Source organism: Malania oleifera, chromosome 2 (genome assembly GCF_029873635.1).
Source record: "Malania oleifera isolate guangnan ecotype guangnan chromosome 2, ASM2987363v1, whole genome shotgun sequence".
Taxonomy (NCBI): domain Eukaryota; kingdom Viridiplantae; phylum Streptophyta; class Magnoliopsida; order Santalales; family Ximeniaceae; genus Malania; species Malania oleifera.
In genome coordinates this window covers 3,676,084-3,820,262 of record NC_080418.1, presented here as the reverse complement: position 1 = coordinate 3,820,262, position 144,179 = coordinate 3,676,084, and the positions used below count along the sequence as shown (strand labels likewise).

The 144,179-nt window shown below is 37.0% G+C and overlaps 4 protein-coding genes across 8 annotated transcripts; 3 read left to right on the top strand and 1 right to left on the bottom strand.

The window, feature by feature from the left end:
* Nucleotides 1-87: 87 nt before the first annotated feature.
* Nucleotides 88-6,800, top strand: LOC131148536 (transcription initiation factor TFIID subunit 15b). 2 transcript variants are annotated; one of them, XR_009135002.1, is made up of 7 exons: nucleotides 88-612; nucleotides 717-840; nucleotides 1,003-1,678; nucleotides 2,156-2,306; nucleotides 2,389-2,467; nucleotides 6,262-6,488; nucleotides 6,613-6,800. XR_009135002.1 is itself a non-coding variant. In XM_058098289.1 (6 exons), the coding sequence occupies exons 1-6, from the start codon at nucleotides 177-179 to the stop codon at nucleotides 6,380-6,382; spliced, it is 1,587 nt and encodes a 528-aa protein (XP_057954272.1). In that variant the 5' UTR covers nucleotides 88-176; the 3' UTR covers nucleotides 6,383-6,800. The 2 variants fall into 2 exon arrangements, 1 of the variants encoding a protein (XP_057954272.1); XM_058098289.1 differs by having other exon boundaries at nucleotides 6,262-6,800.
* Nucleotides 6,801-9,442: 2,642 nt separating this feature from the next.
* On the bottom strand, nucleotides 9,443-42,309 carry LOC131148535 (protein FLX-like 1). Its single transcript, XM_058098288.1, has 4 exons — nucleotides 41,576-42,309; nucleotides 13,379-13,548; nucleotides 13,175-13,257; nucleotides 9,443-9,925 (listed from the first exon to the last, which is right to left on the bottom strand). Exons 1-4 carry the CDS (start codon nucleotides 42,130-42,132, stop codon nucleotides 9,824-9,826), a joined length of 912 nt encoding a protein of 303 aa, XP_057954271.1. The 5' UTR covers nucleotides 42,133-42,309; the 3' UTR covers nucleotides 9,443-9,823.
* Nucleotides 42,310-49,803: 7,494 nt separating this feature from the next.
* On the top strand, nucleotides 49,804-80,112 carry LOC131148533 (protein DOUBLE-STRAND BREAK FORMATION). 4 transcript variants are annotated; one of them, XR_009135001.1, is made up of 6 exons: nucleotides 49,807-49,873; nucleotides 49,968-50,175; nucleotides 50,820-50,963; nucleotides 72,881-73,022; nucleotides 76,433-76,605; nucleotides 79,985-80,112. XR_009135001.1 is itself a non-coding variant. In XM_058098285.1 (5 exons), the coding sequence occupies exons 1-5, from the start codon at nucleotides 49,815-49,817 to the stop codon at nucleotides 76,607-76,609; spliced, it is 735 nt and encodes a 244-aa protein (XP_057954268.1). In that variant the 5' UTR covers nucleotides 49,804-49,814; the 3' UTR covers nucleotides 76,610-76,803. The 4 variants fall into 4 exon arrangements, 3 of the variants coding, with proteins under 3 accessions (XP_057954268.1, XP_057954269.1, XP_057954270.1); XM_058098285.1 differs by lacking the exon at nucleotides 79,985-80,112 and having other exon boundaries at nucleotides 49,804-49,873; nucleotides 76,428-76,803; XM_058098286.1 differs by lacking the exon at nucleotides 79,985-80,112 and having other exon boundaries at nucleotides 76,433-76,609.
* Nucleotides 80,113-103,600: 23,488 nt separating this feature from the next.
* Nucleotides 103,601-104,815, top strand: LOC131148532 (LOB domain-containing protein 12-like). The gene is made up of 2 exons (XM_058098284.1): nucleotides 103,601-103,917; nucleotides 104,166-104,815. The coding sequence occupies exons 1-2, from the start codon at nucleotides 103,762-103,764 to the stop codon at nucleotides 104,595-104,597; spliced, it is 588 nt and encodes a 195-aa protein (XP_057954267.1). The 5' UTR covers nucleotides 103,601-103,761; the 3' UTR covers nucleotides 104,598-104,815.
* The last annotated feature ends 39,364 nt before the right edge of the window (nucleotides 104,816-144,179 follow it).

The following is a 144,179-nucleotide window of genomic DNA, read 5'->3' as shown; positions in this document are numbered from 1 at the left end:
ATAATAAGAATTCAAATCAGCGAGGCCCAGTGGGCCTTCGAACCAGCCCAAAAAGAAAAAGAGGAGAAAATAAAGAACAAGTCCCCTCGCTCCTCGGCCAATATAAATCAGAGCACACTCTCAGCCATTCGCTCTCTCACTATCTTTCGTCGCGAAGACTTCAGAAAACCCTAAGGATGTCTGGGGCGTACGGTCACGAGGGCGAAGAACCTGCCGCTCCTCCTAACGGCGGAGCCTATGGATCTAGCGCTGGTGGCGGAGGTTATGCCGGCGGTGGGGCGTATGGATCTGGTGGAGGCGGAGGCTATGGTGGAACAGGTGGCGGAGGATATGGAGGTGGGGCTGGCAGGGGTTTTGGGGATGGCGCTTCCGGAGGGTACGGAGGCTCAGGTTACGGAGATAGCGGCGGCGGAGGATACGGTGGTAGCGGCGGCGTAGGCGGAGGATACGGTGGTGGTAGCGGTGGAGGCGGAGGATACGGTGGTGGTACAGGCGGCGGAGGGTACGGCGGTCGCGGCGGCGGCGGTCGAGGTGGAGGCTACGGTGGCGGTGGCGGTGGCGGTGGCGGTGGCGGTAGAGGAGGAGGATACGGTGGCAATTCACAGAATAGAGGTGCTTAGTTTCATCTATATTTGCCCCTCGACAACCTATATTTATTCCAGTCTTGGGGTTATTTCTTCCCTTTCTTTTATTTTATTTATTTCACTTTGATGCAGGTGGGGGTGGTGGTGGATATCAAGGAGATCGCGGTGGGCGAGGCGGAGGTGGTGGAGGCGGCGGCAGAGGAGGTGGCCGTGGTGGCAGTGGCAGAGAAGGTGATTGGCGTTGCCCTAACCCAAGGTGCTTCCTTTATTTCCGTTCTGCGCCTCAATTATCTCTATTCTGTAGTTCATAAATTTTCTATGCATCTCTTTACTAGACCTAGACTTCAATTTATGCTGATTGATTATTTGTTGTAAATGCGTGGATCTATTTAATTGAAATTGGTATATGTGGGTGTAGCTGTGGGAATTTGAACTTTGCAAGAAGAGTTGAGTGTAACAAATGTGGTACACCCTCTCCTGCGGGTGCTGGCGACCGTGGCGGAAACAGTGGTGGCAGTGGATATAACAGAGGAGGGGGTGGTGGGGAGTACGGTGGTAATCGTGGGGGTAGAAGTGGAAATTATGATAGTGGAAGTGGTGGAGGCAGTAGAGGGGGTGGTTCTTATGGTAGTCAGGGCAGAGATGACTCAGCTTATGGTCAGGTTCCTCCATCTGGCCCTCCATCTTATGGTGGTTCTGGTGGAAATTATCCACCACCGCCAAGCTCATATGGTGGGAACCCAAATTACGGAATAGATGCGGTTCCTCCTCCGGCAAGCTATACTGGTGGCCCCACATCATATCCTCCTTCATATGGGGGACCTGCTAGTGCTTATGGTGGTGATGGTCTAGGGGATGCACGCAGTGGTGGTCGAGGTGCCCCATCGGTTGGATATGATGGTGGATACGGTGGTGGTGGTCCTCCTCGGCATTCAGGTGGTTACAGTGGTGCTCCTGTTGAGGCAGCTGTTAAGGTGAAGCAATGCGATGATAATTGTGGGGATTCATGTGACAACTCGAGAATTTACATATCAAATTTGCCACCAGATGTGACTACTGACGAACTGAGGGAGCTTTTTGGAGGCATTGGACAAGTAATGCTTAAATTCCCTTTTTTGGATGCTACATGTGTGATTTGATTCTATTTGAAGTTTGAAAATTGGAGTTCATTTTGCTTCTCTGCCATGTGGTAATAAATATAATTATTTTCTTGTGCAATGTACGTTTCAAGTGCAGCAGTTTATTTTAGACTATGTCTTTCCTCCGTGTGTATGTGGGTGGGTTCTACCAGTTTACTGAGATTGGTACTTTGACAAAAGATAGGGCAAATTGCCTCTGCCAGTGGATGTCATGCAATCTCCAGTTGTTAATAGAAGCCAGCCTGCTCTGTTACGATTTTGTAGATTTTTTAAATTTATTAAGCAAGAAGGATTTTGCTTAACTTCCTTCTGTTGGTCTATTTTGAGGGGAAGCAATGAACAAGTCATTTATTTGATAAGGGAAAAATTTTATTATTTTAATATTTGATAGCTGTGTTTCATTGATATGCTTATGCTATACATACTGTTTAGGTTGGAAGAATCAAGCAGAAGAGGGGATATAAGGATCAATGGCCCTGGAATATAAAATTATACACAGATGAATCTGGAAACAACAAAGGGGATGCTGTTCTGTCCTATGAAGATCCATCTGCTGCACATTCAGCCGGCGGTTTTTACAACAGTAATTGTCCTCCTAATGGCTTTATTTGGAACAATCTATTTTTTATGTGATTCTTTGCTTACACTATAAATTTTATTATCAGATTATGATCTGAGGGGATATAGAATCAATGTAGCTATGGCCGAGAAGTCTGCACCAAAGCCACCTGCTTATGGGCATGGGTATGCTCCTTACCCCCATATTATTTCTTTCAATAGGCACCTGCTTGCTCTATCTTCATTGTTTTTAGTAATTGTCTCCCTGATTCAAGGAGCTTTGTGCAATATGTTTTTTTCGTAAATGTTTGTGTGATTTTTTTTTTTCTAAAAAAAATTTGTAACAACCGTTGATTATTTTTCTTTTTTTTGGGTGGGGGGTGTTTGCGCTTAAATGTTATTAAGATAGGTGTTCACTTTAACATTGTTAAGAAATCATAAAAATTAAAATTTTGCAAAGCAATGCTTCTTTGATAGCACATTCATCAAATTGAAGATCGCTCATCTTAATGAATTGCTCCCATTTATGTCTTTCAAAAAAGCACAAAAACGAATGCTAGGGGTAATACATTTGGCAACCTAAGCATAACCCAAAGAACTACCAATAATGTAAAGATTCGAGGCCCCACGGCCTATTTCCAAACCAATGTGCTATGTAGTCACCTTGTTATGCATGACATATCCTTTAGGAGTCTCCTATCATTTTGGAACCAGGTGGGTTGGTCTCAAGCTTTGAATGTTGGGTATTGCAATAATATATTTGACTATGAAGCTTGCTTGCACTAATCCATTCCACAGATGTTGCATTTCTATTTGTGGGTTTCCTTCACTTATTGATGGGCTCGAGAAAATTGTTGCCGCTCAAATATGCTAAATATATAACTATCACCAGCATAAAGTTTGTTAAGATATTGCAGGTTGCACTGATGTCTTAGTTTTATTTTTGGGATGTGAGAAGCCTCTTGTTTGTGGGATTGTGTCTGAAAATGTGGACTCCTGTTGATATATATGCAACCGCTTCTAACTTGTTCATATTCGTTCTTGTGGACCTCTTGCATTCATCTAGTTTATTCATTAACGTGACCTGTTCACAATAATATGCTGTTTCAGTGAATACACCCAATTTTCTTACTTGTTTTTATAATGTGATCTTGGAAAGGTTTTAACATGGTTAGTCATAGGAAATTTTAGACTCGAGGGTTGAATCTGTCTTTATAATGTGTTTTAATGTATTAGCAGGGTTAGTTCTAATGTCTGATTAGTGATGAGAAAATTGAAATGCCAGGCTTGAATCGGTGAAAAATTTGTGGAGTCTACTTCTCTCTTAATTTAGCCAGTTCATGTACCAAAGCGATTTTCATTGCTTTAAGCTTGAAGTTCAAAGTTATATCAATTCTAGATCTCATACTGTTACAGTTTCTGAGAATTGTTAATGTTTGTTCTGCGGTGATTGTCAATAGATTGAGTAGTTGTTGATTGGATGGTTTCAGTGTCTAGGGGATATTGCGTGGGTGAGGCTGACTTTGGATCAATTGTTCTGGTTAGTTAATGTGTTGACAGAGGTTTAGGTGATTCCATTGGCTCATCAAGCCAATGAAGTGCTTAGAATAGATTTGAAAAATATTGGATTATTTTGGTGGGGAGTATTATATTTTGTTTGGGAAGAAGGAATAATGGTAAGCATCATCAATCAATTCATCATTATTGGGCAGTTGGACTTGGGTGCTGGCAAAACTGAAGCTCAAAAAATGCCATGACCAGTGTAATGTTCGTAGTAAATTACTTGGCCTGGTTCTTTTGCGAGTCAAGAGTTAATTAATTCCTTTGGACATTGAGCTAGGAATTTTCTGTCATGTCCAGTGTAAGATATGTGGGTTTGAACATCTTATCAAACCATTATTTTTAGTTGCAGGGGAAATTGATTATACTTTTCCATTATTACTGGTAACTCATTTGAGTTGTAAAATGGAAGTATTATGGACAGTCTGTTTACCAAAGTTTACGAACAAGCTGTGAAAGCTTGTGTCCAGATGGCTAATGCGGCAGTTTGGCGTCTGTTTATTTTGCTTTTATGGTGCTGAATGTTAGTAGTCAGGTAATTTCTGTTCACTAGGCTACAATCTTGGTTACTTCTTATCCCACAAGCCAATGGACAACTGCTATAAGTTTTTTACTAACCCATGGCAGTCTCCTTAGCCTGGAAATCAATACCTTCCCCATATACGCAGCAACCTCCTCAACCTGCCTTTGTCACACATCCTTTCCCTGTAACCTTAAACCTCTCCCGTCCTCCTCGCACATAAAGTCTGCAAAGATGAGGTGTTTGTATTCTTATTTCTCTGTTGGCTGCTTCCAAATATAGCCCTTGAACCCTGAGCTGTATACTCTTTCTCCTTACCAAACTTATTCACATGCCCAACACTCTTCTTTAACAAACTAGAGCTCGGGCCTTATTAGAGTGTTTGTCAATTTCTTGGGCTCGTTCTTTTAAAGCCCCAGAATGTGGCATTGCTCTATTACTTTCTGGGCTTATCCCTCCCTTCATATTTGTTCTGAGGCTTGCCACAAAAATGGGTCAGAAGGAGTCTGCCTTTCAGTCAAAATCCATTGGGCATGAGCTTGGGCCTGATCATGGCCTGAGGCATCTAAAAATTGGGCCTGTTCTTTTCTCTCGGCTGGCCTACCTCAATGCCTTTACTGTCTAATATTTCGGGCCAAGCCAACATAATCATCAAACATCCCAGCCTGCTCCATTATCGGTATTGAATACCCTAGCCAATGTGCATAATTCCTTCATGAACTCTCTACACGCATTCCCTTTTAGTCCTCCAGGAACAAACACAGAAAAGCATTTCCTTTTCATCCCAGTAACTCCAAGAATTTCCCACTTATTGTCCGCCAATATCTCACACTCCCAACTCTTAGCACTTTGAAAACCCCTTCCCAACTTGCCAAAACCCAATGTCAATCTTTGTAAACCACTTTGCCACCACTAATGAAAACCTCATACACCATCTGCATTTTGGATTACTTTCGAGAACAAACAAGAATCACCCTTTTATTTAGTCTCAGATTGAACATTTTCCTTTCAATCTGGATGGATCAAAATCGACCCCTTTCCTCTCTTTGCCTGTGGCATCCATAATGCCTGTGACAGTTTATGAGAAGAGAAAGGAGAGAGCTGCATGACAGATAAGGAGAGAGGAAGCTGCACTAGTCAGTGTTACCAAATATGGGCGGTTGGGTTCTTAGCACTCAAACCTGGGCACTGATAGGTGGTTGAACCACCTGAACTGCTAACCAATGCTTTTAGTCATAGATTGTTGCAGTTATCTTGTAAGATAGCTTGAATTCTACAAGGCCTTCCCGTTGGATAGGGTGTTTGAACCATTTGACCATTGACTTAGAAGCTGAAACTGTACTGGTTGCCTTCTGTCTGACTTTGAATGCATTGATTTTTAGAATATGTTGCGATTAGGAAGTGAGTGAACTTGCTTGTTTGCCTTTTCATGCACATTATTCTCCAAAGATTTAGGATTCCTGAGTACTCTTGCTGTCTAAAACAACATTTGTCAGCATTTTGGCATCTTAATATAGGGCATATAATTATTATGGTTTTGGGGAAATTGTAATTTCTATAATTAAATATTGTGAATTTTGTGACTTTGGACTATTCTAAATTTTCTTAGACATATTTTTGAGGAATCAATTCAATTTCGTGAAATTTTTGAAATTACTAGTCACGAAGGGGAAAAAAAAGGTGACTTACGATTGTGACATGTATTCGATCTTCTCTACAGCATTGTCCTTGATTCACCTTCCATTTGTTGGTTTTGCATATGTATGCATTTTTATGGTGTTCATCCACAGAACTAAATGATAGGCAACATCATTGTTCAAAACATTTCAGTATGGTTGATTAGTTTCCTTTGAAAATTTTGAGCATTTTTTCATGTGTCAATTCTGTGTGTGATCAACAGGGGCGGTGGAAGAGGTGGCTATGGGGGCGGTGGGGACAGGCGCAGAGACAATTACAGAGATGGGGGAGGATCTGGTCCAGATAGACATTATCATGGTGGAAACCGTTCGCGTCCGTATTGAGATTACTTCAGCACTGAGGACATTTTATGTACTAAGAATGTAGGGGTCGGAGGGGTTTAATTATAAATTCCATTCGCTGGTTTGGTTCTTGAACTCGGAGGCAGAGGTAGGTTGTTCGCTTAATCTGAGCAAGGACCCCTTTCCTCTATTTTACTTTGGTAGAAACTAGAGGGCTTTTTTAAAATCTTGAGCATGGGATTGATTTTGAAACCGTGTGAATGTTTTTATAGAGGCAAGTGGATATTCTCCAAATTGCTGCTAAGGTAGGTTGATAATTTCAGGTGAGTGCTGCTCTTTCAAGAACATGCATTTATCCTTTTTTTTTTTTTTTTGGTTATAATAGGGGTTGTTACATATCTGCTTTGTGCTTGATACTTTCACCTTGCAATGATGAGAATAATAAATGTATTTGAGGTCACTAGTTGCACTGATAAAAAATATTCTTTCCTTATTTTGCCATTGTTTTTAAAGCCAACCACAACTCTAAACCGGAATACTAGGCTAAAAGCTGCAGTATTGTTCATTTATAGGTTCAATCAAGTAAGTTATTTTGGTGTTGTGGTGGATGTGCAGAGATTTAGCTGTTTTGCTAGGTTAAAAAATAGTGGGTGGTTGCAAATTGCAAGAACTAATGTTTTATGTGTCGGGGCAGATGGGTGCTTGGGATTTTTTTTTCCTTGATTTTTTTTTTTGTTTTTGTTTTTTTCCCTCTTGGTTGATGCAATGCTAGACCTTAGCCTAGCATGTGAATGCTTTACTACCGATTAATTAGAGAATTTTCTATAAATGTTAATTTACTACCGAAGAAGTTCTTGTTCCAGCGAGGGTTTCTTAGGAGAAAATGTGCCAAGTGATTCAATGGAGAAAATCCTCCTCCTGTGTGTGGTAATTTGGCTCTGCTGCTTATAATGCTCTCGATGTCTTAGTTGGATTTGTAGCCTACGGCCTCTTCGACCTTTTCAATCGAAACCCATTTTTTGTCAATGCTCAAGGGTTTCATGAGATGGGAAGGGTGTCGATTCTCTTTCTTTGGGTATCTTTCAGCTTTCATTATGCATTTTTTTTTTGAAGATGGACGTTGATTTTTTATTTCCTGTTTTCTTTAAACCAAAGGTGGGCTCCATTTGAGGAGGGGGAGGGGTGGTGGTGGTAATTTTTTTAAAAATATTTATTTGTTTATATATATATATATTTAATTGGTGGTAATTTTTTAAAAATTATTTATTTGTTTATATATATTTAATGTGTTGAGGTTGTACAATTAACTGAAATGTTTTGAAGGAATAATAAGTTCTGGATGTGAATATATGCTTTAAGGCTGCACAATTCAACTTCAAATGGATGGATGGCGTGTTGTTGAAGCAGTGTCCTTGCATTGATTCATTGAAGCTGACAGAGCATCTGTTTGAATTTGAGTGGCTCTTTTATTTTTAATAAATTTTAAGTTCAAAACATGGTTTCTATTCTGTTCCTTCTCATTATTGTTGTATTAAAACTCTTTTTTGATTGCAAAATTCTAGAGTTGAAGCTCTATTGGTGCAAAACGAAGTGCTTGTTGGAGTGTTTTAAAAGGCGAAGATGTAAGGCGAGATGTTTTACCATATGCGTGAGGCGAGGTGTTTTACCCTATGTGGGGCGAGGTGTAAGCCTTTTGGGACTATATTTTTTAAAATAATTAATAAGTAAAAAAAAAAAATGAGAAACCTGAGATGAATAAAAACTTAAGAATAATGGAGAAATTATGTATTTCCAAACAGTATCTGTTTTTTGGTTCCTTGAATCAGCTTTAGGCATTTTAGCAGGATCAGATTTAATTTAAACAATTAAAATATGAAATAAAAACCTGAGATGAATAAAAACTCGGACATGTTGGACAGAGGCTTTGAAAGAGAGCGAGCAGAGGCACAGAGAGAGAGAGAGAGAGAGAGAGGCTTTGTCGAGCTTCGTTCAGGCTTCGAAATAGAAGGCAGAGGGTTCGTCAAGCTTTGTCGAGTCCTCCAAAGAGAGGGCAGAGCAGAGGAGAAGAGAAGAAGCTTGGCAGGAGACTGAAAGGCATACACCTTGCTTATGAGGCGCAAAAAAGTGTGTTTTTTGGGCTGAGGTGTAGGCTGGCTGAGGCAAACGCTTTCTTGGATTCACGCCTTTATACATACACCTTGACGTGTTTTTGTCCTGAAGTGCACTTAAAATTGCCTTTCAAAACACTGGTTTCTTGTATAAATGTATATATAAAAAATTCACAAATTTATCTGAATATCTGAGGAAAGTTCAGGACTGGTTTAGTTTTGAGAAACAGAATTCATTTTTTATTAGTAGATTTTGGAGAAATAAGAAATTGGAGTTTATTTAATTTTTTAAATATAATATCAGAGATTTTGAGATTCCAAGAATATAAATCTCAAAATATGTATTTTTTTTTAATTTTCATATATGATTAGAATATTAAAAATGTGTTGGGGGTGGCGGCGGTGTTTGTTATTATTAGGATTGTATTGAAATGATTTTATTTTTATTTTTAATGCAATGGCTGTGTTGTCTGTTTTCCTAAATTTTGAGGGGGAAAAAGGGTAAATGCAATTCCGTTGGCCGTTACTTTGCAATTATTTCAACTTCAGAAGAATAGATGCCACGCAATAAAGGCACTAAAGAAACCCCAAAGAAAGGGGGTGTCAGATAATATATGATATGATACTGATTTTTCTAATTTCAGAAGGTAGCAAACATTTTAAAGACCCTCGCATCTCATCTTCAGTGAAATTGGAGAGAAGTGATCCTAATTATAATGACCAGATTAATTTGAATTTATATAGAATTAGATAAAATTGTATATTAAAAATTGTCTAAAGTCAAATTTAAAATTTGAAATTCATGCAAAGTATGACTTTCTTGACCTAGGAAATTTGTTTCAGGCAACTTATTTTCAAAAGTACATCGGATATTACTAATTCACCCACTCCTAATGTTAAATCTAGCACAATTATTGGATCAAAATTGTAATTATCTAAAAAATTAATATCATTGAAATTGGAGTGAATTAGAATCACAATGATCACATCACACTAGCGCACGAAAATTGACAGATTTGCTTCAAATACAGTGCCCAAAAGCATGTTTTTAACTCCTCCCACCATTCATAAATATAAACAAAAGCAAGACTAAATAATTTCCACCAAGATGTGTATGTCGAGGGAAGAGAACTAGAGCAAATTTTAGAACTAGATTTGAACTCCGGGATACAGTAACAGCTGATGCGCATAACTAGCCCATATATGGCGATGAAAATTTTTGGCATTTCAAATTTCTATCGATAATAATATTCTTCCCAACGCTTGATCTTTTTAGGTATCAGTATTGCTGAACAAACTGGGGTTGTCATCCCAAGCTTCCAAAACGAAAATATTGAAATGAAGTTTGAATTCTTAATACCAGAACCCGGTAGTCTTATCTATGCACATGAGTTCGCTGCACGTCATAATGGCCGCGTGTCACTGTTCCAGACCCATAAGGACCACCATCGCCACTGCTACCTCCGCCACCTTGAACCTACACACAAGAAAATATTGTAGTCTCACACGCTAGTCACGAGGCATGAAGATTCTGGCTATATGTTAAAAACTTTGGTACCATGGGGTTACCGTGACCCCTTCATTAAAACTATACTGCAGGCTTAAAATGTTTATGGGCACAGTTTTAGCGGCAGGGTACAGTAACCCCATGGCATGCAAGTCTAAAATAGAAAAATAGTAGATATTCCATTATTATCATAACTTATTCAAGACTAAAATTCTTTCTCTTTTTAATATTCTAATGAAATAAGATTTTCAACCACATGATTTACCGGACCATGTTTTGCCCAACAATTTATAGTAGTAGTTCATATTGTGATAAGTAAGATCATGTTATAGACATGGAAAATGAATCAAACTAAGTAACAAAGATACAAAAAGTACTTAGTTACATTAAAAATAAAAGCATACTGGACATGCATTGCACGTGCTCAATCATATCAGCAGGATATCATTTTTGCTGTGAACTTGCAGTTCCATAGTCTCGGGAAAAAACTGAGGCAAAAGCAGTTCTTAGCATCAGGGATTTGGGGCAAGACTCTCAGTAGAGGTGGAACAATTGTACGCAGCCCTCTATGGCTCTTCTATTTTCTATCAGCACATCACTCAACCCAACATTCCAATTTCGTTCCTAGTACTTTTCCCACACCAGTTTTCTCAGGAAAAAAGATTTGACTCTTAAGTTGCTCAGAGAATCAAAAACAACTTGGTTCTCACTATGGCTGACCCGGATCCCAGTTTAATTATAACCAAATTTCAGAGTTGTTTCGCAAGCCCAACTCTTATGAGGAACCTTCCATTGAACTCAGTCACAAAGCACTGGGATGGGTGCCATGATGCAGGATTAAAAATGATCTGCTCCTAAAAAATTAGGCACACCCTCGCGAATTCATCATTGGTTGATCACAAGGGTGCTACTTCTCAAGACAATGCCTGTGTACAAAATCACTGGACCTAAATTTGACATTTGCAGCGTCTGTAATTCAGCTCACAATAGAAGGGATAGAAGGCGGTCGAGCAAATGGGTAAAGAAGTTCAAACTAATACCACTTGGAAGACTCCTGAGCATTTTGGAAAAACTTCTACCGTATAACCATCAATCAAATGCTTCAAATGTCAAGGTTTTGGGCACTGAGCTACATAATGTCCTAACCAAGTCATGGATGTTGCAGAAGAAGATGATGATGATGATGATGGCATGCAAGTAACTGAAGTTGAAATGGAAATCCCAAATGACTTATATGATGATGGCTACGTTAAAATATTCACTGCTTCAACATGTGCTCTCTTACCACAAGGTTGAAGAAAAAAAAGGTTGGAGGCAGACCAACATCTTTCAAATTTAGGTGCGTTATAAAAAATAGCTTTGTACTTTGGTTATTGATCCTCCTAGTTGTACAAATGTAGTTTTTGAAGAATATGTGAGGAAGTTGAACCTCATCCCGATCCATACAAAATTGTTTTGATGAACAATACCAACTTGAAGGTTCATGATCTTTGCTTACATACCTTCAGGGTTTGTTCAACTGAGGTGACAGTACCTTGTTATAGTTTTCCTCTCAAAATTTGTCATGCCCTTTTGGGTTATCCATGGTTATTTCATAGGAGGGTAAAGCATGATAGATATGAGAATTCTTATCCCCTCTCTATTGACAAGAAGTATGAGTTGATTCCACTTGATGCCATCTCGAGCTTTCCACTTGCCAAGTTGAAGCATACTGCTGGTTCCTTTCTTATGAAACAAGAAGATTCTATTCATGGTGATATATTCCTTGGTCCCTTTCCCAACTTTATGGATTTGAATTCTTTTCAAAAGTAGGGAATTGAAGTAGGATGAGAAGCAGATATTTGGACGGATCATTTCGACACAATTTGGAGGTCTATGTCAAAGAATAGGGTCAATAGATTGAGTCCTAAACCCAAATGTGCTTAGCTAATTAGTTGCTTATTATGTGTTTAGATTGCTTGTATTAGGATTATGTATTTTGGGGGCTTGTTTGTAATATTTGTGTATTTTAGGATTACATAATTTCATGTAATTTTAGGGATATATGTGTATTTCTTATGCTATTGGCTTTTCATATAAATAGTGTGTGAATGCCATGTAGAAGTTGGTTGTTGAACTTGAATTGGAAATGAACGCGTGATTTTCCCCCTTGTATCTTCTCTCTTCCCCTTCCTATCTTCAATTTCTTCTAATTTCTCCTTATGGCCACATATCCTTGATGCTGTCCTCCATCACTATTAGTCTTGTGTATTGCTCATTGACCTTCACCATTTGGGTGTGTCATCTTGGAACACGGAATATGTTAAAAGTGATGTCTAATGGCCTAAATCGTGATGGAAATAAGTGGAAATATAGGCAGCTACTACAAACATTGTGATATTGAAAGTTTCACGCTGCATTCAATTTTTCTTCTGATAGGAAAAAAACATTAATCAGCGCTGATGTGTTCAGCCCAAGTACAACAAAAAAAAAACATCATTTTACATGATAATATCAATGGAAATCATGTTCATAAAATCAGGGAAAATTAATAGGAAAGGGGAAAAAATTTATTAAATCGCAAATATTAATTTTTTGATCAGAATTTTAAAAGCAACCATTAGTCCAAAATAAATAAACACCACAACCCAAAAAACCACCAAAGATTACTTCCAAATTCCTAAGGACCCCTTTTTGCAACGTTTAGAAACAGTCCCTAGGAGCATCAAGTCCAAGTAATTGAGAAAGAAAAAGTCACTTTATCAATTGATTTCTAGTCGCACCAAAGGCTTTTGATGCTTTTGCGGAGTCCCTTATAATGTCCTCATTTGAAAAGAAATATTCCTTCCCACCAGAAAACCTAACAAGTACTACATATAACAATATGATTACAATAAAAATATCTGCTTCCCACACATTACATGTGCATCTTTAAGAACTATAAGTTGTGGATGAATGAGAAGCAACAAGCCTTTGGACAAACTCCATCCTAGTAAATTTGGACATTGTCTTCACACTACAACTTTTGGAAATATGTGTGTGCGCGCCCGTGCTTCCAGAGCATCAAGGACACATGGTTGTGTGAACATGCATTTTTTTGGATACTGTTTGACACTAAAAAATTTTGCACCTAATTTCGATGATGTTAATCTAGCTATTGTTAAATTAGCACTGAATTAAGATACAAGTAATTAACTGGGAGTTCTAAAATTGGAAATGACATTAGAACTGGAAATGTACCTGATACATGCCATAAGGATCAGGATATGGACTTCCTCCATATCCCATATCAGGATTTCCATAGCTCGCAGCATATCCACTACCTGAATATAATCAATTCCAGCAGGTTAACAATTTGGATTGATGAAAGTCTCAGATTCTGAAGATTTTGGATATTGCAAAAAAAAAAAAGGGGGGGAGGGGGGGGATTTAGAGATAGGATACTTGGGTTTGCTGCCGCAGCTGCCACTGCTGCCCTTGCTCTCTTCTCGGCATTTGCAAGCTCAGCACGTAGTTTCTCAATTTCACGAGCCATGGAAATCATATTTTTCTTCATTGCCTGACTTTGCTCAAGGTTATTAGCATGGGTCTTTTTCTCATATTCAATTGCAGCTCTATTGACATCCAGAACAGAAGAACACAATTCAAATCATCAAAAATGGAACTTAGAAGAAATATTCGAAATAGAATAATGTAAACTTCAGGAACTGAAAGACAAGAATTTGGACAAGGCATGGCCAAAGAAATAAATATTGACTACACAGCCAGCCAAAAACATGTAGAAGAAATTAACATGTTTCTGTAAATAGATAGCAAAATCACACCATAAGATACAAAAAGGTTCACACAGATTACAGACTACAATATTATCTTTTGTCAATTTAATGGTGTCATAATAATAGTCAGTATGCAACTTAAACCTCATGTATTTTCTTTAAGCAATATCATGGCATGAATTATGTGCATGATCCTTCTCACTGGCGCATAATCCAAAATCAAAGTTACAAATCATAAAAATTGCTATGAGATATAAGCAAATAAATGACTGATAGGCAGCATCATAAGAGTACAGCAAGAACAAACGGCAGCATCATAAAAATCATAGCAGGAGAAACAAGAACACAAATCTACCCTCTCATGCTGGTCCACCAGAATGCAGTCTTCAATGGAAGCATATGCTTAAAGCTGTCCCGAATAACTCACTTCCTAGGGGAAGGATCTCTCAAGTTAAGTGATGGCTTGGAATTTCTGCTCTAAGGGCCTTTAGCAAAGAGTCAATCTTCGGCTGATTTCTGAAAATTCTTCATTCCTTCTAATTTCTTTTTCTGACTCAAATTATTACTATAAATTCTTGCTAAGCATTGTTTTCACTATTTTGTTCCCGTTTTATCCCAAATGTTTTTTTTATTAGCTACCAAAGCTAATAATTTTTGGCATTTAATTGTTTTCACTTTTTAAATCCCAAACTGATAACTGTTACTAAGTTTTAAATGTGCATATGGCTGAACCCATCCGCCTACTCCATTTATGTTCAAGGTTTTGGCCAAGCAGTAAAAGTCTAATTTCCCATTATTTTCATTAGCCGACTCCATGGTTTGTAACCCACACCAGTGATCAACCCAGGAAAGCCACTGGGCTGGTCAGATCAGTTGGGACTAGTGGGTTAAACTAGCAGTCGAATCAATGACGTCATAATAATAATTATAATAGTAGTAATAGTAGTAGTAGTAGTGGTAGTAGTTGTCCCTTTACTAGTCAACAAAAGTAAAAAGATCATCACTAGCATTACTATAGTAGTTGTTGTTATACCAAGGCATGAGTGTAGTGTTTGGTTCAATAAAAAATTTATTTTTAAGTTCTACATAGACGTTAGTGTGTGTATAAATGTATCACACATATGTATATCTATTATTTGTTCTCCAACATAATGCAACGAACAACAGTTGGTCCTTGTAAATTCTTTCCTTACTAATGAAATTTCTTTTGCTATTAGGGGAAAAAAAAAAAAAAAGTTCACCTGCTGGTGAGTGTTCTCTTTATCTTTCTCAAGATCTAGGCTTCAACCCACAAGTAACAGTGTTTCCATTTTCTTTTAGGCCAGAGGTCAACCCCAAGTTGGGCCAGTCCGTATCCGGTTGAGTCGGTTTGCGCTGGTTCTCATCATTTCTGGTTTACAAGACTCACCTGAACTGGACTGGTGACCAGGTCCAATCGAATCCGGCCAATCCAGTCCAAGTTTCAAAACCATGGGCCACACTATTAAGCATCTATTTGTCCTCCAGGAACTTTTATCTTGTGCAATTGCAGCCATCACACTCACATAATTCCAATAAGAAATTTCTGTTAAATAAAGGAAAATCATTTTACTAATGTTGTGATCGCCACAACAATGATAACAATGTCTAAGGAGTTCTCTTTAGGAAGAGTTGCCCACTTTTTATGGGCCTTGTTCTCCTTTTTGCATCCTCTTTTGAGAAGTTACACAGATCCGAGATTACTTGTAGCATGAACGGTTTTGATTAGTTTATCCAGGATTGTGATTTGAGGGATTTAACATTGATTAGCACTCAGTGTACTTGTTTTGTACTTAGTGAACAGAGCCACTCGCATGGATAGATTCTTGGTTAAGAATTACCTTAAGAGGTTTTACCCATGGTTGTTAGTACCGTGATTGTTGGATCGAACCATCCTACTTTACCAAATGGATCCTATGAGGAAGAGTGACTTAGTTATTGTGGGGGACAATAGAAGGGGTAGGGTAGACCTAAAATAACTTAGGAAGAGATAGTGAGTAAGGATTTAATATCCTTGAATCTATCAAAAGATTTGGTCCATGATCGCATAAATTGGTGGAAAAGGATTCATATAGCCGACCCCACTTAGTGGGACTAAGGCTTGGTTTTGTTGTTGTTGTTGTTGTTGATCCTGATCCTACGTAGAATCACAAATTGATAGGATCAGAATAGCATCAATGGGATCAATAGGAAAATCATAGGATTGTAAGATCCTACAAGGTGTATAACTTGTATTAGAGGCTTGATATTAGTCCCGTATAACTTGTAGTAGTGAACTTGGAAATTGATTCATGCAAAACATTCAAATTTTTAGATTGACCCAGTTTTGTGCAGTTTAAACTCCAAACGTCAATATCTAGGTTGAGGATATAATTATAAACAGATATTAATAAACCAAATTAATGGAAAATAACATATAGGTGCTTTTTTTATATATCTATTTTGTTTTGCTAAAAGAATCTTAAGAGTCCTCGATCTGATCATACTAACCCTTCCAGCCGTCTGAAGTAGGATCCCAATTTTAACAACCTTGATTTTACCCATAGTGATTTCAAATTGTCCCATTGTTCTTGACTCTAGTGCAATGAAGTGGGGACCCTCTGTGTTTATGCTTTGAGAATATGTGGCTGAATCACACTAGGTTTGTTGATTTGAGTAAGGATTTGTGGGAGTGCGAGTGGTAGAGGGTTGGTTTTTATGAAAATGTTTAAAGGGGATGGTAGAAAACAGGTGTTTCAGATTATTAGAGGGAAATTTCAAGCCCAGCAGAATTCACAGTGATCCCCTTTTAGGAGAGTTGGGAGGTTTTGGTGGGTTACATCTTAAGGTTCTTTGAGGAGTTCCATTGTAATAAGGTGATGGGCAATAGTGCAGATTCTACTTTTTTGGCCTTAATCCTAGAGGAGTGATCTAGGAGGGATTTAGGATTTTAGGCTCATTATCCTAGTCACTAGCTTTTACAAGATCATTTCTAAGGTTTTATCAAAGAGACTAAGACGGGGTTTTGGGTGGGGTTGGGGGGAGGAAGGGTATCTACAGCTCAGTCTGCATTCACTAATGATAGACAAGTTTTGGTCACAGTGCTGCTGGCAAATGAGGCAGTTGAGGATGTGACGATAAGGGGCAAGAGAGAGCTTAAAAGCTTATGATATGTTGTGGGCTTTTCTGGATAGAGTTAAATGATTACAAAAGGTTTTGAGACAGTGTGGAGGAAGTGGATTAGAGGTTGCTTGAGTTCTATCAATTTGCAATCATTAGCCTAGAGAGGTTAAGGGATTCCCAAGGGCTTAGGCGAAGGGATCCCTTATCACTATTTTTTGTTCACCCTTGTGGCGGATGTTTCGAGTAGGATGCTTATGCGGTGGCCACAATCTTTTAGCAGGGATGGAAGAGGTTGAGATGTCTCATCTGCAGTTAATACCATGTTATCCTTGCGGACAATGTTGAAATTTTCTGAGAGGCCATTATTTTGTTGAAAATCTTTGAAAGATTTCAAGTTTAAGGTCTTGGCAGGGTGCATTTCATTAGATTGACCCCTTTATAATCTTTGTTTCCCCCTTGCTGGCAACCCTTGTTTTGTGGCTTTTTAGAACTTGGTGATTAAGAGAGTGGGTAGGAGGTTGAAGAGGTGGAAGAGGGTGCACTTATCTCTTGGGGATCAAAACACACTCAATAGTACCTCTGTATCTAACATCCCATTTTACTTCCTATCCTTATCCAAGTGCCCATGAGCGTCGCTAGTATCCTGGAAAGATAAGCAAGACTTTCTCTGGTTGGATAGCAAGGAGAACAAAAAATATCACCTCATTAGCAAGGAGGTGGTTAGGCAACCTAAATTCTGAAGGGGAAATGGCCATGGAGGTTCCCCTTAGAGGCGATAACAAGTACAGGCTTCATTAGAATGGGTGGGACACTAAAACGAAGCAGCATTTTTCTCAAGCAAGCCCTTGGAAGTATGTTTTCCAAGTTTCTTGTTTTTTTCTTTCCTCTCACCTGTTTCAGAGTGGGTAATGGTAATAATGTTTGGTTTTAGAAGGATGTTTGGGTGGGCAAGAGTTCGTTTGAGCTTATGGTTCCTTGTTTGTTTAAGATTTCTTTCCTTAACAATGCACCTCTCAGCTCTTTCTTCTCTTCCGAGGAGTCTTTTCCTTGAGATTTCCACTTTCTTAGGAATCTCAATGAAAGAGAGGTCAATGAGCTCTCCACCTTGCTCACTATCCTGGATCATTTTTGTTCTGATTCATGATGAGTAGGGTGATTCCTCAAGTCTCTTTTCTTCCAAATCATTTTCCCCTTTTTTTGGATAGAAAAAAAAAGATATATTTAAGGAAAATAATTACACTGAAAGGAGTATAAAAAAATCCTCCTAAATACAGCCAAAATACACAATAGATATGAACCTTACTTCAAAGTTCCTCTCCAGTCTCTTTGGAGACCCAATAAAAGCATTCCTTGAAAAAATCCCAAAGAAGGAACCCGAAAAAAAACCCAGAAAGCAACTCTATCCCAAAGGAAATGCATGGATTTAAATTGTCCTTGAAGATCCTTTCTTTCCTTTCGATCTACAATGTCCAGAAAAAGCACTGCACGTCTCCACAAAATTTTTCCTTTCTTACTCCCCCTAAACCATTGTACCATATCATGAGGAAAACATCCACCATTGCAAGAATCACCAAGGTCTCCTCAAAAACCGAGAAAAGAAAAACCCAAAGCTGCCTAGCCACCCTGCAATTTAGAAACAAATGATCACTAGTCTCACTGGCTTCCAAACACATAACACAAACATTTGGACTAATGGCCTTGTAAGGTCTCCTCAGTTGCAACAAATCACCGGTATTAAGTCTATTAAGAGTAAGAGTCCACATAGAAGCCCTGACCTTATAAGAAACCTTAGCCTTCCAAATACAAACCCTTTTTCCTTCACCCCTCGAAAACTTCTTCCCCAACTTTTTTACTAAAGGCCACAACATTTTGAAGGCAGGTACCCTTTAATAATTGAGCTTTTCATCTGGATTGTGTCTCTCAATACGTTAACACGCATGATACATTACAAGTCAAGAGACCCTTAAGTCTCTCAATCATGATAATTACTCCATGCGTCGCAAGTCCAATGAAATTAACACTCATCCTTTCCTCCATAGTCAGACTCAAAACTATCTTTGAAACACTCTTTTCTCCTGTTTTGTGAAACTTGAGTGGCGATCGGGATTGTGGGGGACTTCTTAGTCGTAAGGTTTTGGGGTTTGGGAAGGGAAGGAATGGAAAAGCGTTATGGTGCTTTGTGCCTTTTTGCAACCTTGTGGACTCTTTGGCTTGAGAGGAATGCTAGAACCTTCCAAAGGTGTTGATCTAGCTCTTGAATTTTTGGCGTCTCTATGGACTCTTTCTTTTAATTTTTTCTCGGGGTTGTCTTTGTTTGACCTTCAAAGAGATTGGCGAGCAGATCTAGCTTAGTTCATTTGTATTGTTTGCAGTTCTATTGTTGTTTTTCAGAGGTCATCTCAACCTTGCATTGTAATTGTGTTCTGTCTTGTTAATAAATTATTTCTTCACTAAAAAAATGTTTAAATATGTCAAGAACAAATTAAAAGGCGTGGAGTAAGAAGGTGTTGGGAATTTAGGCATTAGGAAGAACTGTGTCCTTCGGGAGATTATGGATTATGATTGGTTGGAGGAGGAAGGGAGTTTGCTGAAGGATCAGGTGGTAAGGTGACTGCAACTGTTCAATGAGTTCAATGAGATTCTGTTGAAGGACAATAGTCGGAGTCAAAAGTCTAACTTGAAGTATGTGAAAGAAGGAAACTGCAACACTAGACTCTTTCAGTTGCTAGGAGCCAAAAGCATAAGATATTCATATGGGAATTTGAAATCAAAGGAGATTAGGTGACTAGAAACCCAAATTTAATTGATAAAGTGATCATCTGTTATTGAAGAGTTGTATTTGGAGGAAAATGCAGTGGACAAACGTTTTGAGAGAGACGATTGAGGGTTTAGATTGGTCTCCTATTTTGATGGGTAAGGAAGAGAGGAGAGACCCTTTGAGGAAAGGAGGTGAGGAGAGCAGTTTTTTAAATGAAGAAGGATCAAGCATCAAGCATAGATGGGTTTGCTTTGGCTTTCTTCCAAGTTTGTTGAGGAATTATTACGGATGATGTGTTCAAAAATTTTAGTGAGTTCTTTGCTCATGGGGTGGTGGGTGGGTGGTGAGTAGGGCTGTAGGAGTGTTACATCGACTTCTATAAATTTGGTACCCTTGAAAGACAAGTCTATTTAGGCAATGGATTTTTTTCTGCCTCTAAGTTCAGTGATAAATGTATATAAGATCGATAAAGATTTACTGTTCGCTTTTATGTTCTTGTTCTATTTTCTCTTGAGGATTCTGTCCTCTTCTTATGTTACAATCTACCTTTTCTATCTTAACATATCTTCTCTAATTACGAAAAAAGGTTATGTAAGGCTTTTGATGATGCTATTGCTTGCTTTCAGATTACTTTTATAAGGGTTGTTTGATTTTGGAAGCTGGTTGCTAACGACGTTAGGAGGATGCCAAATGTAAACATAAAAAGGATTGTTTTTTCAAGAATGATCTTGAGAAGGCTTATTTCCTTGAAGGGGTGTTAGAGAAGAAAGATTCTGGCTCTAGATGGGGAAAGTGGGTCTGGGGGTTTGGTTACTTTAGCACTTACGCTCAATGGTGAGCCTAAATCCTAGTTTAATGCTTCAAAGGGGGTGAGTGTCTATTATTAATAGTTCGCCAATAATACAATTGTTGTGAACGAACTTGGACTTGCACAGCGGAATATAAACACGGCAATAATGAAGAACAAGTAAAGAACAAACATGCAGTAAATCTGAAAGCAAAGTAACAACACGAAGATTTACGTGATTCGACAATGCCTACATCCACGAGAGCAATCAGCAAAGGTTTTCAATATGAGAATGTCTAAGAACACAATACAATACAATACAATGATCTTCCACCCTCAGAATATACCCAGAATCGTATATTTATAAACACTTCAGAGGTTTCCCTCCAAACACCCAATCATATTAACGTTCACATTCAAAATTTGAAATCAGCCTCACTGCCCCGAGCCAATCAGTTGACTAATTGGGCCAATCAATTGACTAATTCAGACACAATGTAATTCTCTGAATTCTAGATTAATCAGTCGACGGTTTAGTACTACTTCTCTGTACAAGTGATTTCAACTATGTTTTCTTTTTTTGTTTATGCACTCCATCAAGTATATAAGCCACAAAAACACAACAATCTCCACCTTGGCGAGTATACACCCTTTAGGAGAACCTGAAAACATAGCTTGTTGCTCCACCTTGACCTTGGAACATTAGGTTGGGTCCATATCCCTTCTAAAACTTGAAGACATGAAGTAAGTACAAGCAATGCTTGAACTTTTCAGTAGTAACCAGTTTTGTCAAAATGTCAGCTACGTTTTCAGATGTGTGAACCTTCTCCAATACAAGTTCACTTGAAGTAATCAATTTTCGTACCCTATAGAACCTTACATCAATATTTTTGGTTCTAGCATGGTACATTTGATTCTTCGCTAAGGAGATAGCGCTCTAACTGTCACAACGTAGCACAACCCCACTTTGTTGTATTCCCAGTTCTTTGACCAAACTAGTAAGCCATAAGGCTTCCTTTGTAGCTTCGGCAAGTCCCATGTATTCAAATTCAATTCTAGACAATGCCACCAAGGATTGTATTATGGACCTCCAATATATAGGTCCTCCCACAAGGATAAAGATATAACCCATTGTAAACCTTATGTCATCCATATCACCTGCATAATCAGCATCAACAAACCCCACAACTGATGAACTATCTTGTTGCTTGTCGAACATGATGTCATAACTAGAAGTACCCCGTAAGTATCTGAAAATCCATTTGATGGCTTCTCAGAGTGCTGTCTACCCGGATTAGAAAGAGACTTACTCACCACACTCACTGCATGTGCTAATTCTGGTCTTGTACACACCATGACATACATTAAACTCCCCACGACACTAGCATAGGGGACCTTTGACATGTCCTGGATATCATCATCCGTACTTGGGAATTCAACAGTAGACAATTTAAAATAATTCCCTAGAGGTGTACATACCAGTTTAGAATCAGTCATGCTGAACCTTTCCTTCTTCACATAACTACCCTGAGATAACCACAACCTCCCTGCAGTTCTATCCCGGCAAATCTCCATCCCAAGTATCGTCTTGGTTGGACCAAAATCCTTCTTGTCAAACTCTTTACGCAACAGTTCCTTTAACTAATTTACCTCAATTAAATCTTTCGTAACTATTAACATGTCATCAACATACAAAAATAAGAAAATAAGAAAACCAACATCAAGCTTATTCACATACACGCAGCAGTCATACTCACATCTTCTATAGCCTATCCTTATTATATAGGAATCAAATCTTTTGTATCATTGCCTAGGAGACTGTTTCAACTCGTAAAGAGATTTCTTCAACTTGCAAACTAAATGTTCTTGCCCTGGTTCACAGAATCCTTTCGATTTTACCATATAAATTTGTTCCTCCAAGTCACCATGGAGAAATGTCGTTTTCACATCCATTTGTTCCAAATGCATATCATAATGAGCTACTAACCCCAACACTACCTTGATGGAAGTGTGTCGGACTACAGGTGAAAAAATTTCATCATGATCTATTCCCTTTTTCCATGAGTACCCTTTTGCCACTAACCGTGCCTTGAATTTCTCTCCTTCCTTTTCTGAAGTTGCTTCCTTCTTCCTATATATCCATTTGCAACCTATCATCCTCTTCCCATTTGGAAGCTCCACCAACTTCCAAGTTTGATTCTTATGCCGCGATTCCATTTCCTCAGTCATAGCACCCATCCACCTACTTTTCTCCTGGCTGTGCACTGCCTTTGAAAAGTAGTTGGATCATTGCAACTAGTAATAAAAGCATAAGATACTAACTCTTTAAACCCATACCTTGGTGGTGGTCTCATAGTGCATTTGGATCTTCGTATAGGAATATTGTTGACTTGCTGGTTTCTCAAGTTAGAATTCCCTGCGACCAGAGGACTAAGATCATTATCATTGCCCTGAGTTTCTAACTCCACCCGCACAACTATTGGTCTCTGCTCTAGTTTTATAGCTCCTCTTTCTCTTCATCATCAACTTGAGTACGTTTCACCATAGCTTTCTCATCGAAAACTACATTCCTACTGATCACCACCTTGTTTGCCATTGGACCTCATAGCTTGAACCCCTTCACAAAGATGCATCGTTTAGACTTTGTGTCGAGCTTCGATCTCTCCTCACTAGACACTTGAACATAGGCTGGACAACCGAATACCTTCAATCCGGAATAGTCTACTGCATTTCTCGTCCATTCCTCTTCTGCCACTTTCCCTTCCAGTGATGCCCTTGGTGATCGGTTTATGTAGACATGTCCACCTCTTGATGCTACTCTAACTGGCCCCCAAACATCAGAATTTATATAATCAAAAATATCTTCTGTCTTGTGAATAGCTTATTTGAATTTTGCTCTATTTTGTTTCCCAAGAATACAAAACTTGCAAAAATTCATCTTGGATGTTTTCATACCTTTCAAGAGTTTCTTCTTGTGAAATTCTTTCATACCATGTTCACCCATATGCCCAAGCTGCATATGCCACAAAACAGTTTTATCAAATTCAGTATCTACGGCTACAGCTCCACCTACAACTGTAATTCCCTGCAATGTATAAATATTTCCATCTAACTTTTCCCCTTTCATCACCATCAAATTACCTTTGCACACCTTTATAATCCCACCTTTGGACTTGTAATTGAATCCATTACAATCCAAAGTGCCAAGTGAAATGAGACTCTTCCGTAGGTCCACTATATGTCTTACATTACTCAAGGTTCTCACAACACCATCAAACATTTTAATTCTAACACTTCCTACGCAAATAATCTTATACATGAGACATCATTGCCCATAAGAACTGAACCTGAATTTACCAACATGTAAGTATTGAGCCACTCATTATTTGGAGTCATATGGTAAGAACATGCCGAGTCTAGGATCCATGAGTCCATGAGGCAATCCGACCCCGACGAAACTGAAAGTACATCACCATCACTACAAACTAAATTTCCCTCTTGAACTACATTCGTTGATTTTGAAGTCTCTTCATGTTTTTCAGCATTTCCTCTCTTCCAATCCGAACACTCCGGTTTAATGTGCCCCTTTTTACCGCACTTATAACACCAGATATCCTTTTTCTTCTTGGATTGAGTTCGGGATTTTTGACTTGATTCATTTCTGAATTTTCCTCTCCCACGATCATTACCTTTCACCACAAGTCCTTCTCCGTGTGAATTATCATCACAGATTTTCATCCTTTGATGAAATCCTAACAAGGCTCTTTTCACCTCTTCCAAGTTTAAGGGTCTATTTCCCCTATGTAAGAGTGGTAACTAGATTCTCATATGTATGAGTCGCTGGCAAGGAATTTAGTAGCATCAACGCCTTATCATCCTCTTCAAATTTCACATCAACCCACATTAAATCACTTATGATTTGATTAAATGTGTTGATGTGTTGATTCAAGTTCGAACCATCAACCATCTTAAGCCAATAAAGATGTTGCTTAAGAAATAATTTGTTAGTAAGTGATTTGGACATGTACCGACGTTCAAGCTTTTGACAAACAGCCGCAGGAGAATCTTCCTCGATGACATGATAGAGTACTTCGTCGGCCAGACACAATCGCATTGTAGCAACAGCCTTTGCTCTAATTCTCTCCAATTAGCCTCATCCATACCTTCCGATTGAACACCATACAAGGCCTTCACCATTCCTTGCTGCACAAGCAAATCTTTCACTCTCCTCTGCCATTAACCGAAGTTTTTGGTTTCATCAAATTTCGCAGATGAAGTGTCTGATGCTATTACAACAACGCTATGATACCAATTGTTGTGAATGAACTCGTAATTGCAAAGCGGAATATAAATGCAGCAATAATGAAGAACAAGTGAAGAACAAACACGCAATATATCTGAAAGCAAAGTAACAACACGAACATTTACATGGTTCGGCAATGCCTACATCCACGCGAGCAATTGGCAAAGGTTTTCACTATGAGAATGTCAAAGAACACAATACAATACAATACAATGATCTTCCACCCTTAGAATATACCCATAATGGTATATTTATAAACACTTTGGAGGTTTCCCTCCAAACACCCAACCATTTTAACGTTCACATTCAAAATTTGAAATCAACCTCGCTACCCCGAGCCAATCAGTCAACTAATTCAGACAGAATGTAATTGTCTGAATTCTGGATTAATCAGTCGACGTGTTACTGCTACTTCTCTGCACAAGTGATTTCAACTATGTTTTCTTTCTTTATTTATGCACTCCATCAAGTGTATGAGCCACAAAAACACAACAACAATTCTTTTTTTCTTCTTATGAGATGAGTTGTTTTGCCCTTTTGCAAGTCTTTGAGAAAGTGTCCAGGCTTCAGATTAATCTTTTTCAGGAGTGCTGTGGTGGATATCAACCTAGAGTGCTAGGTGTAGCACAGTTTGCAGACATGGCAATGTATGGTATGTGGTGGGCTCTTTTCTTATTCGGGTATTTCTTTTTATGTTTGGATTTCTTTTTTTTTGGTTTGGTGGAGGTTGGGGGGAGATGAGGGATCCTATAGCCGACTCCTCTCGGAGTCCTACTTATGAGAAGGTGGCTAAAATATTGGAGTGCACGTCTTTGATTCAGGCTTCTTAAACATAACTAAGAGGTCAGATAAATAAGAGAATTCTGCAGTCAAAGATAAGAGAATAAGAGGAATTGTTTGGTCAGTTGAAGAGTATGTAAACCAAAAGGGTATACAATCTCCTTTACATTGTCTGATCTGGAGAGCTAAAACTTTTCCAAAATCAAGACTTATGGTCTACAATTCTTGATAGGATTAACATGAAAATTTGATTCAGATTAGATGTCTCCAGATTAATATTAAAATTTAATTCATATTTAAAATGGCTAGAGCTAGATAAAGAAAGAGCAAGCACTTAGGTGATGTAAAATGTATTAAGACTGAGGATGATAGCATCTTGATTAAAGAAAAAGACATAAAAGAAAGATGACGAAGTTGCTTTAATAAGCTATTTAATGAAAATCAAGTACAATTTTAAACTTGGAATTGACAAATGAGGGAAAAGCTAAAAATTTGAGATTTATACGCAAAATTAGAGTTAATGAAGTTAAGTTTGCATTGAAAAAGATGAAAAATCGAAAAGCTACGGCAATGGATAATTTCCCAATTGAAGTTTGGAAATGCTAAGAGCATTGAAAAATATGAAAAATGGAAAAGCTATGGAACTGGATACCATCCCAATTGAAGTTTGGAAATGCTAGGTGATAAAGGAACTAAATGGTTAACTAACTTATATAACACTTGCAAAAACTAAGAAAATGCTAGATGAGTGGAGGAAAAACACTTTAATACCTCTATAAAAAAGTAAAGGAAATATTCAAAATTGTAATAAATGTTGCGGGATTAAACTTATGAGTCATGCAGTGAGACTGTGGGAAATGAATCAATGATAATTGAACAAGGACTAAGGTTAGAAGCAGGGATCTCAAAAATCAAGTTGGTTTTAAGCCCGGGAAACCAACTACAGAAGTTAATATGTTTTAAGAAGATTAATGGAGAAGTTTAGGGAAAAAAAAAAAAAGGGACTGCATATGATTTTTATTGACTTAGAGAAGCCTATGATAGAGAACTAAAGAAGTTTTATGGTGGGTTTTAGAAAAATGGGAGTATGTAGTAAGTATATTGATGTCATTAAGGATATGTACAGTAGAGCAATGACTAACATGAGGACCATAGCTGTTATAATCTTACAAATTGCAATTCGATCATACGATCTGTATCAATTCCACACCAAATCAATTCGAATCTTACTAGAGAATCTGAAAACAACCGAATTGTTGCTGAATCAATCGATTCACCTCTTGAATCTAACAAATCGATCTAAATCAAATGAGTCACACAATTTTCTAGACCTATCATATCTTGACAAACCCGACTAGTTTAAAACCCCAAAAATAGCATTTCGTTTTTTCATTGCTTATTTTTATGCATTACCTTCCATTCTGGTCTACATCGGTTTTGTGCTAAAAAATATAAGAAAAAGGAACTTTCGGTCTTATGTTGCCTTCACAAAACTATTCCTCTCTCAGAGGGATGTAGTGTTCTACAATTGAGAAGAAGGGGCAGAACACACATTGGCAAAGGTAATACTAGGGTTTTGTTGTTTTTTTTTTCTTAATTCCTTCCCTTAAACAACATAAAATTCATTTTTAATTAATATTTCTTGACTAATTCCATTGTTTTTCATTTTTCAGGAAAAGCATTCACATGAAATACAATTTTTTTTATTTTCGAAATCTAAAAGTATTTTACTATTTTGCTTGTTCATAAATGCATGTCATTTAAAAATGATTTTGGAAGTTTCTACCAAATCTTATGATTTCATTCAATTCGATTCTCAATTCCCGATTCCCAAAATTAGAAATTTGATTCACGATATGAAACTCGATTTCATGACTATGGTGAGGACTAGTAGACTCTAGGGAATTTCCAATCATAAGATGTGTACATCAAGGTCCTGCAAATGATCTAAGTTGGAATTTCCAACCATGGTGTACGTTGTTTGTAGATGATATTGTCTTGATTGAAACTAGGATTGAATAGAATCTAAGTTGGAATTATGGAGAGAAGCTTTAGAATCTAGAGGTTTTAGATTAAGTTGAAATAAGACAAAATATACGAACGTAACTTCAATCATGGTAGGAGGAATATTGGAGAAAAGATTAAACTTGATGGTCAAGAATTTAATATTACTAAATTTCGGTACCTTGGATGTTGGATCTATTATACCAATTGAAGGAGAAATCAAAGAAGGTTTTATACATAGAGTTAAAGCAGGATGGGTAAAATGAAGAAGTGCTTCATGCGTGTTAGATGATCATAGAATACTCTTAAAATCAAAAGAAAATTTTTATAGGACTGCTTTAAGACCAGCTATGCTATATGGATCAAAATGTTGGGCAACTAAAAGAAAACATATTCAAAAAGTAAAAGTGGCCAAAAAATGAGAATGCTAAAGCGGATGAGTGATATAACGTTAAAAAAATAAATTAAGGAATAAATATATTTACGATAAGTTAGTCATATCACCGGTAGAAGATACAGAAGGAACGACTCAAATGGTTTAAGCATCTCTGATGTAAGCAAATAGTGCATCAATGAGGGGGAGTGAACGAGTTACTGTTAATGACAATAGAATGGGTAGAGGTAGATCTAAAATAACTTACAATAAGAAAGTAAGGATTTAATAGCTTTTAAATTACCAAAAAAAATTGCTCACAACTGTGTAAATTGGTGGAAAAGGATTCATGTAACCAAACCCATTGGGTAGGGAGTCTTGGTTTGTTGATAGTTGTTTATTAGATGTCTCTTTATGTTTGTGTTTTATGTTAATAAAGCAAATTTACATTGTCCTTCTTTAGAGTAGGCCTTTAGGTGTATTTGGGAGTATTGGGTATGTCATGCCTTGAATAGTTTTCTTTCTCCAATGATTTAAGGACTTTGGAGGTAAGGTGGGGAAATATTTTGAATGTGCAACTTTAGCTATGGCAATAAGCATTTGGTAGGGAGTCTTGAGATCCAATTCATGAATTTTTAATGGAAGGGTGATGCCGTGATGGCTCCTAATTTGGTGTTCATTGGAGCGCTTTTTGTTTCTGACTTCACTCTTGTGTGCAACATTTCAATTGTTTTCTTGGATACAATTAATAGATGTTCAATGGGAGGACATTGCTCTTTTAGTTGACTTGTTTTGTTTCCTTGCCTTTTGTTTTATATACTATGGGGGAACTTGTCCTCTGTTATTTGTAATTTAATTGCTCTCCTCTCTGATAAAAAAAAATGTAATTTCTCTTTTCTCTCAATAATATTTCTCCTTTTATCTTCAAAACCATAAAGATATCTCATGACTTTGTTTTTAATACTTTCTTTTATGGACATTAGATTGTTGTTTTTCATATCTGAGATGGGGTTTCATGGTGTATCTTGTTTGCTAATGATCTAGTCTTTTGATAGATGAAATTAGAGGAGGAAATAGGAATAGTATCCAAGAACTACATAGAGAAGTTTTAGACTCTAAAGGTGTTAAGATGAGAAGAAATAATGAAAAGGTAATTTTATTAATTCTACGGGAGATGATGAAGAAATAAGTTTTTTGGAAATTGTTCCATTAACTTGGGCCAATCATGTAAGAAATGGAGAAATAAAAGACGTAATATGAAGTTGGATTGTAAGCAAGTTGGTTAAATATAGAAGTGCATATGACATCGCTATAAAGCCAAAAGGGAAAATTTATAGGATGGCTATAAAACTATTTATATTATATGAATTAAAATGTTGGCAACTAAGATATAGCACATACAAGGAGCGAGACATAACGAGAATGTTAAGATGAATTGGCTATAAAAGATGAAGTAGGGATGAGAAAAACCATAATAAGTCGTGAGTAGCACCTGTAAAAGATAAAATATGATAGGGAAAGGATCATAAGATGGTCTAGCCATCTGCGACATACACCAGAAAACACATCAATGAAGAAAAAAACAAAGCGATTTAAAATGACATTTGTGAGAGGGGAAAGAATGGACCTAAAAAACTAGTATTTGGGTAATAAGAAATGACTTGATGAAATTTAGGTCATCCTCTTATTTAAACAACACGATTTTAGTAGTCAAGAGGAGAAATTAACATGCAACAACACAAGTAAACAAGTCTCCATTACATTTGTGAGGAGAATATGCCCAATAGCCAAGTAGAATGACAGAGAGTGTGTACGCTTCCTATTGAAGGCTCCTTGACTTCAAAATAAGGCCCAAAATCAGTCTGGATAAGTGCTATACAACTCTAAAGCAGAGCCATGTTTGCTAATGACAACATCCCCTCGTACAGTTGGCCAGGTGCCAAACATGTCTTAAATGCGTCCATAATGTTTATAACTTGTTGGCAGCATACGCAAGACACATGAGGCCAGCATGGATCAAACAAGTAATGAACAAGATGATTAGCTTGTTTTAATATAGAAAAAGAAATAATTTTTAAAAAATTTTAAAAAAAAATTGAGAGGAAGAAGGGAATCATGTTCTATGACCTAGGGCTTTGTTCGTGTGTCAACCATGTGTTAGCATTTATAAATTATTTGTCATTTCAACATTTTCTTGTCGTTTTGATGATCCTTATCCAGTGAGAAAGGCAAATATCATCAAAGGAAACCATTAGAATACCACTTTACCTGAAAGCTTAAGGTGTTTGGTTGTCGGCCAACAATGTATATCAGGCCTTAAGACTCCCCCACATGTACAGCCCGACAGCACATGGAGAGATAACAAACTATAAACAACAACCAATATAAGGGAATGAGATAACAAACAAATAATAAATGCAAACAAGAAGATTTAGAAACCATGACCTCCCGGTTACCTAGCTCTAATACCATGTCAGAATACCACTTTCACTAAAAGCTTAAGTTGTTCGGTTGAGGACCAACAATGTATATCAGGCCTAAGCATCATGTAATATCACAGGGGGTAAAAATGACAACAGTGCCTAAAATCTTTAATTTCCCATTTGGGTCCACCACACATCATGTTAGTTCAATCATGTGTTTTGAATTCCCTTTTTAATAATGTTATCTTTTGACGGGTCATCTGAAGCTAAAACTCTTATCTTTCTTGATTCCATCTTATGATTTTGTTCAAATTATATACGTCTCTTCGAAAAAATTTGCTTGCAGTTTGCCTAAAGTTATAGCTTCTTTTTTTTTTTTTTCAAATCATTTTCTTTAAATCATAATTTGGTCATCTGCAAACTCATTCAAACCCTCCTGACCAAGATTCGACATTTTTTTCAATACCCACTAGTGCTAAGAAATCCTTCCCATCTCAAATTTCCCCTATGTTCAACAAAAATATATCCATTTCATTGTGTTCTACAGTTTGATCTTGCTGATATCGTGGATATGGAGTCATCAGCCCTCAGCACAAATGATCATGTTTACAATTTCATTAAAAAAATCCATATTTTGTAGTCCTAAAAGGTTATGGGTAGCTCCATGCAATAACTCCATTTTCAATTTTTCCATGAAAATGAAATTAAATATTTTTTGATACCATTTCAAAAGAGATGTACATATATTATTTCCACGTATGAATAAATAAATCAAGAATTACTAAAAAAGATAATTATTAGGTATTTCTTGAACTCCTATCCTTAGGCCTGCCAAGCTCATTATGTTTGCTGTTGCATAAAATTTTTTGGGGTCAGAGCTGAGCTCCCATGGTATGGGTTTCACGTGATCTAATGATCCGCTTTGGATTCATGGATCAAACATATAGTGTTATTAGTGCGTATGGTCCCCAACTAGGCTTAGCAGAAAACCTTTGAAAACAATTTTGGGAGGATATGGATAATATTATACAAGGGATACCAAGGTCCGAAAAACGTTCATAGGAGCTGATTTGAATGGATACATTAGAAAGCATAAAAAAGGTTATGATAGGATTCATGGAGGCTATGGATGTGGAGATAAAATGAGCCCGGTGATATGATTTTAGATTTTGCCTTGTCATATGATCTTGTTATAATGAACACTTGCTTTAAAAAAAGAGAAGAATGCTTAATAACCTTTAAGTGTGAACAAAATAAAAGTCAAATAGATTTTTTCTTAACGAGGAGACAAATTGTTTATCTTGTAAGGATTGTAAAGCTAGCCTAGGAGAAAACTTGACTTCACAACATAGAGTTTCAGTAGTCGATAACTGCACAAAGAAATGGAAGAAAAAGAACAAAAAAACAAAAAATCAATGCAAGAGAAATAGTTCGTGGAGAAAATACAGTACAATTTAAAGATAAAATGATCAGGGTGATTGGGCAACAGAGGACAAAGTAAATGCAAACACTATATGGAATAGTATGGCTAACTTTATTTAAAAGACAGAAAAAGAGATCTTAGGTGAATCTAGAGGAAGAGTCTCAGATAGCAAAGAAAGCTAGTGGTGGGATAAAGATGTCTAAAAAGTAGTAAAGACAAAAAGAATACGGGATAAAACTGGGCAAAATTGTAGAAATATAGAAAACCTTGAAAAAATAAAGAGGCTAAAACAGAGGCAAAGAAAAAAAAAGGGGGGGGGGGGGGGAAGACATTAGTGAAGCTAAACATAGAGTTACAATAATTTATATGCTACACTAGATCAAAAGAAGAGGAAAGAGACATATTTAAATACCTAGAGCTAGAGAAAGACAATACAAAGATTTAGATAATGTAAAATGTATAAAATACGCGAATGATAATGTATTGATAAAAGAAGGAAAACATAAAAGAGAGATGGAGAAGATACTTTAATAAATTGTTTAATAAAAACCAAATTGAAAGCTTAAACCTAGAAGTGACAAATGAGGGAAAAGATTAAAAAAATGAGAATTATTCGTAAAATTAGTCATTGTAGTTAAGATGGCCTTAAAGAAGATGAAAAAAGGGACCAAATAACATCCCAACTGAAGTTTAGAAATGTCTAGGGAAGAAAGGAAGTATATGGTTAACTAAATTATTTAACAATATTATAAAAACCAAGAAAATGTTGAAAGAATGGAAGAAAAGCACATTAATAACCATATAAAAAAACAAAGTTGATATTTAAAACTGTAATATCACGTAATCAACTTATGAGTCATATGATGAAACTATAAAAAAGAGTAATTGAACAAAGAATGAGAATAGAAACGAGGGTCTTAGAGAACCAACTTGGTTTTGTGTATGAGAGATCGGCAACAGAAACTATACATCTACTAAGAGGATTAATGGAAAAATTTATGTTAAAGAAGAGGGACTTGCATATGATTTTTATTGACTTAGAGAAAGCATATGATAGAATACCTAGGGAAGTTCTTTGGTGGGTTTTAGGAAAAAAAAAAAAGGGAGTATACAATAGATATACTAATGTTATTAAGGATATATATGATAGAGTAACAACAAGTGTTAAGACTGTAGGAGGAGAATCTAGAGAATTTTCAATCACGGCATTTTATCAAGGTTCTACTTTAAGCCCCTATTTGTTTGCTTTGGTGATTGATGAACTCACTAAGAGTATCCAAAATGAGATCTCATGGTGTATGCTATTTGCAGATTATATTGTTTTGATTGATGAAAGTAGGAGTAGGGTAAAATCTAATTTAAAACTTTGGAGAACAACTTTAGAGTCTAAAGGGTTAGGATAAGTAGAAACAAGATATAATATATTAAATGTAATTTCAACAATGTAAAAGGAATGTTGAAGATAATAATGAACTTGATAATCAAGAAACCAACAACTAGTGGATTTCGATATCTTGAATCCATTATGCAAGTGGAAGAAGAAATTGAAGAGGATATAATACGTAGAGTTAAAGCAAGTTGGATTAAATGGAGTGCTTTGGGTATATGATGTGTGATTGTAGAATACTACTAAAATTAAAAGGAAAGCCCTATAGGACAGCTATAAGACCTACAATGTCATATGGATCAAAATGTTGGACAACTAAGAAACAACATATTCAAAAAGTAAAAGTGGTCGAAATGCACATCTAAGGTAAATGAGTGGTAGATCATTAAAGGATAAATTAAGGAACAAATATACTAGCAATAATTTAGGCATAGCACCGCAAGAAAATAAGTTAAGGGAGGGGTGGCTTAGATGGTTTGGGTATTTGAAACACAAGCATGAATAAGGAGGTGCAAGCTAGTTATTATATATGGGACTAAAAGAGGGAGGGTTACACCTAAAATAACTTAGAATGAGCAAGCTAGTTATAGCTAATGGCTCTAAGGGTTAGACCTAAAAATAACTTAGACTGAGGTTGTGAGAAAGGATTTAACAACTTTTAAGTTAGTTGAATGAAAAAATGTCCTTGATCAAGTGAATTGGTGGAAAAAATTTCATGTACCCAAACCCACTTAGTGGGACTCGAGGCTTGTTGTTGTTGTCGTTGTTGTTGTTGTTGATAGTGTTTAAAAGTGATCACTCCCCAACTAGGCAAGGTTGTTGGGTGTATCTAAGATGAGTTTGAGCAACGAAGAGATTTTCATCTCCACTTGTACCTCCATCAAATTCATAAAGAAAATCTCTCCACCCAACCCATGGATGCATGCTTCTAAGATAAACCAAACAAATATGAAAGTGTTTGCTTTGTGCTTCTTTTTCATTTTACTTTGTATATGTGCTTTAATACTTGGGTTTGGTTTGGGTTTGTTCATTTTTAGGTTTGAGATGGCAATTGTAAAGCATGATATTACTATGCTCTATGCTCTATTGCAACACCAAAGGAAAGGATAGAAACAAAGGAAAAGATTGGAAAGAAAGACAAAATCTGCCAAAGACTAGCTTGTGAAAAATGATGACACTTGTGGGAGTGTTTGCTAAGTAAGAGGAGGAGATGGAATGAAGCTTCAACACAAATAGATTTTAAATGTTGCTTGTTCCTTTCTCATGTGTTCCAAACTTCCAATAGGGATTAGTTCTCCACTTGAGTTTGTGGATAATGGAGTTATGTTGATGGACATCACCTCTCACAAATCAATTTTAAAATGTTCGATACATTAATAGATGTGACTTGTGAGCATGTCCATGATTTGCGAAGGAATCTTATCTCCTTGAGTTAGATCTTACGGTATGACAGTATCTTAGGTGCACTATGGATGTGGACTTAATGTATGATGAAGCAAACTGCTCCACTTGATGTGGATATGTTGATTAAATAGAAGGATCTTTGACAAGTTACGTCTTGACTACCTCTAGGGGAACCATAAGTTGGAAGGTTGTGTTACAACCTACAGTTGTTTTTTCCACTATTGAGGTAAAGCATATGGCCATTAGCTGATAATAGAAAGTTAGAAACAAATAGGAATATGAGAATGTTGCAACTTGATTGTTGCATCTTGTCGTAGTTAAAGTGTCATTTATTTGACTCAAAATTAGATTTTTCGTGAGAAACCAATCAACCTAGTAGTTTGACGTGATTTTTGTGCAGGATTGTGCATCAAATGGTGATGTGATTGTTAGCAAGGTTGTTCTACAAGAGAAACATAAGATATAATGATAAAAGAGCTTCTCACTTACATGTTTCAATTATTATTTTGGACTTAACTGATATTCTTTGCAAATAAAGGTATTCCCTTAAAAGACTTGAGGCGAAGGTTGGAGAGAAGTTTTTTTCTGTTTTGTGTTACTAGTAATATAAGGGAAATGAAGCTAAGATGTATGGGAAATTAATCCAATAAATTCACACCGCAAATTGTATAGGGCATCATGATAAATATGTTATTTGTTATTTGTTTTAGTCAATCGTACAGGTCCTTATAATTTTGTTCCAATTCTTAATTCAAAATAATCAGAAATTGGAAATGAGTTTTGGAGTGTTAACGTGTATTAGGCTTTGGACAGAAACCCAACCCTTATTTACTTATACTACACTTTTATTACTTATACTGCACTTGTACTGCTTGTACTACACTCTTATCACTTGTACTGCTTGTACTACACTCTTATCACTTGTACTGCACTTCTATCTACTTGTACAGCACTCCGTGCCTCCTATATAAATAGGCACCCATGTATACTCTTAGAAATAAGAAATACAATAATACTTGTTCATATTTCTAACATGGTATTAGAGCCACTGCTTTGACCTTTTCTTAGCAATCTTGTTTTCTTGGTGTTGCTCCTTCCCTATCACACTTCCGCCGCCGTCAAGGAACCACACCACAAACCACTACATCCTCTGTCGCCACCGTGCTCATCGCTCCACTCAAGTTTCTGCAAGTACCATCAAGATCGTCGTTCGCCGATCTACTCATCGGTGGAAACCAAGATGTCATCGGAGCTCCCACACGCCCGCACGCACCGCCACCATGTTCTGCTTCAAAGTCCACGCGCCTCACGCGCCAATCGCTTGCTGCCTACACACGCTCCACGCGCCAGTTTCATCCTGCCACGTCAGCCCTAGATGACGTCATCACGCCACATTAGCTTGCCACGTTAGCCTACCACGTCAGCACACAATGTCAGCACTGTTAACCGTTGACACCCCGAGCGTTGATCATTGACCAGACTGTTGATCATTGACTTTTATAGGGTTGAATTTTCAAGCAAGGTTTTCCTTACCCAGCTTTTCGCGTAAATTTCATTTTTGCAATCTATTTTTGCGTATTGTGTCTCTAAATGGATAAAAAGAACATTTTTCTTCCTCGCCCCATCAATAGTACATTGGAAAGGACTAGGAATTATTTATCGTAGTCTCAAGCTATGCGTAGTTTTCTTAAGGATCGCATACTTTGGCAATATTATGCTAGTGCAATCACTATTCCTGTCAATGGGGCAGTTGAAGAAGCTACTGCATTCACTGCTCGCATAGTTGAATGGGATAGTCATAACCATATGATCCTTAGTTGGCTCCACTTCCATTCCTTCCATCTCCAATCTATTGGGCAGCTTTGATGATGCAAAATCTATATGGGATATGTTGGCCAAACGATATTCCACTTCTCACGAATCCATGAAATATCAGTTAGTGGTTGAGTTGCATCAGCTCCAGCAAGAACCAAGGTCATCTATCAACGACTACTATGATCAACTTTGCTTCCTTTGGGACCAAATTGACCTTTCTGATCCAACTTGGGCATGCTCAAAAGATGCTCAACAATATGCTGTTGTTCGAGATGAATTTCGTCTCTATGAGTTCTTGATGTCACTTGACAAAGCCTATGAGCCCATTCAAGGTCAGCTTCTTAATCGCACCCTCCTCCCTCTCTTGATACTGCTATAAATGAGTTGGCTGGAGAAGAAGCTCGTCTTGCAACCCTTCAAGCCCAGAATAAGTTGAATGTTCTGGCTATTGCTCCCTCTGCTCCCACATAGCAATCTTCGCAATCATGGTTTGATGCCTCTAGCTCTAGAAATCGTCGCAAGCAGTACAACAAAAAGTTCTGCAACTATTGCAAGTGTCCTGGCCACACTATTGAGACTTGTTACTGTCGCAACAAATCTACTAAAGTTGTTGCCAATTCTGAGTCTACTCCCCCAATGCCTTCCGTCTCAGCTGAGTCTCAGTCTTCTGGATCCTCTATCCACTTCTCCTCAACTGAACTATAGGACATAATAGCTCAGACTATTTGTCTAGCTAGTAATGCATTTCTTTCCACTGCTCTCTCAGTCTTGCCTGGTAAGTCTCAGTCTTGGCTATTTGATTCTGCCTGTTGCAACCACATGACACCTCACTTGTCCTTATTTTCTAAACTTGACACTGCACTACACCCTCTAAATATTCATATAGCTAATGGTTCCACTTTACATGGCAATAGTCTAGGGTCTGTTTCGACCTCCAACTTTTCAGTTCCTGGGGTCTTCCATGTACCTGACCTATCCTATAATTTATTCTCTGTGGGACAATTAGTTGAACTAGGTTATCGCCTTACCTTTGACTATTCTGGATGTATTGTGCAAGATCCAAGGACAAGGCAGGAGCTTGGGACCGATCCTAGAGTTGGGCGTATGTTTCCCGTGGACAACCTTCATCTTCCACCTGTTGCTCTTGTTTCTATTGCTACTACAGCTGCTGCAGTTTCTTCTTTACCTTCTCTCGCACTTTGGCATTCTCGTCTTGGTCATGCACCCTGTTCTCGGGTACAACAATTAGCTTCTAGGGGTCTGTTAGGTTCTATGTCCAAAAACAATTTTGACTGTACTTCATGCCAGTTAGGAAAACAACCAGTTTTACCTTTCAATAATAGTGAATTTGTCACTAATAGAATATTTGAGTTAATTCATTCTGATGTTTAGGGATCTTCTCCTGTTACTAGTATTGGTAGATTTCGATATTTTGTTATCTTTATTGATGATTATTCTCATTATAGTTGGATTTTTCACACGAAATCTCGTTCTAAATTACTACCAATCTATAGTAACTTTGCAAAAATGGTTGAAACACAATTTTACAAACGTATCAAGATTTTTCGATCTGATGATGCTCTTGAATATACTCAATATGCTTTTCAAGCCATTTTGCATTCCTATGGCACTGTACATCACCTAACTTGTCTAGGTACCTCTTAGCAAAATGGTAAAGACGAACGAAACTTCATCATATTCTGGACATTGTTCGTGCTCTCCTTCTCTCTACCAAAGTTCCTACTCATTTTTGGGTTGAAGCTACTCTTCATGCTGTTCATATTATCAATCGCATTCCCAGTTCTGTCATCCAAAATCAAACTCCATATGAGTGTATTTTTGGGTCACCTCTAGACTATCATCACCTTCGCTCCTTCGGTTCTGCTTGTTTTGTTCTTCTTCAGCCACAAGAGCACAACAAACTTGAGGCTCGATCCAGACTTTGTTGTTTCCTTGGCTATGGCGAAACTCAAAAGGGGTATCGGTGTTATGATCTTGTCTCTCATCATCTTCGTGTCTCCCGTAATGTTGTCTTTTGGGAACACCGATCCTTTGTTGAGCTCTCTCACTTTTGCTCTTCCCTATCTACCTCCTCTGTGTCAGAAATCTTTCCAGATGAGTCGCCTATTTCCTCTATAGATGCTCATGATCCTCCTATAGACTTCTCTGTCCAACCACCAGATACTTTTGATCCCTTTCTTAGTTACCCTTTCATGAACAGATGGAAAATGAACAGGTCGGCGACGGGCTACCCAACCCTGAGCTTGGGTCTCCTACTCCTGCTCCGCTTAAAGATCTTGTAGAAGACATTCCACCCCGTCACTCAACACAGGTAAGATCCATTCCTACTCACTTACTTGACTATCATTGTCACACAACCCTTGCTACATTGCACGAGCCTCACACCTATCATGAGGCCTCCACTGACCCTTTATGGCAAATTGCAATGTAAGGGGAACTTGATGCATTGTCTAAGAACATACTTGGGATTTGGTTACTCTCTCTCCTGGATAGTCTGTTGTTGGTTGTAAGTGGATCTACAAGATCAAGACTCGCTCTGATGGGTCCATTGAGCGCTGTAAGGCTTGTCGTGTAGGTTTTTCATAGGAGTACGGGATTGATTATGAGGAGACCTTTGCTCCAGTTGCTTGTATCTCATATGTTCGTGCCCTCTTAGTTGTTGCTGCTGCTAGCAAGTGGGATCTTTTTCAAATGGATGTCAAAAATATCTTCCTTAATGGGGAGTTAAGTGAAGAAGTTTATATGCAACCCCCACCTGGTCTCTCTATTGAACCAAACAAGGTTTGTCACCTTCGACGTGCACTTTATGGTCTTAAACAAGCTCTTCGAGCTTGGTTTGCCTAGTTCAGCTCCACCATCTTTCGCTTGGGTTACACTACCGATCCTTATGATTTTGCCTTATTTCTTCATCGCACTGACAAAGGCACCATTTTGCTTCTCCTATATGCGGCTGATATGATCATAACTAGTGATGACCTCAGTGGCATCCAAGAACTCAAGACACTTAAAGGTCATTGAGATGAACTCGCCATGCTTGCCTCCGCACCATTGTGTACTTGTGGTTTCTTAAAAGAATTAATCTGAATGCAAGACACTGAACGTGTTTTTCAGTTGTTGATTTAGGTGCCTCAGATCATACTTCCAATTTGTCTTCTCTTGGTAATATTCAACTTCTTAATCAGCCATGCCCCATTAAGCTTCCAAATGGTGACATTGTTCCTATTACTCATACTGGCACTCTGCGTTTTTCTCTAAATCTCTCTCTTTCTAATGTTCTTTATGTGCCTTCATTTAAACTTAATTTATTGTCCATCAGCAAACTCACCACTGATCTCAATTGTGTTGTTATATTTTTTCCTACCTTTTGTGTTTTTCAGGACCTATATATCTCTTTCATTCTGTTATTTGGTTCTTCGTACTGAAATTTCAATTTGAAAAAAAATAAATAAATAAACATATATATATTAAAAAAAAAAAAAAACAGTTCTGAACTTTAAAAAAAATTCCAGTTGTCCCCAATATTTTGAACTCCCATACTATAAAAATCAAAATCCCTCAAAACCCCTTCTATAATTTTGTCTCCATCTAACACGTTGGCCAAACACTACCCTGCCATCGGTCTTCCAAAAACCTTAGTTTACACCATCACCACCATTGCATTCACCACCCTTTTCTCAATCAACAGTTTGAGATGAAAGATCTTGGTCATCTCAGCTACTTCTTGGGTCTTGAAATCACTCATTCCACAAATGGTCTTTACATTTCTCAAGCCAAGTATGCATTTGAACTCTTGTTTCAAGCTGGACTCAATGATAGCAAGACTGTTGACACTCCAGTTGAACTTAATGCGCATCTGACTCCCTCAGGGGGGGAAACCATTGTCTAATCCCTCTCTTTACAAACACTTGATTGGTAGCCTAGTTTATCTCAATGTCACTCGTCTAGACATCTCCTATGTTGTTCACTAGATGAGCCAGTATCTATCTACTCCACGTTCGACTCATTATGTTGTTGTTCTGCGCATTCTTTGATATCTGAAGGACACTCTCTTCCATGACATTTTCTACTTTGCTCAATCTCCGCCTGTTCTCCGTGCATTCTCTGATGCTGATTGGGCAGGAGATCCCACTAATAGCAAATCCACCACTGGTCTTCTTGGCACTTCTCTGATTTCTTGGCGAATTAAGAAACAAACCTTTGTGGCATGCTCTGGTACTGAAACAGAATATTGTGCCCTTACTGATACCACATCTAAGCTCCTATGGCTATGATGACTTCTCAATGACTTAAGTGTGTCCACATCCTCTGCTACTCCTCTTTATTGTGACAATCAAAGTACCATTCACATTACTTACAATGATGTCTTCCATGAACGTACTAAACATATCAAGATTGATTGTCATTTTATCCGTTATCATCTTGTCCATGGTGCTCTCAAGCTCTGCTCAGTTTCTTCTAAAGATCAGTTTGCAGATATCTTCACCAAGTCACATCCTAAGGGACGTCATCATGCTTTAGTTGACAACCTCAAACTAGTCTCTCGCCCACCTTGAGTTTGAGGGGGTCTGTTAACGTGTATTAAGCTTTAGGCTGAAGCCCAACCCTTATTTATTTGTATTACACTCTTATTACTTGTACTGCACTTCTACTGCACTCCTATTTACTTGTACAACACTTCGTGTCTCCTATATAAATAGTCACCCATGTATACTCTTAGAAACAAAAAATACAATAATACCTGTTCAATATTTCTAACATGGAGAACATAGAGAGGCCCTTGTTCTACTGTTATATATATAATGTGAAGTATTACGGTGGAATATCAAGCCAAGTTAAATATTTTTGAGAATGTCCTTAATTCTTATACTCAACCCCACTAACATAGGGATGGGCCCTTTCCTGAGTAGAGTAAAGTTGAATGAGGATTTGAATTGAATCATGGCTATACAAGCTATTCTTATATTAAGATCCAATATAGATTAAATCATGGAAGGGGTAATTTGATACAAGCAGCAGGAAGAAGGCCCTGTGGGATAAAGGGAAGCGCATTCATGCTGTATGGCTGAAGTTGAACTCCCGGAAATTAAATGACCAAAAGCTTCTAAGCCAAAACACATAAATCTTAGTATTTGATTTTCCATTTATTTTGTTTGCCTGCTCCACCGTTTACGTTTAATTCGAGGTTTGTTCATAACAATGACAACAATGAAAATCAAGAAAACAATAATACACATAAAAATCAACTCTGAAATATACAGCAAAATTACCTCCCTCTTTGAAGCTCTTGGTGCATGTTCTCGATCTCTGCCTTTATCGCCGGCAATTGCTGCACGTCGGCGCGGGCCCTTGCAAGATCACCATCGATCGCCTGCAATTGTGCAGTGAGCTCTTTCTTTGTAGCCGTTAATTTCTGCACATCCATCTTGACCTGAGCCAGTTCCGCACCGAGAGCGTCGATTGAACGGACTTCGGACTCCATCCTGAGCGATTTCTCGTAGACATCCCGCACCTCCGCATCCCTCTCGACCTTAACGTTGGCCGCCGCCGCCGATAAGTGGCGAAGGTCCTGCTGAGCGACGGCGAGTTCTTGCTTGAGCGCCACGTGAGTGGCGGCAAGTCGTTGATTGTCGATAAGGAGCGATTGGATCTCGCGGTGCCCGGCAGCGATGCGCTCTTCAATGATGGCGGGGTGGGGCCGTCCGACGGCGACCGGCTGAGCGAGTGGGACGCGGTGGACCAGTCGAGGGTCTTCGATTAGGGCAGGGTGTGGAGGGAGGGGAACCCTTTTCAAGGCATTCGGTTGGAGATGGTTTCTTCCGGCCATCTCTCTCTCTCACAGTAGCCGGCGAGCTCGTTTCCAGCGCCCGATTTTCGACCGTGACCCTTCCCCAGTTCTTCGCTCGCCGCAAGTGTCTGAAACGCTGCCCTTTCCGCAGGCGCAGTTTTGAAACTGCTCAAACTAGTGTAAGCATGGTTCGGTTTGGTCCGTTTGGTCCGATTTTCTATGAAATCAAAATCGAACCGGTCATTGGTTTTCTATACTACAATATTGTAAAGGGATTCCGGTGTCATCTTACTAATTTTCCTTATTAACTTCTTATAAATATTTATTTTATTTACTAAATAAAAACATCCATACTACTATAAAGGTTATTCGCCTTTACTGTTATCTTTCCAAATTTACATATTAACCTCTTATAAATATTTATTTCATTTCCTAAATAAATTATTTATTGAGGACATAAAAGTAAATAATCAAATAAACCACCTACAACAATCCTACTAAAAGTGGAGTTAGTTTCTTTTTTCAGATTACGTTCTTCTTCTTCTCCTTCTCCAAATCTTCTTCTCCTTCTCTCTGTTTTTTTTACATTTTATCATTTTACAGCATCTCGATGATCAACAGGTATGTTTTATTTTATTTTTTATTAGAAAATAATCAGTATTCATATCATTTGTCACAGTCAACCACGGCTCCCTCTCTGCACTCAGCTAAATTTGATAAATATTCATCTAAATTTGATAATTTAAGCTTCTCGTGCAACTTATTAATGGACTATAAAATTTAGTAGTAGATTTGTGATCACCAGTTAAACATAGTCAATCCTCTCTCTCTCTCTCATGGTTTCTTTGTACTTTTTTTTTTTCCTATATGGATTAAGGTCATGAGAAACTTAGTTTTTCTTGCATCTAACTGCTTGCGTTTCTAATTTATGGTAATTTTCTTCTTCTTCTTATTCAAATGACGATGATGATTTTTGGAACAATTAGTTTTGTGTAATGTGTGTTAAGCGGAATCAATGCATGCATTGCAATCTCTAAAAAAAGGAAAAAATTAGTGTTTTGAAAATAGTTTTTTTTTTAGTAAAGGGTAATCCTCAAACATTTGTTGTTAGCCTGGTTGTTCAGCCTACATTATATGAGAAGATTAAGGCCGCTCAGGGTGATGACGCAAAGTGATCGGAGGTAATAGCCAGAGTACAGGAAGGTTAGGGAGAGGAATTTAGTATCTCTGATGACGGAGTTTTGAAATCTTGCATCAGGTTGTGTGTGCTTGCAAATGGTGATATTAGAAGAACAATTTTAGAGGAAGCTCACATATCACTATACACAGTCTATCCTCGTAGTTCTAAAATGTATAAGAATCTACAAGAGTATTTCTGGTGGAGTGGGATGAAAAGGGAAATTGCCGAATTTGTTCAGCAGTGTTTGACGTGCCAGCAGGTTAAGGCTAAGCATCAGAGAGCAGCAGGACAGTTGCAGCCACTCTTTGTTCCATAGTGGAAGTGGGATCATGTCTCTATGGATTTTGTTACTAGATTACCATCAGTGCGACAGGGATTGAATGCAATTTTGATGACTGTTGATCGTCTAACGAAGACTACTCATTTCATCCCCATTAAAGTCGATTATTCCATGGACAGACTGACAGAGATATACGTTCAGAAAATAGTTCGCGTCCATGGTGTATCGGTATCTATAGTCTCAAACCGGGATCCTTGGTTTACTTCACGATTTTGGAAAAGTTTTTAGGAGACTATGGGTACATAGTTAGCATTCAGCATAAACTTTCCATCCCCAAACAGATGGTCAGATTGAGAGGACGATCCAGACATTAGAAGATATGTTTCGTGCATGCATGTTAGATTTTGGACGTAGCTGAACTTAGTTTATGCCGCTAGTTGAATTTGCTTATAATAACAGCTATTAGGCTAGTATCGGTATGGCACCCTACGAGGCATTGTATGGTAGGAGATGTCATTCTCCTCTTTTTTGGGATGAAGTAGGTGAGAGGCGAGTCTTGGGTCCAGAGATGGTACAACAGGCATATGATAATGTCTGACTATTTAAAGAAAGAATCAGTACTACGCAAAGTCGGCAGAAAAGTTATGTAGACACTCACCACCGGGAATTAGAGTTTGACATGGGAGATCGAGTATTCCTGAAGATAGCTCATCTGAAAGGGATTATGAGATTTGGAAAGAATGGCAAGTTGAGCCCTAGGTATGTTGGTCCTTTTGAGATACTTAAGAAAGTGGGATCAGTTGCCTATAGGCTAGCTTTGTTACCAGCTTTATCTAGAATACACGACGTATTCTATGTAGTTATGTCAAGGAAGTATGTCCCAGATCCATCCCACATAATCAGTTATGTAGAAATAGAACTTAAAAATTCATTAGCTTATGAGGAAGCACCTGTACAGATCTTAGACAGAAAGATACAAGCACTGCGCTAGTAAAAGTTTTGTGGAGAAATCATGCTATAGAGGAAGCTTTTTATGAGCTTGAGGAACAGATAAGACAGAAATACTCGCAATTGTTCAAAGAGGTTTAGTGGTAATCAAATAAAGTGTAAGTAGTTAGGTAATGTTTCTTTTTGCAGGTACATGTATTAGTTTAGTTAGTAGTAGTCTTTTAATTTTATACATGTAATATCCCATAACTTAAAATGTAACCACAGTATTCCTCCGCCATAAGTGATTGTAAGTAATAAAATAAGTAGACAATTTTTATTTAGAGAATAAGGTTTGGTACGAATAGTAAATTTCGAGGACGAGATTTTATAAGGAGGGGAGAATGTAATAACCCAGGAAATTAATCAGGGCCTCGTCGATGAACACGGGGGATTCGTTGACGATAATACATGAGGGTCTCGTCAATGATGACACATTTCGTCGAAGAGAAGATACCGAGAGGGGGTTTTGAACAGTTTGAAATTCATCGACGAGGGGTTCATGTTCGTCGACGAACTTTCTTCAATGACTCATCGACGAGATGACGTGTCTCATCGACGAATATGTGGTTATAAATAGCTAAAACCCATATTTTTTTGCAGAGTTTGGCACAGGAATTCTCCCTCTCTTTCTCTCTAAACGTCCCTCCTCCCTTCTCCCTTCGATCTCGGCTTCGCTCCTCGTCGAATCAACGATCTGAAACCTCCACGACACTTTTGGGAAAGTTCTCTACAAATCTACTGGAGTGTATCATTGGGGAAGTGATTTGAAATCCATCCCAATCTCAGAGTAAGACACTTTATTTAGTATTTGTCTTTCCCACAGTTATAAGAAATGTAGTATACGAATAAATACTGATATTTTGTTATGGGAGATGTTATTTTCAGGGTGTAGAGTAGGGAACCCTGCAAGTGTAGGGCTAGAATACAGTAGGAGCTTTTTTAGAAATCAGGTAAAGGATATATATTATGCTAGAGAGTTTTTAGAATGTAATATAGAAGTTTATATATATATATTTACAAGCATGTTGATCAGTTTATTTTTCCAGAATATTGTGATTATTATTATTTCAGTGAAATTACAGAAATGAAGTATGAGATTTTAATTGCACAGTTGTGTGGGTTGAGTTTATTATAATTTAATATGCCAATTATGAAATTTTACATATATCTAGTTATACAAGTTTATTAGTAGAAAGTAAAAGTTATAACATTTTTTAGAATAACATGATTTTTAAACCATAACACTCATATATATATATTACAGATAGAAATTACAGAAATTACAGACAGATGTTACTGATGGATATTACAAATATTACAGACAAATATTACAGCTAAGATTTATAGTGTTATGGTTGTTTTGAAATCATGTTAAAAGCAGCAAAATATATATATACTAGTATTACACAGTATCAGATCCTTGTGGAAATTACAGACATATATATATATACAGCAGAGCATGGTATCGTTGCTATTATAGATAAAGTGCAACCGCATAATTCAGATAGTATGTGGATTTCGTCTAATCGAGCTAAGAGAGATTGCAGTCTCCCCAGCGAGTTGGGTTGAGGTGGTCGGTTAGACGATGTTAGATTTGGAGATTGCCTTGAGAGATTGCAGTGAGCTAGATTAGTGGATGTTACAGATATAGATTGACTTACTTAGTAGGTCAACCAGAGTAAGTCCAGCCTACGGGCTGCACAACCCTATCATGAGGGGTTATATGATATACAGAATCTCAGGGTATAACAGAAGTTCCTATGTACAGATATATCACACAGCAGCAATTATATTATCACATTAGCAGTATGTACAGATAGTAAACTCAGATACATAGTTGTATTTTAAACTGCGTGACATGTGTTTTGTGCAGTATATCATCTTACTCATTTTACAGTATTAGTATTATTTTAGTATTAAATGTGTAACTCAGTCACCACACACTAGTAATAGCATATTTCCTCTTACCGAGCTCTGTCTCATCCCAGTGACTTACTATTTTTCAAGAGATCCAGCTAGGCGAGCAGATTAGGCTCACGGGTAGAGCTTATTTTGCACTGCCCATACTATAAGGGTAGGTGTTTATATGATACTAGTGTTTTGGGGTAGATTCCCATGGTTTTGATGTTGTCACTTGGTATTTTGTGCTATAAATATATTTCAAAATATCATAGTTTTCTGGTATTGTGTATTTGACAGTTTACGGCTTTTTGTATACCGCTGCTTAGGGATGTATGACATACAGAGTTTTTCCTCATTACTCCTTTGAGCCTGGGATAATTTTAGTAGTATATCATACATATGGTGTTTATGTTCTATATATATATGGAAAATAATAATAATAATATGTGATATAAGTAGGAGGTCGTTACATGATCAGTAATAGTTAGCAAATTTTGAGGACGAAATTTTTATAAGGAGGGGAAATTATAGAAACCCGAACCAAGAAAATAAAATAAAAAAGTAGAAAAAAGATAATTAAAGGAAAAAAAATGAAGGAAATGGGTTTGGCAGGACCCAAATCGTCGATATTTTTTCTAAAGCTTGAGAAAATCGTCATCGGTTTCGGTCAACTGGGAGGGTCAACTACCAAACCCTCATTGATTTTCTAAAGGCAGGGAAAACTGTCGACGGTTTTCGTGCGAACCTGCTTACTTAAGGGCTAAGCAAGGTATATTTTTTATAAACTCATAATTCCTCTCTCTCTTTTGTAAAGTGACTTTTTGGACCTTCTCTCTCTACTCAAATGGCTCTCTCTCTTCCATAGACTCACCCGGAGCCCTTGCTCAGTCTTCGATCACTCTCCTCTTCTTTCTCGGCTTGCCGGTTAATTTTTGGCGGCGGATTGAAAAGCTAGGGTTTTCCATTTTCCGAACGCAATCGGTTTTTTTCCAAGAATAGGTAAGGGGATTAAGTTAAGTTAGATTTTTATTAAATTTGAACCGATTAAATTGCTTTATATATATATACTTGATTTCAATGGTTATTTCAAAAACCGACCATTCAAAATGAACTTTATAAATATAGGATATATGATATGGTATTTTGGATAAAATGAATGGTGGAAAATTGGGTTTTATCTTACGAACTACACACTGTGTTTTCTTGGTTGTTTAAATGGCTATGTTCAAATACTGAAATTGTGTGGTAGGTAAATAATCGGTATGGTTTATTGTATAACCGAATTTGGGTATGGTTGTGAAAATACTAAACTGTTTGTGAAACACACTGGAACTGCCTTTGCAAAATACTGGGATTCGATATAATGGCCGGGGGCCGGGTTTTATTAAATGGTAGGTTTTATACAAAATGAGTTTATAATACAGTTTTTACTACCAAAATTGTATGATATGGTTTAATAACCCAGAAGACCAGTTGTATTGTGAGCACGGTATCGTTGCTAGGGAATTATTATGAGACCATGTGCGTCCTCATTGTACTGAGAAGTGTAGGGTGGTCTCTGCCGTTTAGCCTGCATAAGGATGAAGTACATTTCCTGGGGACCTAGGCCAGGAAGTGGTAAGGCTATCAAACCTACATTTGAGTTGTGGACGCTTGCAGATGTACTTGTAGATAATTATTTTGACTGTGTCTGGGCTGATCCCCCAGGGCATAAGTCCAGCAGCATTCGGGTTGGACAACTCGTACCATGGGAGAAGTAAATAGTGTGTTAGTCCCAGAGAGTGTATTCTACACTTATCTGTTAATTTATGTAAATTATATTATTATTTATTGAACTAGTTTATACTAAGGAAGCAAATGCATATTTTTCAACTGTAAAAATGTTTATGGCAAAGTAAACTCTCCGCTTGAGGGCTTGCTGAGAAAGACGAGTACCCTGATAAGTATCAGTTGTAGCCATACCAGGTTACATAACGTGTTAGAGCAAAGGGGAACTACATGTATGGACGTGTAATCTCCCATTTCCTCAGGAACTTTTGCCTATAAATAATTGTGTGTGTGAGAGAGTATGGTTTGGGAAATGATTTTATAACTGTGGTTTATTAACAACTGATGATATTTTGTATACATTAAGAACTTATGTTGGCCACACACTAATATTGACTTAGTTTGCCTTACTGAGAAGTGTCTCACCTCAATATATAAATCATCTTTAGGACCATCTCGAGATCGTGTTTAGTGAACTTCGAGGCGGGGTGATAGCTAGTTTAGTTTTTGTGAGTGTCTGTAAAAACTCTAATGTAATTAAGTTGCGTTTGAAGTCCCTAGATATGTAATATGGTCGTAAGAACTGAGTTGGGTTTTGTATTGTAATATGTGTTGTAATATGGATATTTGGAGACATTTGTTGTAAAGTTAGTCTAGAACTCTGGTAATGTTTTGGAGAATGCATCATTTATTTCTGCTGCTTTTATATGATGAATATGACATCAGGTATACAGACGTCACTAAAGTAGCACATTGGGTCCCACGTGACAAGTCGGGGCATTACAATGCCCTTACCACTGAATCATGTCCTAATGGCCTCAAATGAGTCTCTTTAGTCTTTACTATTTAATAACAATAGTAGCATTAATGATCGCGACAACGAGGATATTAAAAGAAAAAGAAACAATTATTCCCACAAGTAAAGATTCAAGAAGGGTATTGATACTTTTGTCCCATCAAACCAAATTGTATGGGAATACAAGATTATGTAAAATCATGCTAATTAAGTATTAACATAAATGATTTTTTGACATTACTTTTTTTATTTTTTATTTTTAAATATTCGTCAAGGTGTAAGTGAATCAAGTATATTTACAAGTTATCCAAATTCAGTTTACTCCCCAACTCAACTTGACTCGTTCTACTTATATTCAAACTATTTGAGTATATTATGGAATCAGAATTGAACTTTGTAATACTATTATAGGCCTAACCAAACTTAACTGAACATTTAAATTTTATTCTTTTATAATATTTTACAGATCGTATATTTATATATATATATTTAACATTACATCCACATTATATGTTTTATGTTATATATATTTAATATTAATTTATAATCAAATCAAAACTCAATCAAGTTAATATTGACTTTTAATGACTTGCAATCCCTTTGAGCCTCACTTTAACAATTTTGAGATTGATTGAGTTTAAGATTTTAATTTACATCAATTAAAAAAATGTGGTACAAGTTTTAGTTTAAATTTTAATTTTTAATTTTCATTTTCTTTCTCATTGGCCATTGCGCAAGTCATGTGGAATTACCAAACTATATATATATATATCCAAGGAGTCGTTTACCGCCAATGTCTTTTTCAAATGCCTAACGGAGTAGCAGAGCAAATCTCCGTCCTCGGCTCCCACGTCAAGAGCCGAAGGTTTTTCGATCTCCTCATCTTCAATTCTAACCCTCAGTCTCTCAATCAATCACCTCCATCTCTTCTCGTTACCAAATCTCTCGATTTTCTCCAGGTTTGATCAAGGAACTCTGCGGCTTCTTGAATTCATCTTGGTTTCCAACGATGTGAAATCATCCTTGGAAGTTCGATCGAGCTTGCGAGAGTTCATGAGCTCTGAATGTCTACGAGTTGTTCGTGAAATTGCTGAGAAAACTGTCGACGAGAAGCTTTTAATTATCGATTTCTTTGTTCGTGCTTTTGCTCTCGCAGGCGATGTCGAGGTACAGATTCTCTCTCTGTTCTGCACGTATCCTTGTTAATAATATTTTTTCATCATCATCATCATCGTCGTCATCGTTTTTGCTATATTAATCTCATTAATGTCAATTGCTGTAGCTGCTTGTACCTTAATAAGTTGTTAGGCTTGTTCAAATGTCTTTGGTCGAGGAGAAATATGAACATTTTGTCAACTATTGTTCAGTTCTTAAAATGAAGGTCTGATTATGTGCACTATAAACCCGTAATCTATCTGGTTGAGGCATAGGCATACTGAGTATTAAATGTCGACTTTTGTGCTATCAAATTCAAAATTGAGAATGGAATAGGGTTTTCGAAACCCTTATCACTCGAAATCAGATGATTTCGCGATCTATTTGGTGTTTTTGAGGTTAAATCGTTTCAAACGCATTTACAAGGGTGAGAATTACTTTGTTTCTATGTTTAATGAAATCTAGAAGAAGGCGCTTAAATTTGATCGAAATTTGACAGAGATATGCTAGTTTTGCCTTGCTTCTTTTACCATAGATTGATTATATCTAAACTATGGGACTCTATTCTTTGTTCTACGCAACTATACGTGGGTTTGTACCAATGTTTCTACCTTATAACCATACTGGCTTCTAATTAACGCATTAAATGTTTTTAGAGTTGCTTGGCTTTAAGATACGAGGCCTTGGCTTTGCGGGAACTCAATTCTACACGTTATAACGGCCTACAAGTTTCATATAGGGAATGGCTTACATTTGCTGAGCATTCCCTGGATAAAGGTTACTATTCTATCACTAGGAAGGTAAATCTTTTATGGCATGGAAATTTTGATATGGTCACTGTTTTTATATTGATATAATGTTGAATTGCATTTTGTTTGATGGCATGTTGTTTCTCATATATTTCAAGTTTAGACAGATTCCTCACTCTGGTTTCTAGAATAGGATAATTGAACTGTAACTATGCTTTGATTTTTTTACCAAAAAATAAGTCCGTGATTGGCTCTTCAGAATTGTATTTGAGAGTTGCTCGCTTACATCCAACATTTTATGTTGTGCTCACTTGTGGTGTTAGTTTTTGGCAATAAGCATGTTAGAAAATTTCTACTATTAATGACTAGCACATTCAATTTTTTAAATAAAGCTTGAATAAATCTGAACTCTTGGTTCCTTTATAACTTCCATAGTTAATATGTTAAGTATCCCATTGTGGAACTGCCGCGGGGATAGAAACAGTGCCCTATGGCAGGCAGAGACTAGATATTCATTTTCCTTGAAACTCATATCTCAAAGGTGAAGGGCATGATAGCTTCTCAAGCGTTGGGTTTTGGTCATGCTGCGAGAGTGGATCCTTGTGGTTTCGTCAGTGTTATTTGGGATACCTAGAACATGATTACTATTTGTAATACAAACCGTCAGTTTGTTTTGTTAGAGATTGCAGAAGTGAGTGGTAGAAGTTGATTTGGCTCTGCTGTTTGTGCATGCTAGTTCTATACCAAGTTCAAGACAGGAGTTGTGGATCCATTTACAACAAGTGGGGAGTTTAATCCATGTAATAATCCAAAAAAAAAAAAAAGTAGAATAATAATAATGATCATTTAGTTAGTATCAAAACGAAAGTGTTTCTCTGTTAGGATTTTTGATTCCATGTTTGAAGCCTAAGAAAGACCTTGTCTAAGCGAGTGCTTAAAGACCATTGCGGTTCAATCGCTTCCTGGAGGTCAGCCTGGTTAAAATGGAATTTTATAGAATAAAATAAGGTAGACACTATTTGTATACGTAAATAAGTATATAAAATAATGTTTTGACTGACATAATTTGTAAAAATATATGATAAAATAATAATAATATAGGTATTCTATGCGGGACCCACAAGACCGTGTAGGGCCCACATGAGTCCTAAAGCCGCGTCGGGGTCCACATGAGTCTCGAAGCTGTGTAGGGTTCATAAAACCGTATGAAGACTATGGAAGTTACGTAGGATCCACTTGGGCCTCGAAGTTGTGTGGGGTCCACAAGACCATGTGGGACCTACATGAGTTTTTAAAATTCGAATTTAATTCTTAAAAAAAAAACAAACTAAAACATGGCTTAAAAATAATAACAATGATAATAATAATAATAATAATAATAATAATAATAATGATTTAAAAAAAATAAAAAAATAAACTAATTAATTAATTAATTAATTAATTAAGTAATTAATTAAAAATTAATTAAATGGGAGTGGTGGCAAACACTCGCATATGACCTCCATTCCTATCCCATACTCAATCCATACCTAATCCATTTTTTAATTTAAAAAAAAATTATAATTTCACCCATCTCCCCACACTTTTACAAATTCCATTTCTTCCCTAAAAATTTCCTATAAATAGGAAGCTCTCAACCTTCATTTTTCATAAAAAATTTCAAAGAAAGAGAAGGATTAGTGAGTGAAAAAATTAGTGGTGGAAAGAGAATTTTTGAGTGAGTTCTCACTCACCAATTCTTTCCGATCTCATTTCTTAGAGATATTCATTGTGTTCATAGCACAAGGTAAAAGAAGAGGTAAGTAAATTTGATTACTTTAGTTTTTTTTTTTTTATTTAAAATTCATACCCGAGTTTATTTTGTAGGTAAATTTCAATTATGTTAGTTAGTTCCATAAAATTTTCGTGAGTTTATTTTTTTATGCATATTTAATTATTCCAGTTCTATCTTTAATATACTTGCATTTATTTTTGGGTTAAGAAATGTTCTAATTCCCTCGGGTAAATTTTCAGCATTTCTTTCTATTAAAAAAAAAATTTATATATTTTTAACACAAAAATTGTGTGGCATGAGTTTATTTCTACGTTGCATTTTTTTTTTTTATGAAAATATGAGCAAAGATGAGATTTTCACGAGATTATTTTAAATTGCATAAATTATAATAAGATGGTTTTAAAACCCCTTATGGCAAAGGAAGTTCAAAGTTACAGAAATTCGGTACCGCAACTTAAAGTTTAAACGGATCAGAGTGCACCCAGACTGTTTACAGAGTGGTTATTTATGTTAGTGGATTTCTCCTGAGTGCACACCTGGTTCCGAACCAGGACTTAATAAGGAAAATCTCACTTAATGTTTACGTACGTTGATTTAGTTTGGTCGGCTAACCAGCTAAGTCCAGTCTTCAGACCGCACAACCTAGTCATGGGGGTAAACATGACTCACGGCAAACAGGCCTAAGGGTGGTTTTTACAATATATGTTTATACATATATAATTACGTGTATAGAGTTATTAATGATTTGAAGGAAAAGTATATGTTTATATGAAAATGGCCATTCTTGTGCCTAAATGACGATCTAAAGGAAACGTATAAGGAACAGTATATATATGTAAATAATTAAATATTTTTATAGTTTTAAAGTTAAAAGTTTAATTTAACAGTTATAATATATGATTATAAAATTTTATTGTTGTAGTTGATGACAAAAGTTTTATGTAGAAATTTTTAAATTTACATTTATTTTAGAAGCAGTTTTGAAATTAAAGTATTAAATATTATTTTACAAAATTTTAAAAGCTCATTTTGGCCACACACTAATAATAATTTTATTTACTTACTGAGTGTCGCCTCACCCCATTCATATTTTTTACATTTTAGATAACTTTGAAGGACATATCGGAAATCAGGCATAGCAAGCATGCAGGTGGGAATTAAATAGAAAAAATAAGGATTTATTAGAAATATTAATATGATGTCAGATATTTATGCTTATGTAATTTTTATTCTTTTGAAATAAATGATTGTAATATGGATAATTCGCGCTCTAGTTTAATAATAATTGAGTTTATTCACTTCCATTGTAAATCAATGGTAAAAGTAAATATCCCAGATCCTTCGGGGTTGGGGTATTACATTTGGTATCAGAGCAATAGGTTATAGGTTCTGTAGACTTTAAGAAATAATTTTACCAGAGCATAGGCATAACCATGATGTGGGTAAGATTGGGTAAATTAGGACGTTTTTCTTTTGCCTATAACTTTGATTAAACTTTAAAAATAAGGTTATGATTTTAAAATAACTCTAGTCCTTTCCCTCATAATGGACCCGAAGAACAACAACGTAAGTGTTGAAGGAAATGAGAATAATGTGGGGACTTGCAATAGAGAAGACATCAATGCTACTACGGTCATGGCGGAACTTCTGCGGAATTCCAAGGAACGAAATGGTCCACCAACCCATGAAGGTTGTACGGTGGAACAGTTAAATCGAATGCACCCTCCGACTTTTGAGGGAAAAGCTGCTCCAATTGCTGCAGAAGATTGGATGCAATCAATGGAAGAAATACTACGAGTCCTTCGTTGCACGAATGAACAAAATGTGTTATTTGCTGCCTATAAAATGATTGGTGAGGCCAAACGCTGGTGGAACTCAAAAAAGTTACTCCTAGAGGACCAAATCCAACAATCCTTACATGGGAGCATTTTAAGGAAGTCTTCTTTGAACGATTTTTCCCCAAAACCACTAGAGATGCTAAGGCCAGGGAATTTTTGGAGTTGAAATAGGGAAATATGAATGTACAACTATATGCAGCAAAATTCATTGAATTATCCCGTTTTGCATCATATTTGGTTCCGGATGAATCAAAGAAAACCCGAAAATTTGAAGAAGGCTTGAACTCAAGGATTTATGAAATGGTAACAGTATTTGAGCTCGAAGACTTCCCCCAATTGGTGAACAAAGCAACGAAGGCAGAAGAAAGTCTATAAAGGAGTGCAGAAATATCTGACCAGAGAAAGAGGCCCGTGCCACAAGGGTTTCACTCTGGTAGAAATCATGGATCTTGGAAAGGAGCAACAACAACAACAACAACAAGAACAATAATGTGGGGCAAGGGCAAGCAGTGAGAAATCCAAATAATGCACAAAGCACCCCTTGTCCAAAATGCAACAAACTACATGGTGGTAAGTGTCGGGCCGGATTAGGGGTCTGTTATCGGTGTGGTAAACCTGGTCACATGCAACGAGAATGCCCACAAAACAACTCCTATAACCCAAATCAACAAAGAGGAGGCAACCAGGCACCTCGAAACAACAATCAACAGATTACCGCTCAGGCGCGTGTCTATGCCCTCACTCCAGGAGATGTAGAAAATACTAATGATGTGGTGACAGGTATTATTCCCATATTCTCCAAGAAAGCAGTAGTATTATTTGATTTTGGAGCCATACACTCCTTTATATCTACAACTTATGTTAAAATATGTGGGGTAGAGACTCAGCCATTAGAAATTGAGTTATCCGTGGCTACACCAACAGGAACCTTGGTAGTATGTAGAAAAATACTTAAATATTACCCAATTTGTATTGAGGAAAGAATACTACCGGCTAACTTGGTAGTATTTAGTATGCACGGATTTGACGTAATTCTTGGGATGGACTGGCTAGCTTCTAGCTATGCCAGTATAAATTGCTATAATAAGGAGGTGGTGTTTAGACCAGCTGGAGAGCAATAATACAAGTTCAATGGAACTCGTGTATGCCCTTCACCACGAATATTGTCGGCTATCCAGGCAAAGAGATTACTCTTGAATGAATGTCAGGGGTACCTAGCATGCGTGGTGGAGGCACCAAGGGAAGAATTAAAGCTTGAGGATATCCCCATAGTAAGGGAATTCTCGGATGTATTTCCTGAGGATTTACCTAGGCTACCTCCTGACCGCGAAATCGAGTTTGTTATTGACCTACTACGAGGGAAGACACTGATATCTAAAGCTCCATACAGAATGACACCAATAGAATTGAAAGAACTGAAGGAATAATTACAAGAGTTGCTGGACAAAGGATTCATTAGACCCAACGTGTCACCATGGGGAGCACCGGTACTATTCGTTAAAAAGAAAGACGGGTCGATGAGAATGTGTATTGATTATTGGGAGATAAATAAAGTAACAATTAAGAACAAGTACCCAATACCTCGCATAGATGACTTGTTTGATCAACTCCAAGGAACACAAGTCTTCTCTAAAATTGACCTTCGATCAGGCTACCATCAAGTGAAAATCAAATCAGAAGATGTTCCAAAGACTGCATTCTGAATGAGATATGGTCACTATGAATTCTTAGTCATGCCATTTGGACTGACTAATGCTCCTGCTGCATTTATGGACCTTATGAACAAGGTCTTTCGTGAATATCTAGATCAATTTGTGGCGGTCTTCATTGATGATATTTTGATTTATTCAAAAAGCCCCTAGGAACATGAGAACCATTTGAGGCTAGTACTCAAAGTACTAAGAGAAAAGAAACTCTATGCCAAACTTACGAAATGTGAGTTCTGGCTAGAAAGAGTTGCATTCTTAGGGCACGTGATATCTAAGGATGGTGTTTATGTGGACCCAAGTAAAATAGAGGCAGTAGTGGATTGGGCAAGACCGAAGAATATTCACGAGATCAGGAGTTTCTTAGGTCTGGCAGGATATTATCGTCGATTTGTGGAAGGGTTTTCTCAAATATCTGGTCCTCTGACGAGATTGACAAGAAAGAATGTGAAGTATGAGTGGATTCATGAATGTGAGCAAAGCTTTCAAGAATTAAAGCAACGACTCATCACTGCCCCGGTGCTGACAATTTCATCACGAGAAGATGGTTTTGTGATTTACAGTGATGCATCTCGGAAAGGGCTCGGGTGTGTATTAATGCAACAAGGGAAGGTCATTGCATATGCTTCTCGACAACTCAAGGAGTACGAGAAGAATTATCCAACACACGATTTGGAACTGATAGCTGTGGTATTTGCACTAAAGATCTGGAGACACTATCTCTATGGTGAAAGGTGTGAGATTTTCACAGACCATAAAAGTCTCAAATACTTTTTCGCGCAAAAGGAATTAAACATGAGACAGAGAAGATGGTTGGAATTAATCAAAGATTATGATTGCACCATTAACTATCACCCGGGAAAAGCCAACGTGGTAGCATATGCATTAAGTCGAAAGTCAATGAATGCGTCAGTCTTGGCAATGGTGACCCAACATCAAATTATGATTGACCTGGAAAGATTTGGTGTGAAAATAGTGGAAGGAAATCATCAAGCTCTCATTGCTAATCTGGTAATCCAATAGACCTTACCGGAAAGGATTAAGGTTGCACAATTGGAAGATGTAGAGCTAGTGAAGATTATGGGTAAGGTACAGAGTGGACTGAAGGGGGACTTTAACATCTCTGACGATGGAGTTTTGAGATTCCAAACTAGATTGTGTGTGCCCAATGACAAAGATATCAAAGAACAATCTTGGAAGAAGCTCATTGATCTCTTTATACAGTGCATCCGGGAAGCATGAAGATGTATCAGGACTTGAGAGTCTTTTTGGTGGAATAACATGAAGAGGGAGACTGCACAGTTTGTGGAACGATGTCTTACTTGTGAACAAGTAAAGGCTGAGCATCAGAGACCAGCAGGACCACTGCAACCACTCCACATTCTTGAGTGGAAATGGGAGCACATCTCCATGGATTTTGTAATTGGGCTACCTCCAGCACTCCATGGACAGAACGCCATCTGGGTGGTTGTTGATCGTCTAACGAAGACCGCTCACTTTATTCAAATCAAAGTTAACTACTCTATGACCAAACTTGCAGAGTTATATGTTCAAGAGATAGTTAGACTAAATGGGTTGCCCGTGTCTATCGTTTCAGATCGAGATCCACGATTCACATCACAATTCTGGAAGAGTTTGCAAAGAGCCTTGGGATCACGACTTACTTTTAGCACGACATTTCATCCTCAAACTGATGGACAATCGGAGAGAACCATTCAGATATTGGAGGATATGTTGAGAGCTTGTGTACTGGATTTCAAAGGAAGTTGGATTCAGTATTTGCCGTTAGTTGAGTTCGCCTATAACAACAGTTATCAGTCCAGCATAGAAATGACACCGTATGAAGCGTTATATTGTCGAAAGTGCTGATCCCCATTATATTGGGATGAGGTTGGCGAACGACGAATTTTAGGTCCCGAGATTATACAAAGGACCTTTGAGAAAATTAAGCTCATCCGGGACAAAATAAAAACTGCTCAAAGTCGGCAAATGAGCTATGCGAATACCCGTCGGCGTGAGTTGGAGTTTCAAGTGGGGGATAATATATTTTCAAAACTCGCTCCAATGAAAAGAATCATGAGGTTTGGGAAAAAGGGCAAACTAAGCCCCAGGTATATTGGACCATTTGAGGTATGGGAGAAGATTGGTCTAGTTGCTTACAAAATTGCCCTACCTCCTGCACTATTGAGAATTCATGATGTATTCCATGTCCAATGTTAAAGAAGAACGTTCCAGACCCTTCTCATGTGATAAGTTATAAGTTGTTAGAAGTTAGTGACACTTTATCATATGAAGAAGTACCAATCCAGATTTTAGACGAGAAGGATCAGGATTTGCGCACAAAGAGATTTCATTGGTAAAAGTGCTCTGGCACAACCATGACATTGAGAAGCATCATGGGAACTAGAAGCAGATATACGCCAGAAATACCCACATCTTTTCGATGATAGCAGGATCGGATAAAAGCACAACATTATACAAGGTACTCATTTAAATTTTTGTAAATTTCGAGGACGAAATTTTAATAAGGAGGGGAGGATGTAATAACCAAAAAAAAAAAAAAAAAAGTAGAATAATAATAATGGTCATTTAGTTAGTATCAAAATGAAATTATTTCTCTGTTAGGATCCTTGATTCCATGTTTGATGCCTAAGAAAGACCTTGTCTAAGCGAGTGCTTAAAGACCATTGCGGCTCAGTCGCTCTCTGGAGGTCGGTCTGGTTAAAATGGAATTTCATAGGATAAAACAGGGTAGACACTGTTTGTATACTTAAATAAGTACATAAAATAATGTTTTGACTGACATAATTTGTAGAAATAAATGATAAAATAATAATAATATAAGTATTCTATGCGGGGCCCATAAGACTGTGTGGGGTCCATATGAGTCCTGAAACCCTGTGGGGGTCCACATGAGTCTTGAAGCTGTGTAGGGCTCATAAAATCGTATGAAGACTGTGGGAGTTACGTAAGACCCACTTGGGCCTCGAAGTTGTGTGGGGCCCACATGAGTTTTTAAAATTCGAATTTAATTCTTAAAAAAAAAAAAAAAACTAAAACATGACTTAAAAATAATAACAATGATAATAATAATAATAATAATGATTTAAAAAAAAAAACTAATTAATTAATTAAGTAAGTAATTAATTAATTAAAAATTAATTAAATAGGAGTGGTGGCAAACACTCCCACATGACTTCCATCCCTATCCCATACTCAACCCATACCTAGCCCATCCCTTGTCCATTTTTTAATTTTAAAAAAATTATAATTTCACCCCTCTCCCCATACTTTTACAAATTCCATTTCTTCCCCAAAATTTTCCTATAAATAGGAAACTCTCAACCTTCATTTTTCACAAAAATATTTAAAGGAAGAGAAGGATTAGTGAGTGAAAGAATTAGTGGTGGAGAGTAGGGGTGAGCAAACGGTCGGTTCGGCCAGATTCGGTTAATTAACCGAATTAACCGAAAATTTCAGTTAATAAATTTTGTTAACCGAACCGACCGAACAAGGAGAGCTACCCGAACCGAACTCGATCGAATTCCTTTTCGGGTAATTCGGTTAACCGAATCTAACCAAAATAATTAAAATTAATTATTAAAGAATGGAATATGTACCTGAGTCACTGAATCGATCCATCCAGCTACTGGAAGAGGGATTTGGGATCGGGATCGGGATCGGGACGAGAATAGAGAACTGGGAAGTGGGAAGTGGGAAGAGGGGCTTAGCCGCCGGTGCTTAGGGCCTGAGCCTCAAGCAAAGCAACGAAGATTGAAGAGACGATTTGCGAAGAGGGAGAAGGAGAAGTGGAGAAGGACTGCCTGCTAAGTCTGGCAGAGGGAAACACAAGAAGGACTGAAATCTGAAGGAGAAGGAGAACTGAGGTCCAAGATCGAGAGGGGAGACTGGAGAGGCTGCGGCGCAGAGGAGACTTTGAAGGAGAACTGGAGAAGGAAAACTAAGGGTCCGAGACGCCGAGACGGAGTCATCGAGAAGCTGTGATGCAGATGAGACTTGAGAGGACATGAACAGTTGGCCAGTCGGGGCCGTCTGGCGCAGAGGAGACTGGAGAGGACCTAGCATATATATCTATTTTATATTTAAATTTTAATTAATTCTTAATTCGGGTAATTCGGTTGACCGAATTAAATTTTTTCATAACCGACCCGATAATCGATTACCCGAAATTTAGCGAACCCATAACCGAACCTACCGACCCCTATTTGTTAACCGAACCGAACCGACCGAAATTGATCGGTTAATTCGGGTTTCCCCGAATTATGCTCACCCCTAGTAGAGAGAGAATTTTTGAGTAAGTTCTCACTCACCCACTCTTTCCGATCTCATTTCTTAGAGATGTTCATTGTGTTCATAACACAAGGTAAAATTGAGGTAAGTAAATTTGATTATGTTAGTTTTTTTTTAATTTAAAATTCATACCCGAGTTTATTTTGTAAGTAAATTTCAATTATGTTAGTTCTATAAAATTTCCATGAGTTTATTTTTTTATGCATATTTAATTATACCAGTTCTATCTTTAATATACTTGCATTTATTTTTGGGTTAAGAAATGTTCTAATCCCCTCGACTAAATTTTCAGCATTTCTTTCTATTAAAAAAAAATTATATATATTTTTAACACAAAAATTGTGTGGCATGAGTTTATTTCTACGTTACATTTTTTTTTAATGAAAATACGAGTAAAGATGAGATTTTCACGAGATTATTTTAAATTGTATAAATTATAATAAGATAGTTTTAAAACCCCTTATGGCAAAGGAAGTTCAAAGTTACAGAAACTCGGTACCGCAGCTTAAAGTTTAAACGGATCAGAGTGCACCCAGACTGTTTACAGAGTGGTTATTTATGTTAGTAGATTTTTTCTGAGTGCACACCTGGTTCCGGATTAGGATTTAATAAGGAAAATCTCACTTAATGTTTATGTATGTTGATTTAGTTTGGTTGGCCAGTCAGTTAAGTCCAGTCTTCGGACCGCACAACCCAATCATGGAGGTAAACATGACTTACAGCAAACAGGCCTAAGGGTGGTTTTTACAATATATGTTTATACATATTTAATTATGTGTATAGAGTTATTAATGATTTGAAGGAAAAGTATATGTTTATATGAAAATGACCATTTTTGTGCCTAAATGACGATCTAAAAGAAACGTATAAGGAACAGTATATATATGTAAATAATTAAATATTTTTACAGTTTTAAAGTTAAAAGTTTAATTTAACAGTTATAGTATATGATTATAAAATTTTATTGTCGTAGTTGATGACAAAAGTTTTATGCAGAAATTTTTAAATTTATATTTATTTTAGAAACAGTTTTGAAGTTATTGTATTAAATATTGTTTTACAAAATTTTAAAAGCTCATTTTGGCCACACACTAATAATAATTTTATTTACTTATTGAGTGTCGTCTCACCCCAATCATATTTTTTGCATTTCAGATAACTCTAAAGGACATATCGGAAATCAGGCATAGCAAACATGCGGGTGGGAATTAAATAGAAAAAATAAGGATTTATTAGAAATATTAGTATGATGCTAGATATTTATGCTTATGTAATTTTTCTTCTTTTGAAATAAATGATTGTACTATGGATAATTAGTGCTCTGGTTTAATAATAATTGAGTTTATTCACTTCCACTATAAATCAATGTTAAAAGTAAATATCCTAGATCCTTCGGGGTTGGGGTATTACAATCCAGAATTCTCTAACGGTTTTTTTGGGTGACTTCAAGTGATTATCTTTCTAATGAGGATGTTAAGGGTGGTAATTTCCTAAAGCTGTTAAACTTAAAGAAAACATTGACACGAGTAATTTGATGAATTTGGGATTTAAAGGTCAAATGTACACATATGCTCGCATAGGAGCGAGGTTGAATAATTTGTGGGTTAGCTTGATCGCAATCTAGCTCATCTGACCGGAGTTTACTATTTATGAAGCTTTGGTACATAATCTGGTCCAGACTCACTTTATTGTAATCTCAGTCTTCTTATATATATTTTTTGATCAGTAAACGTAAATATATTGATCAAGTGTGTATATACATCATACTCTAGGCATACCTAGGTTAAAGGGGGAGGCTAAGCCCCCATCACAGTTGCTTTGCAATACAATAAAAAAGGCAAGACAAAAAAAGCCTTCCTAACAAAATCTCATTTCATCAAGACTATCAGAACATTAAAAGTAAATGCAAGAACAACAAAAAGCACATTTACAATGCAATCTAACCTGGATCTCCAGTCCTGTGCTGAGAGAGTGATGGGAGTTTTTCGTACAAGGCTCTATAGACATGCACCTGGATGCATTTGATGATGGCCTCAATCGGAATTTCTATCTGCTCAAATTTGCTTTTGTTTTTGAAGTGCCATATCCAATATACTGTTGTAACCACACAGTCCCTCCTAGCCACTGATAGTGTTCCTGTACCTTTTGCTTCTTTAATTAACCACTTCAAGGCTGCATTTAAGGTTGTCATTCTCCTAGTCCATCCAAGCCACCCTCGAAGGTAATTCCAGACTTCCATAACCACTCTGCATTTGAAGAATAAGTGCTTAACCGACTCAGTTTCTGTTTTAGACAGGGCAGCAAATGATAAAGTAGTAACAAAACAATAATGAGTGTGGTAAGAAGTCATAGCAAACATAATTGAAGATTGGATGTTGTGTAAATGTGTGTTTACCTTTTCGAATAGCAATGGGAGGATCAATGTAACAACCTGGGAAATTTTAAATAATTTAAAATAATAAGGAAGATGGAAAGGGAAGAAGGAATAAAATTCGAAAGGTGGCAGCAAACATTCATCGACGAATAGACTAGTTTCGTCGATGAATGTTCTTCTTAGCTCGTCGATGAGGGTACGTGTCTCGTCAATGAGGAATTACCGAGAGGTGTTTTTTGCATGACTGAAATTCGTCGACGAATTGGATGTCTCGTCGACGAACTATGCACTAGGACTCGTCGACTAATCGACGTGTCTCGTCAACGAGTCCCTGCGTATAAATAGTGGATTTATTTCATTTCTGCGGGAATTCTCTGCATGTTTTCTCTCTCTCTCACTAAAATTCGGCACTACCACCTTCTCTCTTTGATTTCGGGCCGGATTTCCACCAGTTTGACAATATGAGGCCACCACGACACTCTTGGAAGAGTTCTCTATAAATCTGCTGGAGTGGATCGTCGGCGGGACTAGTTAGGAATTCATCCCAGATTTAAGATAAGGCTTTTTATGTAAAATTTGGCTTTACCCTAGTTGTAGGAAATATTATATGTGAAGAAATACTGAAATTTAGTTATTGGAGATGTGGTTTTCAGGGCGTTGAACGGGGAACCCAGCGGGTGCAGGACTGGTTATTTTAGGAGGCTTTTCAGGAATTAGGTAAGGAGAAATATTTTATAATAGGTTTTTAGTAATTATTAAAATGACTAATTTTGAGTAAAAATCCTACATATACAGGTATAATTTTTCTGAACCAAACTGATATTGGAAATACTGCTTAAATTATATAAGTATTAAATTGGAAAAAATTGTGTGGTTGGAACCATTTTGATCATTAAATGATTGTTGAGCTTAGTGGAATGAGGAAATTGTTGAGATTGTGAATGTCATTGGACTGAAATTCTTGTCTAGTTGAATACACTGATTGGATTGTGAACATTGTTTGATTGAAAATACTGGATGGTTGAGTATACTGTGATATTTGCGTAGACATGGTTGATTGGACAGGTTTATAATTAATCTGTGGTGTGGTTCGTGTAAATGACGATATAACGTTGGCAGTGGTATGAGGAGGTCGTTATATCGTACCTGGTATAACCGTCATATAACGTTGGCAGTGGTATGAGGAGGTCGTTATATGGACGTTTATACTGGGAGGTAAACATTGGCAGTGGTAGGAGGAGGTTGTTTACCTATTTACCATGAACGGGGTGTTTGTTTTGTAATCTGTGTGGTTTGGTTAGTCCTGTGTGGACCGTGTAATATGTGTGATTGGTTAGCCCTTTGTGGATCAATCCCGTGTGGACATTTATACTGTGCTTAGTCCTACGTGGACCAGTCCTGTGTGGACATGGATGCAGTGTGTTTGATTAGTCCTGTGTGGACACTGATGCTGTGTGATTTGATCCTGTGTGGATTGATTATGATATAGGCGTATGTGTGAAATTCTGTAAAGCAATTGTGTCGGTTGTGAACGAATGTTAATTAATTAAGTATTTAGGGTAAAGTAGATTACTCCACCCGAGGGCTTGCTGAGAAAGGTGAGTACGCTGGTAATTAATTGTGGGTACCAGAGTAGAAGGAAGCCACTTGTATGGGCGGGTGATCTTCTCTATTCTCTGTAACTTTACCTGAATACGTAATTCGAGGGCTTACTGAGAAAGGTGAGTGCCCTGGTATTAGCACTAGAGCAGAGGGAACCCACTTGTATAGGTGGGTGGATTTCCCTATTCTCGGAAACTAACATTAAAATACTGATGGTTATGGGTATGTGATTGGATGATAAGGACGTTGATCTTGTACGATTATGTCCATGTTATCTGGGTTTTTTTTTTTTTGTGAATTGTGTGTACACTTTAGATGGATATTTTAATTATATTATAAACATTTCAGCTACACACTATTATAAATTATTTCTTCCTTATTGAGAGGTGTCTCACCCTGTCATATGTTAAATCTTTTTAGGTTATCCAGGTGATCGAGCTTAAGTAGCTCCAGGGCAGGGTAGTTTTGTAAGTTAAATATAGCAGATCGGATATGTATTTAGTTTATGTCTAATATGTATTAATTCTGGATTATAATATAAAGGATTAGGTTGTAATTATTATGGATCAATGATGTATGTAAATATAACACTCTGGTATTTTCTGTTGAAGATATTTATTATTTCCGCTGTGTAAATGGTATTAGAGACGCGTGTCGGTCTCTTAACTCACCGGGCCCCGCGAGGCGGGTCCGGGGGTGTTACAATCAACATCTTGGGAGATAGGATCATCAGAAGGGGAAACTAAAGGCATGCCAATAGAAGTTAGAGGGGACTCTCTTCCTTGGAGCTGCCATCGTGAATACACCTGCAAAGTAGGACAATTGAGACAATGAGAAGGACTCAAACTACATGGAGACATAGGTGGACGATTGGGTAAGGACAACGGATTAGACTTTGGAAGATTTGGTAGAAGAAGAGACTCATTGAGGTTAGAAGCACTCAAAGATTGTATGTAGTATGATGTAGACTCAAAGAAGGTAACATCTCCACAAACAAAGAAGCGATGTAAAGTAGGACAATAACAACTTATCCCTTTTGGGTATATGAGTAGCCTAGAAAGACACATTTTATAGCATGAGGATCCAACTTATCCACTCGTGGAGTTAGCTAATGAACAAAGGATGCACCGAAATATAAAAGGAGGTAGAGAGAATAGAGGTGAATTAGGATAGAGAATGAAGTAGGTAATTTTACCACTAAGAATAGAGGACATCATGTTGATAAGATAAAAAGCAGTATGTACATCATCACTCTGAAACACTTTAGGTACATGCATTTGATAAAGTAAGGTGTGAGTGATTTCAAGGATATGGCTATTTTTCTTCTCTATAACCCCATTTTGTTGAGAGTTTAGGCACAGGATGATTGAATAACAATGTCAAACTAAGTCATATAAGTAGTGAAATATTCTTTAGCATTATCACTCCGAAGTATTCGAACTGACAAATCAAATTCAGTATTTATTTTATAACAAAAAAGCACAAAACATATGAAATAACTCAAAAAGATCTTTTATTAAATAGAGCCAAGTCATCCTTGAATAATCATCCACAAAGGTTACAAAGTACAAGAAACCCAACTTGGAATCTACTCTAGTAGGACCCAAACATTTAAATGGACTAACATGAAAAGGCTTGCACCCCGCTTATTGACTCAGGAAGCAAAAAGGACATAATGATGCTTTCCCAATTGACAATTGACAATCAAGACTAGACAGAGGACTTAAATCAAGAACTAAATGTTTCTAGTTTTCTAGTGAAGGATGAGTGAGGTGACAATGAATTTGGAGAGGTGTGGCAACAGCAGTGCAAGTGGTAGAAGGAGATAGAGGCTCAAAATGACAAAGTCCACTAGCTTCACGCCCTTTTTATAATCGTCTTCCTTGTCTTCAAATCTTGAACGACCACATAATCAAGGAAGAATGTTACTGAATAATTCATGAGTTTGTAAATCTTGCTAACTAGCATAAGATTAAGAAACTTGGGAATATACAAAACCGAAGAAAGAGAAATAAAAGAAGTGGGATTTACAATCCAAATTCTCTTAATGGCAGTGGTGGATCAATCAACAAGAGTAGCACAAGGTACGTAGGATATTGGAGGGTAGTGAAGAAATCAGGTATACTTGTAATATGATTAGTGGTAGCCAAGCCTATAACCTAATGACTAGGATAAGAAGTATTGGATGATAGGTATGCTATGGGGTTATTTATTTGGGCAAGAGATGTAATGGGAAGAGAAGCTTGCTGTGACGCTTGATATTGTTGGAAATTAGAATACTCTTCCTCTGACATAGATATAGTACGTTGCCCTCCACTTGGCTCAAAGGTGTGGAGTTGGTGGTGGTTGCATTGGCAACACATGAAGGTTTACCGTGGAGATCCCAACATTGCTTAATAGTATAATTACCTTATCCATAATGAGCACTTGTGAGGAGTGCCTCTACCTCCTTTATCTCTACCACCACAATTGCTTGAACCACCTTGAGCCAGATGCAAGAGCAAGAGAATGCGTATTGAAGGAGGTATAAAGGACGCAAGAATAAACATCACAAATGACAAAAACTCTGCACTACTAAGTATTTGTGACCGGATTGCCTCAAACTCAGGTTTCAAACCCATTAGAACTTGAAGAATTGTCATTTGCTCCTTCTACTTTTGCATCTCACGAACATTTATGGTTATAGGTTGTACGATGTTAAGCTCCTCATGAATATGTTTCATCTCTCCAAAATACTCTGGAATGCTCCTATCTCCCTATTGTAATTGAAAGTACTCTTGGGATAAATCATACATACGTGTAATGTACTAGAGTATAGAAGCTTTACATAATCCTAAATCTCCTTGCATGTGTCTAGATGCATGCACATCTGTGCAATCTAGGCTTCATCAAGTTCCACAAGAGGGAAACAATTGAGACATCTTCCTGAATCCACACTTCTTATCTCTTCTCATCAGAGGGACCAGATTGGAGCAAATGGTTAGATTCTCCTAATCCTACAAAAGAAACCCTAACTGCCTTTGACCATTAAACATAGTTCTTTCCATCCAACTTTTCAGTTTTTGTCTGTGATAGTGAGGAAGGAAACATGCTTTTAGGATTCATAGACTCTCTACCAACACTCACAAACTAGATCACTGGCACACAAGAGGAACAATCAAAACTAACTGGAACAGCCACAAACTAGGTGTATCACTGAAACAACCATGGATGAGGTGAACCACTAACAAATTGATATAATAGTGCCATAGCCTCACAAATCAACTTATGACCATTGCCACTACTCTAAGAGACACAAATAGCCTTTACTAACATCGAACAACAACTAACGGATTACTATGAGTGCATGGTTGAAAAAGGTTGGATCTTTGAGCAAAACACATGCCCAATAGCTTGATAGTGTGGTCTGGGGAAGGAATCAAAACATGCTTGAGGAAAAATAAAAAAAGGGTGGCCTGAAACACTTTTGTGCATTGGCGTGTGGGGTTGCAACTTCTAGTAGTCAACTGGTGAGTGGTGGTGCGTGGGGAGTTTTTAGGCGATGGTATTTTGTAGGGTTGTAGTTCATAGGACTTTGTTTCTGACTATATGGCTGGTTTTGTGAAATATTGAAGGGTTGTAGTGGTTTTGAGAAGGGCAATGGGAGGGTGTTTTTTTTATGGCAATTGAGTTTGGTTTGGTGATAGGGTTTGGTTTGTATCTTACTCTAATACTAGTTGTTAGGACCAAGAAGTCTTTATAGGCGGGCTTGATATACACAGGTGAGCACCAACTTGACCCAAAAGCTTAAACTATTAGGTCTTGGGTCCAACCATGCATATAACAACCATCCTTCACTATATTTTTCCAATGTGAGACAAACTCACAAATGGAATTCTCAACAAGAATGATTAACAGATTGGAGTCCAATTAAATCATTGAATTTAGGGCTGGCAATACCACATGTGCTTTTTGTAGATGATGTTCTTTTTGCCAAAGCTTCAATTGCTCAAGCAAGGGTGGTTCAAAATACCTTGTGAGTTCTATTTTTGTACATGGACGACAATCAATGCTCAAAAATCAAAAACTTTTATCACTCCCATCATTTTGAGGTGGAGGAGAGCGAACATGACACTAGCTCTTCATTTTCCCTTCACAGCAATCTGGGGAACTATTTGGGGTTGTTGGTAGAGCAAATAGAGAGTTGTTTCATAATGTTGTTCAGAGGATTCAGTCTAGGTGCTTGGCTTGCAGGGCCAGGTTTTTCAGAACTTGGATGGAAGAGCCACTCTCATACAAATAACACTGTCTATGATACTTTTTTATACCATGAAAACAGGCTGCTTGCCTAGATTTGTCTGTGATAGGATTAATAGAATGGTGTGAAGCTTCCTATGGTCATGTGCTTCTCAAAATAGAGGCATTCATATTTTTAAGCTAGGAAAAAATCGCACTCCTCAAAAGATTTGAAGGCCTTGGTAATTTAGTATTAGGGATGCAAGAGAGAATAGTATAGGGATGATTGGAAAACTTAGCTGCCATTTTATAAATAATTTGAGAAAGCTCTGGGCTGCACTTCTCAATTGAAAAGTATGTTGAAGAAGGGGATTTTTCTATACATTCTTCACCAAATTATGTTTATAGAGACGAATTGTGAAAGGTTTTAAGGTGCTTGAAGATGAATACCAGTGGCATGTGGAGAATGGAAATAGCATTGGCCTGTGTTGTGGTAGATGGGCATCGAATCAACCTTTCAACTTTTATCATTCAAAAGATGAACCAAGCTGTTACAAATCATAGAGTTAATGATTTTTTTGATGTGGAACAAGGCTGGGATTTCAAGGGGATTTCAACTTCCTGCCAGATCACATGAAACTTAAATTTTAGCTATCCACCAGGCTTATTTCTAGAGATCCATTATAAGTTAATTTGGGCCTTCGATTTGGTGAGTTTATGCACCTAAATTTGGGGTGAGTTTCTATCAAGTGGTATTCATGAGAACGATATGTGAGAGGACTGGAGATGGGTTTGGAAAATTGATGCTCCAGAAAAAATACAATTTTGTTCTTTGGTTAATGGAATAGACTTCTGTCGCTTCTCACATATAAAATGAGGCTTTGGCATAATATGACTGAATTCAATATCTATGGCAGATGTTAGGGTGGGAGAGAAGATGGCACTTGTGTCCTTCTAGATTGCTCTAAGGCCAGGCTACATTTTATATGCCATAATATGAGGCAAAGGTTTTGCTCTAAACCATCGAGGATTGGGATTTGATGTGAGGGATCTTAAAAGTGGGGATGATTTGTAGAGACAGTTTTTAATTAACGGGTGGAAAATTTGGGTGCAAGGAATAATACCGTTATTGGGTCAGGTGAACTTGGTAGAGAGGCAATGTTTCTGCAGTCAACAAGTGACTGGTTGGCACAATCAATTGGACAATGAGCACATTTGGGGCTAGTCGAACCACAGATATCATGTTTCCTAATGCTGATGCACGGCCTTGGCAATAGAGAACAGCAAGAAAATGATAGAAAATTAAGAGAAAACCGTAAGAAGGTAAAAATAAATGGGAAAAATATTTAGGAAAAGAAATTCAAAGCAAGTCTCCCTTTAGTGCTTGATTCTCAATACTTAGGTCTGTCTCTCATGGTTATGCATTAAGTCCTTTATGCAGGGCCATAGCCTTTCTTCTAATAATTAGAACAACACATAATTGTATAATCTTAAAATCGTAGAGATCCTAGATAATCTACTAAATTATTACCTTATACAATTCTACTATAATGCTGCAAAGATAGGAAAAATCCTGAAAAATAATAAACTACGAGATTGCTCAAAAGACCGAAAAATGCCAAACATGATGGGTTTGGGTTGGGTTGCAGGTCTCAAATCTCATGATGCGTTATTCCCTCTCGGCTCGTAAAAGAAATTTGACGTCAAATTTGAAATATTATATGGATGAAGAGTAGTGATCAAAGCAAACTTGCAGAACAATATAATCCATAGGTTTATAAACATGAATGCAACTGCACAAAGGCATTGAAGATAAACTCATCAGGAATGATAAACTCCTCATACACAATCTCACTTGCATCTTCAACCATGAACTCAACAAACTAATATTCCATGGATGGCTTAATCTATGAATGTACTCCTCAAGTTGCCTTGTGGAGACTTTGGGCTTAGATGTCAACTTTGGCACGTCCCTTATGCCTCATATTTTGTGCTAATACAACTGGACATATCTCCAAAGACCCCTCCTTTTGTCCACTAGTTGACTAGTTCCGTTCAACCTTGTTGTGAGCGAGTTGATTGCTCAATGACTGCCTGAATAGTTTGTGCAGCAGTAACTACTGTGGGGACAGTGGTACCATGTGCATTCTCAATTTCCTTCTTCTCTGTCAACATATCGAAGTGGGCTATAACATTTGCTAGTTTAGTGTTCATGTCCACAACTTCCTTGTTGACCTTTGAAAATCTATATTAATCTATTCCAAAAGGACACAGGTATTCCTTCAGACCTTCAATTTAAGCCCATCTTGTTGAACAGGCTCAAATTGGTCTATGGTCACTATGGTTTTATCTTCCCTTTTTCCCCCTAAAAACTGTTCGAACTGGGTAACTGTGCCAAGCCTGGATTGCTCTTATTTGGGGACAGCCTGAATTGGGTTGTATAACAAATTTGACTTGGTTAAAACAAAATGAATTGGTTTATGAATAAAGAAGGCTGGGCCCTAGGTTTTAATAGGTGGATGCACGAGTTGGGCTTGGGCTTATATTGTATTGGGTTGTGCATTTGGGTTTATGAACTGGACTAATGGTTGTCTGGTGGCTAGGCTGGTAGAGGCGAATAGTGGTTTGATAATGGTAGCAAGCGAGGATTGAGATGACTCTGATACATAAATAGATGCAGGACTGATTGGCAATATAGAATTAGCAGGAAAATAATAGAAAATTAAGAGAAAACCAAAAGAAGGTAAATAAAGAAAAAGGGAAAATCAAGCAAGATTCGAATCTAGGCTTAATTCTCAAAGTATATGCTTATCATGGTTACACATCAAGCCTTTATATAGGCTTTCTTCGAATATTAAATAAGGATAAATCTCTGGGAAATAATAACTAATTCCTAAAATTGTTTTAATTTTATGCCAAACATGATGAGTTTTGGTTGCAAGCCATGAAGCTCACATTGCATCACATGCCCTCCTTTTTGGCTTGGTAGAGATCAACATTGATGGAGGCTTCATGGGTAGTTGGGAGCATCATCCTCAGGAACCATTGATGATGATATGGCTGATTCTGGTAGAATCTTGATTTTGAGGGACTAAAGACTCTTGGTTTTTTTTTTTTGTTCATTTATTATTTTTCTTGGTTTATTTGATTTCTTAATCACCCAAAAAAAGTTTAGGCCCTTAATGTTTAGTGATCACCAGTTTTTCAGCATCAGGCCAATCACACTAATGGTTTTATGGCTGTGGTATTGTGCGTATGCAGCCCATGATGTGGGGATAAGTAAACCACAAGAAGGTTTGGGTTTCAGGTATGGGTTTGGGTTTGGGTTAACCTCAGCCCTCGTATAATAATTCCCAGTCAAACTATAGTTTTGAGAGAAGGGAAAAAGGTAGTTTACTCATACTCAAATCTCCATCCCAACTAAAGAGGAATATCATAATGAATTATTCAACTCAAAGTACGCAACTTTTACGGACATTTGCTATAATAATTTTTTTGCAGACATGCCTGTAGTTGCGGATTGATATGATAGATTTAATTTTATTCCTAAAAATATTTGTCATCCATTTGAAGGAGTTTCCCTATGTTGGTATATCTGTTTGTTTCATTTGTTTGTGTGGAGCTCACTACACACTATTCGTGGCTTGTTTCCCACCTGTCTAGGATTGGGAAATGACTTTCCAACAGTTTATGTTGGGATTCATTGGATTGGCAAATCCTTCCATATTCTTAGTTTGCACTTTTCCATCGTAGATAAACTTTGTGCGTAGTGTTCCATTGAGCATTGAAAAAAGGAGCGTTCTATTTCTTTTCAACCTGAAAGAACTTTTTTATTTTGGGAGCTGAAGTCTATGCATTTAGTGTTTTGAAATCTTTGGCAAAGGCAATATGGTTTCTTTGATGTTCATTGTAGTGTGTTGGTACCATATATATTGTTTGTTTGAATAACTATTCTGTAAGTGTAATCTGTTGGCTGGGCAAGACATTGATTCTATGGCAACTGTGCCTGTTCTAATTTTTGATTTTCTTTTTGATGCGTTTATTATTGTACGTGTTCGGTGGTTTCAGATTTCTAATTCAAAATCCCTGTAGTCTAGAAGTTGTGTGACAGAAATCTTAGCCTTCACTTTTGACTTTTGCTCGTGCAGGCATGTGAAAAGGCACTATCATGCATTCATGTGAATGATAGTGTAGATGCTGAAACAGATGGCAGTTCAGAAAACACGCAAGTTACTGAAAAAATCAAGAGATTAATGGATGTTGCTGTGGCATCATCTGCTTCACGTTCTGGTATTGCTTGTTTACTTGCACAGTCAATGACTGCCTAGTGTCGTAACTAAATTTTGGTACAGAACCAGATGTTGCTGTGGCATCATCTGCTTCACGTTCTGTTATTGCTTGTTTACATAGTTGATCACTGTTTGGTGTCATAATTAAATTGTGGTACAGAACCTTTTTGTGTCATTAATACCTTATTACGAACATAGGATGTAAACTCCTTATATCATCAGTTCTAGTTAAACATAGGTTGCAAAACTCGACAAATTCCGATCAGTCATTTTCGAGGTTTTTCGGGTTGGTTATATTTCCTTTTTGACCATACCTGATCATGATCCCAGATTAATTTCACTTGACCAATAGCCAGCTAAGCTTTCAAGTAGATCATAAGGCAAACCCCCAGTCAAAGTGATAAAGTCATGTCTAATTACTTGCAGCATTGTATTTCTATCGGCTGAGGATAATCATGCAATGGTAGGGCAGCATTGGCTAGTGTCCCTCTATTACCTGGGATGAACTTAGGATTGATGCCGAACTACTGACAAAGAAATCCCCAGTTTGGTATCCTAAGCGGCACAGCATATTTGGTCAACTCTCCCTAGCTAGTCCCTGTGGCCATCAAAGCTGATCTTTGTGTGTGCTGTCAAACTGATGTGAAATGCGCCAGATGCCGCGTGAGATTTAGAACCTGAAATGCATGGTGAAAAACTGACCCTCATTTCATTTGCAGAATGAATTTGAACTAAGAAAAGAATCGAGAAAGGAATAAAATTAAGATAACAATAAAATTGCTTTTGAAATGCAATTAATGTGTTTAGCTAGTAACATATAATTTGTAAGATTCTAGCTTCAATTTCTTTCCAACATTTGGTATTTTTCAATGACTTCTATAATAAAATAAAAAATAAACCATTTTTCATAAAACCCCTAATATATATTATTATTTAATTTTATATTACTATTTTTTATTTTGTAATAGTGATTTTTATTAGTGTTAATATTATTTTCTATTTTTATATTAAGATATTATCTGTAAAATAATTATTATAATTATTTTTCCTTTTTATTATTGTTATTATTGTTTTTATAGTAATAAAAATTATTGCCTTTGCAATTATTATTAGTTATTATTATTTTTGCAGTAATTATTGCCCTTAAAGTAATAATTATTATTTTTATATATTGTATTATTATTGTTCTTGTTGCTATTATTATTTTAGTAGTAATAGATATTATTATTTATTGTTATTGATATTGTAATTATTATTAGTTTTTTTATAATGGTAAAATAATTAAATTTTTTTGTTATTTTTATTATAGTGATTATTATTAGTGTAATTATTGTTTTTATAATAATTATTATCCTTAAAGTAATTTTTTTTTCATTTTTTACTATTATTGTTTTTTTGTTATTATTAACAAATATCATTTTTGTTGTATTTATTATTAGTAGTTATTATTTTTAAATAATTTTTGTCCTCAAAATAATAATAATAATAATAATAATAATAATAATAATAATAATAATAATAATAATAATTAGATTGGCATTTTTTATTGTTAATATTGTTCTTGATATTATTATTTTTATAATATTAAATGGTATCCTTATTGCAATTATTTTTAGGTATTTTTTATTTTTAATGTTGTTCTTGTTGTTATTATTATTTTTATAATATTAAATGGTATCCTTATTGCAATTTTATTAATTATTATTATTATTTTTTATAATAGTAATAATAATATTTAGTATTTTTTGTATTTACCATTTTAAAAACATTCTTTATTATAAATTGAATCTAATTTTATAGAGTAAAGATTGATTTCAGCCCATATTCACTGGAATAATGATTCCCCAATTTACATGAATTGTATTTCGATCAAAATACGATTCTACCCATAAATTTATAAAATAAATGTAGGAATGTAAAAATTTCCTAAAATTTAATTTAATTTCAGGTTTAATTTGTCAAATCAAACCGCGAGGGGGGGTCCGATAGCAAAATTTTTTTTTCTTAGAATATATTTAATTTAATGGATGGTGTCTTATGAATTATTTCCTCGTTCAAGAAAAAGTTAAGAAAAAGCTGGCCTAGCCTACCACCCAGCATTGTTGCCTTTATTGGCAACACCGTGTGTAGCCATGGAGGATGGATGAGGTCAATAATTTTTTTGGGATGATTATTGTGTAGAAGGATGACGTGGAGGAGCTTATGAAATGATTTGGATAAAGGCCTTTTCAGTTGATTATGAATTTATGATATTTGAACTTGTCACCATCTAGATGGAAACTTAATGTTGGAGGATTGATATATTTTTATAGATGCTTTCGACATTACACTTAAAAACATTCATGAAAAGTAGATTTTAACATAAAATGAACGTTACGTTTGATTCTTGAAATCATTATTCTTATGAGTAGAGTGATCATTATAAAAAATTTTGATAAATTTTTCAAAAAAATTATGTTATTATTGTAAAGTAAATAAAAAGCAACAACTATCTTAAATTTTACTATAAGAGTATCTATTTTTTTCTTATTTCATATTTATTGCATGTTGAATTGAATATACACACCTTTATATTGTTGGCTCATTGCTAAACTATTAAATCCCCATGCAATTTTCATTATGTTTTCATCATTTTCATCATATTGCATAGAATAGATATTCCATAAATTATGCGTAACCTTATATTATATTTGATATAGGAAATAACTATTTTTAAGAACAAGAGGAATTTGGAAATAGAGATAGTAGTTATGTCTTATCTAATTGTCATTAATTTCATTTAGTAAAGATTATAAAAGACATTCTCATGATGAAATGAATAAGTATTCCTTATCTATTCTTTAGTGATCATAAGAACCTTTTTGTGTTGTTATTTACTTTAATATGGTAATACATAATTTTATACAGGATATTAAAATGTAGCATGAGTTCTTGACAAGATAGGGTCTCGATATTGCATGAGGTGGGGAGAATTTGGTAGATGATTATCAGATGTTCTTTCACAGTTCAAATTATCCTGTTAATTTTTATCACAGGCATGCCGTGCGTGTCATAGCTAGCTAGTGCAACAGTGAGATAAGCATCGTTGAGGAACATGCTACTTTGTCCCCTAATATGCATTTAATCCTTCTTGTTCTTTATGTTTCTCTTTGAAAATGGTGACCACAGGAAGAGGCGGCGGTTCTTAACGGTTCCTTTTCAAACCACGATTTAAATATTATAATTGGGGATGAAGCTCACTGCATCTTAATTCACACTACTTTTATATATAATTTTTGAATGATCTTTGCTATTTTAAACCACAAAACAGTGATCTTTGGTATAGAGGATTTGCTTCAGGGCAAGATTTTTGGGTCTCATGGACTTAATCACTTGACCGTTGCCTGTTTGTTTTGGTGATCTCCAGTTCAGGCACAGGCAGCAGACTACTTGAGAAAGAGAGAAATTGGCGGCAGCAGCAGCCTAAGGAGCTCTTCTCTTGGCCAACACGCAGTGTGCTCGGCAAGCACTCTGTTCAGAAACGGAATTAAGAAGCGAAATGCGCAAAAACTGCATCTCAGCAAATCTCACTGCAGCGGTCCCAGGTAGGATGGGTTATGCATATGGTCATATTTTGAGGCTATGAGATTTACTTTCCTCGTGCATCCTACTAAGAAAAAACAAATGTGATGAAAAACGACACCACTGAAGGTATTAGCACGCCTCGTTTGCAAATCTCTTCACGTGGATCACACTTTTGTTTGTCTTGAGCTAGGCCAATAGTCACAAGGTCAACTTTCTTACAATTTTATAATAGAGAGAGAGAGAGAGAGAGAGAGAGAGAGAGAGAACTAATGAATGGTAAAGGGTAAGAAGGATTTCTTCCTGACTAGTGTGCTTACTAAGAAAAAAAAAGGAACATGGCCAAAGAATGACAAAAAAGAGAAAAAAAAAACTAACATTGAAAAGTGAGAACCATAAAATTAGATATTAAATATTAAAGAATTAGGTAAAGTTAACTTGAAGTTAACCTGATTTCAAGCATTTTCGTTGGATCTAAGCTCTGTCATCAACCTGATAATTTCAACCAATTCCTAGGGTGTGACGGGTGGTGTGTATAGGGTCTGAAACAAATACAATTACCCCAATAAGATGATATCCGATTCCAAAGTCTTCTGTGTGCCTTATTCTGCCCTCAACAACTATTTTTGTAGTTGTTTGTCCCTGCTGAATAACAAAGCCTTTAGTCAGGTGAAAAGAAGAGTGATCTCGAGTTGTCATCACTTTTCTCTCTTAATTTGCAGTATTTCTTTCTTCTCAAGTACTTAGGTGTTAACTAACTAGTAATATAAAAACTATCATTCTTCACTTTTTTTTTTCTTTTAATTTGCTCAAATTAATTGGATTGGCTTTAGTCGGCTTGAATGAAAAATAGTAATATTTATTTTCTATTCTTACTTTTCATCTTACACCAACCACAAAAAGAAAAATATTACTTTTCTTAAACCTATTTTGGCTCGTTAGAGAGGCAAAATCGAGTTCTGTTGTAGGTAAAATAGTTGTTAATTGTATATATATTTGAAAGTAGATAGCATAGGTGATTAGTTGAAACTTTTTAAGTTAAATAGTGTTTGGGCATCATTACTAAGACGAGTGTAAATAAATGTAAAAATATTTAATTTTCAAAATTATTGGTCAATCAACAGTGTGACTTTATGATTATAATTATTCATGCTATGTGCCTGCGCTCACACACACATATATTTATATATTAAATAAATTTTATTTGTTTATTTATTGACTAAATAGGGGCAGGTTTCTTATAGTTGGTTCCCAACAAAGGTAGAAAGGCATAGCATAGGTTCCTACATGGCCATGGCATGCCCAAGCCCCCTGCTGGACCACCCACGACTTATCTCACCATTTGTCCCACCAGTTGACCATGTTTATATGTTACTTGTCAGGTCAATGCCCTATTATCTGTCAGCATTCTGCCATGTCAGCACCCTGGCCCTATGTTAATATATACTAGTTGAACAAAAGTCTACTAAATATTTTTTGTAAAAAGTAATATATATTTCTTTTTTTATAATAGTAAGAAGATGCTTTAGGCTGAAGACTTTACATTTATGTTTTGTTGTAATGCAATAATAAAAGTATCAAAGTACAATAATATGTTACTTTATTTATTACTAAAAATAAAACTTTATTATGCTATAATAGTATAATATTAAATTATATTTTGTATTATTATTAATGTTGTTATAATATATTTTAAAATATATGAGAACATATTTTATTGTATAATATATTTTTGTCACACAGTATTATGACATTCGTAGTAATAAATTGTTACAGTTTTGGAGAAACAAATGGAATTTAATAACTCATTTTTATAGCTAAACTCAACTCTTGATCATGATGTGAATATATAAATTATTTAGTGCATCTTCAAAGAAAATGAATTATATTTTAATATTTTTGATAATATGGCTATAAAATTTAGCTCTTAAATTTGATTGCAGCGCATATTTTTTTCTTAGAACACTTATGCAAAATTTAAAATCTTGGACATAATTCCTTGGAATCCATAAATTTTTTTTTGTGCTCTCTATATTTGACACTGGTCCTATGATTTCCCTTCGAGGTCAATAAAATTCTAAAATTTTAAGTGTAATTTTCAAAGTTTAATGAAAATTTAAAGTAATGTCATGCATCTACTTGTTCTAAAAATCTAAAATTTCATTCAAAAATTTAAAGATGCACTTATAGGCACGTGGCTAAACAAAATGTTAATAGACCTATACTGCTTCCATGTTCTTAAAAAGAAACACCATATCCACTACGGGTTTCATAAAAAAAAAGGAAAAAAAAAAAAAAATCAACATATCAACTTTTTTAGGTAGACATGATGCTTGTTTACTGGCCTGATTTACGACCATGTGGTGGATTATATTTACCCAAGAATTTCTCTAGTGTAGCTTGTGCTTGCCCTAATTTTCTTACCATGCTCCCTCTTTGAGCATTTGAGCATTTTTGCCCTTTTGTCACTTCATCCACCCTACCTACTACTAGAGAGATATTGCCAACTCTAACCTTCTAAACCCTTAATTTTTATTTTTGAGGTTTGAAAAAAGCATGCACAATATCTTAATACCCGAATCTTCCATATCACTAAGTGCATTCAATGTTGGCCTCGGACCACGCATGTTTTATTTTTTCCCCAATAGATGCTGAAAGATGTCTGTTTTTTTCCCCACTCCTCCTCTCCTCACTCCACTTAAAAAAAGGTGCAGTAAAAAACACATACAATATAAAGGAGGATTCCGAGGCTTCACCCCACCCCCCCCCCCCCCCCCCGGGGTCCCCTACCCGCCCTCTTCCTCCTACACTGTAGGGCTTTGAAACTTAGAACTCAAATTGAATGCACCTACTCGCCTCGCTCCCCATCCTTTTCTTTTCCTCTCTCTCTCTCTCTCTCTCTCTCTCTCTCTCATATAGTTTATATATATATATATATATATTTAAATTTTTATGACAGGATGTTGTCTCAGTCCTTCCAAAAGATTGACAAACTTACACTTTAATCTTCGCCTTCACCATTCAGTAAGATGAGACGAGGGCAGACCGAAATCAATTATAAGGTTGCTCATTAATGATCCATTGATCACGGGTTCAAATCTAAAGAAACAACTTCTTTATCTAGAAAGTAGAGATAATGTCTAAGAACAAGGGAGGGATTTTGAATTTGAATTTGTATTAGATTTGAATCAAAATTCATCCAAATATTCAAATCTAAGTTCTAGAATTCATACTCTCAAATGGTGTTTTTGAATCCTTGACCAATAATTGAAACTGTATAATTTTCATATGGTAAGGTAAGATACAAGTTCTTGTTCAACAATAAGCATTATTTGGTTATGCTTTTATCTGAGACAGTTCGCCCAGATAGAATAATTTTTATTTTTTTCATTAATTACGCAGGAAAAAATATGTGTGCATAATACTTTATTGGTTTATTAAAATGAAGACAAGGGCATATATATATATATATATACACACAATAAAAGAGAGCTGTTTTCCTCGGAACAGAAGATTGGGAGGTTGGAATCATGTGGAGGTCATTAAATGCAGTAGGCCTTCGGGTTCCACAACTTCTATACTTTTAAGTTTCCATCTCTCTCGGAATGGGTTTCTTCTTAATAATTTGCAGGTGCATCTTAGCTTCATGTCGGATCTCATGAACTGGCTCGCGGTACATAAATTTAAACTGTTAATTATTTTATGCATGCATTGGTATATATAGATGAGGTGGGGATTCAGAGTTTTGACTGATTGATGAAAAATGATTATATTACACAAACAGTTTGGGTCACGTAGCTTGCGTGGAAGAGATTAAAAATTCTGTTTAAATCTGAAGAAAGGATTGTTGGATGAAAGAGCTACGATGCTTTCATTCCAGTTATAATGACAGTTGTGAACAACCTTGATTAAGACTTAAAGTGATTTTCTGTTTTGTCTAAGATATATGTTAAAAACGTGTAAAATTGTTTAGTTATTTTTTTTTATTTCTAGTTTTGTGAAAATTGATTAATTGTTAATAAAAGGTTTGACCACTTAGGACAAAGTTTTCTATACTTAATTTAGTGCTAGCTAGCTAGCCATGCTATATCAACTTTATTTTGTATAATTTTGAACTCTTATACATAACTTTTCTATTTTCATTTTATTCTAATTCACGAATCAAACAAACACACATATAAATGAAATGTACCCAAAGAGCTTTCATTAGATTATTCTATTTCTAATTATGAAAATAGGTAGATTTTTAAGTGAAAAAGGAATTTTCAAAACTAATTATTGGAAAGTAGTTGCTTTCAATTAAGATGCAATTCGTATTCGGATGGTAGTTCACTCAAAGTTATTAACTACATGTTAAGGATATCATGTTGGGATAACTTGGATAGAAATCATAGATAAAATCACACACAGAAAGATGCCAAGATATACGTGGTTCGGTCAATTCTAGCTTATGTCCATGGGAGATATAATTATTGTATGTATTTTTTGAAAATATAGAGGAGGAGGAGATAAAATTCTCACTCAAAACTCTCTCGACCCTCACAACTTTCTCTGCCTACAGCTCACTTCCCTCAACTTGTTTTTCATTGATATATTTTCATTCACAACACACACCTATATATATATATATATATATATACACATGGAGGCTGCCACAATCATGCACAATCACTCGAATGATCACTCGAAATTTGTCGGAAATCATGCCCAAAAATCTCTCCTCATTTAGTGGAGAGAAAACCGTAGGTGATGAAAAACACCTAAACATCTGCTCTCATAATTTCTGCTTTAATTAGGGTATGAACCCATCATATCAATCTTGTGCTTTCTGCAAATTAGGCTATTTGATTTTCAAACTTTGTATTCTGGTGGTGTATATATATCTTGCATGTTATGCTGGTGTAAAGTCTATATAAGCTTAATGATATACCCAGTTTTGGTATCCTTGATATCTTTAACACGACATATTTGGTATATAAAAATTGAATGGAACTAAATAAAATCAAATCAAATTTATCCCTTTTGGTAGACTCTGTCTCGCATGTGAGACTATTTATATAGAATTAGAACATTACGATAATTTTTTGTTTGCATTTTAATGGAAATTTTGCAGCAAGCTATGTAAAATTGTTATATTCTTCCTCTCTCTTCTTTATAGTTTTTTCAATACATTTTAATGATTGTTTGTAAGGAGAAAAATGGTGGAATGAATCCATACGCGTGCATGGTGATTGGCACGAGCCCTTGAGGCCACAATTTTTGAAAATTCCGTTTCATGTTAACTATCTCATGTGTGAAATTTGAGCACTTGGAATATTTTCCAAGTCTTCCTCGAAGGGTAAAGATGAATTCAATTCACAGCAAAGGTGATAGACTTTTGGTCCCAAAAAAATACAACATTTGAATCCACTCCCTTCCCCAAATTTATCACGTGTATTGCTCACATGGGCTGGCCCCAACAAGGGAATATGTTTGTTGTTTGTATTCCCCAATATGTATATGTATATATATATATATATATATATATATATATATATATATATATATATATATATATATATATATTTCAATTCTTGTGAGTGGAATCAATAATCACAAAATCGCTTTTAAGTCATGTTTAAAAGCATGGGTTTAGAGGTATAGGCTTAAGTTTGTGTGGTTTTGCAAGAAATTTAAGATAAGTTTATATTATATTTTATCTAAATTCACTACGCATTCAAACTTAAACCTCTAAATCTTTCCTCCCAAATGCAAAATTAAGATCCAAAGTTTGTTAATTGAGATTTCGATAGTAATTCCAGAATTTTACTTTTAGATTTCAGTTGCTAATTGAGAAGTATGTTTTTTCCCTTCAATCAAATAATTGAAATGCTATTTTTACTGTGCAAAACCAAACCAAATATGATGTAAGTTGTAGAAAGTTGTTCAATAATGTCATATACCAATTCTAAGTCATCGCATTTCTTTTCTTTAATTTGGATTAGTCACATGATGGGTTCGTTCGGATTAAAAATTTTGTTCAGGAAAAGAAGAAAAAGAATAAAAAAAGAAGAAGAAAGAAACTCATTTTTCACTTTATTTTCTTTGGTATATTTTAAATTAAAAATTTATTTTAATATGATTAAAAATTGAGATAAATTAAATGTTAAGATGTGAAAATAAAAATTTTCTTTATTAATTTGATATATATATATATATATATGTTTTTTTTTCACTCTTTTGATAATTAAATATAAAATAAATAAGGGCAAAAGATACTAGCCTCTCTTGAGATTTGGCAAAAAGGTAATGATCTCCTTGAGGTTTCAAAAATTTTAGAAATCTCCTGTGAGGTTTTAAGAAGTTTAAGGATCTCTCCTGATGTTTGTCAAAAAAACACAAATATTTTCTTATATTTAACAAAAATACAAGTTTTTTGAGGAGAGATTTCTGTCTTTTTGGCAAATCTAAGAAGAGGTTTTTGACATTTTTGAAATCTCCTCGGAGTTTTGTGATATTTTTAAAACCTCAAGGGAGGTTTCTATCTTTTTGGCAAATCTCAGGAAGGTGAGTATTTTTTGCTCAAAAAATAAATTTTTAAAATTTTTTCCCCAATTCTTAATATTTTTCTTTAAGTTCCATATGAACCCCTCTTGGGTTTCTATGCAGCCATCCATAAAAGAATGGAAAAGCAATTGTAAAGTTTGAATTAGTCTACATGGGAGGGACAAAGAACACAAACGACAAATAACCAATTAGAGGGGGATTAGTAGTTTCCAGTTGAGCTCTTTTGGTATTAGCGTTCAGTCCTTATCACATATATCTCATGTCGAAGAAAAAAATGCAGCGGCGACTATAACCTAACGTGTTGGTGGGCCTCCTCATCACATTTAGTCAATAACGTAATTATTCTTCCAAAATTTGTAGCCTTTATGATGTCTTGATGAGACAGTTAAAATGTAGATTATTGTGGACATTCAAATTTAGGTTATGCCAAGAAATTGTTAAGTTATATTAAATCTAAAATCATACAATTTTTGAGGATATGATTGATTATATAGAATGAGATGTCGTTATATGACTTAACATAGTAATTTATTTTTATCTAGGCTTAGGAGATTTAAGCTACACAATGAGGAGAAGTTATATATTAATGTTTAGTTTGATTTCCTCTGTGATTTTTTAGAAGGATTTTTAAGATAGGAGCTAAGAATGTTTGATCCTCGTATAAACAGTATGTTAGAAAGAAAAAGTTGACTTTCAGTACTGATAAAAAGTTGTAAGATATCTAAAAATGTTTACAATAATGAAAATATATATGTATTTTTAGAAAAGAATTAATGCTTTGATAGTTTTGTAATATTTGAGAACCGTAATGGAATAGAATAATTTATCGAAGAAAAAGCTTGTAACTTTTAAAAGTTGTAAATTTGTAACTTTTAAAAGTTTAGGAGTTATTTGGTATGGTTATTGTTTTTTGTTTTTCGTTATTTGTTTCTATTTTTTCATAATAAATAAACAAATTATAAAAATGCATTTGTATATGCGGTTAGTTTTCTGTTTCTGTTGCTGGTTTTTAGTTGTTTGCCAAAAAATTGAAAATCATATTATTTATTTATTTATTTATGATTTTCAGTTGTTTTGGCAACTTTGTTAGAAATTTTAATATCTAGAAATAGTATTTTGGGATTAGATTACTCATTTTATACACTTTTAAATTAAACTCAAAATTAAATGATCATATGAATTTAAATATAATTAAAATAAAAATATGCATAAATTTTAAAAAATAATGATAAAGTCAATTGCAAAATACTTTTACTATGTTTCAATTTTCATGTCCAATAAAATTTTTATTATAAAGTAAAATTTGAAATCGAATAATTAAGTAAATTAATTATAATAAATTTTGTTTTTATTATAAAAAGTGAGGATGATATTGTCTTGGTTAAAGACGAAAACATAAAAGATAGATGATGAAATTACTTTAGTAAGTTATTTAATGAAAACTAAATCAAAGGCTTAACTTAGAATTGACAAATAAGGAAATTAAATGCTAAAAATATGAGATTATTCGCAAAATTTGAGTTAATGAAGTTAAGTTTGCACTAAAAAAGATGAAAAATGAAAAAGGTATAAGATCAGAAAACATCCCAATTGAAGTTTGGAAATGTTTAGGTAATAACGGAATTATATAGTTAACTAATTTATTTAACACAATTATAAAAATTAAGAAAATCTTAGATGAATTGAGGAAAAATATTTTAATACCTATATACAAAAATGAAGGAGATATTCAAAATTGTAATAACTATAGTGGAATTAAATTTATGAGTCATACGATGAAACTATGAAAAAGGGTAGCTGAACAAAGATTAAGGTTAGAAACAAAGGTTTTAGAAAATGAATTTGGATTTATGTTTGGGAGATTTACCACAAAAGTTATATATGTCTTTTAAGAAGATTAATGGAAAAGTTTAAGGAAAAGAAGAGGGACTTGCATATGGTATTTATTTGTTATAGCTAGAGACAGGTTGGAGCCAGAAGCTGGAGACGCGTGAAGAGTTGGAAACGCGGTTTGCATTTATCTCCATTTATCTTGATTTTATCTTGATAGATGAAACTTCTCATTTGTAATTTAATATATTTAATTGTAAATTGATTCCACAGCTCTATTTATAGGTCTTGGAATCAATTTACAATTAAATATATTAAATTACAAATGGAAGGTTTCATCTATCAAGATAAAATCAAGATAAATGGAGATAAATGCAAACCGCATTTTCAACTCTTTACGCGTCTCCAGCTTCTGGCTCTAGCCTATCTCCAGCTACAACAATCTCCCACTTGGAGACGGAGACGCCTCCTCAACCAATATCATGAATAAATGATGTGCTCAAAATATGTCTTCAGGCATGAAGACCAACTGAAGTTGAATACAATTTCAGTTTCTCTGTAGTCACCACAGTTAATAGATCTGCCGGATTTCTGCTACCTTGGATTTTTTCAAGTATCAACACACCGTCCTCTATCATAGATTTGACGAAGTGGTAATGCAATCCAATATGTTTAGTTCTGGAATGAAATGCTGAGTTCTTTGCCAGATGTATCGCACTCTGTTTGTCACTGTATAAAACATTCCTTTCCTGCTTTAATCCAAGTTTCGTTAACAAACCCTGAAGCCAAATCATCTCTTTATTGGCTTCTGTCACTGCTGCATACTCAACTTCTATAGTGGATAAAACAACAATCTTCTGTATCTGTGACATCTAACTAACAGCTATTGTGCCAACAATGAATATGTACCCGGTGGTGCTCCTGCGATGATCAATTTCACCTGCAAAATCAGCATCTACAAATCCTCTAATTTTCAGATCACTTTTGCCGAAACATAGGCACTTATCAATAGTGCCACGTAGATATCTCAAAATCCATTTCACTGCTTCCCAGTGTGTCTTCCCTAGATTTGACATATACCTGCTGACAGCTCCCACAACTTGGCCAATATTCGGTCTGGTACCAACCATAGCATACATTAGACTTTCGATGGCCGAGGCATATGGAACCCTAGCCATGAAGTCTTTCTCTTCATTTGTCTGGGGAGACTGATCCTTTGAGATACAGAAATGACCCGCCAACGGTGTATTTACAGCCTTGGCGCTGCTCATGTTGAACCTCTGTAAAACACGACTGATGTACTTTGACTGAGATAACTGCAACGTGCCTTGTTGCTTATCTCTAGAGATCCACTTCCCAAATATCTGCTTTACAAGACCCAAGTCTTTCTGTTAGACCAAGTGGTTAAGGGTCTTTCATTCCAATTATGTTTTGATGACAACTACCCATTAGCAGTTCTTTAAGGCTACTAACCTTTTTTTCTAGTCATGATCAGCTGCACAGAATGACACCAAAGTAAATAAGTTTCAAATAAGCCAGAAGCAACTTGTGACATGACCAAAAGTTCAGCCACTCAAAGCATTCATGGACTCTACATCATATGCAAGTGTTATAAATACTGAGTGTGAAAGTAAGAGAGATTATTTTGTAAATTTTTTGAATATGGAGTAACTCAAATAAAGAGCAAGAAATTGGCATATCACACACACACAACAAAAACAAGTAAAGCTACTTAAGGTGTCTAAAAACCCTTAAACAGACAAGGACTTTTCTTAGAACTTAAAAAGATTTTTTCTAAAGAAGTAAGAAGGGACTCGTCGACGAACACAGGGTTTCATCGACGAGTATAACACATCCCCTCGTCGACGAACACAGGGTTCTCGTCGACGAAAAGAAACCGAGAGTTGCCTGAATTCAGAACCAGCAACTCGTTGACGAACATAGGGTTTCGTTGACGAATATATTGAAGAGCTCGTCGACGAACACAGGATTCTTGTCGATGAAAAGAAACCAAGAGTTGCCTGAATTCAGAACCAGCAACTCGTCGATGAACACAGGGTTTCGTCGAAGAATATATTGAAGAGCTCGTCGATGAACACAGGGTTCTCGTCGACGAAAATAAACCGAGACCTGTCTGAATTCAGAATCAGCAACTCATCGATGAACATAGGGCTTCGTCGACAAATACACTAAAGAGCTCGTCGACAAAGTACAGATCTCGTCGACGAATGTTGGGCTAGAGGGGTCATTAAATGCAGCAGAACGGCTAGTTTGACCCTTGTCTTGCATCAATAAATGCCCAACGACTCTCCAACACCCAGCTCGCCCATTTGGTGTTTAAATAAGGGCTATTGCATTTACTTCTCACCAAGAAAGCTCATTTACTTATTAAGATCATTTATTGTGCTTTCATTTCTAGGGTTTCCCTAATACTCACTTGCCCTCTTCTTGCTGCTCTTGCTCTTGTTTTTACTCCATTGAAAAAGAGGACATAATGTGAGGATATTGTGGTTATACTCAGCTTAAAGGGAGCATTTAATATTGTATTCACCTCTTGTCAACTATATGTAAAGAAAGACCCTTTGTGAGCCATTGTAAGGTATCTCTAAGTGAGTACCTTGTTGAAGTTCTTTGTGAGCAGTTGTATGTATTGGCTTCTCTGTCTGAAGGAGGATCGTATAGTGGATTTTGGGAATCCTTGAGTTGGTCTCAAGGTGTGGACTTAGGCTGGGTGCCGAACCACGTTAATATTGCCGTGTTAAGTTTCTCTTCTCTCATCTCTCTTTTATACTGCTCATTCATTACCATTTGCTGCACTTTTATATTGTGATATTATGCACTTGTTCTTGGAAAAAATTTTGTGTTTGTAGAAAATTTACATATCCGCGAGAAACGTCTATTCACCCCCCCTTCTAGACCCTCAACCGGGCCAACAAGTGGTATTAAAGCGCCAGTCGCTGAACTTTGGAGTAACTCCCAGGCGAAAAGATCAATATGGCGGATATGTTTGCTTAAGGTCAATCTGTGGACCGTCCCCCCAAATTTTGTAAAACTAACTACCCGGTATGGAAAGATCGAATGTTAATCTTCATCCAGGCCTATGACTACCGAATGTGGAGCGTTATCACTGAAGGAGACTACACCTTCAAGAACGAAGAAGGCGATGACATACCTATTGGAAAACTTCTCGAGGCGGATGCAAAGCTAGCACAACTAAACTTCAAGACCAAGAACTTCCTCTATTGCGCTGTAAATGATGAAGAGTACAACCAAATATGCGGATGCAACACGACTAAGGAAATGTGGGAAAAGCTTCAAGTAACATACGAAGGTACAACCCAGGTAAAAAGGTCAAAAATTTATATGTTGGTAAAAGAATATGATATGTTTAAAATGGAAGAAGGTGAGACAATTACTGCCATGTTTACTCGATTCACACACGTCACAAATGGACTAAAAGCTCTCGGTAGAGAGTACTCTATGGAAGACAATGTGCAGAAAGTCCTTCGCTCATTACTGGAATCTTGGCACGCCAAGTCCACAGCAATTGAAGAAGCAAAGGATCTCTCAAAGGTCACCCTTGACGAACTGATCAGGTCTCTTATGACCTATGAGATTAAGAAGAAAAATGCTGCTGTAGAAGATGAAGTACCCAAGAAGGCTACCGGAATTGCTCTAAAAGTCGGAAAGAAAAAAAGAGCTCGTAGAAGAGAAAGAAAATGATGATGATGATGAAGTTGCCTTCTTTACAAGAAGATTTAGGAATTTTCTGATGAACAAACGAAATGACAAACAAAAGGAGAAAGGAGAATCGAGCATAAGATGCTACAATTGCAAAAAATCGGGCACCGTATGGCCGATTGTCCTCTTTTCAAAAACAATGGCAACAATCAACAGGGAGACAAAAAGAAGTTTAAAGCAATGAACGCAACCGAATGGGATGAACTGGATGGGACCTCAATGGACGAAGAAATCGAGGAAGAAGTTGCTTATTTCTGCCTTATGGCGGACGAACAAAGTGAGGTAAACTTTGATGACAAATATCTCCCTTCTTATGAAGAACTAGAAGAAAATTGTAGAAAACTCTATATTGAATTAAAAGCATCTAAAAGGAAACTCAAACTCTTAGAAGAAAATCATTCAGAATGCAAACAAAAACAAATTTGCTCATATGACACTTTGAAAGAAGAAAATGCATCTTTTAGTCTTGAAAATGAAAAGCTCACTAAGGAGTACATAAATTGCAAAGAGTCTTCTCAAAAGGAAGTTGGAAGCTTAAAAAGACAAATAATCAAAATTCTTCAAGAGAACTCTACATTGAAAAAGAAGGTGGAAGATCAAAACAATACTATTTATAAATTTACAAATGGTAAAGAAAATTTTGATAAGTTACTTGGAGCTCAAAGGTTTGGAATTTTCAAAGAAGGATTAGGATATGGCCTATCGTCTTCAGAATCAATAGGATTTGCAAATCTTTATGCTAAAAGGAGCTCCACATCAAAGAAAAACCCTGCACCTAAACCAAACCCCTCACATGCTAATAAAGTTTGCCTATATTGTGAAAAAATAGGTCATGTACGATTTACTTGTCTCTTTAGGGGAAATAGAGGAAAAAACATGAATTACAAATGGGTGATTAAGAACACTAACCCCATAGGACCCAAGAAAATGTGGGTACCAAAACAAGTCACTTAATGCTGTGTGCAGGTATGCTTGAAGACCGACTCCATAAGAAACAAATGATTTCTCGATAGTGGATGTTCAAGACACATGATGGGAGATGTAAGCAAATTTCTCTCTCTCACCTACAAAAGGGAATGACTAGTCACATTTGGAGACAATGCCAAAGGAAGAATCATTGGTAAAGGTAAAATAGGTAATTCATCCTTGGCTATTGAAAATGTTGCTCTTGCAGATACTCTCAAACACAACTTGTTAAGTGTTAGTCAATTGTGTGATAAAGGGTTAAACATTATTTTTCAATCCACTAAATGTTTAGTAAATGATTTAAATGAAAAAAACCATCCTCATAGGAAAACGTAAATCCAACATATACACAATTGAGTTTGATGACATCAAAACTTGTGACGTTAAATGTTTAGTAGTTACTAATGAAAATTGTTCGTTATGGCATAGGAGACTAGGTCATGCAAGCATGGATCTACTTCATAAACTTTCATCTAAAGAACTAGTAAATGGCCTACCAAAAGACAATTATGTAAAATACAAAATTTGTGATGCATGTCAATATGGAAAACAAGTTAAAACCTCTTTCAAAACCAAGAAAATGATATCTACCTCAAGACCCCTAGAGTTAATGTTGATGACTTCTCAAGGTTTTCATGGGTAATTTTTCTTGCAAACAAAAGTGACACTTGTAATGCATTCATTCATTTTTGTGGAAAAATCCAAAATGAAAAGGGAATGTCAATTGTACACATTAGGAGTGATAGAGGGAGAGAATTTAGAAACAAAGAACTAGAAGACTTTTGCAACGAAAATGACTATTCACACAACTTCTCCACACCAAAAACTCCACAACAAAATGGAGTAATTGAAAGAAAAAATCGAACACTCCAAGAAATGGCTAGGACAATGCTCAATGAACATAACTTGCCAAAATACTTCTGGGCAGAAGCCGTTAGCACAACTTGCTATGTTAGTAACCGCGTCATCATTAGATCCAAGTTAGGGAAAACCCTATACGAGATATGGAAGGGTAGGAAACCTAACATTTCACACTTTAGGGTTTTTGGATGTAAATGTTTCATATTAAATGATAGGGATCATTTGGAGAAATTTGATTCAAAATCCGATGAGGGAATTTTTATAGGATATGCCATGAATAGCAAAGCATATAGGGTATTCAATAAAAGAATTCAAACTGTTCAAGAATCGACCCATGTTGTGTTTGATGAAACAAACCCTCATGCATCCAAAACACCTGTTGAGATAGATGAAGATTATCAAGTCACCACCTTTAGAATTGAAAGAGAATTAGAACAACTTAAGTTAAATAATGATCAAGATACAAACTGTCAAGATACAAACATTGATCATCTAGAATCATCTCTTCAAAAGCCTAATCAACCAGAAGAAGAAGAGAATCATGAACTACCTAAAGCTTGGAAGTTTGTAAAAAATCACCGAACTGATCTTATCATAGGTAGTCCATCCCAAGGAGTTAGCACCAGATCTCACCTAAGAAGTGGATGTAATCATATCGCTTTCGTATCTCATCTAGAACCAAAAAACTTTGAGGAAGCTGAAAATGATGAAAACTAGATAAATGCCATGCAAGAAGAACTCGATCAATTTGAAAGAAACAAAGCATGACACTTAGTTCCTAAACCCAAAAATACTACAATAATGGCACCAAATGGGTGTTTAGGAATAAGAAAGATGAAGATGGGAACATTGTTAGAAACAAAGCTAGATTGGTAGCCCAAGGGTATAACCAACAAGAAGGTATTGACTATGATGAAACTTATGCCCCTGTGGCAAGACTAGAAGCTATTAGAATGCTACTTGCCTTTGCTTGCTACAAAAACTTTAAGTTATTTCAAATGGATATAAAAAGCGCATGTTTAAATGGATACATAAATGAAGAAGTATATGTCAAGCAACCTCCAGGATTTGAGAGCCACACTCATCCTGATTACGTATACAAACTCTCAAAAGCCCTTTATGGACTCAAGCAAGCACTAAGAGCATGGTATGAACGTTTAAGTAAATTTCTCCTAGACAATGGGTTCACAAGAGGAAAATTCGACACTACTCTTTTCTTAAAACATAAGGAGAATGATATGCTCGTCATACAAATTTATGTAGATGATATCATTTTTGGTGCCACCAATGAAACTTTGTGTCAAAATTTTGCTCAAACTGTGTGGGAAACATTTGAGATGAGTATGATTGGTTAACTAACAATCTTCCTAGGATTACACATTAAACAAATGAAACATGGAATCTTTATAAATTAAGCCAAATACATTAAGGACATGTTAAAGAAATTTAGTCTTGAAATGGGTAAGTCTAAAGTAACTCATATGAGCATCACAACAAAACTTGACGCTGATGAAAAAAGGAAAAATGTTGACCAAAAACTCTACTGTGGAATGATCGGTAGTTTGTTGTACCTCACTTCTAGTAGGCCTGATATAATGTTCAGTGTTTGTATATGCGCTAGGTTCCAATCTTGTCCCAAAGAATCTTTAGATACTTAGCAGGCACCCATGACTTAGGACTCTTCTACCATAAGAATGCTCCCTTTGACCTCACATGCTACTCTGATGCTGACTACGGTGGTTGCAAAACCGATAGAAAAAGTACTAGTGGAACATGTCATTTCCTAGGACACTCTCTTGTGTCCTGGTTTTGCAAAAAACAAACCTCCGTAGCTCTCTCAACCACCAAGGTTGAGTATATTGCAGCCGACAGCTGCTGTGCTCAAGCCTTATACATGAAACAATAGCTTGAGGACTTCCGAGTCTTAGTTAAGGGTACTCCAATCCATTGTGACAATACTAGTACCATCAACATTTCAAAAAATCCATGCCTCCATTCTAGAACTAAACATATTAAAATTAGGCACCACTTTATTCGAGACCATGTTCAAAAGGGAGACGTTGAGTTGGTTTATGTTCCTACTGAAAATCAACTCGCCAACATTCTAACTAAGCCACTCAATGAAGAAAGATTCCATAAAATCCAGCATGCCCTAGGCATGTGTACTCCTTCATATATATCATAGGATCCTTATATTGGTACTTACTCCATTCTTTAGCTCATCCTATGCCTAACTCAATTCTTTCTCTCTTCCTGCTCTCGTCGACAAACACAAGGTATTCGTTGCCGAGAAGTCTGTAGTATTCGTCGATGAACACAGGGGTCTCTTCGTCGAATTTGCCTTAATTTTGTCAACGAACACAGGGCCTCGTCGACGAAATCTGTCGGGACACTTCATATTCCCGCTCGAACAAACCCTTCTCTTTACAAACCCTAGCCATCACTATTCACTTCTCTTCTTCTTCTCAACGCTCTGTCTCTTTCTCAACCCACCTTGTCCCATGCACCCTCTCAACCCTCTACGTCACTCCACCTCTCTCTCTCTCTCTCTCTCTCTCTCTCTCTCTCTCTCTCTCTCTCTCTCTCTCTCTCACACCAAAACACTCTTTCTCCACGGCCTCCCCTCTTCTTGGCTTTCCACTCGTCACCGCGCCTACCGTTTCTTCTCCCAGCTCTCTCTTTCCCCTTCCTCCTTCCATGGCTCCCAGACCTAAGCGCCGCACCCTTCAAACCGAGGCTAGTAAAGGCTCCTCTTATCATCCTACCACCTTTCCCTCTCCGATTGCCCCCGCAAACTTCGACCCCCGCTTCGTCTCTCCAGACACCGCCTATCGCTATCAAAATAACATTCTAAAGCGGCACATCGTTTAAGGGAAGATCGTGCCCTCCGACTTCTTTCAGCTCCATTTTCCCACTCTCCTCTCCAAAATTAAAGCTCTTGGATGGGATGCTCTCTTTGACCTAGATGAGCTTGTCTATGAGGACCTAGTTCGTGAATTCTATGCCAATTTTGTTCTCTCACATCGCGGGACCGTCATTCGACTCTCCGAGGACATGTTCTCCGCCATGCTTGGTTGTGCCAATTATCCACTCCGAGGCCTCCCCAAGGCCTCTAGGCCCACACGGTTTGACTGGTTCGACTCACACGCCGCACTTAAACTCATTACTGGTAACCCTTGCATTCCCTCTGTTGCCCGCCCCAAATCCAAGAACCTCACCGTTGAATTTAGGGTCCTCCACCACATGATCACCTACAATCTTTGCCCTCGCACTGTTGGACGGGATTGGGTCACCTTAGGCGATATTTTCAGCATGTACTGCCTCTGGGTTGGGCGTGGTATTTACCTCCCCTCCATCATTGTTCAGAAAATGGAAGAAAGCCTCAAACGACAGCGGGGTTGCCTTCCTTATGGTCGTATCCTCACGACCTTTTTCGATCACTTCGAGCTCATCCGTGCTGGCTTGCCTTGCATTCGTCCTGCGCCCGAGGATATGTACACTGTGGCGACCCTTCCTCGCATGAATTTTGAAAAAGATGATGCAATCAACACGTGGGTCAAAGCCCACGAGCAGGGTCACGTTTCGATCGATGAGGTTGAGGCCGCCATGGAAGCAGAAGAAGAAGAAGGCGAGGATGAGGATACTTCCTATGGCCATTTCCTAGAGCACCCGAACGGCCTTCAGCACGCCATGACACAGTCTGAAATACGTCACCATAATCGTTTTGATTCCCTATATGCGTCCCTTGCCCGACAAGAAAATGCCAACCGTGCTCGCTTTGACACCATTGACGCTTCCTTTGCTGCCCTCTTCGACCGCCTTGGTTGCGCACACAAGTAGCCCTCCATTTCTACTTTCCCCCATTTTTGATTATGGCAAAGGGGGAGAGATATAGGATTTTATTTGAATGTATTTCCAGTTGATGTAGTAGCTTTGTAGTCACTGCAAGTAATGTAGTAATTTAGTATTTCACTGAGATTATTGTACTTAGCAAGTATTGAAATTGTTGAACATAAATGCACTATCTTTGTACCAACATGCTTGAATGATTGATATACTCCACTATTACATATTGATTTTATGCAGGATTACTTGGGAAATGTCTTACTTATAGATAGCATACTGCCAAAAATTTAAATAAAATCTTCATTCATATAATGCAAACATTAAGGGGGAGAATTTATTCAAAGTCTAAACCTATACATTTAGTAAGGGGGAGCATATATCATTTAAAAAAACACTAATGGATTGCCATCATCAAAAAGGGGGAGAATGTTAGACCAAGTGGTTAAGGGTCTTTTATTCCAACTATGTTTTGATGACAACTACCCATTAGCAGTTCTTTAAGGCTACTAACCTTTTTCTCTAGCCATGATCAGCTGCACAGAAAGACACCAAAGCAAATAAGTTTCAAATAAGCCAGAAGCAACTCGTGACATGACCAAAAGTTCAGCCACTCAAAGCATTCATGGACTCTACATCATATGCAAGTGTTCTAAAGACTGAGTGTGAAAGTGAGAAAGATTATTTTGTAAATCCCTTGAATATCGAGTAACTCAAATAAAGAGCAAGAAATGGGCATATCACACACACACAACAAAAACAAGTAAAGCTACTTAAGGTGTCTAAAAACCCTTAAACAGACAAGGACCTTTCTTAGAACTTAAAAGGATTTTTTCTAAAGAAGTAAGAAGGGACTCGTCGACGAACACAGGCTTCGTCGACGAGTATAACACATCCCCTCGTTGACGAACACAGGGTTCTCGTCGGCGAAAAGAAATCGAGAGTTGCCTGAATTGAGAACCAGCAACTCGTCGACGAATATAGGATTTTGTTGACGAATATATTGAAGAGCTCGTCGATGAACACAGGGTTTTTTTCGATGAAAAGAAACTGAGAGTTTCCTGAATTTAGAACTAGCAACTCGTCGACGAACACAGGGTTTCGTCGACAAATATATTAAAGAGCTCGTCGACGAACACAGGGTTCTCGTTGACAAAAAGAAACCGAGACTTGTTTGAATTCAGAATTAGCAACTCGTTGAAGAACACAGGGCTTCGTCGACGAATACACTGAAGAGCTCGTCGACGAAGTTCAGATCTCGTCGATGAATGTCAGGCTGCAGGGGTCATTAAATGCAGCAGAACTACCAGTTTGACCCTTGTCTTGCATCAATAAATGCCCAACGGCTCTCCAGCACCCAGCTCGCCTATTTGGTATTTAAATAAGGGTTATTGCATTTACTTATCACCAAGAAAGCTCATTTACTTATTAAGATCATTTATTGTGCTTTCGTTTCTAGGGTTTCCCTAATACTCACTTTCCCTCTTCTTGCTGCTCTTGCTCTTGTTTTTACTCCATTGAAAAGAGGACATAGTCTGAGGATATTGTGGTAATACTCAGCTCAAAGGGAGCATTTAATATTGTATTTACCTCTTGTCAACTACTTGTAAAGAAAGGCTCTTTGTGAGCCATTATAAGGTATCTCTAAGTGAGTACCTTGTTGAAGCTCTTTGTGAGCAGTTGTGTGTATTAGCTTCTCCGCCTAAAGGAGGATCGTATAGTGGATTTTGGGAATCCTTGAGTTGGTCTTAAGGCGTGGACTTAGGCTGGGTGCTGAACCACATTAATATCGCAGCGTTAAGTTTCTTTTCTCTCCTCTCTATTTTATACTGCTCATTCATTACCATTTGCTGCACTTTTATATTGTAATATTATGCACTTGTTCTTGGCAAGATTTTTGTGTTTGAAGAAAATTTGTATATCAGCGAGAAATGTCTATTCACCCCCCCTCTAGATGCTCAACCGGGCCAACACTTTCATATCAAATTCCTCTAACAATTACTGCTTTAATTTTCTGATTTCATCTATATCTGATCCTGCGACTAGCATATCATCAACATATAACAGTAGAATAATATAGCTAGCACGATACCTTTAGAAGTAGTAGCAGTGGTCGACATTGCATTTTTGAAAATTGTCTCTCTGCATATAGCTGTCGAATTTCTTGTACCACTGTCTAGGAACTTGTTTGAGACCATACAAACTCTTTTTCAATTTGAATACAAGATTCTCTTTACCTTTTTTCTGAGAAACCTTCTGGCTGTTGCATATAGATTTCCTCATCAAGATCACCATGAAGAAATGCCGTCTTCACGTCCAACTGTTCATGATGTAAACCCTCTGAGGCAGCAATACTTAGAACAGATCTGATGGTTCTTATTTTGACAACTGGTGCAAAGATGTCGGTGTAGTCAATTCCTTCCTCTGCTCGAAGCCTTTAACTACCAACCGAGCCTTGTACCTCCTGGATCCATCATGTTCTTCTTTGATCCTGTAAATTCATTTGTTGTGTAGAGCCTTTTTACCATTGGGCAACTTAGCTAGTTCCCATATTTTGTTGGAGTTAAGAGATTTCAACTCGTCTTTCATTGCAAACTTCCACTTACTCGCATCTCCTGCCTGACATGCTTCAACATAGCATTCAGGTTCTCCTCCATCTGTAAAAAGTAAATGGCTCACATACCTCATGTTTGGTACCTGTTGTCGAGAAGATCTTCTAAGCTCTGGTGCTGGAATAGGAGGTGGTGGTGCAACAATCTGCTCCACATGTCCCCCTGCTCGAGGAATCTCGGTAGTCTGCTGAGGATTCTCGGTGTTCTGTTGATGTGTCCTTACACCTTCTAAAACATCATCCACATCTACAAAGGTCGTTTTAGACTCTGTAGATTCTGTTGTGTGTTTATCTTTGTATATCACCATTTCATCAAAAATCACATCTCTGCTTATGATTACCTTTTTGTTTTCATCATCCTAAATGCGGTATCCATATTCATCTTCACCATAACCGATGAAAGTGCATTTCCAAGATTTTAGATCCAGCTTATTCCTGACATGATCATTGATATGTACATATACAATACAACCAAAAACTTTCAAATGTGAAAGTCTTACCTCTTTGTTACTCCAAACTTCCTTTGGTAGACTATAGTCCAATGATACTGATGGACTTCTGTTTATCAAATAAGCTGCTGTATTGATTGCTTCTGCCCAAAATATCTTTGACAAGCCTGACTGCATACGCATGCTTTTGGCTTTTTCTATCAACGTTCTGTTCATCCGCTCGGCTACGCCGTTGTGTTGAGGCGTACCTAACATAGTTCTTTCCATTTTGATACCATGTTCATAGCATAATTTCTCAAACTCGGTGTCAACATACTCTCCACTGTTATCTATTCTCAGCTTTTTGATTTTCAAACCAATTTCGTTTTCTACCATCGCTTTCCAAATTTTAAAAGCATAAAAAACATCAGATTTATACCTCAGGAAGTAAACCCATACATTCCGTAAATGATCATCGATAAACGTGACGAAGTAATGCTTTCCACCTGTGGACGGAACGATTGTTGGTCCCCATACATCTGAATGGACTAGCTCAAGTCTCTTTCGGGGTACTGACGTTTGTCTGAAAACGGACTCTCTTCTGTTTCCCAAATATGCAATCCTCACTTGTGTCAATTTTCACCGACTGTAAATCACTCAACTTACCCTTTAAGTGCATTACCCTGAGTCCTTTCTCACTCAGGTGTCCAAGTCATTGATTCCATAAATTGCTATCATCATTTCCCGTAACAATTGTAATAGACATGCATGCATCAGGAGTTACATAAAGAGTACCACTTTTCTTACCTCGAGCAATTGTCAATGCACCCTTCAAAATCTTCCATTCATCACCAATGAAAGATGTGTTATAACCTTCATCTGCCAATTGACCGACTAAGATCAAATTCTTCCTCAGGTCTAGAATATACCTGACATCTCTCAGTTTTCATACTGATCCATTCATTTTGATCTTCACTGTCCCCTTACCGACAATGTCGCAAGGTTGATCATTGCCTAGATATACTTTACCGAAATTACCTGATGTATACTCTTCTAGGCAATCTCTACTGCAAGTGACATGGAATGAAGCTCTAAACTCTAACACCCAAGACTCCTTTTTGCTCTCCAAAGAGCAGATCAACAAATCATCATTTTTGGAAGCAATATTTGCTTCTGTCTTTGCCCTCATCTTGTATTCTTTCTTCTGACTTCTGTACTGGTTTTTGTAATGACCAGTTTTTTCATAGTTCTTGCACTCAATAACTTTTGTACTCTGGGAACCTGTGTCCTCAAAACCTCTGGTATTTCTAGATTTAGATTGCTTAGGCCTAGATCTGCTGCGGTTGTTTGATCGTCCATGCTTATTTCCTCTGCCTCGGCTTTCCATGTTCAAGTCTGAACTCGAAGTAGAGCCATGAGTTGACTGCATTCTGATTTCCTCCGTCAAAATCATGCTGACGACCTCATCGTATACAAGCTTCAATTTTCCTGCGGAGCTACTGATGGCAGTAACAACACCATTCCAACTTTCGGACAACTGACTGAGAATCAGTAGGGCACGAATCTCATTATCAAACATTATCCCAATTGAGGTGAGTTGATCCGACAACTCATTGAAATTATTCAAATGCTTGCTGAAACTTTCACCTGCAGACATGCTCATAGTAAATAGTCTTTTCATGAGATGTACCTTATTTGCGGTTGAAGGTTGCTTGTACATATTAGAGAGCGCATCCATCAAGGACTTGGTGGATGATATATGCTTGATATTGAACGCCACAAACTTTGACAACGTCATTCTGATGGCTCCGAGAACTTTTCGATCAAGCAACTCCTACTCGTCCTCGTTCATAGAAGCTGGCGTGCCCTTCAATGGTAAGTGTAATTCCTTCCCAAACAAATAATCTTCTATCTACATCTTTCAAAAACCGAAATTGTTGCCATTGAACATTTTGATTTTTGAGCTCTTTTCGTTCGACATCTCGATTCACTGATCTAGAGATGAAATTAGCTCAAATGGATAGTACGATTGGATCCAGAACGGTTGAAAACCTTAGAAATGGTTCAAGTCGTTCGAAAAATAGACTTAAAACGACTTCGAAAAGCTCAGTCAAAGTTATGGTCAAACATGGTCAAATTGGTCAATTACGCTAACGTGGTAGTGGGGTCCACCTGTTTACATGGCAGTGTGGGGCCCACTGCTGGCGTGGCAGCCTACTGACGTGGCAGTGACGTGGCGTGCTGGCGTGGCGGCTGACGCAGTGACGTTGACGTGACGGGTTCTGATATGGCGAGTCAGATTCGGGTCGGGGACTGGTTCTCGAGTTGATCCGGTTTGAGTGAGTCATCGGGTCGGGTCAGGTTGAGGCGGTCCGAGTGAGAAAGACGCGTGGGGCACGTGAGCAGTAGTCACCAGCGCTTGATCGGTGCATGGCGAGGTGTCCTGCTCCGGAGAGGCGCGTGAGGGCGTGTGAGGCTTCGTCTAAGCTCCTTTCGAGCTCCATTTTGCATGGTTCTCTTCGTCTCAGTGAGCTGAATGTGATGGTGGCCTCAAAATTCAGTTTCGAGCTACTGGACAGAGTTCTGATTTGGGGATCACTTCTGATCTGGCTTTTCTACTCCAACCGGGCTCTAATATCACTTGTTAGGACCATGTGAACAACCAGAAAATATGACACTAGAAATTTAACGTGATTCGGTCAATATCGACCTACGCTCACGGAGCACACCACAAATTTACTATTCGCTGGAAAAAAAATACAACTCTCTCACTCTCTTCCTCTCCTCTCTTTCTTCCTCCTCTCTTTCTTCTCTCTGCTCTCTGAGCTTCTCACTTGTTTATATCACAACTCTCCATAGCTCTATTTATAGGGCTTGGAATCAATTTACAATTAAATATATTAAATTACAAATGGGAAGTTTCATCTATCAAGATAAAATCAAGATAAATGGAAAAAAATGCAAATCGCGTTTCCAACTCTGCACGCGTCTCCAGCTTCTGGCTCCAGCCTGTCTCCAGCTTCTGGCTCCAGCCTGTCTCCAGCTACAACATTATTGACTTAGAGAAAGCATATGATAGGGTACCTAGGAAAATTCTATGGTGAGTTTTAGAAAAAAAAAAGTGTATATATATAGTAGATATATTGATGTCATCGAGGATATGTACGAGGGAGTAATGACTAGTGTAAGGACTATAGATGGAGAAACTAGAGAATTTCCAATCATCATAGGTGTACATCAAGGATTTGCTTTGAGCTCTTATCTTTTTAATTTAGTGATAGACCAATTGATTAAAAACATTCCAAATGAGGTTCCATGGTGTATGTTGTTCGCAGATGATATTGTATTGATTGATGAAATTAGGGGCGGAGTAGAGGTTAAGTTAATATTATGGAGAGAAGTTTTGGAATTTAAAGACTTTAGGATAAGTAGAAATAAGACAAAATATATGAAATGTAATTTTAATAATGGTAGGAGGAATATTGGAGACAAAGTTAAACTTGATAATGAAGAAATAAATAGCACTTGTAGATTTCGATACCTTGGACCTATTATGCAAGCTGAACGAAAAATTGAAGATGGTGTGATGCATAAAATTTAAGCAGGTAGGGTAAATGGAGAAGTACTTCAAGTGTGCTTTATGATCATAAAATATCCTTAAAATTAAATGGGAAGTTTTATAGGATGACTGTAAGACCAGTTATATGAATCATAATGATGGCGATGAAAAAATAAAATATCTAAAATGTAAAAGTTATTTAGATGAGAATGCTTAGATGGATGAGTGATAACGCTGAAAGATAAATTAAGGAATGAATATATTCGCAATAAGTTAAATGTAGTTCCTATAGAAGATAAGATAAGAGAGTGACGACTCAGATGATTTAGGCACTTGCAATGTAGGCCGCATAGTGCACCATTAAGTAATAGCGAGTTAGTTACTATTGGGGGGGGGTAGTAGAAGGGGTTAGGATAGACCTAAATAACTTGGAATGAGATAGTAAATAAGGATTTAATAGTCCTAAATTTGTCAAAAGAAATGGTCTATGATTGCATAAATTGATGGAAAATGATTCATATAGTTGCCTCCACCTAGTGGGACTTAAGGCGTAGTTTTGTTTTTGTTGTATAGTAATTTTTTTAATGTATATTATTTGTAATTTTATTATTTTAATCATATTTTTATAATATTATTTGACTTAAATATGAAAATGAGTATTTTTTAATTAAGTTTTTAAATTTGTATTAGTTTTATAAATGTTAACCAAACAAATTACTAATTTTTAGTTTTTAGTTTCTATTTTTGATTTTTGGTTTTCGTTTCTGATTTTCTTTTCTCTAACTTTTGACAATAACACTAAAGGACCCCTTATCAAAAAAGTTAAAAGCTAAAAAAATTGGTCAATAAACATGTCAAACCTAACTTTTTCTTTTAAAAAAGAAGTTGAGTCAAAAAAGAGTACAAACTCATGTTGAGTTACCGAAAAAAAATATTATCATCAATTGTAGACATTACGTGAGATTTATAATGCATTAATTTTGTTACATTATGTTATCATTCTTTTATCCGACAAGTTATAATTAGGGGTCACAAAATGGGTCGCAACCCAATGAGTGACTCGTTATATTTCTATTTAAAATGGGTTTGGGTTTAAGGAATGACCCGTTTATAAATGAGTCAACTTGAATCTAGTTCACTTAATAAACCAGATCACCCATTTAATTTTTTATAAAAAATTTTAAATTCTCTATATATGTATAAATTATGATATTCGATGCTTGTATGATCTACCATGTATTTTTTAAATAAATAGAGATAAGATATAAGTTATATAACTATATTTTTTGAAATATTTAGGAGGAAAAGAATGATAAATAGATTGTAAGTACTATATTTTAAAATTTAAATCACTTCAAAAAATATTTAAAGGAAAAAAATAACTCGAATAATAAATAAGTGTTATTGACTCACAAATGTTAAGATATTAATAAGAAAAGAATAAATGAGTGCTGTTTTTTTTTTTTTTAAAGAAGATTTAACTCATACTTGGTGAAATTTTAAAGAAAAAAATTAAATAAATATATTATATATTTCGTAACTTGTATTTAACAGAATATTTGTTTATACCATTTATTAATTGATCAGGTTTGGGTTTATGATTTACTCATCTATTTGTAAATTGGTCAAGTCGAATCCAACCTGTTTAAGTCCCACCCGTTTATAACTTGACCCATTAACTTGTTTTACCAATCCTAGTTATAATTTTTATGTGCATGATAAATAAATTAATATTCCTTTTATATAATTTATTAGAGGTGTTTTGAGGTGATTTGTTTGAGGTAGAAAGAGAAATGTTACTCATCATTTACCAACAAACATTCACTCGAGGCCATCTCTCTTGGTCCGGGTTAGGGTTAGGGTTTTGGTGGAAACCATGGAACTCTGCTCGAATCCTTATTAATGACCCCTCATATATTTTACTTGTTTTAAAAACTGTGTTAATTAATATTATAATGATCATCATTAATTATCATCAGCCATCTCACTAATCTAATATGTATATATTTTTTTAAAAAAGAAAAATTTACTAATATCATGTCGTGGAAGTGTGTACATAACGTAAACTAGAAATATATAGATGAGAAGAGTCAAACAGTAACGTGCAAGTATGGGAGTGTGCTGAGTGCAATGCGTCGCGACGCCAACACATCACTCGTTAACCACGCGCCCATGAGGCGGTCAATCCACGCCCCTCCCCTACCTATTGTACTGTTTACAAGAGAAGGCCGTACACATTTCTAGTGACCTTAATACCCTTCCTGCTCACCCTAAACTCCCTCGTTCCCCGGGGCGGAACTGTCCAAATAGGTATCGAAAGAGTTCGCATAGTTTGTTCCTCTGCTGCCAAACTCCAATATTGTAATCTCTCTCTCTCTCTAGAATGCAATTCTCCAGTGTGATTGTGATAGTCTTATATAACATTATTTATTTTATATATGCATATTATATTCAACTAATTACAGTACGTGGATCGATCCATTCTACACTAGACTAATTAAAGTAGCTATGGCTGTTTCCTAGCTCCCTCTCTCTCTCTCTCTCTCTCTCTCTCTCTCTCTCTCTCTCTCTCTCCCTCTCTTTCTCAAACTATTATAAATACTCATTCCAACAAGGTCATTCTCTTCAACAACAAGCTTCTCTGCTACAAGATTTTACTACACATATATATAACCTCCTCCTACCTCCTTATTCTTTCCAGCTTCTTCCTTCTTCCTCTTGTTTTTTTTTGTATTTTTTTTTCTTTCTTTTGGATCGATATCATCCGGTGATCGTCACAGGATCAACAGCAGACATGGGGGGATCGTCGCCGTGCGCTTCGTGCAAGCTTTTGAGACGCCGCTGCGCCAAGGACTGCATCTTCGCTCCATACTTCCCCTCCGACGATCCGCACAAGTTCGCCATCGTTCACAAGGTCTTCGGCGCTAGCAATGTCAGCAAAATGCTCCAGGTCTCCCTCCTCCCTTCCCCTCTCTATGTGGCTTATCTCACTTAATTGTTAAGTGAGACGAGTCATTTCAGGGCGAACTAGTTCGGGCAGTTCGGGCCTGTAACCAAACCCTAGGTGCTAAAAGAATGCTTTGTCTTAGCACCTTGGTATTAGATCTAGTTTGTTTCGTACTTGGATTTATCGTAGGAGCTAGGTTAATTAGCGTATTTATGATTTGATGAGAATGATGGATCGATGTGCCTATGCAGGAGCTCCCGATCCACCAGAGAGCGGATGCGGTGACGAGCCTAGTCTACGAGGCGAATGCGAGAGCACGGGACCCGGTTTATGGGTGCGTCGGTGCGATATCGTATCTGCAGAACCAAGTGTCCCAGCTGCAAATGCAGCTTGCGGTGGCTCAGGCGGAGATACTGTGCATCCAGATGCAGCAAGACCCGAGTGCACCCACCCCTGGCAGCGGCGGCGGCGGCCACCACATATCGTCTGACCACCAAGATCAGCACTACCACCACCACTACCATCACGATCACAAGTCTTCCGCGTCGATTTTGAATACTAGTTCTAATACCAACAGTTACTTAGAAAGCATTCCTCAATACATCACCACTGCGTTTGCTGCTTCTTCTAGCAATGTAAATGTACTGCAGGACCCTCTAAAGCGAGAGTCCCCTTGGGCTTAATTAATTTTTATTTAGTTTACTTGAATTAATTTAACTTCCTCTTCCATTATTACTGATTAATTAACCCTAATTAATGATCTTCTCTCTCTCTCTCTCTCTCTCTCTCTCTCTCTCTCTCTCTAGCTAGGAGAGAGTGCAATGGATTTATGCATGTATGGGGTCAAAGCCAAACATGTGAGATATATATATTGAGTAGACCAGAAATCAATTTCACCTTATATGCTTTTCTTTGATTAAGTCGTGCATGGGGGCAAGTAGGGAGTCTTCTCTTCTCTCTCTCTCTCTCTCTCTCTCTCTCTCTCTCTCTCTCTCTCTCTCTCTCTCTCTCTCTCATATAAGACTGCATTTTTGTTCCGTTATGAAAACCTAAAAAGTCTAGTTAATTTAATCAAGATTTCCTTTTTGGGGGCTTGAGTTTGATTAAGAACAGTTGTGAAATCTGTCAGGCAAACACTGCCTTAAGGCTCATTTTGGATTTAGGTTCAAGCTTAATTTCTGATTTTAAAAATGTGATTCATCAAACTATCAAAGGGTAAATCTAGCTAGCTTATTAATTTGTAGTGTAAAGTGACTTTTTAATTGATGATATTAAATAATTCAATATTTTTCCCAAAAATAAAAGCATCACAGTCTATATATGCATGGCCATTTCTTTAAGACCAACCAATTGATCTACATGTTAAATTAGGGTAATGTTTAGGAGTACTAATAAACCAAAAACAAAACAAAGGCTATCCTCGATCATTGCAATTGGCTAATTTAAGGTAACCTTTGAAAATTTTCATAATTTAACGTTGAAACATTTTCGTGTACTCCCACTCGACACGTCAAGGATAAATTTCTTGATTAAAGGGTAAAGTTAGATTTCCTAAAATGTGTGTCCCGAAAGTATCTTGGGCATACATAGAGCACATGTGACATCTGGATGTAGCACAAGCTTTGTGTGTGCCCTAGATACTCCTAGTTGGATTACAAATTTTGGAATAGCAAGTACTTCTATTGATTATTATAATTCAAATTCAAAGATTATTCAATACTCTTAGTATATACATTCCCTCTTTCGCGTGATTGTAGACTTGAAATTTATATTAATTTATTGCGAGATTTGTGCTTCTGTGAGTGGGAGGCAAACAAAAATGATCGACTTTGCATTTGGGAGCATGAAGTCGAGTTTTAGATTCAAAATCATGTGAATTTGGATTGAATTCACATAATAAAAGGTCGTATTAAGTTCTTTTAAATTTATATAAATTCAAACTAAAGATTGAACTACACTATCCTCTCAAACATAGCATGAGAATTTTGAATAACTACTCTAATTCATTTGAGGAATGAAAAATTGTCTATGTATTTAATTATAATCTATTGTTAACTTTTTATCATGTCCCCTATAAACATTCTATTAGTAAAGTTTGAGACTTTTGTGTCGGGGGTGCCAAGTTGAAGCCTTGGAAGGAGCGAGAAGGGATATAGGATAAAGATGAATTATCTTTCATTGTCTAAATCCATTATGTGCTTCCAATCGACAACAATATATATATTGTTGTCGTCGTATCAATACATATGAGGCGATTGAGATGTAAATTTTACACCATCTAGATATTCAAGGTGCCAATTAGCTAGAAGAGTGGGGATTAATAGTTCAATGAAAATTGATTTGAAAAATACTATCTTATAGAAACTGTTCTTACACATAAGATTTAAGGCTTACAAATAAAAACTACCACATAATTAACTAAGTAGTTATGGAGGTGTACTACTAAAACATGGAAACATAGAAATGGAATATCAAATTTTCAAGCAGCTATATATTCTGGCAATCATTTGTTGGAAAATTTGGAAGGAGAGGAGCAGAAGAATCTTCAAGAAAAATTACTCCACAGCCGCAAATGTGTATGATAGTTGTTTATCAAACCTGTACCTTTGGACTAGGTCTAACTCCCTCCAGGGCCAGCTCTGCCTTTAGGCAGTTGAGGCACCCGCTTAGGGCCCCCAAATTTTTTCTTAATATAATAATATAGTTTTTGAGTCCCAAAATTAAATAATATTAACATTATTTATTATTTTCTATTCCCATAATTAGTGATTTTGCATTTCAAAAAGTTAGAAAAATTAATTTTAAATAAAAATAAAAATAAAATAAAATATTAAGAGTCCTTGATTAAATCATTCGCCTAGGACCCCATATTGTAAAGAGCCGGCCTTGCCTCCCTCTTGTTTCATTTAGACTGGAAAGAGTTTTCCTGCATTTGCTCTGATTTGGGAGGGTGATTTCGCTCATTAATTTCTCCCACTTTGTCATTTTCTTCCGCTTGGGAGGAATTAAGCTGCTTGCTTGTCTATCCTTTAAAAAATTTACACTTTCTTTTAAAATTTTTTTTTCAAAACTCCAATTAAGTGAACAATTTTTTTTTTGGTTCTGATAATCTAGGGACTCCAGCCTCCATCGCTCCACTTTAGATATTATGGTGCGCCAATAATTAAGTGAACAATTATTAGATTGGACTACATAACTGCATCATATTTTAGATAATTAATTACATCTTTAGCTTTTGCATAATCTCTAAATCATAATTATCTATTTTGCTAAAAAATTATCTCAACCATCCAAAACCAACAAGGATTACGTGTGATGTTTGAAATGTTATTAGGTTAAACAACTTAGTAATTTCTCGGGTCACATTTAGTGAAGCGATTATTTTTCAATGATGAATTTTAAACTTTATGCCAAAGGATCATCTTCTACAACTATTTCTCATTAAGTGCTCCCTCAAAAAAATAAAGTCAATTTGCTCTATAAAGGGCATTTGGCCGGTTGAGTGCCGCAAAAAAAAAAAAAAAAGGGAAGTGAGAAGAAGTAGCTTTTTTTTGGGAGTGTTGGGTACGTATAGGAATTCAATGAATCCAACCAAAGGGGAAGGTGCGATATCCATTTTAATCACTGTTGTCCATTGGAAGATAGCTGTGTTAAACAGCACCATTCCCACAAGTAATTGATAAGATCATATGGGAAGTGATCATGAAGTTACAATCATTTATATATATATATATATATATATATATATATATATACACGTGCATGCGTTGCGTGTGGGTTTTGAGAATTGACTCAAGTGAATAGAAGAGGATCGTAGAGTTTTTTAGGTACCGGACTGAATTTTACGCGAATGTTAATTCCTGATTTATTAGGAAAGAATTGTGAAGTTGGTCACGCCTTTTCCCGACTCGGTGTGACCTAATTTTCCAAAGAGGTCTTGTTGAGTTGTGACTCGTATTCAAAGGCTTGTCCATTTGAAGGTTGTAATGGGAGGGCTCATGCACGAGACCTCTTTGTCTACTTCAATTAAGTTAAGTGGGGTTGCGTTAGGGGTCCTTGTGGTGTGGTGCAGTACATTTTAGTCAAGGTGTAATTTAATTTTATTATCATATATATGAGGATGTTTTGCAATTTTCATATGAGGGTTGTACATACGCATTGAAGCCAAGGATTGAAACCTTAATATATAAGATAGTTTTTCGTTTGATATTAGAAATTGCACGGGGCTTTTGTTAGACACAGACACATTGTCGAACCACGTAAATTTGTATTCTTCTTCTCCCATTTGATTTTCTCTTTCTTTTGTATTTGCTGTGTGCACACGCGTAGATGTAATTTGACAACAAATCCAAATACTTCCCTAGATTAAAATTTAAAATTATATATAGAGTGGACAGGCACGCATGCAATAAAAATAGGAGGATTTGGAAAGTGACAATAGATGAGAAGGGTGTGATTTATGAACCTAGCTTCAATTCAATTGCAATTCCTCTTACTCATCTGTGGTGGGTTAAGTCAATGCTTCGTGTTGAAAATTATGTTTAGCTGTAAGATTTGGTTTTGGATGACACCCCCCCCCCCCCCACCTCCTACTACTTCCCCATTTCAAGACAATTAAACTCCTCTCCTCTCTCTCTCTCTCTCTCTCTCTCTCTCTCTCTCTCTCTCTCTCTCTCTCTCCATCTCTCTTTTTCTCTCTCTCCTCTCTCTCACTCTCTCTCTCTCTCTCTCTCTCTCTCTCTCTCTCTCTCTCTCTCTCTCTCTCTCTTATGAATATGGGAATGGGGGCTGCAGGGGTTTTTGGGTGGGGGGTAATTTGTTTTTTACTGAGGGCGTTTAATTCCTTTGGAAGTATAATAATAGAGATGAGGTGATGCTTCCAATAAGGGACAAAGAGAAAACCAGTTGAAATTTTTGTACCCTAAATATTTATCCTGCTTCAAATATATAATATAATATAATTTTGGATAGGGGTATTTTTTATTATTTATTTATTTATTATTCTTTCTTTATATTTTTTTGGGGTACATTGGAGGTTCGCTAGTTCTTGGTTATGCAATAGGAGTTGCTAATCCATCTCCTATCCCTACGTCTTTCTACAATAATGCTCTTAAATGGTGATAGTTTGAATTGAATTTGTTGTTTAGTGACAAGTTGCCTGTGTACCCATTATAGAATCGAGTCTTGACGTAGTTCGTTCTGAGTTTAACTGGAAAAAAGATGATGAATCGAATCGAATAGAATCATTTTTTCCATACAGTTTCTCAACTTTTGTTATTTGTTATATTTTCTCCTGAATTTTAAATTAAAACTTGAGATCTTAAACATGAAAGTTTCAATAAACTATAGTCATTACAATTAATCCAACCAAACACTCCAAAAATTAATACTTTTTACTTAATGTGTTATGTCTTGGGTCTTACTATTATTTTTTTTTTAAAGAACTTTTTAATTCTACCACCAATAAAATGCCACGTCAAGGAGTTAAAAAAAAAAAATACAAAAAAGTGTTTGTACAGAAGTTAGTTCTTTCATAAAGATAAATTAACCATTCTTTTGATACTTTTTTTAAAAAAAAAAATAATAATAAAAATATTGAATAAGCGGGTGATAAAAGGAATATTGGTTTTTTTTTTATATAAAGTAAGTATAGAGGTCTAAGGGCACTTTTGCAAATAAAATTTGAAGGCTATATGCAGTTTATGAGACTTCACTTAATAATAATAATAATAATAATAATAATTTTTCTTTTATATATATATATATATATATATATTTTCATTCAAGCACGAACACAGACACGCGCTTTATGTAACATGATACATTTGTAAGGGATCGAGTCTTGTCTGTGTCGTGCTCGTGTTGCACGCTCTAATTTGCTAGACACTTATTAAATATGTATTTAATACTTTTATGCTAATCTTTCGTGTGTATAATTTTAAAATCAAACACTTCGCTATTGATATGTACTCTCAAACATTTTACTGCTCCTCTCATCTAAATTCTTTGGTACTCTTTAAGTGGACATTTTTTCATGCTTTTTCAATGTGCTTTAGACAAAACTAGAACATAGTGTAATGTGTCTATTCTATATTTTTATTAAAAAATTAAAACTAAGAACAACAATGTGTAATAGTTAATTAATTATATTAGTTCAAATTGCATTTACAATAAACAAGGCAATATTTAAAAACCTTAAGAGGCCTGACAAGAGCCGGACACACTATCGAACCATATTAATTACTATATGTTTCTATCTTTGTTTTGTCTAATTGTAGTTCTAGTTTCTATATTGATTCTTTATATATGGTTTATTACCATAACTGACAAATTTATTAGTTTTCATCGAACGCTCGATAGTTTGATATTAAATTTGTACATACTGTGCATCTATCCAAGATTCTACAATTTTTCTTTTCTATTTTCTAACTTTCTATAGTAAGGATCACGAAAAAACTTAATCAGACAAGATCATGTGCGCACCTCTACAAGTAATTATTAGGTCATACATATACAACAGAAAGTTCAAAATTAGCTCACAACTGCACAGTCGCACCTAACACCACTATACCTAGTGCAATACAGTGAAGTATTAGACGTTTTGACTCATGAATTATGATTTTTTCGTATAAAAAATACTTCGCAAGGTTGAAACCCAATAATTGATTTTTGCAATTTGGTAAACAAATGCAGACCAACTTCGTTATCATATAATCAAAATTTCCTTTGTACATGCCCGATGTCTAATCACAATGATTGACAATCTTCTTGTTAGATAATTTGTCTACCAAAATGAAAAAACCAAAGGGAAGAAGATGAATCATGGCCACTAGTGTTTTTCATATGCTATTTTCCAAGTTTGGTTCATATTGACTCACGCAATATTTATAAAATTGACTTTGGTTGTTGTTGGGCTTATTGGGTTTCCTTTTTTATGCAAATGTTTGAACACTATACACCAACCAATTTTGGTACATGTTATTTTCAGATTGAGATTGTTAATCGGTTAACTGCATGCATGAATGCATTTGAATCAAACTTCATGAGTTTCTGGGCGGGCCCAACTGCACCATTTGGGCCTCAGGCCCAATCATATGATGCCCGCCCTTTGGGCCGGCAGCGGGTTGGGCTAGGCCAGGGTCAACAATATATTGATTTTTTTTTGCTGCATAAAAGGTATTTTGAGTCTTTAAGTAATATACTTGAGCCTTATTTCGCTTTTATTAAAACAATGTCTAATAATAAATCCTTCGAGAAGGTGTGTAATGGAATATATTTTTTTAAGAAGTGCAAAATTTCGATACTATCATTGCACTGCAAAAACTTTGAGAAATTTTAATTTATATTAATTTATACAAAATGTAATATAAAGCTGTATTCGGTTTCATACCAGTTCACGTGACAGCAATTTTGATGTCTAAAATATGCTCCAAAGTCGCTTGAATTAGTTTGTATAAAACAAGAAAAAAGAATAGCATGCATGAACCGAGAGAGAGAGAGAGAGAGAGAGAGAGAGAGAGAGAGAGAGAGAGAGAGAGAGAGAGAGATCATATAGGTATGCTATATATGAAAGATAAAATTAAAAGTGATCGAAATTAAATGTGCTTGATCCTTGAACAATTGATGAAAATGAAGAATTTTTATTATACTAAAAGTGATTAGTTGACTTGGCAAAAAGATACTCGTAAAGAAACGAAAAGGGTCTGTATGATGCAAAAAAATGAAGGGTAAAAGGGTCTATATAGGGGTTTGGGCTATTGAGGGGAAGAAAGAAGAGACAAATAAAAGATATGCACAAGAATAAGAGGCATTTTGTTTCCTTGCTAACTTGGATGTTGGCAATTGATGTAATAGTGTGTCTAGTAGAAATATAGAAAAAAAAAAAACTAAGTATACAACTTTTCTTTAGTGAATAAAAATGTTGGAAAATTTACCTATAGTGTTGTTGAAAACTCTTATGGTGTGTTCCACGGAATAAACATACATATCTGAAAAGCAACCGAGAAAATAATTTTTTTTAAACAAAATTTCTATGTGGATCACGTTATCATATTAATATTTCAAAGTGAAAGAAAACATAGATGAACACGCACATGACATATAAAAGTAAGGACTAGCGCTCTAAACAGCCTAATCCGATAGGGCCGGACAATTTTGTTTGCCTTAGCTTGGCCAATCGCCTCCTTTTGAAATTTATTATTATTATTATTTAGATATATGGATGGTAGTATAAACGTAACTAATCTTAAATCTATGTTTTTGGGCTTCAAATATCTTTCATCATTGAATATAAGTTCATAGGATTGTTCTAATTGTTAACTGAAAAACTAAGTAGCCAATTGGTTCAGTTAGTGACGCAGTTTTAGAAACTTTGCATTTATCGCTCATGGCTGGCGAATCTTATAGAAGACGCCCTTTCTTTTCTTTTCCTCTTTCAAAATAAAGTAAAGCTATAAATATGATAGACCCGATCTTTGGTACCCCTACTTGGCTTTCATGTCTTACATACTCGGAACTATTAAGTAGTCTTTACAAGATTAAAAAGCGTTAGTGTAAGTTATCGATGGTAGGGTTAAATATATGAATAATAGATCTTAATCATATATTTTTTTATCCATAAACATGTACACTTTTTTATACTCCCACACCGTTGTCCCAAGAGGTAATTCAATTTAGAAAGAGTTCGTTCTTACATTTTATTACCACACTATCTTTCCACGTAATTTGAATTTGAATGCAAAGAGGTCACGTGATTCTTGAATCAAAATTCAACATGGTTATTTATTATTGGGACCAGGTCAAAAGGAGTTAAGTGTAAAAGCATGTAACTAAGCATAAATTTAAAAGCATGCTAAAATATGATTAAAAATTATTCTTGTCGTGACATCCAACATATACTTCAAATTTTTAGGTGATCAATTTTTTGATATAGTATCGGAACTTCTAAAACATCCAAAAGTGTGGAGTTCATTTGGATCGATACTCATTGCTCTCATTCTTTTAATTAAAGAGCGACTTGTGATTTTGGTGACCTTAAGATTACGGGTTCGATTCTCCCTTGAAGTATTATGCTACAAAATTATCAGGGATGCGTCAATGGGCGGACGATTTTTACCCCCTGAGTTTGGCGCCGCACCATAGTGTCCAAAGTGGCGCAATAATGGCTCGAGTCTCCGAGTTATTAAAAAGAAAAAAGAAAAAAGACTGCCCTCAAGGCATGTTATGTTTGTGCTTTCTTCCATGATCTTATAAATGAAGTTTTATCATTTCATATAAAAAAATTGAAAAAATATATATTTTTTGGTTTCTTCAAGCAAATGTCTAATGAACTTACTCTCAATCACAAATTAATCCAATGTTTTAATTAATTATTACTTTAGCCATTCTTTAATTTACAATAAAAAAAAAATTAGTATAATATGATATGATACATTGATGGTTTCTTCCTCTTCAAGCCTATAACTCTCGCTAATATTATAGATATTTATACTAGTTTTTAATTTCTTTCCTTTTAAAATAAAACTACATTGTTTCACATAAAAAAGTCAAAAAAATATTATTTTTTAAAGCAAACAATAAAGATGAGCGACCTCTCAATTATTAATCTTTACATGATTTGTCACATCACGAACCTGGCAATGGGTCCCAGGAGTGATTTAGTAATCTAACTTATCCCTGTATCATTCAAACACACATGATACTATACAATGTAAGGGTCTGACCCCGTGGGGTTCCCGTATACCCTAATCACATTTACCAACACAATTACGCAGTGGAAAATAGTCAAACTATAATAACATGCCATACCATACCATACCAGAGTTTATACAAACCCAACATCCAAGTCCTATAATACAAAATAAAGCCCCGAGTGTCTACAAAACCCAGCACGACAACCCGGCCATAATCTAATACTTATGCTAGTACTAAACGCAACTAGATCGACAACCACGCTCCCAATACTAGGACACTAATTTTGGCTACTCGAGCGACCTGAAAACATGTACATATGATAGGGGTGAGACACCTCTCAGTAAGGAAGAATCAGGTTATATCAGTGTGTGACATATAAGTGTTATTTTGACATAAAATGTAACACAATTCCAGTATTTTCTCAATGCAGTTATAGTATAATCACAATATAGTTCCAGTATATCTCACAAACACATGATCCATATCCAGTGTCGTCACACTCTTCGTCAATGAAGTCGGTCCGCATTACACGGCGTCCCGAACATATGGCTTAGCCCCAAGCTCCTATGGGTTGCCGGTATGATATTTGGTGAACTCACACCCTTCGGTGATCAACCGATATAGAAAGTGATATTTCACACCTTTTGCATACGGTATTATACCGACTTATCTCCACATCTAAGCCTTCAGGGATAAGCAGGCACGCTTCGATTATTATCAACGTTCGACCTTATTCCAACTCGGCATTTTCACAAAACCTGGAACATTTTCGGAACTCACGTCCCTATAACTCATTTTAATAAACCATAACCTACGATACACAATCGATTCAGCTTTTCATAAACTTGGAGTATTTTCAATAAAATAGTTCATCCCACACTTATTTGGTAAATACATAATTATGATTTCAAGAATACAGTTTAAAAACAAGTCAAGGTGCGGCCATCTCCATACAATATACTCAGCAATATATACATACGATTTTCCTACGAAACTAGAGATGCAACCCAAACCCCTCTTTTCTCAAAAATTGTAACTCGAAAACCCCATAATTTTACCCGTTAGATTTTCCCAAATAAGTAGCCAAATCATACATATAATCATAAATAACAGTTTCACCGATTCCGATTTCAAAAATAACTGATATAAACAAAAACCTCTTACCTTAATTTGAAAACCAAAACACAAACTCTACGGCTCCTAAACAGCGAACCGAGTTTCCAAAACCTATAAACCATAGTACAATACATACTTACAATTCTATTCTTCACAGATCCACTGAAATAGGAATGAAAAGTCTTACTTCAATTTTGGGTCAAAATCCGGAAACCCTCGAAACGAAGATCCGTTCCACAAATCACGAAGAGAATCCTTCCCTGATTCTCGTAGTAATGTCGGATCGTCGATTCTAACAATGAACAACGAAGAAATTAGAGAGAGAGAGAGAGAGAGAGAGAGAGAGAGAGAGAGAGAGAGAGAGAGAGAGAGAGCGTTCCCGCTGGTTCTAGAGAGAGAGAAAGAGAGTTTTGGCTTCCTTAGCCAAGAAGTAATGAAATAGGATATTTATAGCACCTTTGACTCGGCCAACCTCATCGATGAGGCGGCGTCCTCGTTGACGAGCCTGAGATTTTTGGATTTCCGAAAACCTCTCAGCTTCTCTTCGTTAAAGAGCCTCTGTATTTTTTCGCCGAACAACAGAAGGGCCTTCGTCGACGAAACTATGGCTTCGTTGACGAAGTCTGCTCAATTTACTGTTTTACCTTTTTCTTATTTATTTATTCCATATCTCATGGGTTGGGTTCTTACAACCTCCCCTCCTTAAAAAAATTTCTTCCTTGAAATTTGTAATCTCTTATTTACGAACTCATCCACACAACCATATATACATACTCGACTCCAGGAAGAGCCGGCGGCTACTTCAACGCAGCCCCATCACAATACATATATATACCCTCACTTATGGCGGAGGAATATCGTGGTTACATACATAAACCGTCTTAGGAGTTCACAATAATACACGCTCCCAATGACTAACCACCTATCACAATACAATCGTAGGGTAATACACACATATTCACTATCAAAACCATAACTCAGAACAATTATGGATACTTCCGGCGTATCTCCGCTTCCAATTCCCAAGAAGCTTCCTTGACCTCATGATTCCGCCACAATACCTTCACTAACAGTATGTCCTTGGTATGTAACTTCTGAACTTTACGATCCAGAACCTGAATGGTACTTCCTCGTATGCTAAAGCATCCCGAATTTTTAAGTTCTCGTAACTAATAATATGTGACGGATCCGACACGTACCTCCTCAACATGGATACGTGGAACACATCATGGATCCTCGAGAGAGCTGGGGGTAGTGCAATCCTGTAGGCTACTGGACCCACTCATTTAAGAACCTCAAATGGCCCGATATACTCCGGGCTCAGCTTGCCCTTCTTCCTGAATCTCAACACCCCTTTCATCGGAGTGATCCTTAGGAATATCTTACCCCCCACCTCGAATTCCAACTCATGGCGACGAACATCCACATAACTTTTCTACCGACTCTGAGCCGATTTAATCCTATCTCGGATCAAACCCACCTTCTTAGACGCCTGCTGCACGAGTTCAGGTCCTAACTGTTAGCCTTACAAGGCTTAACATCTTGTTTTGATGCTAGCAAACAAGTAGAACTTAACATGCTTTGTTTAAGTGATGTATTTTCAAGACTCAATGATGAATGGACCTAGATAGTTTTTAACATACTTGGAAAATATTTTTATAAGGTCAAAAATTATTTCAAAAATGTTAGAATCATTTTTGGAATAAAAAGCACCAAAAAGAGGATTTTCCAAATGCTGTTAAATTTTCTATATCCGCATTGATGTGTATTTTTATCTATCAAAAACTCTTTATTTTAAATGATATTCAACATGAAAGTTGTAAGATTTTCTCTTAGCTTTCATTTGACACCAAGATTATCGAATTTGGAGTTACACAAAAAACGTTATGACCGAAAAACTGAAGGGTGCTTGAAGGTGACAGCAGCATTATGTTCCGCCAGTAGACTGCCTGAACCATGATAGGCGCTTGGGTGGTCAAGCTAGGAGACTAGCTGTATCCTTGCAGGCGACTGCCATCCTACTGTCCCTTTAAAAATAACATGGCAGGCGACTTCCAGATTGTGACAGGCGACTGCCACAAACAGAATTTTAAAAAAACCTCAACAGAAACATTTTTTAAATGGTTTGCTTAGGGCTCAAACTTTTTAAAAACTTGGGAAATACTCAAAGTCACTTGGGGATCAAGTTACATACCTTTTAAAATCTATAAATAATCCTCAAAGATCATTAAATCAATGCACCAAGAATTCAAATTCAGCAAATATTCAAAATCTCTCTAAATTGCTCTCAAATTCTCAAGGCCCTCTCTTGCTCTCAACTTGCACGAATTCAACTGAGTTTTTACTGATCTTCTTCCACCGGAATTGTGCTACAAATTATAAATCTTTCAATAATTGAAATAATTAATCGGTGATATACTTCATTGACCTTCAAGTTAATTTTCATATTATTATTTACTTTGAAGTATATTATAGTTCTGAATTGTTGTACTAATAAGCTCTTTTAGAAGCAAAATCTTTGTACACAAGTATTTGATTTGTATCTTATAGATTGACGATTCCAAGGGTTGTTTGGATCGTTGGCTAAGCATGGGGATATTTCTTAAAGAGGCAGGTTCTAGCCTAGTTAAGGAGTGACCGAACAAGGGGACATCATTTACAGAAGGTGGGCTCTAGCCTTAACCAAGGAGTGTTGTAAAAGTTTGTTTCGCCCGTTAAAGGAACAGGTTTAGTGAATCCTTTGATGGTTTGCCAAAGGCGAGCATTATAGTAATGTCGGATCTTCGATTCTAACAATGAACGACGAAGAAATTTAGAGAGAGAGAGAGAGAGAGAGAGAGAGAGAGAGTGTGTGTGTGTGTGTGTGTTCCCACTGGTTCTAGAGAGGGAGAAAGAGAGTTTTGGCTTCCTTAGCCAAGAAGCAATGAAATAGGATATTTATAGCACTTTTGACTCGGCCAACCTCGTCGACGAGCTAGCAAGGAAGTTCGTTGACGTAGTGGTGGCCTCGTTGACAAGCCTGACGTAGTGGTGACCTCTCGGCTTCTCCTCATCGACGAGTCTCTGCATTTTGTCGCCGAACAACAGAAGGACCTTCGTCGACGAAACTATGGCTTCATCGACGAAGTCTGCTCAATTTACTGTTTTACCTTTTTCTTATTTATTTATTCCATATCTCATGGGTTGGGTTCTTACAACCTCCCCTCCTTACAAAAATTTCTTCCTTGAAATTTGTAATCTCTTATTTACGAACTCATCCACACAACCATATACACATACTTGACTCCAGGAAGAGCCGGCGGCTACTTCAACGCAGCCCCGTCACAATACATATATATACCCTCACTTATAGGGGAGGAATATCGTGGTTACAAATATAAACCGTCTCAGGAGTTCACAATAATACACACTCCCAATGACTAACCACCTATCACAATACAATCGTAGGGTAATACACACATATTCACTATCAAAACCACAACTCAGAACAACTATGGATACTTCCGGCGTATCTCCGCTTCCAATTCCTAAGAAACTTCCTTGACCTCATGATTCCGCCACAATACCTTCACTAACAGTATGTCCTTGGTATGTAACTTTTGAACTTTACGATCCAGAACCTGAATGGTACTTCCTCGTATGCTAAAGCATCCCGAATTTTTAAGTTCTCGTAACTAATAATATGTGACGGATCCGACATGTACCTCCTCAACATGGATACGTGGAACACATCATGGATCCTTGAGAGCACTGGGGGTAGTGCAATCCAGTAGGCTATCGGACCCACTCATTTAAGAACCTTGAATGGCCCGATATACTTCGGGCTCAGCTTGCCCTTCTTCCTAAATCTCATCACCCTTTTCATCGGAGTGATCCTAAGGATTATCTTACCCCCCACCTCGAATTCCAACTCATGGCGACGAACATCTGCGTAACTTTTCTACCGACTCTGAGCCGATTTAATCTTATCCCAGATCAAACCCACCTTCTCAGATGCCTGCTGCACCAGTTCAGGTCCTAACTGTTGACCTTACAAGGCTTAACATCTTGTTTTGATGCTAGCAAATAAGTAGAACTTAACATGCTTTGTTTAAGTGATGTATTTTCAGGACTCAATAATGAATGCAAGGTTAAAGAATTCATGAAAACTTATATTTCAAAGAAGGATGATCAATATGAAGCTTAAAACATGGATTCAAAAATGTATTTAAAGATAAATCTTGAAGATCATGAGAGCATAAGAATTAAAGAGAATTTGATGAAAGCTCAAAGAAAGATGAACCAAGCATAAAGACCTTAAGGAATTCAAGAAATGAAAATTTGAAAGAGTTTATAGGAAATTTCATGTAAGTATTTCAAATAATTTCAATAAGGATATATGAAGCTCTTAGGTTAATTTATTGGACCTAGATACTTTTTAACATACTTGGAAAATATTTGTATAAGGTCAAAAATTATTTCAAAAATGTTAGAATCATTTTTGGAATGAAAAACACCAAAAAGAGGATTTTTCAAATGCTGTTAATTTTTCTACATCCACATTGATGTGTATTTTTATCTATCCAAAACTCTTTATTTTAAATGGTATTCAACATGAAAGTTGTAAGATTTTCTCTTAGATTTCATTTGACACCAAGATCATCAAATTTTGAGTTACACATAAAAAGTTATGACTGAAAAATGAAAAGGTGCTCGAAGTTGACAAAACATTGTGTTCCGCCAGTAGACTACCTAAACCATGACAGGCGCCTGGGTGGTCAAGCCAAAAGACTGGCTGTATCCTAGCATACGGATGCCACCCTACTGCAACTTTAAAAATAACATGGCAAGCAACTGCCACGAACATAATTTTAAAAAAACCTCAACGGAAACATTTTTTAAATGGTTTGCTTAGGGTTCAAACTTTGTGAAAACTTGGGAAATACTCCAAGTCACTTGGGGATCAAGTTACATACCTTTTAAAGTCTATAAATAATTCTCAAAGATCATTAAATCAATGCACTAAGAATTCAAATTCAGCAAAAATTCAAAATCTCTCTAAATTGCTCCCAAATTCTCAAGGCCCTCTCTTGCTCTCAACTTGCACGAATTCAATTGAGTTTTTGTTGATCTTCTTCCACCAGAATTGTGCTACAAATTCTAAATCTTTCAATAATTGAAAATAATTAATCGGTGATATACTTCATTGAGTTTCAAGTTAATTTCCATATTATTATTTACTTTGAAGTATATTATAGTTCTAAATTGTTGTACTAATAAGCTCTTTTAGAAGCAAAATCTTTGTACACAAATATTTGATTTGTATCTTGTAGATTAATGATTTCAAGGGTTGTTTGGATCATTGGCTAAGCAAGGGGATATTGCTTAGAGAGACGGGCTCTAACCTAGTTAAGGAGTGACCGAACGAGGGGACATCGTTTGGAGAAGGCGGGCTCTAGCCTTAACCAAGGAGTGTTGTAAAGGTTTGTTCCGCCCGTTAAAGGAACAGGTTTAGTGAATCCTTTGGTGGTTTGCCAAAAGCGAGGACATAGGCTGGGTATAAGCCGAACCTCGTAAAAATCCTGGTCTCACTCTCTCTTTCCTTACTCTTTATTTTCAGCATATTTAAATTAGGTGGATGGTTTAAATTAGAAATCATATATACTACGTATATTTGGAAATCAAGTAAACTTGAAGTCTAATTTTGATTTGGGTTGCGGAAACCGAAAGAGTGTACGTTGGTTATACCATATCTTTCGAAAACCATACGGGAGTACGTTACTTGGTTAATATCCCAAAGATAAATTAACTAAGAGTTTACTTGAATTCTGAATATTGGGAAGAGTGCGGATATTGTGTTGATTGGATTTTATATTATACATCATATTAAAGAAGCAAATCCATTACTACAGGGCTTGATTCAAATTTATAACCAGGGCTGACAACAAAAACTGAAAGTTGAATTTAATATATTGATATATTGTGGCTGAATGGTTTAAAGTTTGAATGTGTTTATATTCCAAAGAGTGTTGAATCTTGCATACTTCCATTAATCTAATAGAGCTGCAGTTAACTTATACTTGGGAAACTAATTGGTTGTTTGGTTTGAATATTGTGTTTAATTGATTGATTGTTTAATTATGTTGTTGATTGGATAAAGGAAACTAAGTTCTTGTGTGATTGACAAATTAAACAAACGAGCCTAAAATTAATTAATCAAGAAGAAGTTCTCATAGGAATTAAAAAAAAGGTTTTAAAATCCAATTCACCCCCCCCTCTTGGGACTACACCTTACTTTTCACTAACACTTGACGTTCACCCACCTCATCCCAATACAGAGGAGACCGACACCTCCGACCATACAGAGCCTCGAATGGTGCCATCCCGATACTGGCCCGGAAACTATTGTTATAGGTGAACTCTACCAGTAGCATAAACTGCATCCAATCACCACCAAAGTCTAACACGCACGCCCGTAACATATCCTCCAAGATTTGTATTATTCTCCCCGACTGTCCATCAGTCTGGGGGTGGAACGTTGTATTGAAAGTAAGCTTCGTCCCCAATGCTTCCTGCAAGCTCTTCTTGTAACGACCTGCTCCTTTTTCACATATATTTTTTTTTAATAAATAAATTATCATCACATCATACATTCCAGCTCAGCAGGTCACAATCCACTTGAGCCCGTGGGCACAAGGAATATATCAAAGCATAAAGCAGAAGCCCTAATAGTAGAAAAGATACAAACATGTACATCTCAATACCATATACCACAATATACCAGAGTTACTACAATCACTGTATTTTCATATATACATCCCAACAATAAAACCTACGAACATTTCCCACAAAATCTAACTGTCCCTACAAAACTTACCCTTCAAAAAGGGTAGATAGACCGTACTATATCAGCGGGGCTTTTCCCGCTCTCTTATCCGGGGCTCCTGAAAAGTTAATCAGATTTAGGGGTGAGACATCTCTCAGTAAGGGAAATAAACTAATACCAGTATGTGGCAACATGAGTATTATGTGTTCTACATATACCATACATAACATATTCAATACTGTTTATCAAATCTGAGAAAACATACATATCTCATCTCATATACTAATAATAACATAAAACAATCCTAGTAGGTTAGCTGGCTGTTGTCATGTATTACCCCCACATGACTGGGTTGTGTGGCCCGAAGGCGGGACCTGACAATGGTTGGCCGACCACTGCCAAGTCAAACAGTAGTTTGTAGGTCCGATGGGTCTACCCAGACTGGTCTGTACACCAGGGGCGATAACAGCACACTTCTTGAAAATGACCACATCGACCATCCAATCTCACACCACTCCGTACAGCGGCGTTAACACAGATATCATGATCACGAGGACCATGGACACATAGCAACGGTACCGTGCAAGTGCTAGCCTAGACCAAGCCAACCAGGTTCTGATATCATATACATATACTAAAATCGTGATACATGGATAACTCAAATCATTAATTATCAAATCATTCATATCATTTTTCACATATACATATATCATGAAAATCATCGGCCCGTATGCCGGTATTTCACATTTTATCATAACTTAGCCCGTATGCCGGCAAACCACATAGCACAGCCCGTACGCTGGCAAACCACATAGCACTGCCTGTACGCTGGCAAACCACATAGCACGGCCCGTACGCCGGCAAATCACATAGCACAGCCCGTACGCTGGCAAATCACATAGCACAACCCGTACGCCGGCAAATCACATAGCACAACCCGTACGCCGGTAAATCACATAGCACAGCCCGTACGCTGGCAAATCACATAGCACGGCGCGTACGCCGGTAAATCTCATCCACATAGCACGGCCTATACGCCGGCAAATCACATATACATATAAAAATATCTCGGCTCGTACGCCGGTTTTCCATCATAGAAATCCATATCGTCCCCATTAAAAAAAAAACAGTATTTCACAACATTTTTATACTCATGCCACACTAAACAAATTTTCTACGTATTCAACATATCATCATTTAAACAGTATTTTCCAAATATAAATCATATATATAAATATATTTATTTTTCCTGAAACTAGATGTTACATATATATACATACATTTTCTCAAAACAAAACTAGCTTAATTTATCCCCTTACCTGATTCCTGAAAAGCCCCTAAGAAAATTTTCCCCGCACCCACAAGGTTCTCAACTCAACACCCTGAAAATGAAAACTCGCAGAATTAAAGTTTAGTATTTTCGTACGTACAACATTTTCTATAACTACCACTAAGTCAAATTCGACTTAAAAAGTCTTACCTCAACTTAGGGATGATTCCCAACGTTCCCAATCAACACCCTGAAACTGAAAATTTTCAGTATTAAAGTTCAGTATTTTTACGCGTATATCACTTTCTTCAACTGTCAAAAATCCAAATATTGAATATAAAGCCTTACCTTGGATTTGGGATGAAATCCAATTTCGTTTCCCTGACGATCCGCTCCGGCAGACTTGTAGAGAACTTCGCTAGAAGTGTCGTGGTGGCTTCGGTTTGTCAATCCGGCGTAAAACTAGCCTGAAATCGAAGAGAGAGAGAGTCGTAGGAGAGAGAGAGAGAGAGAGAGAGAGAGAGAGAGAGAGAGAGAGAGAGAGAGAGAGAGAGCGCACTGATGCACACCAAATGAATCCAATTCAAATTGGATTTTTTTTTTTTTTTGACTTTTAAAAGCTTAAGCTTGTGTTTTTAATTTATTTGACTTTACAAAGCTTTTTTTTTTTTTTTTACTTTTCAAAGCGTAAGCTTGTGGTTTGAATTTATTTGTCTTTTCAAAGCTTTTTTTTTTTTTTTTTGCCTTTTCAAAGCTTCTTGAAGAAGCTTGTATTATTATATATATATATATATATATATAAAATATCATAATTACTTTTATATATATATATATATATATTTTGTCCTTATCATACTATTCATTTTATTTTTTAATTTAATTAATTTATTATTTTTTTATTATTATTTTTTAAAAATTTTATTTTTTTTCCCGGTTACTACATTCCTCCCCCCTTAAAAGAATTTCGTCCTCGAAATTTACTGTTTCCGTAACTCGCCATCCTTTAATTAGGAAAAATGGTCTACTCATTTTATTACCTACCCTCACTTATGGCGGAGGAATATCGTGGTTACATTTCGAGTCTTGGAAGATTACATATACAAAAGAAAATCATTCTCCCAAAACTAAAGTACTACACTATTCAACCATTACATGTACCTGTAACAGAAAACTACTTAACTATTTACATTTATTCACTCAGACTTCTTGAAATAAATGCGGATACCTTTGCTTCATCTGCTCCTCAGACTCCCAGGAAGCCTCTTCTACTACATGATTCCTCCACAAGACTTTTACTTGAGGAATCGTCCTGTTACGTAGCTCTTGCACTTTCCTATCCAGAATCTGTACTGGTATCTCCTCATATCCCAGTGAATCATTAAGCTCCAACTCATCATAATTGATGACATGAGAAGGGTCTGGGACGTATTTCCTCAACATAGCAACATGAAATACGTTGTGAATCCTGGACAATACAGGTGGCAAAGCTAGCTTGTAGGCTACCGGTCCCACTTTATTTAGAATCTCAAATGGACCGATAAACCTAGGACTAAGTTTACCTTTCCTCCCAAATCGCATAACCCCTTTCATCGGAGCTATCTTCAAAAATACGTGATCACCTACGTCAAACTCTAAATTCCTGCGGCGATGGTCGGCATAACTCTTCTGTCGACTCTGAGCTGCACTGATCCTATCCCTGATAAGACGAACTTTATCACATGCTTGCTGAACTAGCTCTGGCCCCACTACTCGCCGCTCACCCACTTCATCCCAAAACAAGGGAGAACGGCATCTCCTACCGTATAGAGCCTCAAATGGTGCCATGCCAATGCTAGACTGATAACTGTTATTATACGCAAATTCTACTAATGGCATGAACTGGGTCCAACTACCCCCAAAGTCTAGTACACACGCTCTGAGCATGTCCTCTAATATCTGTATCGTCCTCTCACTCTGCCCGTCTGACTGAGGATGGAATGCCGTACTAAACGATAACTGAGATCCTAGAGCCTCCTACAGACTCCTCCAAAATCGTGATGTGAATCGTGGGTCTCGATTCGACACAATAGATACAGGCACTCCATGAGAACGTACTATCTCTTGAATGTAAATCTCCGCTAAAAGGCTGAGGGAGTGGCTGATCTTGATGGGAATAAAGTGGGCGGTCTTCGTCAATCGATCAACAATCTCCCAGATGGCATTATGACCATGAAACGTCGTCGGCAGTCCTGACACGAAGTCCATCGATATGTGATCCCACTTCCACTCCGGGATGAATAACGGCTGCAACTTCCCTGCCGATCTCTGGTGCTCAGCCTTTACCTGCTGGCACGTCAAACACTGCGCTACATACTCGGCAATCTCTCTCTTCATACCACTCCACCAGTATGACTCTCGCAGATCTCTATACATCTTCGTACTACCGGGATGAACTGTATACAAAGATCTGTGAGCCTCCTCTAGAATAGTCTTCCTGATCTCAGTATCGGCAAAAACACATAATCTGGAACGGAACCGTAAAGCTCCGTCATCTGCAATACTGAACTCCTCCCTCTGCCCACTCTGTACTCTGTCTATCACCTTCACTAGCTCTGGATCTTCCTTCTGGGCAGCTTTATTTCTCTCCTGTAGGGTAGGCTGTACCACTAGGCTGGCAATACATACTGGGAGATCACTCTCCACCAACTCTATGCCGAGTCTCTCCAGATCCATTATGATCGGATGCTGGATCCCCATAGTCACCAACACTGGCTCCCTGGATTTCCTGCTCAACGCATCAGCTACCACGTTTGCTTTCCCTGGGTGATAACTGATGGTACAATCAAAATCCTTAATCAGCTCCAACCACCTTCTCTGCCTCATATTCAGTTCTTTTTGCGTAAAGAAATACTTCAAACTTTTATGGTCGGAGAAGATCTCACACTGCTCACCGTACAGGTAATGCCTCCAAATCTTCAGTGCGTGTACCACTGCAGCCAACTCAAGATCATGGGTAGGGTAGTTCTTCTCATATTCTTTCAATTGCCTGGATGCATACGCCACTATCCTGCCATGCTGCATTAATACACAACCAAGTTCCTTCAAGGACGCATCACTGTAAATGGTATACCCTTCACTCGCACATGGGATGATCAACACTGGTGCTGTGACTAATCTCTGCTTCAGCTCCTGAAAACTCTGCTCACAACTATTGTCCCACTCAAATCTAACATTCTTCCTCGTCAGTCGTGTCAAGGGCCCTGACAAAGCTGAGAATCCCTCAACAAAACGACAGTAATAGCCTGCTAGCCCCAAGAAACTCCTGATATCGTGGACATTTCTCGGTCTAGCCCAATTCACTATAGCCTCAATCTTGCTAGGATCCACAGAAATACCGTCTCCAGATACAACATGCCCTAAGAACACGACCTTCTCCAGCCAAAATTCACATTTACTAAACTTGGCGTACAACTTCTTTTCTCGAAGTGTCTGCAAAACCTGCCTCAAGTGCGTCTCATGCTCCTCATAGTTCCTAGAATAGGCCAGTACATCATCAATAAAAACAACAACAAACTGGTCTAGGTATTGGTGGAAGACTCTATTCATCAAGTCCATAAATACTGCAGGAGCATTCGTCAAACCAAACGGCATCACTAGAAACTCGTAATGCCCATACCTAGTCCTGAAGGCCGTCTTTGAGATGTCTTCTGCTTTCACCTTCACTTGATGGTAGCAAGATCTGAGGTCAATCTTCGAATACACCCGTGTACCCTGGAGCTGGTCAAACAAATCATCGATACGGGGTAGAGGATACTTATTCTTGATTGTCACTTTATTTATCTCCCTATAGTCTATACACATCCTCATAGTCCCGTCTTTCTTTTTCACAAATAAAACTGGAGCTCCCCACGGAGATACACTGGGCCGTATGAAGCCCTTATCTAGCAGATCTTGCAACTGATTCTTCAATTCTGCTAACTCCACTGGCGCCATTCGATAAGGTACTTTAGAAATCGGCGCTGTACCGGGAGGTAGATCAATAGAGAAATCCACCTCACGGTCGGGTGGCAAGCCTGGTAACTCATCTGGAAAAACATCCACAAACTCCTTCACGACAAGTGTGCTAGCAAGTTTCGACTCATTCTCTGACATCTCTTTCACAACCGCCACAAACCCCTGACAACCACTCAGCAGTAGTCTCCTGGCCTAAATAGCTGAAACTAGCTGAGGCGGGGATTGTACATGCGACCCTACAAACTTGAATTCTGCTTCCCCCTGTGGTCTAAATATCACCTCTTGTGCACGACAATCTATGCTGGCAAAATTAGCTGCTAGCCAATCCATGCCAAATATAACGTCAAACCCATGCATGTCTAACACTATCAAATCAGCAGACAATGTTTTCCCCTGAATCTCTACTGGGCAGTCGCGGAGTACCCTACCATACCTCACTACCGACCCAGTCGGTGTAGATACCAACAGTTCAACATCTAATGATTGTATTTCAGCCTCACATAATTTAATACACCCCAAGGACACAAACGAGTGTGTAGCTCCTAAATCAAATAATGCAATAACTTTAAAAGTAAGCATAATGACCATACCTGTCACCACGTCACCTGATGCCTCAGCCTTACCCGGCGTCAGAGTAAACACCCTGGCTGGAGCCGTATTCCTCTGCTGGCCCCCCCGTGGTGCCTGATAACCTCCCCAGTTTGGTCTAGGAGCTGAAACTGCATCTGGTGGAGTAAGGCAGTCTCGTACCATGTGCCCCGATCTACCGCAGCGATAGCACACCGGAGCTGCATCTGGCGGGATAGGACAATCTTGCACTATATGTCCCGATCTACCGCAGCGGTAGCACACTACACCACCAGCTCGACACTCTCCCCAGTGCCTCCTACCACAAGTTTGACAAACTGGAGGACCCTGCCCTGTCTGCACCTGGCGTCCTCCCGTCTCCTGTCTCCGCCCTCTACCATGATTACCTCTCCTCCATTGACCCGGCCTGTGACCCTGCTGGTAGCTTGTAGATGCAGATCTCTTCTTCTGTCCCGGCTCATCCGCATCAAGACGCTCACCAATCTCTGCCAAGGCCGCCCTGTCGACCAACTCAGCAAAGTAATGGATCCGCAGCACCACCACCTGCCTAAATATACTCCGCCTCAAGCCTCTCTCAAACTGCCTCGCCTTCTTCACCTCATCAGGAACAATGTATGGGGCGAATCGAGAGAGCTCGATAAAACGTGCTGCATACTGCTAAATGGATAGCTGTCCCTGCTTCAGACTCAGGAACTCTTCTACCTTAGCCTCCCTCACAGTAGCTGGAAAATATCTGTCAAAGAACAAATCTTTAAACCGGTCCTATGCCATAGCTATTGGAGTCACCCTCTGCTGCTCTAATAGTATCACCACGGTCCGCCACCTCTCAGCCTCTCCTGTCAATTTATAAGTGGCAAAGAGGACCCTCTGTTCCTCGGTACATTGTAGCACAGCCAAGATTTTCTCAATCTCCTGCATCCAGTTCTCAGCGGCTATAGGATCAACTCCACCTGAGAACGCCGGAGGATTCATCTTCGTAAATTTCTCTATAGTGCACCCATGGCCTGTAGATGGACCACTCTACTCCCTCGAGCTCCTAGCAGTCTCAGCCATAACCTGCTAAGCCACGCTACGTAATACCGCATCAGGGTCGGTCCTAGCCGCACCTGATGGTCCTGCTCCATCACTGCCATTCGCATGGGCACTATTTCCTTCTGGATCCATCCTGGAAAATAGCAGTTGTAATTCAGTAATCCTATCCTTATAATTTACCCACCTATCCTCACCACTTATCTCAACATTTCTAACTCATTGCTAATCCCCAGTTCTACATTCTAGGAACACAACCCGACAATAGCTTACTATGGTTTTCCTGAAATCGTCACCCCAGGAAAAACATAGAAACAACCACGGAAGTCCTGCCTCTAGACTGTAGAACAAAACCTCAAATCATTTCCTAAACTCTGGTATTGATCCTGCTGCACTCTAAAGTCTACAAAACCTAGCAACTTAGGCTCTGATACCAACTGTAACGACCTGCTCCTTTTTCACATATATATATTTTTAATAAATAAATTATCATCACATCATACATTCCAACTTAGCAGGTCAGAATCCACCTGGGCCCGTGGGCACCAAGGATATGTCGAAGCATAAAGCAGAAGCCCTAGCAGCAGAAAATATACAAACATGTACATCTCAATACCATATACCACAATATACCAGAGTTACTACAATCACTGTATTTTCATATATACATCCCAAAAATAAAAGCTACGAACATTTCCCACAAAATCTAACTGTCCTTACAAAACTTACCCTTCAAAAAGGGTAGATAGACCGTACTATATCAGCGGGGCTTTTCCCGCTCTCCTATCTGGGGCTCCTGAAAAGTTAATCAGATTTAGGGGTGAGACACCTCTCAGTAAGGGAAATAAACTAATACCAGTGTGTGGCAACATGAGTATTATGTGTTCTACATATACCATACATAACATATTCAATACTGTTTATCAAATCTGGGAAAACATACATATCTCATCTCATACACTAATAATAACATAAAACAATCTTAGTAGGTTAGCTGGCTGTTGTCATGTATTACCCCCACATGACTGGGTTGTGTGGCCCAAAGGCTGGACCTGACAATGGTTGGCCGACCACTGCCAAGTCAAACAGTAGTCTGTAGGTCCGATAGGTCTACCCAGACTGGTCTGTACACCAGGGGCGATAACAGCACACTTCTTGAAAATAACCACATCGACCATCCAATCTCACACCACTCCGTACAGCGGCGTTAACACAGATATCATGATCATGAGGACCATGGACACATAGCAACGGTACCGTGCAAGTGCTAGCCTAGACCAAGCCAACCAGGTTCTAATATCATATACATATACTAAAATCGTGATACATGGATAACTCATATCATTAATTATCAAATCATTCATATCATTTTTCACATATACATATATCATGAAAATCATCGGCCCGTACACCGGTATTTCACATTTTATTATAGTTCGGCCTGTACGCTGGCAAACCACATAGTACAGCCCATACGCTAGCAAACCACATAGCACAGCCCGTACGCTGGCAAACCACATAGCACGGCCCGAACGCCAGCAAATCACATAGCACAGCCCGTACGCTGGCAAATCACATAGCACGGCCCGTACGCTGGCAAATCACATAGCATAGCCCGTACGCTGGCAAATCACATAGCACGGCCCGTACGCCGACAAATCTCATCCACATAGCACGACCCATACGCCGGCAAATCACATATACATATAAAAATATCTCGGCTCGTATGCCGATTTTCCATCATAGAAATCCATATCGTCCCCATTAAAAAAAAAAACAGTATTTCACAACATTTTTATACTCATGCCACACTAAACAAATTTTCTACGTATTCAACATATCATCATTTAAACAGTATTTTCCAAATATAAATCATATATATAAATATATTTATTTTTCTTGAAACCAGATGCTACATATATATACATACATTTTCTCAAAACAAAACTAGCTTAGTTTATCCCCTTACCTGATTCCTGAAAAGCCCCTAAGAAAATCTTCCCCGCACCCACAAGGTTTTCAACTCAACACCCTGAAAATGAAAACTCGCAGAATTAAAGTTTAGTATTTTCGTACGTACAACATTTTCTATAACTACCACTAAGTCAAATTCGACTTAAAAAGTCTTACCTCAACTTAGGGATGATTCCCAACGTTCCCAATCAACACCCCGGAACTGAAAATTTCCAGTATTAAAGTTCAGTATTTTTACGCGTATATCACTTTCTTCAATTGTCAAAAATCCAAATATTGAATATAAAGCCTTACCTTGGATTTGGGATGAAATCCAATTTCGTTTCCCTGACGATTCGTTCCGGCAAACTTGTAGAGAACTTCGCCAGGAGCGTCGTGATGGCTTCGGTTTGTCGATCCGGCGTAAAACTAGCCCGGAATCGAAGAGAGAGATTCGTAGGAGAGAGAGAGAGAGAGAGAGAGAGACAGAGAGAGAGAGAGAGAGAGCCCACTGACGCACACCAAATGAATCCAATTCAAATTGGATTTTTTTTTTTTTGACTTTTCAAAGCTTAAACTTGTGGTTTGAATTTATTTGACTTTTCAAAGCTTTTTTTTTTTTTTTGACTTTTCAAAGCTTCTTGAAGAAGCTTGTATTATTATATATATATATATATATATTTTGTCCTTATCATACTATTCATTTTACTTGTTAATTTAATTAATTAATTTTATTTTATTATTTTATTATTATTATTATTTTTTAAAAATTTTAGTTTTTTTTCCCGGTTACTACACTTCAAGAAACGAGAGGTAAACCTTGGGTCTCGATCTAACATAATGGACACCGGTACCCCATGCATTCTAACTATCTCATGCACGTACAAGTTTGCTAGCCTACTCAAAGGGTAGCTAACCTTCATCGGTATAAAGTGAGCAAATTCCGTCAACCTATTTACGATCACCTAAATGGCATTCTGCCCGTGAAGCGCTGGCGGCAATCCGGTCACAAAGTCCATGGAAATATGTTCCAATTTCCATTCTTGAATAGCTAAAGGCTGTAACGGCCCTATCGGCCTCTGATGTTCAGCTTTCACCTACTAACACGTCAGACACTGCTCCACGAACTGAGCAATCCCGCTCTTCATACCACTCCACCAGAAGGTCCCGCGCAAATTCCAATACATCTTTGTGCTACCAGGATGTACCGTATACAAAGAACAATGCGCTTCCTCCAGAATCGTCCTTCTGATCTCGTTATATTCCTTGAGTTGCTGAGAAGTATAAGCTATTACCTTGCCCTATTGCATAAGCACACAGCCTAAACCCTTTAGATATGCGTCGCTATAGATCACAAAACCGCCATCCCCAGATGGAATGGTCAAAACCAGAGCAGTCACTAATCGCTCTTTCAACTCCTCAAAAAACTAATCGCCCTTCCTAGTCAATCGTGTCAGAGGCCCAGACAACTTAGAGAATCCCTCGACAAACCGACAATGATAACCCGCTAGTCCTAGGAAACTCCGAACCTCATGCACATTCTTTGGTCTCACCCAATCTACCACAACTTCAATCTTGCTAGGATCAACTAGGATACTGCCCTTAGACACCACATGACCTAAAAATGCGACCTGATTCAACTAGAACTCACATTTCTTCAGCTTGGCATACAACTTCCTTTCTCGCAGAATCTATAGCACCAACCTCAGATGGTTTTCATGCTCTTCCGAACTCCTCGAGTATACCAAAATGTCATCGATAAACACCACTACAAATTGATCCAAGTACTCATGGAAAACCCAGTTCATCAGATCCATGAATATTGCTGGAGCATTCGTCAACCCAAAAGGCATGACTAAGAACTCATAGTGGCCGTATCTGGTTCAGAAAGTAGTCTTCGCAACATCCTCATATCTAACCCTCACCTGATGATACCCTGACCGTAAGTCGATCTTTGAAAAGACTTACGTCCCCTGTAGCTGGTCAAAGAGATCATCGATACGAGGCAACAGGTAATGATTCTTCACAATCACCTTATTGATCTCACGGTAATCATTGCACATGCGCATTGACCCATCCTTCTTCTTCACAAACAAAAATAGAGCTCCCAAGGGTGAAACACTAGGTCAGATAAAGCCCTTGTCCAATAATTTCGACAACTGCTCCTTCAACTCCTGAAGTTCTGTTGGAGACATTCTGTACGAAGCCTTAGAGATCGTTGCCTTGCTAGGCAGCAACTCTATCGCAAGCTACGCCTCACGATCCAGAGGTAAACCGATTAAGTCTTCTGGAAACACATCCGGGAACTCGTTAACCACTCTAATATCCTCAAGCTTCAACTCATCCCACAGTGGTTCCTTCACACAAGTTAGGTACCCTTGACATCCATCCAAGAGTAGACTCCTTGCCTGTAATGCCAATAGAACCTGTGGCATCGAACACGCACACGATCCAACAAACTCGTACTCCTGCTCCCCAGGATGTCTGAACACTACTACCTTTCCACGATATTCGATCACAACATAACTGGAGGATAACCAATCCATCCCCAGTATGACGTCAAAACCAGACATATCGTGTACCATAAGATTCGCCGGTAGTAGCCTTCCCTGAATTTTTACTGGACAGTTTCCTAACATCCTCCTGCAGGTCGATAAACTCCTAGATGGTGTAGCTACAGACAACTCTTCATCCATGACTTGGGTCTCAACCCCACACAGTTTTACAAAATTAGAAAATATAAAGGAGTGGGTCGCACCCGAATCAAATAAAACCACAACTCTATTTGAAAGCAATATCATAGTACCTGTCACCACATTCCCAACATGCTCAGCATCCACTGGAGTAAGCGAGTATACCCTTGCCGGAGCTGTGTTTGCCTGATAAGTTCCCTAGAATACCTGATTACTACCCTAATTTTGACTCGAAGCGGGCGTACCCCTCTTTGGTGTGTGACAATCCCGAGCCATGTGACCTAACTAGCCATAGTTGTAGCAGTTACCCCTAAACGGCTAGCATTCACCATCATGTCGTCTGTGGCACCTGAAAGAACGCTCTTGATACTAGTCCCCCTGGGAACCCTGCCACTCCAAACTCTAGCGACTTCCCATGCCATAGTTTCTCTTTTTCCATTTTCCCTAGTAAAAACCATACTGAGAGCCAGAAGACACTGGCCTCTTTTTTGATTCCTGATCCACCTTATCCTCCGGGATACCGGTCTCAATCACAGTGGCCTTATCCACCAAGACCAAAAATTCAAGGATCTGAAGCATACCCACTAATATGTGGATGTCCTTCCTCAGGCCTTTCTCGAACCTCTGAGTCTTCTCGTACTAGTTCGAGATCAAGCACGGCGCGAAACAGGATAGCTCTATATACCGAGCAGCATGCCTTTGCACCATCATATCTCCCTATGTCAGAGCAAAGAACTCATTCGCCTTAACATCACGTGTGGAGGCCGGGAAGTATCTCTAAAAGAACACTTCCTTGAAGCAGCTCCATGTCATCTCTGTAGGACCAGATCTCTGTCTTTCTAGCAAACTCACCGCAGTCCACCAACCCTTCGCCTTCCTAGACAACTGGAAAGTAGCGTAAAGGACTCTTTGCTTATCTGTGTAGTGTAGAACCTCCAGAATCCTTTTGGTCTTCTTAACCCAGTCCTTCGCTATCATCATATCGGTTCCTCCTGAAAACATCGGAGGGTGCATACGTGTGAACCTCTCTCGATGGTACACCCCGCAACAGTTGTAGAACGCTCACGTTCCCTAACTTTCTGTTCGATCTCTCGCACAACCTGCCTCGTCAAACCTCAAGGAACAGAATGGGACTCATTGCTCGTAGTTCCCTCGAAACCTCTTTCCAAGTTGTTATCCTTGGGGTCCATTTTGAAAATATGATAGGAATCTATTAGCACTCCTACGTCACGTACAGTTAACGCAATCATTTACAACTAATCATGTTAACTACCATCTCACGGGTCTAGGTCTATCCTATCACGCCAACACAAAATCATCAATGGTTTGACGTGATTTTACTGAAATCATTATTCCAGGAAAAACACAAAACACCGCCAACGAGTCCCTGTCTAGCAACAAAACAATCCTCGACTTACTCTACCCATTTTCTACATCCTATACTCTGGTATGTACATATAGCTACGCCTAACCAAGTTTACAAGACCTAACAACCTGGTTAGCTTTGATACCAAGTTGTCACGCCCCAAACCCGGTAATGTGCCCCATGGGTGATTTAGTAACCTTACCTGTCCCTGTATCATTTAAACACTCATGATACTATACAATGTAAGGGTCCAACCCCATGGGGTTCCCGTATACCTTAATCACATTTACGAACACAGTTACGCAGGGAAAAATAGTCAAACTATAATAACATGCCATACCATACCAGATTCTATACAAACCCAACATTCAGGTCCCATAATACAAAACAAAGCCCCGAGTGTCTACAAAACCAAGCATGACAACTCGACCATAATCCAGTAGTTACGTTAGTACTAAATGCAGCTAGACTGACAACCACGCTCCCAACGCTAAAACGCTAGTTTTGGCTACTCAAGGGACCTGAAAACATGTACGTACAATAGGGGTGAGACACCTCTCAGTAAGGAAGAATCATGTTATATCAGTGTGTGGCATATGAGTGTTATTTTGACATAAAACATAACACAATTCCAGTATTTTCTTAATACAATTACAGTATAATCACAATATAATTCTAATATATCTCACAAACACATGATCCATATCTAGTGTCATCACACTCTTCGTCAATGAAGTCGATTCGCATTACACGGCGTCCCCGACATATGGTGTAGCCCCAGGCTCCCATGGGTTGCCATCTGGTGAACCCACACCCTTCGGTGATCAACCGGTACAGAAAGTGATATTTCACACCTTCCGCCTATGATATTATAGCAATTCATCTCCACATTTAAGCCTTCAGGGATAAGCCGGCGCTCTTCAATTATCATCAACGTTCAGCCTTATTTCGACTCGGCATTTTCACAAAACCTGGAACATTTTGAGAACTCACGTCCTTATAACTCATTTTAATAAACCATAGCCTATGGTACACAACCGATTCGACTTTTCATAAACCTGGAATATTTTCAATAAAATAGTTCATCCCACACTTATTTGCTAAATACATAATTACGATTTCAAAAATACAGTTTAAAAACAAGTCAAGGTGTGGCCATCTCCATACAATATACTTAGCAATATACACATATTGTCACGACCTACCCAATTTTTCCACTTTTTTTTTAAAATAATAATATCAATAGCACATTTCTCATATTCCAGTTCAGCAGGTCACAATCCACCTGGACCCGTGGGTACTAGGGATATATCAGAACATATAGTAGAAGCCCTAGTAGCAGAAAACATACAATAATGTACATCTCAATACCATATATTACAATATACTAGAGTTGCTATAGTCCATCGTATTTCCATATATACATCCCAAAATAAATTTAGGGACATTTGCCACAAAATCTATCTATCCCTACAAAAAGAAACTTACCCTTCAAAAAGGGCAGATGTCCAACACTAGGTCAGCAGGGCTTTTCCCGCTCTTCTATCAGGGGCTCCTGAAAAGTTTTATAAGATTAAGGGGCGAGACACCTCTTAGTAAGGGAAATTAACTAATACTAGTGTTGACAACATGAGTATTCTGTGTTGTACATATCCCATACATAACATATTCAATAACTGTTTTGTCAAATCTGGGAAAACAGGAATATATCGAATCATGGCAGAACATATTGCATTTTCATAAACATATCACATCTCATATAGTAACAATAACATAAAAACCATCTTGGTAGGTTAGCTGGCTGTTGTCATGTATTACCCCCACATGACTGGGTTGTGTGGCCTAAAGGCGGGACCTGACAATGGTTGGCCAACCACTGTCAAGTCAAACAGTAGTCTGTAGGTCCGATGGGTCTACCAGACCTGGTCCGTACACCAGAGGCGATCACAACACACTTCTTTAATAAGCACATCGACCATCCAATCTCATACCACTCCGTACAGCGGCGTTAACACAAATATCATGATCACGAAGACCATGGACACATAGCAATGGTAACGTACAAGTGCTAACCTAGACCAAGCCAACTAGGTTCTGATATCATATAGCATATACTAAAATTGTGATACATAGATATTCCATATCATTTATTCTCACATCAATTATATCATTTTGCATTTATACGTGTGTCATGAAAATCATTGGCCCGTACGCCGGTATTACACATTTTATCATAGTACGGCCTATACACCGGCAAACCACATTATAGCACAGCCCGTACGCTGGCAAATCACAACATAGCACGGCCCGTACACCGGCAAACCACATCATAGCACAGCCCGTACGCTGGCAAATCACAACATAGCACGGCCCGTACGCCAACAAACCACATCATAGCATAGCCCGTACACTGGCAAATCACACATAGCATGGCCCGTACGCCGGCAACCACATATATAAAATCTCGGCCCATACGCCGGTTTTACACATTATAAAACCCATATCATAATCTCATCCTAGAAAACAATATTTCACAACATTTATACTCATGCCACACTAAACTGATTTTTCGCATATTCAACATATCGTTATTTGAACAGTATTTTCCCAAAAACATAAATTACAGATTTATATAAACATATTTATTTTTCAGAAATCAGATGTTATACATATATACATACATTTTCTCAAAAGGACTAACTTAGTTTATCCCCTTACCTGACTATAGAGAAAGCCCCCAAAACAATCTAATTTAACTCCCGTAGGATTTCCTGATCAATACCCTGAAAATGAAAACTCCCAGTATAAAAGTTCAGTATTTATGTACGTACAACATTTTTTATAACTACCACAAAGTCAAATTTGGCTTAAAAAGCCTTACCTCAACTTAGGGATGATTTCCAACTTCGTTTTCCCAACGATCCGCTCTGGCAAACTCGTAGAGAATTTCGTCAGGAGCGTTATGGTAGTTTCGAATCTTCGATCCGGCGAGAAACAAGCCCAAAATCGAAGAGAGAGAGAGAGAGAAAATCGAAGAGGAGAGGAGAGAGAGAGAGAGAGAGAGAGAGAGAGAGAGAGGGGAAACTTAGCTTCTTTAGGAAGTCAAAATCCGGATTTTCATATTTATAGAATAGGGGATTTCGTCGACGAGCAACGTCATTTGTCGATGAATCCTTCATTAAATTTGTTGACGAGACCCTGTATTCGTCGATGAAATTCAGGCTGCCGCAGAACCTCTCTCGATATTTTCTCGTTGACGAAGCCCTGTGTTCGTCGACGAATTTTCTTATGCACTCGTCGACGAGTCCTGGCAATTTCCTTGAAATTATGGTTATCCCCCAAAATGCAATGTCGTTGACAAACGCTTCCATTTCCCTTCTTTTTATTATTTAATTCTCATTTTTATTCGGGCGTTACACATATGGTTTTCCTACGAAACCAGAGATGCAACCCAAACCCCCTTTTCCCCAAAAACTGTAACTCAAAAATCCCGCAATTTTACTTGTTAGATTTTCTCAAATAAGTAGCCAAATCATACATATAATCATAAACAACAATTTCACCAATTTCGATTTCAAAAATAATCGATATAAACAGAAACCCCTTACTTTAACCTGAAAACCAAAACACGAACTCTACGGGTTCTAAATAGCGAACTGAGTTCCCAAAACCTATAAACCATAGTACAATACATACTTACAATTCTATTCTTCACAGATCCACCGAAACAGAAATGAAAATCGAGCCTTACCTTGATTTTGGGTCAAAACCCGGAAACCCTCGAAATGAAGATCCGTTCCACAAATCACGAAAAGAATCCTTCCCTGATCCTCGTAGAAATGTCGGATCGTTGATTCTAACAACGAACGGCGAAGAAATCTAGAGAGAGAGAGTGTTCCTCCTGGTTCTAGAGAGAGAGAGAGAGAGAGAGAGAGAGAGAGAGAGAGAGAGAGAGAGAGAGAGTGTGTGTTTTGGCTTCCTTAGCCAAGAAGCAATGAAGTAGGATATTTATAGCACCTTTGACTCGGCCGACCTCATCGACGAGGCGACGTCCTTGTCAACGAGCCAACAAGGAAGTTCGTTGACGTAGCGGTGGCCTCGTTGATGAGCCTGAGATTTTTGGATTTCCCAAAACCTCTCGACTTCTCCTCATTGATGAGCCTTTGCATTTCGTCGCCGAACAACAGAAGGGCCTTCGTCGACGAAACTCTTGCTTCGTTGACGAAGCCTGCTCAATTTACTGTTTTACCATTTTCTTATTTATTTATTCCATGTCTCACAAGTCGGGTTCTTACATGATTAATATATTAATAAATATATAAGTGTAAGTGATTGATAATAGGGGTGTGCAATAGGCTGGTTCAACCAATTGTTGGGCATTTGTGGAGCCTAGTTACATTTAATCTGGATGATGACCTGACTTTTCATTAATGAGAGATTTCTATCCTTAGAGTCCATGGGGTCCAGGGGCAATGGCCCTGGGAAAATTTTTTGGGCCCGTTTTGTAGCCCATTCAGAACCTTGTGCACAACATATAAAATGATTGTTTTTGGATGATTAGGGTGAGTGGTCATACTTCACGAGAGAGCGAGAGAGAGAGAGAGCATTGTACTGCCGCACTCTTTATATTTTCCTGATAATAGTGAAATTCCTGCAACTCCGTGGATGTAGGCAAAATTGCCGAACCACGTAAATACTGTCTTGTGTGTGTGATTGATTTTTCTTTGGCGTGTATTCTTTCTTTATTTTGTTTCTCACAAGTTTCAAGAATTTGTTGTTAATTCCCAACACCGATTAACCAAATTAACCAAATTTTTTCGGTTAGCCCCACCTTATAACTGAACTGACCGAATTGAGCTATTTAATCAAACCGTACCTGACTGAATTGAATTGTCGGGTAATTCGGTTAACAGAATTTAACCGAATAAAATTAAAATTAATTATAGAAAAAAAATATATGAATGTTTAATTGGTATGCCGAAATGGGAATGGCCGAATGGGTAGGGAATATGGGAATGCCCAAATGGAATATTGGAAGTTTGTAATTCTAGCCTAAAATCATATATTTTAATAATTTATATTTAATTATTAATTAATTAAATTTCGGATAATTCGGTTAATCAAATTACATTTTTTCCATAACCGAACCAAAAATCGAATGCCCTAATTTACCCTATTCTGAAATCGAGTTGAACCAAAGTACAAATTTATCAAACCGAATAGTTCGAATTTGATTGATTAATTCGGTTAATTCCAAATTCACTCATAATCACTTTCTTCATCTTTGAAAAGCAAGTCACCACCATAGCCTCTTGATCAAGAGGACATAATTAATTGAGAAAGAGTTCAATTTTGTACTTTGCTTTAATTTGAACTTCATTTCACACTAAATGTAAAGCTTCAACAAAGTTATTTGTAGTCTATTCAAGTGAACTGAATATTCTTAAATATGGTTAGTGCACATAATTATGCACCTAATTAACCTAAGAGATGCTAAAAGTATCGGCACAATACCATATACTCCAGCATGCAATCAACGTCAACAACTAATGAAATATTTATAAAAAAGTTTCAGGAAAATAGACAATACGAATCTCCATTAAATGACATGGGCCTATAGTGTGACACACGCATATGGATATCATTAATGTCTAAAGTACCTATCCCCAACATGATATTATATCATTTGTATACACACACACACACAGACACACACGCAGACACACATATCAAAGTATTAGAGCTTACTAGGTACAATGTTAAATATAGCATTCCCTTTTTTTTTTTTTCTAATTAAAGTAAAATATGATATGCTAGTGAATATATGCTTAATTTCATCGTTCTCCAAGTTAATTAATTAAGGGGCAGTTTGATATTACTGTAAAAAATTATAGAAATGAAAATCAGAAATAAAAACCAAAAATCATAAATAGAAACTAAAAATCAGAAACTAGTAACTTGTTTGGTTAATATTTATAAAAATAAAATAAAATAAATTTTATTTAAAAATAATCATTTTCATCTTAAAATAAAATAATATTATAAAACTATGATTAAACTAATAAGATTAAAAAAAATAATGCTCATTAAAAAATTACTATAATAAAAATAAAAATTATTATAATTATTTTACTCACTTGTTATATTTTCAAAATTTACTCTACAAGTTTATTAGACATGACATGCAACGCCCCGAACCCCCCAAGTTGGCCTTGAAGATTACGTGTTTCAGTCACCTGTTTTTGATACCAAATTCCATAATCATGCAGCGGAAATAAGATAAACAATCTCTAATTAAATACCAGAGTCTATATATATTGTGATGACCCAAAAATATATATACGATTAAAGCACAATAATAATAAAATAATAAAAATGGTCATTAAGTTAATATCAATACAGAAGTGTTTTTCTGTAGGATCCTTGATTCCATGTTTGATGCCTAAGAAAGACCTTGTCTTAGCGAGTGCTCAAAGACCATTGCGGTTCAGTCGCTTCCTGGCGGTTGGCCTGGTCAAAATGGAATTTCATAGGATAAACAAGGTAGACACTGTTTATATACGTAAATAAGTACATAAAATAATGTTTTGACTGATATAATTTATAGAAATATATAATAAAATAATAATAATATAGGTATCCTATGCGGGGTCCACAAGACTGTGTGGGGGACCACATGAGTCCCGACGTCGTGTGGAGGCTTACACGAGTTTCGAAACTGTGTAGGGCTCATAAAATCGTATGAGGATTATTGGAGTTACGTAGGATCCATTTGGGTCTCGAAATTGTGTGGGACCCACAAGACCATGTGAGCCCCACATGAGTTTTCAAAATTCAAATTTAATTCTTATTCAAAAATAAATAATAAAATAAATAAATACTAAAAATAGTTTAAAAGTAATAATAATGATAATAATGATTAAGAAAAATAATAAAATAATTAATTAACTAATTGATTAATTAATTAGGTAAGTAATTAATTAAAAATTTATTTAATGGGAATGGTGGCAAGCACTCTCACATGGCCTCCATTCCCATCCCATACTCAACCCATACCTTACCCATCCCTTGCCCATTCTTTAATTTTTAAAAATTATAATTTCACCCATCTCCCCACACTTTTATAAATTCTACTTCTTCCCCAAAATTTTCCTATAAATAGGAAGCTTTCAACCTTCATTTTTCACAACAATTTTTCCAATGAAAAGAAGGATTAGTGAGTGAAAGAATTTGTGGTGGAGAGAATTTTTGAGTAAGTTCTCATTCACTCACTCTTTTCGATCTCATTTCTTAGAGATAGTTACTGTATTTGTAGCACAAGATAAAAGAAGAGTTAAGTAAATTTGATTATGTTAGTTTCTTTTTTATTTAAAATTCATACCCGAATTTATTTTGTAAGTAAATTTCAATTATGTTACTTAGTTTTATAAAATTTCCATGAGTTTATTTTTACGTATATTTAATTATATCAGTTCTATCTTTAATATACTTGCATTTATTTTTTGTCAAGAAATGTTCTAATCCCTTCGGGTAAATTTTCAGCATTTTTTTCTATTAAAAAAAATTATATATATTTTTAACACAAAAATTGTGTGGCATGAGTTTATTTTCATGTTGCATTATTCATGAAAATATGAGTAAAGATGAGATTTTCATAAGATTATTTTAAATTGCATAAATTATAATAAGATGGTTTTAAAACCCCTTATGATAAAGTAAGTTCAAAGTTACAAATGCTCGGTACCACAGCTTAAAGTTTAAACGGATCAGAGTGCACCCACACTGTTTACAGAGTAGTTATTTATGTTAGTGGATTTCTCCTGAATGTACACCTAGTTCTGGACCAGGACTTAATAAGGAAAATCTCACTTAATGTTTACGTACGTTGATTTAGTTTGGTCGGCCAGTCAACTAAGTCCAGTCTTCGAACCGCACAACCCAGTCATGGGGGTAAACATGACTTACAGCAAACAGGCCTAAGGGTGGCTTTTACAATATATGTTTATACATATTTAATTACGTGTACAAAGTTATTGATGATTTGAAGGAAAAGTGTAAGTTTACATGAAAAAGATCATTCTTGTGCTTAAATGACGATCTAAAGAAAACGTATAAGGAAAAGTATATGTATGTTTATCATTAAATATTTTTACAATTTTAAAGTTAAAATTTTAATTTAATAGTTAAAGTATATGATTATAAAATTTTATTGTTGCAATTGAAGACAAAAGTTTTATGCAGAAATTTTTAAATTTATATTTTTTTTAGAAGCAATTTTGAAATTATAGTATTAAATATTGTTTTACGAAATTTTTAAAAAACTCATTTTGGCCACATACTAATAATAATTTTATTTACTTACTGAGCGTCGTCTCACTCCAATCATATTTTTATTTCAGATAACTCTGAAGTGCATGTCGGAAATCAGGCTTAGCAAACATGCGGGTGGGGATAGAAAAATAAAGATTGATTAGAAATATTAGTATGATGTCAGATATTTATGCTTGTATAATTTTTCTTCTTTTGAAATAAATGATTGTAATATGGATAATTAGCGCTCTGGTTTAATAATAATTGAGTTTATTTACTTCCGCTGTAAATCAATAGTAAAAAGTATATATCCCAAATCCTTTGGGGTTGGGTTATTACATATATACCATAAACAACTACCACAATTTGTTTATATTGCATACCAGTATTTCAAAAACATAAACTATACATAAGTTGTTTTTATAAACTCCCCAAAATTACCAAAAAGCTACCCTGTCGGAGCCCTAAGTTCGATCCCATGATGGACTTGGAAATATGATCATCCACTAGGGCAAGACACATCTCAGTAAGAAAGAACAAATCATAGCAGTGTGTGGCAGAAAGTTTAAATAATACAGAACATATATTCATTTGTATTTCACCGTCAATCGCAGCTGAAAAAAAATGCATCATTAACCACAATACTGTCATTTGATATCATACACGCATTCATAAATATTTTTAATAATAATACCCGAGAATAGGGAAGATTACCTGCCCATACAAGTAGCTTCTCTCTGCTCTAATACTAATATCAGGTTACTCACCTTACTCGGTTAGCCCTCGGGCTATGTATATAGGCAAAGTCTCCAAGAATAGGGAAGGTTATCCGCCCATACAAGTTGCTTTCCTATGCTCTAGTACCAAACTGAAAATACTAAGGCACTCACCTTTCTCAGCAAACTCTTGGCGGTAAGTTTTACCTTACCATAAATATACATATAATTAAATTAAGATACCATTTATCTTATTAGGTCACATTCCACATAAACATTTCACACAGGAGAACGCTGTCCACACAGGACTCTCATTTATACAAAATACATGGTCCACACAGGACTAGTCCATATAGGACTAATATCTTCACAGAAAACACAGTTCACACAAGACAAACATCTTCACAAAAAACACGGTCCACACAGGACAAACATCACACAGAAAAAAAAAAAAAAAATATATATATATATATATATATATATATCGTGGCCCACATCGGCACCACTAACCACCAGTACCAATCCTCATGACCTACCCATAATATATCAGTAGAACAATCTCCTCAGACTTGCCAATGCTCTACCCCAATATATAATGACAATATACAAACTCTTCAAGCCTACCAACATATATCCTGATTACATCTAGGCAATATAACGAACTCCTCAAGCCTACCATCGTTATATTGTTATACACATGAATAACCACACAAAAAGACCTATATATACACAT

Bases quoted from the DNA above. Each gene is read 5' to 3' on its own strand.
- LOC131148535 (XM_058098288.1), bottom strand. From the start codon at position 42,132: ATGGCCGGAAGAAACCATCTCCAACCGAATGCCTTGAAAAGGGTTCCC. The intron at 13,549-41,575 runs GTAATTTTGCTG...GGATGTCAATAG, and splicing joins CAAGAGCTTCAAAGAGGGAG to AGCTGCAATTGAATATGAGA. The intron at 13,258-13,378 runs GTATCCTATCTC...GATTATATTCAG, and splicing joins AGCTGCGGCAGCAAACCCAA to GTAGTGGATATGCTGCGAGC.
- LOC131148536 (XM_058098289.1), top strand. From the start codon at position 177: ATGTCTGGGGCGTACGGTCACGAGGGCGAAGAACCTGCCGCTCCTCCT. The intron at 2,307-2,388 runs GTAATTGTCCTC...TTTTATTATCAG, and splicing joins AGCCGGCGGTTTTTACAACA to ATTATGATCTGAGGGGATAT. The intron at 2,468-6,261 runs GTATGCTCCTTA...TGTGATCAACAG, and splicing joins CCACCTGCTTATGGGCATGG to GGGCGGTGGAAGAGGTGGCT.
- LOC131148532 (XM_058098284.1), top strand. From the start codon at position 103,762: ATGGGGGGATCGTCGCCGTGCGCTTCGTGCAAGCTTTTGAGACGCCGC. The intron at 103,918-104,165 runs GTCTCCCTCCTC...GTGCCTATGCAG, and splicing joins ATGTCAGCAAAATGCTCCAG to GAGCTCCCGATCCACCAGAG.
- LOC131148533 (XM_058098285.1), top strand. From the start codon at position 49,815: ATGCCTAACGGAGTAGCAGAGCAAATCTCCGTCCTCGGCTCCCACGTC. The intron at 50,176-50,819 runs GTACAGATTCTC...AAATGTTTTTAG, and splicing joins CTCTCGCAGGCGATGTCGAG to AGTTGCTTGGCTTTAAGATA. The intron at 73,023-76,427 runs GTATTGCTTGTT...GGTGATCTCCAG, and splicing joins ATCATCTGCTTCACGTTCTG to TTCAGGCACAGGCAGCAGAC.